The sequence below is a fragment of the Rhinatrema bivittatum genome, chromosome 4 (assembly GCF_901001135.1).
Source record: "Rhinatrema bivittatum chromosome 4, aRhiBiv1.1, whole genome shotgun sequence".
NCBI lineage: Eukaryota > Metazoa > Chordata > Amphibia > Gymnophiona > Rhinatrematidae > Rhinatrema > Rhinatrema bivittatum.
The window spans coordinates 163,245,791-163,380,507 of NC_042618.1; the positions used below are offsets into that span (position 1 = coordinate 163,245,791).

Below are 134,717 nucleotides of genomic sequence, written 5' to 3' on the forward strand. Positions count from 1 at the left end.
ACCTCAGTAAGTGTTTGGGCTGCTGAGGGAGTGGGAACTGCGTGTGTCTGGATGAGTTTACTAGGATTTCCCTGTGGGAAGCAGTTCCTCTTGGTGCGCCACGGCTGTGCTGTGTTTGGGCAGTTGTTCCAGCGGTGCAAGTGTTTCTTGCTGCTACTGTTACTGCTCCTGCCGTGTGAGTATGGAAATTCCCCGGTGGGGATCAGTTCTGCTGTGTGCCACGGTCTTGGGGTGTTCGGGGCTGCTTTTTTGGCGTGATTGTTTTTCCCGCTGCTGCCAAGCACTGTCAAAGCTGATGTGGCAGTGCGGCCTACTTGTGTTGGATCCATAGTAACCTGCCCTTTAAGGGAAAGCTTCTCTTTGGGGAAGATCTGCATCAACTCATGAAGTCCTTGGGGGAAACCAAGGGCAACAGGCTTCTGAAGGACAAGAAAGGCATTAAGACGAGCTTTCCCTCTTGTCCTCGCTTTTGGGAGTCGAGATTTCGGGCCAATAGAGGCTCTTCCTCTTCTGGTCCTAAGCAGTCATTGAGTCGGCAGCATTCCTTTCAAGGGGCTGGCAGGTCCTCCAGAGGAGGTTCTGGTCAAGGGACTGATGTAAGTAAACCGTCCCAATGAAGCCAGGGGCGCCCACTCATTGGTCATGATCAGGGGCAGGTTGTCCCATTTTTATGAGGAGTGGGTCAAGATTACCTCCAATCGGTGGGTTCTGGAGATGGTAAGAAACAGTTACGCCTTAGAATTTTCTCATCCACTCAGGGACGCCTTCCTGGAATCATATTGTTCTTCTTGAAACAAACGAGAAGCGGTAGAGGGGACTCTCAAAGATTGATAGGCTTGGAAGCTATCCTCCCGGTGCCTCTGAGCAAGCAGGGAAGGAATTCCATCTATTTCATGGTTCCAAAGAAAGAGAACCTTCCGTCCCATCTTGGATTTACAGAAGGTGAATTTGGCTTTATGGGTGCCACGCTTCCGGATGGAGACGCTCTATATGGTAATTATGGCAGTCTGCAAAGGTGAGTTCCTGGCGTCTTTGGATCTCACCGAGGCTTATCTGCATATTCCCATTCAAAAGGACCACCAGAGGTTCATGGTGTTGGGTCAGTATTTCCAGTTTCAGGCTCTTTCCTTCGGTCTGGCCACGGCCCCTCGAACCTTCATGAAGGTGGTGGCGGCAGCCTTGAGGAGGGAGGTGCTGTTGGTTCACCCATATCTGACGATTGGCTCATCTGGCCGAAGACAGAAGAGGAGTGTGCTCATTTGGTGCAGTAAGTGAGGCATCTCCTGAGCTCCTTGGGATGGGTGATCAACGTGGCGAACAGCCACCTGGTCCCATCTCAATCTCTGGAGTACCCAGGAGCATGTTTCGATATCCAGAGGGGCAAGGTATATCTGACAGCAGACAGGTTAGCGAAGTTGCAGGAGCAAGTCTCAACTTCTACGTCTTCCGGTTCCGAGGGTCTAGGACTACCTGCAGGTCCTAGGGTACATGGCCTCGACGTTGGACCTAGTTCCATGGGCCTTTGCTCATATATGGCTGCTACAGAGGGTGGTATTGTCCCAGTGGGATCCAAGGTCAGAGAAATATTTTGTCCCCTTGCCTCTGCTGAGGGTTGCCGAGTCCAGCCTGGCATGGTGGCTGTCGAAGAGCAATTTGGAAAGAGGAGTGGACATCGAAGTTCCAAGTTGAGTGGTGCTGACCATGGATGCCATTCTAAAGGACTGGGGAGCAGTGTGCCTAGGACGTTCGGACCAGGGGCTCTGGTCAGTGGCGGGGAAAACCTGGTCCATCAGTCGTCTGGAAACGAGAGTGGTTCGCAGAACTCTTGAGGTGTTTCTGCCTCTGGTTCAGGGTCACATGGACAATGCAATGACCATAGCCTATATTAATTGCCAAGGAGGTACAAAGAGTCATGCTGTGGCTCGGGAAGCTCAGCTGTTGTTTGTGTGGGCCGAGCATCACCTCACGGGGATTGCAACCTCTCACGTAGCAGGAGTAGACAACATGCAGGCAGATTTCTTGAGCCAGCAACAGCTGGAGCCCGGGGAATGGGAGCCGTCCCTGGAGGTCTAGAATCACATTTGTGCCAGTTGGGGGGTGACTCAACTGGATGTCATGGTGACCAGGGCCAACGTGAAGACGTCGAGGTTCTTCAGTCGCAGAAGAGAAGTCGGTTTAGTGGGACTAGATGCTCTGGTGTGCCCATGGCTCAAGAGGATCCTTCTGTATGTTTTTCCCCCATGGCCGCTCATAGGACGAGTGCTACATCGCATAGAAATGCACCCAGAATCAGTGGTTCTAGTGGCGCCGGAGTGGCTGTATCATCCATGGTTCGCGGACTTGGTGCATCTGTCTGTGGACAATCGTCTGAGATTGGCTCATCTGCAGGGATCAGGATGATCACTATTATCTCGCAGCTTGGCTTTTGAGAGGCGGTGATTGTGCATGAAGGGTTATTTGGAGCCAGTTATTTCTACTCTGCTCCAGACTAGACACCCTTCTACTTCCTTGGCTTATGTCAGGGTATGGAAGGTATTTGAGACATGGTGTGGTCAATAATGTTTGGATCCTCTGCTGGCTACCATCTCAAACATTTTGTCCTTCCTGCAACATGGTTTGTCCAAAGGTTTGGCTTATAGCTCACTCTGATCCAGGTTTTGGCCTTGGTTTGTGTTAGGGGAAAGATGTGGGGCAGACCCTTGGCTTCTCATCCTGATGTTGTCCATTTCCTGAAGGGGGTGAAGCATTTAAAACCTCCGATTTGCAAGGTCTGTCCAGATTGGAACCTCAGTTTGGCCTGGAGAGTTCTCTGTGAGCCTCCATTTGAGCCTTTAGGTCGAGCCTCCTTGAAGGATCTTATGTTAAAGACGGTATTTCTGGTGGCAATTTGTTCAGCCAGACATATCTCAGAGCTTCAGGCATTTTCTTGCTGTGACCCTTTCTTGCGTATTTCTCATGACAAGGTGTCTGAGTACAGTGCCTTCCTTTTTGCCAAAAGTGGTTTCGCCTTTCCACTGTTGCTCCTTGTGACCTTGGGCAAGTCACTTTACCCTCCATTGCCTCAGGTACAAACTTAGATTGTAAGCCCTCTGGGGATAGGGAAATGCCTACAGTACCTGAATGTAATCCACTTTGAAGTGCTGTGAAAAGTGGAATATAAATCTAAATAATGAAAATAATAAATAATAAAATAATAATGTAAATCAGTCAGTGGAACTGCCGGGATTCCCAGAGTGGTCACATTATGCTGCAATGGGTAGAGATCTTCACCTTTTGGATGTTCAGCGTGCTCTGTTGCGTTATTTGAAGATCACCAGTTCTTTCAGATGTTCCGACCATCTTTTTGTGTTGTTCAGTGGAGCGAAGAAAGGAGAGAAAGCGTCAAAAGCTACTTTGACCCGGTGGTTTAAAGAGGCTATTTCGTCGCCCGATGCTGGTAAGGGGCGTGTTGTCCTGAGTGGCCTTAAAGCGCATTCCACTAGGGAACAAGCAGCCTCTTGGGCAGAGTGTCAGTTGGTGTCTCCTCAGGAGATATGTAGGGCTGCAGTATGGTCCTCTATTCATACTTTCACCAAGCATTACCGATTGGATGTTAGGGTGCAGGAGGAGCCGGTTTTTGGTGAAAGTGTTTTGAGAGCGAGTCTTTCGGGCTCCTGCCCAGTGTAGGGATGCTTGGGTACATCCCACTTGTCTGGACTGATCTGGGTATGTTCAGGAAAGGAAAATTGGTTCTTAGCCCTGGTGTTACTGCCGAAAGACTGATTTTTCCTGATACTCTTCCATTCAATACTGAAGAGGTTTTTCTTACCTATTGCAACAGTTAAGTGTGTTTTAAGTTAAGCAGTTGACAGGATATCATTAGTGCTGGAGTTTTTGTGGGTCTCCAGTTCAGGGGAATCCAACCCTGGGGTTTTCTAGTTCGCCCTAAGAGAGGAGAATGATTTCTAATCTTGGCTTGGGTACAGGTCGATACTGAGGGACTGCAGGTGGCACTCTTGGTTATGTAGCAGTGCCTCAAAGTTATGTGATCTCTGACTCCATCTGCTGGTAGGGATGCATAAACCCACTTGTCTGGACTCATCTGTGGTATTACAGGAACGAAAATTAGCAGGTAAGAACCAATTTTCCTTTAAGAATGATTTTAAAGGCATCAACATTTTTAATTTGTAGAACACCTTTTTACTGCCTGTTTAATCTGGGGCACAAATATTAATTTTGAGTCAATAAAAAATACTCAGATTTCATGCCTCAGTGACAATTTGCAATTGGATACCATCATATTCATACTGATCTTTTAATACTGAGATCACAAATGGAAAAACTATTATTTGTATGTAATACTCTCTGCAGATCCCAACAACATTACCCTAAGCAGGATCAAGCCTGGTTGGTAGTTGGATGGGAGACCAAGAACCTTGGGCTATAGAAGGCTATAGTAAACCACCATAGCATTTTGCCAAAGTGTACAAAAAAGAGAAAAGCATACACAAGGTGCATCAAAGTGCTCAAAAATAACGTCTCCAAGGATCCAGAAAGAGATGTTAAAGTACATTACCTTTTTAAAATAAGATGAAATAGACTGAGGTGAACACTGCTGTAACTGTGCATCTAAGAAAATGTAAATTTGTACTTTCTCAGACCTACCAACTGCCTTTTGAGATTAAAATACTGGCCATTTTACAGCTGTTTCCCTGAAAACAACCTTTATTGCCTCTCACTTCAGTGGAATACAAAAACGTGTCCCTTGTTTATCTCCCTGAGCAGACAGCAAGAGATTTCTCAACTATTTGGGATCCTCCCAAGTACTTGTGAACTGGATTAGCCACTGTTGGAAACATGATACACGGCTTATTCTGAACTAAAATGGTGGTTCTTATGAAATGTGTTCCCAGCTTGTTCTGCTTATTGCAGCAAATGTGCACTGCACCACTGAATTGACCAAGAAACTCCCTCCCCCATTCCCACACTTGTATGCTGCCAGGAGAAGATGATAGAACTGATGAAACTGGATAGATTGGATGTAATACTGGCACACAGAGCAGTGGATAAGGAGTGTGTTTATTTTGGGGAAAAATTATTTACACTGCTGTCTGTGAGGCAAACCTCACCTACTTCATCTATGCAGACAACATACAAATATTACTCCCCATAAACAAGTCCATCCAACTAACCATGGAAAAATGGAACAAACTCAGCTCAAATCTATCCCACTTGCTATCTCAATTATCTCTATGCCTCAACCAAGCCAAAACAGAAATCATTCACATCCACGATGACCGACCCTCTCTTCCACTCAAGTGCACCCCCTCCGACCACCCAGGAAGCTCAACCAACCCGGGAGTGCCCCAAATCTCACCCACGCCGTCTACAAGAAACCTAGGCGTAACAATCGACAGCCATCTCAACTTTAAACGACACATCTCCAATACAATCAAGGATGGATTCTTCAAACTCCAGACACTAAAAAAACTCAAACCCCTTCTCCAAGAGCACGATTTCCGAACAGTCCTTCAATCAATTATCTTCGCAAAACTTGATTACTGCAACTCCCTCCTCCTTGGCCTACCAGAAATTCACATCAAACCCCTCCAAATGCTACAGAATGCTGCCGCCAGAATCATCACTAACAACAAAAAATCCTCACACATCACACCCACTCTCAAAGAACTCCACTGGCTACCCATTACCCAAAGAATCCAGTATAAAACCCTCACCCTCATGCACAAAAAAATAAACAACAACAACATGAACTGGCTAAACAATGGAATACAACCTTACCCTACTCAAAGAACTCTCAGATCCACCAACACTGGCCTCCTAGCCGTACCCAATCTCAAATCTGCACACCTCAACGTCACCCGCAAACGAGCCATAACAATTGCGGGCCCCTCCTTATGGAACTCCCTCCCCACCTGTCTCAGAAATGAACCTTCATTGCAAGTCTTCAAAAAACACCTCAAAACATGGCTGTTCCTAAAAGCATTCCCACCTGACACGTAACCTACCCAAATTCAACTTCAACACACCACGCCCCCTACACAAGCATCTCGCATCACCATCTTCCCTCCCTTGCACCACCTTCCCCCCTCCTATCCCCCCCATTCCCCCCTTCAACCCTCCCTGCCAACCTAACCTTAATATATCCTCATCAACAAGTCATTTATGTACATATGTTATATACTACATCAAATGTTCAACGTAATCCTGTTATTCCTGTTATAATTTGTATAATTTGTTATATTTATTACAATGTTACAATTTATTATTTTTATTACAATGTTATAATGTAAAATAGGGCTGTTACTACCCTATTCTTTGAGTTATCTGGAAACCGATGTGATATCTCGATCGAACGTCGGTATATAAAAGAAATAAATAAATAAAAATAAATAAATAAAAGAAAAATGCACTTTTAGAAATGGGATACACGGTGTCCTGGACAAACTCAGAGACCAGTTGGGGTTAGGGAAGATAGAGGGTTTAGTGGGTGACTATGTGTAGGTCAAATGTGGAATGATGGCAATGTGCGGGTTGGGTGACTATAAAAGGAGGTTGAAAATGATGTAGCAACACTTGGTTAGAATGTTTGTGTAACTGTAGTCTACATTGTTTTGGTAATACTGTATCATTTACTCTACCATATCACTTTGGTTATTTTGGTGTATCTTTGTTGCTGACAATAAAAGATTAAAAAAAAAAAAAAAAGATCGATTGTGTGCATCAAGCATTTGTCCCAGCCCCAGAACCCAACAGAAAACTGTGGGTCCCAATTGTCTCTCTCCATAACTTCTCAGATAAACATCTGGTGTTGGATGCAGCGAGCAAGGGGGAGCTTTTTTTTTTTTTTTTTTTTTAAACAGCGTCTGTTTATTTTTCGGAATTTTCTCAAGCCATGCAAAAGTGTCAGCAAGCATTTGCTGAGGTGAAAAAGGATCTGAAACCAAAAGGTTTATCTTATGCTATTGCCTCAGATACAAACTTAGGCCTAGAATCATTTTGCTATAAATATAGCAGAAATAGCGCCCACGATTAAAAAAAAATGGGCGTGGTTGGGGAAGAGTCTTCTTACTGCATTGCATAGCCAATTTTTGCAAAGCGCAATGCCATACAGCAAAGGGCGATACCATATCACGAAATGCCATGTGTCAGCTCATCACACATCATTAGCCACATCTCAGGTTATTTTATGTGTTGCACACGATTTGGGGTTTTTTTTTAATATATATCCAGGCTTCTTGCAGCTGCCTCTTTGAAGGTGTGTCAAGCGGAGGAGAGAGAGGAGAAGAACTGAGTTTTTTGGTAGGAGTTTAGAACTCTATAGTGAAATCTGAATGAGTTGTCTTGTTTTCTGCTTTCTCTTTTCCTTGGTCTCTTTTGTCTTTTAGTGTGTGAAAGATTTTTGTAGTTTGTCACGTTTGTCTGTGTCTCTTTCTCTGTGGAATGGAGGAGGCGTGGTGGAATGGTGTTTGTGGTGAGGAGGAGTGAGAAGGCGTGAGAAGGAGTGGTGGTAGTGGTGTGGAGGAGTAGCGGTTGTGACAAGGAGGGTTGGAGAGAATGGAGTGTGAGGAGTGGGGAGAGAGAGGCGTGAGGGGAGGAGGGAGGATGAAGACAGGAGTGCTAGGGGAAGGAGGAGTAGGGTCAGGGACAGGAGTAGAGATAGGAGGGAAAGGATAGGAGGAGGCAGGAGGGAGAAGGGGATAGGCAGGCTAAGGATAGAGAGAGAGGGCAGTGGGAAAGGGAGTTGGAAGGGAGGGGAAACCGGAATGGAAGTGAGCGTGAGGAAAAGGAGGAGGATACTTCTCTGGAAGAGGAAGTGGCACCCTCCTCTGGCAGCCAGGCACAGGACGCCCTCACCTGAGGGCTCTCAAGTTCAGCGTCCAGGACAATGAACTGATTATTGCTGGGGTCCTGGAGCATTACCCAGCATGTAATAACACAGTCTAAGGTTACCTCTATGTTAGCATGGCCCTTCAATTGCTATTTCCCTACACGAAGTGCATGCACTTTTGATGTTTACATTCTATGAACAGTTTAGGACTTGCTTATTCTGTGTCAGCTCTTTCAGAATGGCTAACTGCATGTAGTGTCCCTAACAACTGTGTGCCTGTCACTCATAAAGAAGCAAAGGGAACCAGTCTCTAGCCCTGTTCAAATCCTGGAGCTGTACCTCACAGCTGCCACACATGTCCTGGCTGATAACCTTCAACTTTGTGGTATGATAGTGCAAGTCCCTGGTTGCTCACTATAGGCCAGATTTTATAACATGCGCGCGGGCATAGATTTGTTTGCGCAACCCGGCGCGAACAAATCTACGCCCGATTTTATAACTTGCACGCGCCGAGCCGAGCAGCCTTCCTCCGTTCCCTCCGCCCCCCCCCCACGGCACCTTCCCCTCCCTTCCCCTATCTAACCCGCCCCCCAGCCCTAACTAAACCCCCCCCCGACCTTTGTTGGAGAAGTTACGCCTGCCTCTGGGCAGGCGTAACTAGCATGCGCCGGCTCTCCATCCCCCGGCCAGGTGGCTGTTCCGGAGGCCTCGGTCCCACCCCCGGAACTCCCCCGGGCCGGCGCCCCGCCCACATCCCCATCCCCGGAACGCCCATTTTTTCAAGACCCGGGACTTAAGCGCATCCCGGGGCTTGTGCGCGCCGCCAAGCCTATGCAAGATAGGCTCGGCGCGCACAGGGAGAGGCAGCGGTAGGTTTTCCGGGGTTGCATGCATACCTTACGCGCGCAACCCTTTGAAAATCTACCCCTATGTGTCCTCCCTCGATACACAATGGTCTGAGCTGACACACTGAAGATGGTAGTCCATTCATGGGCATGCTGCAGCTTTGGATTTAACTGTGTGATGGTCAAGACAAACTGTGGCTGACATCCTGGCTGACCGATGACTAACTGGCCACACACGATCTGGCAGTTGCAGCAGTGTGGATACTCAAAGAATGTGAGTAACCCAACACATTTCTACTGCTGGAAATGTGAGGCTTGGAAAGGACAAATTTACTGAGTGAAGCCTTGGAAAGTGTGTAGTGGCTGTCCACTCACAAAGCTTTATGGCAAGAGCATCGTGTAGGAACACAACATTAGCAGGCCTCTCCAGCATGGGGACAGAAAAACCAGGCCCTGGTGCTCTGGCGTGTTCATCTAACAGTACCAGGCATTTGCCTTTTAAACAATGTTATAATCTTCCATACAAACCCCCCTCCCCCCCCCCCCCCAATGTCCTAGCCGGGTGATGAACATAAGAAGAATATAAGAAATTGCCATGCTGGGTCAGACCAAGGGTCCATCAAGCCCAGCATCCTGTTTCCAACAGAGGCCAATCCAGGCCACAAGAACCTGGCAATTACCCAAACACTAAGAAGATTCCATGCTACTGATGCAATTAATAGCAGTTGGTATTCCCTAACAGGCCGATTCAGTAAAGTCCGCGGGAGAGCTTTTTACTGCTTTTCTGTGCACTTTCCCGGTGCCGGAAGAAATTAGCGCCTACCTTTGGGTCGGCGCTAATTTCTGAAGGTAAAATGTGCGGCTTGGCTGCACATTTTACTTTCTGTATCCCGCGCGCATACCTAATAGGGCCATCAACATGCATTTGCATGTTCAGGGCGCTATTAGGTGCCGTGGGTTGGACGCGCATTTTCCTCCACTTACTGAATAAGGGTAAGGGAAAACGCGCGTCCAAGAGCAGGCTAACAGTGCGCTCCGTCAGAGCGCACTGTACTGTATCGGCCTGTTAGTAAACTTGATTAATAGCTGTTAATGGACTTCTCTTCCAAGAACTTATCCAAACCTTTTTTTAACCAAACTACACTAATTGCACTAACCACATCCTTTGGGAACAAATTCCAGAGCTTTAATCGGAGAAAATTCTTTTTCACTCAATGCACAATAGTCTTAAATGTGCTACTTGCTAACTTCATGGAATGCCCCCTAGTCCTTCTATTATATGAAAGTGTAAATAACCGAGTCACATCTACTCGTTAAAGACCTCTCATGATCTTAAAGACCTCTATCATATCCCCCCTCAGTCGTCTCTTCTCCAAGATGAACAGCCCTAACCTCTTCAGCCTTTCCTCATAGGGGAGCTGTTCCATCCCCTTTATCATTTTGGTTGCCCTTCTCTGTACCTTCTCTATTGCAACTATATCTTTTTTGAGATATGGTGACCAGAATTGTACACAGTTTTCAAGGTGTGGTCTCACCATGGAGCGATATAGAGGCATTATGACATTTTCCGTTTTATTAACCATTCCCTTCCTAATAATTCCTAACATTCTGTTTGCTTTTTTGACTGCTGCAGCACACTGAGCTGATGATTTTAAAGTATTATCCACTATGATGCCTAGATCTTTTTCCTGGGTGGTAGCTCCTAATATGGAACCTAACATCGTGTAACTACAGCAAGGGTTATTTTTCCCTATATGCAACACCTTGCACTTGTCCACATTAAATTTCCTCTGCCATTTGGATGCCCAATCTTCCAGTCTTGCAAGGTCCTCCTGTAATGTATCACAGTCTGCTTGTGATTTAACTACTCTGAATAATTTTGTATCATCCGCAAATTTGATAACCTCATTCTTGGACATGTGTTTTAACATCTGTATTTTATGCTTGAATTTTGCTATTTTATGAATCATATTGTAATTCGTCTAGCACATTTTGTTATAGGTGAAAAATAAATACTTTTAATAAACAAATCAATAAAATGAGCAGGCTGAAGAAAGGTTTCAAGGTGGTGGACTGGATGAGAAACGGACAGATAGAGGACAGCAAGCAGTGGTAAATGATAGTCCCTCTGAGGACAAAAAGGTGATTAGTGAAGTATCTCGGGATTGGATCTGGGGCTAGGTCTGTTAAATATCTTTGTGAACTATATTGTGGAGAGGTTAGAAAGAAAAATTAGTCTTTTTGTGAATGATACTAAGAACTGCAACAGAGTAGACACCCCTGAGAGGATACATAGAATGAGAAGTGATCTAAGAAAGCTTGAGTGGGAAAAGGGTTGGCAATTAAGATTCAATGCCAAAAAGTGCAGTCATGCATTTGGGTGCAGAAACCCAAAGAAGCTGTATGCAATGGGGGAGAAGGGCATGAGAGACTAATAAGCATGGGCCGCGAGAGAGTCCTTGTGCTAATAGCATCTGATAATCTGAAGGTAGCAAAACAGTGTGACTAGGGCCAGAGGGATGCTGGGTTGTACTGACAGAAGCATAACTAGCAGGATAAAGAAGGTGATAGTGCACGTATATAGGCTGGTGCTGAGGCCTCACCTGGAGTACTGTGTACAGTTCTAGAGGCCATATCTCAAAAAGGAAAGGGAGAAGATAAAAATTGTCCAGAGAAAGGCAACCAAAATGGTGTGGGGCAGTGCTTTTTTTTTTTTCAGTGAAAAAAACAAAACAAAACCGTGCTGGTAGTTACATGTGAGGCCCTCCTTGGGAAAGAGAGGCAGCCATTCAGGGCCCCGCATATTAAGGTAGCACTGCACGGCCCAAGGGGTTTGGGTGGTGATGCCAGTATTCCCCAGCAGGCCCAAGCAGAAGAAAAGACAAGGGGAGGGGGTAGCCTAGGCAAGGCTAGAAAGATTGAGTTTTGGGGGGATAAAAGGAGGCAGAAAAGGTACTGGTACATACTGCCTGAAAAAAAGCCCTGGTGCAAGTCTGCACCAAAAGCCATGAGGAGACTTGAGGACCTAAATATGTATATCCTTGAGAAGATAGACGAGGTGAAATGAGAAACTTAAATACGTGTGTTAGGGTTAACACAGACCTGGGGTAATCATGAGCATTAGCATGAGGCCTAGTCAGCGAGGCTGTTAAGTTAAGGGCTGTTGGCCTATTCTCTGTTTTGAGCCAGTATGCAGAAAAGCCTTCTGGATGACATCATGAACACAGTTATTCTTTCCCACAGAAGATGGGCATTTGGCTTGGAATACAGAGATTTAATAACTACCTGCAAAAAGATACTTCCTCCAACATTCTAGCGAGCTACATGACTAAGTCAAGGACAATGTACTCTTGAGCAAGAGAGAGAGTCTCCTTCATATGCCTGCAAAGACTGTACATATTCTCTCCTCTGTTTCCGGGAGGAAAGAACCAGGCCCTGAAAAAACTCAGCCAAGCATGGATCAAAGAATCTCTACAGCTAATTGGAAAGATAAGATGAAAACTCCAGACTAGGACAAGGCACAGCTTGTGAAACAAAGGGCTATAATAATGTGTGTGAAAAACAACACACAGTACAGCAGCATCAGAGAGTGCATCGTTGGCACCAAGAACAACAAACTACTGACCGGACACCAGAAACTGGCTTGGGTGAGAGATAACTCCTGTTCATCTGGTAGCTTGGCATGCAAAGAAGTTTCTGTGTGGAGCTGGTTTACTATAGGTTCTAATTTTATGCTTTGTTATATACTAGGGTTATAATAAATATTAGAGAAGCACTAGTGAGTCTCTCCTGTGTCTATATCTCACACATACTTCCCGCTAGTCACATTAGTGCCTGTAACACCTGAAAGGTATTAAAAATGCACAAGCTAGAAATCTTTTTCAATGGAAGGGAAGCTGTAGACTAGGTGTCATGCTCTGATACTCTAGGGCAGGAACAGGGATGGGGTGGGTACAGGAAAAAATGTCAGGAAATATTTAATGGGAAGGGTGGTAAATGCCTGTAATGAAGACAAAAGCAGTGACAGAATTCAGAAGGACATGGGATAAACAAAAAAGCTCCCTCATTACCAGAGGATGGAAATGAAGCACAGGGGTTGATGTGGTAACTTTATGGGGGTAACCTGCACAGAATACTAGTTATAACCCTAAACAAAAAGGCAAGGGAGGTAACCTGCCTAGAGAGGCAGTTACAACCTTGAACACCTTGGAAGGGCAGACTGGCTGGATGACTCTGGTCTTTATCTGCTGTCATTGACTATGTATAGTCGATATGAGTTGCTAAAGCACATCACTGGTCAAAATGAAAACAGACATTCTTTTAACTGTTTCAGTCCTGCATGGAAACTTTCTTTCATGTACAAAGTTAGCAAAAACCACAATTTAATCTTCCTCCAGCTCCCTGAATTTAAGAACTTCAGGCTCTTCTTGTGTAGAGCTGCTGACCATGCCCTGGCTACTGGGAGTTCTACAACTCCTGGGTTGATGCACTGCTGAGGCCAGGGCAGCCTTCCATGAAGAGAATTTGAAGGTCCCCTTGAACAGAGAATCCTGGTGAAAGGTAACAGACCAGAGCTGGAACAGGTTTTATGAACTCCAAACAAGCAGCAGCTCCCTTGAACTTTAGTCAGGAATTACACAAATCCCTTATGTTTTATTTTCGCACTTCTGCAAACCCAGCTGTCATCTGTAAATATAATACATTTAGACGGTGGGATCCATTAGTGACCAGTGAGGCATGCATGTGTATACCACTGTCACTAGCCTTCAGCCTGTAACACTAGAAGATTCAGACCAAATGGCAGCACAGCCAAGACAGCTGCAGGCGCAGGACTTCAGGAGCCCAGAAAGACTGCAAGGGCCACGCATGTCGATCCACAGGATGTAGCTGATGGATCAGGCTGTGAAAGGGTAGGAGAAAGTATGGGGCAGGTAGCATAAAACATCCTCTGGTGAATTTTACCAAGTGTCTGGTCATAAATAATATCTTAAGTGTTTCCAACCTTTTCAAGCCCAAGGCATAGCTACTAGGGCTGGATTTAGTCATCTGCAACATAGATACACATCTAGGGTGGCAAATTCTAAAAGCAACCAAAAACTGGGACCCCCCACTGCTCTCTGATTTCCAAGGGGGGGGGGGAGGAGAAGCAAAGAGGATTCCCTGACCCCAGCCCTCTGCCTATGGGCACCTAATCTTAAAACTGGCCATGACGGCTACATAACCAAACATGTGTGGCACACCAACCTCTGCAGTAGGCAATGCCAACATATATTTATATGGCCAAAAGAGCTAGAGAAGCACTGAAAGCTCCATCAGTCTCTCTTCCAAACTGTAAAACAAAGGAATAGAGGGGCAGACACATATGAACACATCACAATGGGGCAGGGAGAAGTGGGTATGGTATAGGTAGAAAGCTCCTCCACTGCTGCTGCTTCAAACACTCAGTTTGAGTCGCAGTCAGTGCTCAGTGCATCGTCTCCATCTCACTCTGTCTGGGGATTAGACAGAGGCTGGAAGGACTCACAGGAGGCAGTGCTATGCACACTGCCCATACTGGGGCTCAGCTATGTCCTACATACTGCCCACTAATTACCAGAGTGTAGGGCTCATGCTGTAGCTAAGAAGCAGCAGCATGCATAATTGCACATGTTCTCAGAAGGGAGCTCTTAGATGTTTGAGAGCCTTGCTAGTGTTTCTTGTTGCTACAAGGCATTGAGAGCAGAGCACAGGTACTGGTCTGGATCTGAGCAGGAGGCAGTGGCTACATTTCCATGGAATACCTAATTAGGTCTGAAGGAACACTGGTTGGGATTTAAGTGGTCAGTGGAAAGTGCCACCAATTGGCATACATAAGACCAGGTAAGCCAATGTTCAAATCCTGCTGCTGCTCCCTTAGGAAAGTCATTTCAGACTCCAGTGCCTCATCTACAAACTTAGGGCCCTATTAACTAAGCATTTTTCTGTTAGACATAAAATGGGAAATACCTAAAGAGCCTGAATGCAATCCACTTGGAAGAATCACAAAAGGGAGAATATAAATAAAAAAATAATTAAAATTATAAATATTGCTTAGAAGGGTGAGGAAACAGCTGTGTCAGTGGACTGGGCACAGTACAGCCTGGGCTGTGAAAGGTTAGGGGAAAATGTGGGGGCAGGGGGCAAAAACATATTTAACAATTTTAAGAGGTGTCTGTTAGTCAATAATATCTTAGAAGACTGATTTATGCCAGCCAGTGGCAAATGCTGCACACTGGCATGCAGAAGACCTGGGTTTGATTCACTAGGCTGGCTGGATAAGCTGTGAAGGAAGCATATCTCAGACATCAGGCAACACTAACAACCAAGTAGCCAGGGTTAGGGGCCATGAGAACCAGGCACTGGAGAGAGATGCAGTTTACTGGCTCAGGCGAGAACCGTCACTAGCTGAATGGAGCTGGAGATATAAAAATAAGGAAAAAAAAAAGTCACAAGGCAATTGCTGTATTGACTCAAGGTGGGGGTACCTAATTGAGGCAGGCTCTAAATGAGCTAGAAACCATTCTCCAGGTCCCTCACCACTGTCATTACAAGGAGGAAACCAGAGGGTCAAACAAATGATTTAAATGATATACCAGCAAGATCAATCTCACGTGAGATTTGCTAAATATTCCTTACAATTAATCATACAGTTGTAGAAAGCTGTGGTAATATTAAATGTTTGACTAAAGTTCATTGCAAAAATGCACAAATTTCATCGAATTTCCTTCACTCTCATTGGCTATAAAAGGCCACTATACCTTTCCAGATTGGGAACTGTAGTGTTGTAGTTGATATGCCACTGATCAGGTGGTGCTGCAGGGACCACCACTTACTAGCTACTGTCACAGTGGACAGTATTTACGTAGCTAGTACCTGAAGGAAACCTCTCTAAGCACAATAAAGCTCCCTGGGAAGGGAGACAAATTGAAAGTATCTTGGTTTTGTTCTATTGTATGCAGGGAGATGTAGTTCCAATTTCTTAGTTAAGGTCCCCTTCCTACTACTTCCACCCCTCCCCCAGAACCATACCAGAACCACAGCTCTGTTCATTTAATGAGGTAAAACTAGGCCTGGTTCAGCTTGCCCTGACATGGAGGGATGTAGTTATGCTATCCATAATTGACTGAAAAGGTCAATTCCTTTCTGTTTTAAGCCTTTGATTTGCTTATACAAGTTCCATAAAGGTCAAAGAACAAATTACAAGGTGAGACCTTTTTATTGAACTAGCACTATATTTCTTGATGAACTTTCAGGTTCTCTTCATTATTGTAACTCCTGAAAGCAAGCCAAGAAAGGTAGAATTAATTCTTACCTGATAATTTCCTTTCCTCGAAGTAGGGTAAGCCAGTCCACATCAGCAGGTTGTGCACTCCAACCAGCAGATGGAGACAGAACGATGACAGGCTGATGTCACCCTCATATAGCTCTGCTCACACACCAGCCAGCCACTATTTCTTCAAAAGCAAATTGTAAATTACCCACCAACCATTAACAAGAAATATCACATCTTACAAACACTATTCAATTTAACTTTGTGGGGTTTGTTTGTTTTTTTACTTTTATTTATTTTTAACAATGGAAACACTGGTCCCAGCACTGCTAACAGTAGTCCCCCTACAACAATCAGAAACCACAGTATCCTAGGAGGAGAATGGGACTCACTTACCCGATATGTGCTCGTACAGCTGCATGAGAGATTCTTGAATCTCATTCCTTCCTTGACAAGGATCTAGCAAAACAGAAGAAAGCCAGTTGCCCTAAAGGCAGCCCGAGTCTAACGGTGAATTGGCTTACCCTACCTTTGAGGAAACAAATTATCAGGTAAGAAGTAATTTCACCTTCCTCTTCATTCGGGCAAGCCAGTCTACATCAGTGGGATGCACCAAAGCTACTCCCCAGAAGGGCTGGAGGCTACCTGAGGTCCAAGCAGCACTGCCCTAGCAAAGGCAGAATCATCTCATGCTGCCACATCCAGTCAGTAATATCTGGCAAACGAACGTAAAGAACACCACGTCACTGCTCTACAGATCTCTGCCAGAGAAAGCAAATGCAATTCTGCCCAGGAAACCGCCTGCGCCCGGGTTGAAAGTGCCCGAACTTGCCTCAGGAGAGGCTTCTCGGAATGTCAGCACTTCCTTAAGCCAATGAGCTACTGAGCCCCAAGAAGCTGCCTCCCCCCCTTCTTCACTCCCCGTTGAACAAAAAGCTGATCTGATTTCCGAAACTTGCTTGTAACCTCCAGCTAACGTAATAAATGCCGCTGTAAGTCCAACAGCTGCAATTTCCTGTATTCCTGTCCATCCATATCCCTATCTAAGGATGGCAACAAAACCGACTGATTTAAGTGAATATCCGAAACCACCTTCAGTAAAAAGGCAGGTACCATCCAAATCTGTTCCTTATCTGGTGTGATAATCAAAAAAGGGTCTCTGCATGACAAGGCTTGCAAATTCCGAAATCTGCCTTGCCGAACAAATAGTGCCCAAAAACAGTCTTCAGGGTCAGTAGACGCAAGGAAATGCCCCGAAGAGGATGAAAAGGTCAGACTTGCCAGAAAAGAGAAGACCAGATTCAAATCCCACAAGGGTACTGGAAACACAAAAGGAGGTCTAAGGTGTTTCACTCTCCTCAAGAACTTAGACACATCTGCGTGAGAAGAGAGGCCTCCCCTTCATGTGGCCCCGATAACACACTATAATAGCCACCTGCACCTTCAGCATGTTCAAGGCCAATCCCTTACGCAGACCTTCCTGCAAAAAATCCAAGATTAAGGGAATAGGTGCCAAAGGGGGCAGAGAAATGCGATTCTGACACCAATGCTCAAAAACTTGCCAAACACAAATATATGCCAATGAGGTGGAAAACCTATGCACTCTGAAGAATTAGGTGAAATTACTGCTTTAAGAAAACTGCCTCATGTTGACTAATAACTGGAATAAAAAGGCCTGAAGAGGGAAAAATGTAATCATCTGCCCAAGGCTGAGAATGGCGTGAGAGTGCAGAGTGAATTCCTGATAAGAAAGGTGCCAAGAAAGTTACAAGAAACAAAGGAAGAACTGAATAAGTAGAATATGTGATGCCTGAGAGGCACATGAAGGAAATTACCAGCAACATAGGGGATGAGCGAGGGGAGGGGGTAAGCATATGTGAGCCATGTTTAACAGTATAAAAAGACTAAGGCAAATTAGCTACAGAGAACTCTCAGAAGAGTTTCCACCTCTGCCCCTGAGTAATCTCACCTTAATTAAGAGCCTAGTCCTGTCAAGGACCAAACCATAAGACAAAACTGACCCAGACTGTTGTAAAATATTGGGCCCTGCCGTAACAGCCCCCTAAGAAGAGGGGGTTGCCATCCCCCACCAGAAGATGATGCAGATCCGCATACCACAGCCGGCACAGCCAGTCTGGGGCCACCAGAAGCACCAAACCTGGATGTTGTGCTATCTTCTGCAATAAGCGGCCATCATGGGCCATGGCAGAAACACAGAATAACTATGTGATGTTCCTGACAAATGTCGGTATATAAAATGTTAAATAAATAAATAAACAAAAACTTCTCCTGTGGCCAAGCCTGAACTAGTACATCTACTCCGAATGCTTGAACATCCCTTGACAGACTGCAGAATCTCTCCACTTTCACATTCTTGCGACTCCCCATTAGATCCAGAAAGGGATACCCCCAGTGATCCACAATAAGATGAAAAACCTTGGGAGCCAGTTCCTATTTTCCTGGATCCAACTTGTGACAACTGAGGTAATCTGCCCACACATTGTCGACTCCTGCTATATGCAAGGCTGACAGTGTCTGCAAATGAAGCTCCACCCATGGAAAGGCAGCATCCATTTCAAGAGAGACTTGTTGACTTTGAACCCCTCTTTGGTGATTTACGTACGCCACTTCTGTCGCATTGTCTGACATAACTTTCACTGCCTTTCCTTCCAACTGATCCGTGAATTGCAGGAAGGCTAACTGGATCGCTCGTGCCTCTAGCTGGCTGATGGACCAAGATGCGTCTTCGGTAGCCTGCTGTCCTTGCACCATCAACTCCTGTCAGTGCGCTCCCCAGCCCTGGAGATTCACATCCGTTGTGACCACCAACCAGACAGGTCTCCAAATCCATACCTTTTTTTTTTTTTTTTTGAGATGCTCCCTTCATAACCACTAAAGCATCTTCCGTCAAATCTCTGGCAGCAAGGTCAACATCACATTGTACTCCTGCGACTGGGGATTCCACTGAGCCAGAGGAACCACTGCACAGGACACATACGAGCACGCACCTAAAGAACAACCTATCGTCGCAGCCACTGATCCCAATATCTGCAGATATGACCAGACAGACCAATCACAACACGCAAGTCCGGCCCTAACCCCAGATCTTCTAGATGCGAGACTCCAGAAGAAACACCTTGCCTTGAGCCATAAGGAACCAGATGCCCAGATATTCCAGGATCTGAGATGGCTGCAGATTGCTTTTGGCAAAGTTCACTACCCATCCCAGGTGCTGTAACAACTGTACCACCCTGCTGAACCCGACTCGGCTCTCCTCAGACTTGGCTCCAATTAGCCAGTCATCCAAGTACAGATGAACAAGAATGACCTCCTTTCTGAGGGCTGCGGCTACAACTACCATCACCTTGGAAAACGTTCTGGGTACCTTGGCCAAGCCGAGGAGCAACGCTTGGAACTGGTAGTACCAACCTAAAAATGCAAAGTGCAAATAGCACTGTTGCTGCTTGCAAATCAGAATATGAAGGTAAGCCGCCGATAGGTCCAGAGAAGTGAGAAATTCTCCCTTCTGTACCACCATGATCACTGATCTTAGTGTTTCCATCTGGAAATGGGTAATCCGGAAGGCTCGATTGATCCCCTTGAGATCCAGAATAGATCGAAATGTACCCTCTTTCTTGGGAATCACTAACTAAATGGAATAGCACTCTGTGCCCTCCTGATCCTTTGGAACTGGAACCACAGGCTTCAGGGCAAGCAGCCGCTGCAACATAGACTGGACCACTAACTTTTCCCACAGACTTGCAGGGGAAAATCATAAAAGTGTCTGAGAGAGGATGGATAAGTTTCAAAGCATACCCGTCTGAAGTGATGTGGGTCCTTCTCCGATAAAACTGAGACAGGCAACCACCTACTTCTGGCACCAGAGGATGGACCAAAACTTCACTGCAAGGATTGAAGAGTTCCAGAGACAGGGGCACCATCTTTACTTGGCTTCCTTGCCTGAAAAGAACTGAGACCTACTAAATGTACAAGACCTCTGGCTGCTCAAACCTCTGGAAGACTGAAAACGCTGAGAGCTCTGAAATCGCCCCTTCACCTGAGAAAACTGGGGAGTTGACTTATCCTCTGGTAACCAAGGAAGTTTCGACTCTCCCCACTGATCTTCCATCTTCTCTAACTCTTCCCCAAACAAGCGCCCCTTAAAAGGCAACTTGGTAAGGTTCAATTTCGAAATAGTAACAGCAGACCAGTTTTGCAGCCATAGAAGCCACCCCTTAAGCCACCATGCATGCCAAATCATAGCCAGCATCCGCCAGAAAGGCAGTTCCCGGCTCCAGGTATGGGCCATTCTCTCCTAGAGCATCCTGGGCCAACTGTAACCCAGCCCTAGCTACCATACAACAGCAAGCAGAGATTTGGAGATTCATGGCCATCGCTTCAAAGGCCTACTTCAAAATGGTCTCAATCTTACGATCTTGAGGGCCTTTTAAAGCCGCATCTCCTTCCACCGGAATGGTGGTCCACTTTGTCACTATGCATACCAAGGCGTATACCTTGGGAAACCGGAGTTGCTCTCTCGTTTTAGAGTCCATAGGATACAATCCTGCTAAAGAGCAACGTACTTTAAAAATAAGCCTCAGGTGCGCTCCATTCCAAATCTATCAGCTCCTGGTCAGCTTCGTGTGGAGGAAAAAAATAGGATGCCTTGAGCAAGCTAACCATTACAGGGCTCTTCTTTGGATCCTTAGCCATTGCAGGCAAGGTCTCCTCACAGCCAAGGCCTTCAAGGTCTGCAGAATTAAACTGGTCACCTCATCCCTGTGAAAAAGCCAAAGCATAGTTTTATGAGGCTCAGCATCTGGGAGAATCTCCCCCTCCTTCCAATAATGGTTCATAGGAATCCCCCACCGAGGATTCTGACTCCCCATCTGAGTTTCCTGAAGGATCCCTGTCATCACCTTTCTCCCTCAGTCTCTCTCCTTCTCTTCTTCCTCCTGAAAGGAGACAAGGACTCCTTGGAATGCTACCTAGGCTCCAAGGAGGGAGACCTCTAAAACTTCCTCCCAGGGTTCCTGCCCATGACAGAAGGCCTGGAGACCTTTAAAAAGAATTCCACCCACGAAATTGCAGAAAGATCCATCCCCAGGTTAGGCAAAGCCTTCTCTGAGCCCACTCCTGAGGAGATTGGTAGGAGAGGAGGCGGGGAATGCTCCTCAACCGCCCTGGTAGGAGCAGCCGCCATATTCTAACCTCTGAAGTTCTTGCAGAGACAAATTCTCCCTGAGCCCCAACACACTTTTGGCACACATTGAGGAACCTCCTGGGACTAAGGACCCTCATATGACATGCAGAGCAGATATGAAACTTCTTCCCGCGCTGCTCCCCCGATGCCATCTCACTTTCTCTTACCCAAACAGGCTGAGCAAACGCTTCCCACCACATACCTCAGCAGCTTCTGCCACCTAAAATGGCACCTGCTGCATGTCTCTGCACTGCCACTAAAAAATTTAGCCAGTCCCAAAATAGCCCTGCAGCACTCCTCGACCATGATTGCAGCTGTCTGTTTGGTCTAGCAATAATCGCATCTGCACCCGCTCCTAGCGCTGCCCAACGCATGCATTTTTTTATTTTTTTTTAAATAAGCTTTCTCGGCCAAATGCTAAACTCACTGAACCAGCAATCAGCATAAAGAATGGCACAGAGCAAAGGAAAGAAAGAAGGACCAGACAGAAGAGGACTATGCAGCAGGACTGAGCCCAAGGCCTCCTTACCCTACTAGAGCTCTTCGCCTGTCAGGAAGAGGGCTAGGGCCACAGCCTTCACCTCACTCCTGTCCTGTCTGTCTCCTGAAATTGTTTCCAGACTCTCAACTGAGGGAGGGAGCGAATGCTATCACCACAGGAGGTCAGAATGGCTTGTTCATTCCTGGCAGACCAAAATTCACAAGTAAGGATGTATGTCCACAACACACATTTGGCACACATTGAGGGACCTCCTGGGACTAAGGACTCTCATATGGCATGCAGAGCAGATATGAAGCTTCTTCCCACACTGCTCCCCCAATGCCATCTCACTCTCTCTTCATCTCATAGGCTGAGTCAAATGCTTCCCACCGCATGCCTCAGCAGTTTCTGCCACCTAAAATGGCGACAGACTGAGAAAAACTGGCTGGCTGGTACCTGAGCAAAGCTATATGAGGGTCACATCAGCAAGTCATCGTTCTCAGTCTCCATCTGCTGGTTGGAGTGCACAAACCACTGGTGGGGACTGGCTTGCCCGGATGAAAAGGAATGTATTAAGTTAGTCCAATCAAGATGCATCACCTTTTAATTTGTTTATTGAGCTTTATTTCAGCAGTTAATTGGATTAACATGTCAATCGCACTACCTAATTAAAGTTAAAAACTTTCAGAAAAACAGAGGCAGTAGGAAACAATATTCCGGATTATAAATGCTCTGAAGGTCTTTGGTGCAAGATACCAATAGGAAAATATTGCCTCTGCTGCCCTCACCTGCGTGGCTTGTGTTTAGCTTTGTAAGCAAGAAAACAAAAGAAGAGCCAAAATATGGCAGCTATAAATCCCACCATAACCTGGGATGATATCAATTATTCCCTTGGGTCCTGGGCTCTTCTTGCTGTGATCCTGATCCAATAACCCTGGGTGAGTAAAGGGATTATGGGCAGGGTTAATAATCAGATTATGATCCAAGAATCCCTATCTGGAGGTGAATATCAGGAATACAGGCAGAGATTATAATTACATCTAAATATGAAGCATGAGCTAATGAACACTACAGGAGGGTAAGACTCCAGGCTCTGCCCTACTGCATGGCACAGACCCATTAAAGAAGACTGAACCATCGTGAAAAAAAAAAAAAAAGTGATAAGACAAACCAATTCTGGAAGATAAGGGGACATTTCCTGGAATATATTAAGAGTAAATACATTTGAATATGCTCTTTCCTTGGTTTTAAAAAAGAGGCTGCAGGGTTAATGTACTGCTGGTCATTTGGTTGTACAGTATCTCATATTCAGAAACAAAATGGGTCTTTTTCAGCTAAAAGAATGGAAATGTGTGCAGGATGGGGTGGGAAAAAGTTCTCCAATTCATTTATTTAATTCAGCTTGCAATATACCATTGACTTCTATCCAATGGTGTATACATGTATTGTACATTCTATATTGTATTAATCTAAGATTGAAAAATATAATAAAAAGAATTAAAAAACAAAAAAAAAAAGTATGTTTCTTTTGGTCTCACTCCTAGGTTTCCTTCCCTTGCATTTTATATTTTAGAATTTAAAGTGTGCAGCTGTTGCTGAAAATGCCCCTTCTACAAATTTACTTACAAGTTTGTTTTGCTCTATGCAGACATAGCAGCCATCAATGTACTGAAAAGTCAGCAGGATAAAACTCACAAAACAGAAGCGGCTTTCTAACCGTTAAGTCTGAAATCTCAGAAATGAAATACAAATCAGAACAAAGAGCACTCTTGGTGTTTATTGTGCGGCAGTGTTAGTTTGATCCGTAGCTGAACCTGTTGCTTTAAGCTGCAGTTGCCTGCTGCTCCCCAAAATCTTGGTGCGAGCTGTACCATGCACCACATCCCTGGGAAAGATTCCTCTCCAGTAACGGTTCCAAAAGCATTTGCCTTCTGCTTTGCCTTTCCAGTAGTTACAAGCATCTTTTTCTCTTTGTGCGTTTTCTGCAGCCTTTGCCGAACCAGCCGGCACAGAGTGGAGCAGAGTTGACCTGAGTTGTCTCCATGTCCCTGTGTTCTCCCTGCTGATGCTCTCCTTTTTGTAATTTCTCCATAGACTCTGCCGTTCTTATGACTCTGCGGCTGTGGCTGGGCTCTTCATCGGGCCGCAGAGGAACCGCCAGCGAGAAGATCGGATCCTGGGACCTGGTGAGGGAAAAGGTAGAAGATGAGCTCGGTAACAAGACCTCTTGCAAGAAGAGAGGCTAAAAACGCTGGCTTCACCTTCCTTCAGTGACTACAGGGCTCCCCACCAAAACACAGCAAGCACAGTTTTAGCTCATGGTTAATGAAACATTCCCTGGAGATTCTAAGATCCAAATCAATAAATTTTGGTCCTTTTGCTTTCCAGAATGAGATAGAATATGTCAGTGGGAGGCATAGCTATAAACTGCAGATTAAATGATGGCCATTCTTCATAGGATCTGTAGCATCACAACTCCTAACCCCCACAGTATCACCCCATCTGTTATGGCAGCTAAATCAACATCACCCCCTCCCCTCCCATGCTACCACTGCCAGTATATTGTTGTCACATTCTTCTTTTCCAGCATACTACTGCCAGTATGTCAGCATCACCACCCTCTTTTCCCTACACTGCAACTGCTGGTGGGTAACTGTTGCTACCACCTCCCCACCCTCCAGACTGCCCCTGCCAGTATGTCACCACCCTGGTACATAAGCATCACCCTCCCCCAACCTGGTGCCATTGCCAAAATCTCACCTGTCATATGCTGTAAGCTCTAGGCCCAGTTCTCCTATTAGCAGCCTCAAGACATCATCACATCGCCCATGAATCTTCAGCACAGCCATGTCATCTTTCGGGGTCCACTGAGGCAGGGAAATATAAAACGAAATGAAAAATTCAGAATTTTCATTGCATTCTCTGCAGATGCGATCCTTCTGAAAGAACTTCATTGTGCCTCATCCAATGGCCTTGTGGACACAAAAAAAGCTTTTATAGTGTAGAGGGGCTGGAGACTCCGGGCATGTAGAAAAATTCAGAGGGCACAAGTGCAGAGAGGCTCCCTGGAGCTGGGTGTTAGGGAGCACACATCCTGAGAAAGGGGAGTCCCCCTTACAAAATGAACTATGCACATTACCACCATACTTCAAATTCTATCACCTAACTCTCTCTTCCCTTAATCTAAAATCTATTCCCACTCTCAGTCCTATGCTCCACACTACTCCTCCCATCTATCCATCTCAAATATCTGGCTCAGTCTATGCCGTCCCTTTCCCCATCTTGCCAATGATCGTCCCTTCCTGCTACTCCAGTGCTTCTCCTCCTGGTTACCAGGGAACCCTGCCAAGCAGTGTAAACTTCTCAATGTTGAATTTTATTACTTGCCTTTCCAAACCTGTGCTCAGAGTGAGTTACAATCAGGTGCAGTGGGTAGTTCCCTGCCCCAGTGGGCTTACAATCTAAGGCAACAGAGGATAAAAGTGAATTGTCCAAAGTCACAAGGAGCATCAGTGGAAGAAACAAGATTTGAACCCTGGCTTCCTTGGTTCTCAGCCTGCTGCTCCACCCACTAGGCTACTCCTCCACTTTCTATATTTATTTTTCTTTACTTTTTTTCATTATATTTTTATTTTGTTTCTACATATATTCTTCTACATAATATTTTTGTATTCTTTCATAATTAAAATCTTTCTAATAAAGACTCCATTTGTTCACACACGTTGGTGGGGCTTGAACCATTTACCATGTGTGGCTCTATATATCGACCAATTTCTTGGAAATATACTATATGCATATTTGTTCTGAATACCACGAAAACCCAACTAGCTCTGTATCGGGATCCCCCATCCCTCCAGCAACAGAAGTACTGCTTTACTCCCGTTCCTTACTTCCCCCCTCCACTAACAATTCCTTTCCATACATCCACCAACACTTCCTCTACTCATTTCCTCTATACTTGTCCCCAGCTTCCCTCATAAAAGGACAAGTTTGAGAAATACTGCTCTTCTGTCCCCTAACTTCTCTATCATTCTACAAAAAAAAACAAACACAAAACAAAAAAACTTCCATTGTCCCTCTTCCTTCACTAACAATCTCACTCCATTCCTTCTACCTACTCTTTAATATCCTCCCTGTTTTTCCTTTCCCATTGCTCTCCATCCCCTCCATGTCCACTATCTTTCTCCATCCCTTAGCAATATTTCCATCCTTTTCCCATTGTTAAGAACTTCTTACTATTTATTTCCACAATTTCTATTCTGCTTATCCACCAATCTTAGCAGATTACAGTCAACATACACAGTAAAGCATTACAAAACCTTGTGCAACACAAAATATAAACATGCCAAAACAACTAAAAAAACCTCCAAAAAACATTGCTATAACTTCTCTTGGAAAAAAACCCCCCATAGTAATACTTAGTCTGGGAAGGCTAGAGAAGAGATATTCCTAAGTTCTTCCTAAAGTGAGAAAGATTACTCTCTGCAGGAAGGTTGTTCCAGAGAGCAGGGCCTGCGATACAAAAGATCCACTTGTGAGAGGTTGCTAATTGGGCAAGGGAATCTCAACTGCTGTGATGAGGAGCGGAGGCAGCGGGTGGGGCGGTGTCTGCTTATAGAAGACACAATGGCTGGAAGGGCCAGACCGTGGAGAGCTTTAAACATGAAAAGGAGGACTTTAAACCACCTTCCAGGCTATCAGAAACCAGTGAAGGCTAGCTAGATTTGGAGAAATACAGTCACGCATTCTGGTACCTGAAACGAGACGTGCTGCAGAATTCTGTATAAGTTGGAGTACCCATAAATAGGTATCAAGAAGCCCCAAGAATAAAACATTGCAGTAGTTCAGTGAAGATAGAATAAATGATTGAGTTACAGTATGAAAATCTGAGTGAGGTAGGGAGGGCTTTAGAGAACGCAGTAGCCGCAGCTTGTAGCAAGATGACTGGATTAAAGAATCAATATGGGACCGCATGGAAAAAGAGGAGTCTATTAATACCCCCAGGTCACAAGCCTTTGATCGAATAGATAGAACATGTCCATCAAACAGAAACTCTACAGAGTCATTAACCTTTTTAGCCCTGGATAACAGGACTATGTCAGTTTTCCTGATATTTAGGACAGCTACTCCTTAACTCTAAATAGGCAGGTTGCTAATTTCTCCAAAAAAGATTCAAATGTGGGGGAAACCAGAAAAAAAAACCTGGATGCCATCTACAAAGAACTTGTATGAGACATCCAAATGGGAAAGAACAGAGCATAAAGGGGTCAGATAGATATTGAACAAGGATGGAGATAGTGAGAAACCTTGTGGGACGCCTGTAGCTAAAGGGCATAAGGCAGAAGAAGCATTTCTAACCGTGACCCTTTAAGGGTCGATCTGAGAGGAAAGAGGAAAACCAACACAGTACAGTAGAGGAAATATCTAAAGCTTCCAGCCGTCCAAGTAAAATCTTATGGTTGAGTGTGTCAAAAGCTGATAACAGGTCTAACAAAACCAAGAAATATTTAACCCTCGTGTCAAATCCCAGAAGAATGCTATCAAAGCTTGTAAGCAGCAATGATTCTGTGCTATGAAGAGCCAGGAACCCAACTTGGGCCTCATCCAGAAAGTTGTTGTCCTCTAGGTATTCTTGTAGCTGGCCTAAGACAACTTTCTCAATTATCTTAGTTAAGAGTGGTAAGGTAGCAAGGAAAATTGGTTCTTACCTGCTAATTTTCGTTTCTGTAATACCACAGATCAGTCCAGACCAGTGGGTTATGCACTCCCACCAGCAGATGGAGTCAGAGAACAAAGCTTAGAGGCACTGGTATTCCCAAGTGTGCCAGCTGCAGCTCATCAGTATTTATCGATACCCAAGCAAAATATAATTGACAAAAAAGCCATCTAATTCCTGAAACAAGGGCAAACAGGAAAAAACTCCCTCAAGGGTCCGAAACAAATGACCCCAATACCTGAAAATCAGGTTTGAACCTCGGTTCATAACAAAAACCTTCCCCACCCAGTGCACAGTGACAGGGGGGTCTAAATAAGCTGACCATATCCCGCAAACCTTACAGGGTTCCACCAGGAGTTTCTGCCATGTTCCTCCTGCAAAAAGGGGCATAACACGCCTCCCTTGGAAGAAAACAAGTGCTGCCACCCAGCCCTGGTAACCCCCCACCAAAAACGGCACGAAAATCGGCCCCAGGAACGCTGGGGAGCCGCGTGGGAGGTCAAAAAAGAAAAAAACAAAATGGCCACCGTGGTAAAAATAGCTTCGGAGCCGGCGGTAAGAATGAGGCAGGGAGCCTAAAAATGTCCTCGGAGGTTCTTACCAGGGCTGAAACACTTTCCCCTCCTCTTCAGGGGTCTGCCTGGCTCTGCACCACCGGCAGACTGATTTACCCCAGGAGCTACGGTGAATAGGGAACTTGGAGCTGGGTTTTTCTTTTTTTTTTTTTTCCCCCACAAAAAACTAAAGCCTAAGCTAAGAAGAATAGAAAAAAAATCCCCAAAGGGGCTACACTTCCCTGTACCGCAGATACTGAAGGGGAGCCTTCGTGTTGCTGAGGGAGCCAGTCCCCTGGCTATCAGGGGACCCGGAACCACACGGGCTAGCACTGCCAGGGGTAATCAACCAACCCCCCATTCGCCCGGCTCTGCCTGAGGGATGGTCCAACACTGAACCTAGCACCTCAGGGAGCAAGAAAAATCCGTCTCACACACGGCTGTAGGTATACATGATCACCATCTGCTGGAGTCAGAGAAATACTGATGAGCTGCAGCTGGCACACTTGGGATACCAGTGCCTTGAAGCTTTGTTCTCTGACTCCATCTGCTGGTGGGAGTGCATAATCCACTGGTCTGGACTGATCTGGGTATGTACAGGAAATAGGGTGATAGTTTAGCAAATCTTAAGGGTCTAGATTAGCCTTTTTAAGTAGAGGATATACTGCTGCCACTTTCAGTGAAGCTGGCAGTAAGCCTTCACTATTTATTTATTTATTTATTTAATTAAGGGTTTTTTATATACCGAGGCACGTTTGCAAAACATCACCTCGGTTCACAATGTAACATAACTAAGAGGCATTCGCAAGCTTGGTAACAAAAGGACCAATGTTCACACACATAACCTTAATTAATGCTGAAGAACAAGAATTAAAAACACAGAAATTGTCTTTCATCTTGCTCAGAATAGAGAATACTTTCGTACATATTATGGTGGTGAATGCTTGCCAAACATGAAAGACAAGGTTGTAGAGGGAAAGATATACCAGCCAAATCTGGCATACAAGACTTGATTGCAGAGGCTGTCTTTTTCAAGAAAGAAGATGCAAAGGAGTCGCACAAGACCTGTGAGGCCATTAAAGGATTATTAACTGGAGGCGATATCAAAGTGTAAGCTATCCTAAACAGCTCTCGAGGATGACAAGTTGCTGAAGCAATCAGCTCAGAGAACCACAATACTTGGTTTGATCTATAGACTCTGCAGTTTTTTTTTAGCTTAAACTGATAGCTAGCAAACTTATTGGAGAAATTACTTACCTGATAATTTCGTTTTCCTTAGTGTAGACAGATGGACTCAGGACCAATGGGTATAGTGTGCTCCTGATAGCAGTTGGAGATGGATCAGATTTCAATGTGATGTCAGCCCTAGTACATATACCCCTGCAGGTCGCCATGCTCTTCAGTATTCTCTTCGAAAAGCAATTGTGGATATATGTGTGGCTGAATAACTTGATTAACTTTGATTAACTTGCATAACTTATTTTAACTTGATTAACTTGAACTGGTTGATGTGGTTATAGCTGAAGACCGCCAGTGCACTCAACCGAGAAACGCTGACACCCGGTAGGTATGGGTGTCCTAATTAGAGGGAAGCTTGGCTTACCCTTGTTTGTCTTGCTCTCGGGGATTGTCCCCCGAGGTTTCCGTGAATGTCAGCAGCCGTGGGTAAGTAATTTCTCCATTTCCTAGCGTGCAGGACATGGACTCAGGACCAATGGGATATACAAAAGCTAATCCCGAACCGGGTGGGAGGCTGCCCGTGGCCCACTTAGTACTGCCCTTGTGAATGCTGTGTCCTCCCGAGCCTGAACATTCAGGTGGTAGAACCTAGAGAAGGTGTGAATGGAGGACCATGTTGCCGCTCGATAGATCTCAGCGAGCGACGTCCACTTGGTTTCCGCCCAGGACACTGCCTGGGCTCTAGTGGAATGGGCCTTGTCTTGTAGAGGTGGCAGCTTGCCTGCCTCTACGTAGGCTGCCTTGATTACTTCTTTGATCCAGTGGGCTATGGTTGCCCGCGAGGCCGCTTCCCCTTGTTTCTTCCCGCTGTGAAGAATGAAGAGGTGGTCCGTCTTTCGTACGGATTCCGTCCTTTCCAGGTATCAGACTAGAAGTCTGCCGACAAAAAGGTGGCAAAGGCGGCGAGATTCTTCCGAGTCCTTATGCTCGTCTGGCAATGGCAGCGAGATGGTTTGGTTTAGATGGAAGTGAGAAACCACTTTTGGGAGAAAGGAGGGGACCGTGCTTAGCTGTATGGATCCTGGTGTGAACCTGAGGAACGGTTCTCGACAGGACAGTGCTTGAAGCTCGGAGATGCGACGGGCCGAACAGACTGCCACTAGAAATGCAGTCTTCAATGTTAGTAGTCGGAGGGACAGACCACAGATGGGTCTGAAGGAGGTTCCTGCTAGGAAGTCTAGAACTAGATTGAGATTCCATAAAGGTACTGGCCATTTTAGGGGTGGTCGGATCTGTTTGACCCCTTTCAGGAAGCGGTAGACGTCCGAATGAGAGGCTAGGCTGCCGCCCCCCACCTTGGCTCTGTGGGGGGCCAATGTGGCCACCTGCACCTTAATGGAGTTGAGAGACAAGCCCTTCTCTGTAAGCCGTTCTGCAGGAATTCCAGAATCGTAGGAATTTTGACTACCGCGGGAGGATATCGCGGTCTTCACACCAGGCTTCGAATATCCTCCATATTCGTATGTAGGTTAGAGATGTGGAAAACTTGCATGCTCGGAGCAGAGTGTCAATCACTGCCCCCGAGTATCTGCTCTTCTTCAGGCGTGTCCTCTCAATGGCCAAACCATAAGAGAGAATAGAGTTGGGTCTTCGTGGACGATCGGGCCTTTTGGAGCAGATCCCTGTGTGGAGGTAGAGGGAGAGGGCTCCCTGTCAGTAGTCTTCGCATGTCTGCATACCACGGTATTCTTGGCCAGTCCGGGGCCACTAGAAGTACTGGTCCCCTGTGGTGTTCTATCTTGCGGATGATCCCGCCCAGTAGTGGCCACGGTGGGAAGGCATATAGCAGGATTTCCTGTGGCCAGGTCTGGACGAGAGCAAGGATCCCTTGGGATTGTGGTTCCCGTCTGCGGCTGAAGAAGTTGGGAACTTGGGCATTTGACCAGGTTGCCAGGAGGTCCATGGCTGGTGTTCCCCAGAGGTTTACTATCAACTGGAAGGCTGTGTTCGACAGCCTTCATTCCCCTGGGTCTAGACTTTCTCTGCTGAGGTAATCAGCAGTGACATTGTCTTTTCCCGCGATGCGGGCGGCTGAGATCTCTTGTAGGTATGATTCCGCCCACGCCATTAGGGGGTCTATTTCCAGGGACACCTGTTTGCTTATGGTTCCTCCCTGGTGGTTGATGTACGCCACTGTCGTGGCGTTGCCCGACATGACTCTGACTGATTTGCCCCGGAGTCTGTGACTGAAGAGTAGGCAGGCTAGTCTGACTGCCCATGCTTCTAGTTGGTTGATGTTCCATCCAGACTCTTCCTTGCCCCATTGCCCCTGGGCGGTCAGTTCCTGGCAGTGGGCTCCCCAACCTGGTAGGCTCGCATCCTTGGTGAGAAGGATCCAGGTCGGCAGGGATAGACTTACTCCCTTGCTCAGATGGTCTTCTTGTACCCACCATTGTAGCTGGGTTCGAATTTTCTCCGGGAGCTGGAGGCGAACGGAGTAGTTCTGGGACATTGGATTCCATTGTGACAGTAGGGAAGCTCTTGCCCATGGAATCACTTCCAGTGTGAATGTCATGAGGCCGAGGACTTGGAGGTAGTCTCACACCTTGGGGCGAAGACTACTTAACAGGTTTCGCAATTGGTTCATCAGTTTTGCTCTCCTTGGAGGAGTTAGTATGACCGTGTCTTGTCTGGTGTCAAACCGGACTCCCAGGTATTCCAGAGATTGGGAGGGCTGCAGACAGTTCTTGTTTGTGTTGACCACCCACCCGAGGTTCTCCAATGGAGTTTTGACTCTGGTGGTCGCCTGATGACTTTCCTCTGGGATGTTGCCCTGATCAGCCAATCATCTAGATATGGGTGTATGAGGATTCCTTCTCTCCTCAGCATCGCCGCCACTACCACCATGATTTTGGTGAATGTTCGGGGCGCTGTGGCTATCCCGAAGGGTAGTGCCTGGAATTGGTAGTGGTCCAGGATTGCAAAGTGTAGAAAAACGCTGATGCTCGTGGTGGACCGGATGTGCAGGTAGGCTTCTGACAGATCCAGGCATGTGAGGAATTCTCCCGGCTGTATCGCTCTTATGACAGAGCGTAGGGTTTCCATGTGGAAGCAAGGGACCTTCAGGTGACGGTTGATGGACTTGAGGTCCAGGATGGGTCGGAACGTACCCTCTTTCTTGGGAACGATACAATAGATGGAATAGTACCCAGAATTTTGTTGTTGCGTGGGCACCGGCATTATGGCCTTTAAGGTGAGCAATTTGGTCAGTGTGGTCTCCACTGTCGTCCTCTTGGAGAGGTCGTGGCAGGGAGATTTCACAAATTTGTCCAGAGGAATGTTGTGGAAGTCCAGATAATATCCCTCTCGAATGATGGTTAGGACCCATTTGTCCGAAGTTATTTCGACCCATCTTTGGTAGAATAGGGCAAGCCTGCCCCCTATGGCTTCTTCCTGTGGATGGGCTTCTTCTTGTGGAGTGCAGCTGGGGCCTGGGCCAGAGCCGGCTTCTCCCCTTTTGTTGTGCTTGTTCCAAAAGGACTGGCCCCTGCCTGCGGGGCAAGATGTTTGATATGTACGTTTGTACGATTTGAAGCGCTGTGATCCCCTGCCCTTAGATGTTCGGGGAGAGGGGTGCTGGCTTCTCTTGTTCTTGTCCTCCGGTAGCCGCAGTAGTGGGGATTCGCCCCATTTGTCGGCTAACTTCTCCAGTTCGCTTCCGAACAGGAGAGTTCCCTTAAAAGGCATTCTCGTGAGTCTCGTCTTGGACGTCGCATTTGGCCGACCAGCTTCAGAGCCAGAGTTGTCTTCTGGCTGCCACAACGGATGAAACCCCTCTGGCTGCGGTGCGTACCAGGTTGGAGATCGCATCCGTGAGGAATGATACTGCTGGTTCTAGTGCTTCGACGGGCGTGGTGGCGTTCCTGGTCTTAGATAAGCAGGCGCGTGTCACCACGGCACAGCAGGCAGCGATTTGTAGTGACATAGCTGAAACGTCTAATGACTAAGTATGGATTCCAGATGTCTGTCCTGGGCATCCTCGAGTGCCGCTCCTCCCTCGACTGGGATGGTAGTGCGCTTAGTGACCGCGCAGACTATGGCATCTACTTTGGGGAATGCCAGGAGATCTTTGGCGGCGGGGTCCAGGGGGGTACATGGCTGCCAGGGTCCGCCCCCCTTTGAACGTGGCCTCCGGAGACTCCCATTCCAGGTCAATCAGCTGTTGGATGGCTTGCAGCAAAGGAAAATGGCGGGGAGCCTGACGGAGTCCCTCAAGGAGGGGGTTCGTATTCTGTTCCCCTGTGGCACTTGTGCCTGGGATAGCGAGCTCTTTCAAGCTGTGCGCCACGAGATCTGAAAGCTCTTCTTTGGCGAAGAACTGCCTCATGGTTCAGTAAGGTTCCGTTCCTGGAGGGATTTCTCTTTCCTCCAGGGAGTCTTGATCCTCGTCAGAGGTGTCCGTGTCCCCTATGTTGGGGCTTTGAGGTGGGAGGGGCACGTCTCTGGGTTTAGAGGGCCCCAGGATATTAGGGTCCTCTGGGGGAGGCTGTGGTTGTGTCATCGGGGGCACCGGTTAAATGTGGACAAAGGTACGTAGGCCTTTGAAGAATTCTACCCAGGAGAAAGATGCTGGGTCTAGATTGAAAGGCGCTGCGTCCTCGGAGAGCCCCATTTGAGGGAGGATCCCGCTGGGGGTAGCCAGATCCGGTGTACTGTCTGTGGATCTGGATCCCAGTGCCGGCTGGTGAGGACCTTGGCCTGGCTCACCCAGAGCCTCCTTGCACTGTAGACACAGGGCTGGGGCCTCTTCGTGTTGTGCAGCTTTAATGTGGCATGCTGGGCAGAGGCCCTGAGCCTCTGCCCAGCATGCCACATTAAAGCAGAAAAACTCCGGTTTGTGCGTTCAAGCGTGCGCCGTGAGGCTGAGTTATGCGCTCCGGGTGTGCCAAAGTTGTGCGTGTAGGTCGGATGCACGCTCAAAAAGATGTGCGTGCCGTTGTGCGCACGGATTGAATCGCGGACAGGACGGCGATCAAGCGAAAATGGCGACAGCGACCATGTGAGTAATATGGCGATCACCTCGGAGGGTCTCCACGTGGGAGGACCCTCATATCGGACCGGGATCTAGCCTGGATAGGGCTAATCAATCCGGGGGCACTGACGCCAGCTGGCGATCTGTGCGGCACTTGGAGCCTCGGAGACCAGAGACTTTCAGGAAGTTTTCTTCCTTACCTCGTCTCTGCGTTTCCCGGCCTCGTTCCAGGCAGTCTCCGGCTGCAGGGGGAGAGGGAAAGTACCTTCACCGCTGCGCTTGAAGTTGCACCCGCTGCCACTCAGCCGTGCCCGATGTCGGGGGCTAAGCCAACGCCGGGAACCGGCTACCGGACCGAGGCCTACCTCTAAGGGATCTTGGAAATCACCTCAGGAATTCTCAACTGGGAGAGGGACCCGTAGGTATCACCGCAGGAGTACGGGGCTCGTCTGTAGAGGTAAGATTTCTTCTTGATTTGGATTTCTTTGGTTAGAATACTCTAACGCTGTGCGTGTATAGAGTCCCGAACTGCTATGGAGTCGGAAAATACTGAAGTGCATGCCATCCTGCAGGGGTATATGTATTAGGGCTGATTTCAATCTGACATCTGATCCATCTCCAACTGCTAACAGGAGCACATTATACCCATTGGTCCTGAGTCCATCTGCTACACCTAGGAAACCTCAGATTTGTTCCTGCGCCAACAGTGATCGGAAGCTCGAAGAATACCAAGGAGCAGATTTCTGGTACCTCATGAGGATTGGCTTTACTGGGCCAAGGGAGTCCAGGGAAGAATGCAGCGACCTCAGCCAGCTTGCCACCAGACCGTTAGCATAATGCATTGGCCTAAGCAGGAAGCCACAGAAATCATAACTGGTCAGCCTTGATCTATGGCCTCATGGAGGATCATATAGAGAAGAACAGCTTTATGAAAGGAAAGTTCATGTGGCCAAATCAAGCAATCAATTAGACAATGATGCGACCAAGGTACTTCAATGTATGAGGGAGGACACAAATTGAGAGAAAGCCAATTACTATGAATAAAAACTAGGTCGAGTGTGCCCTTTCTTGTGCGAGAGTGAGTGAATGAGCTGTGGTCACCTGGGACAATGCATCACAGACAAACTCTCTACAAATAGCAGAAGGAAGGGAAGCATTAACTTCTAAATTAACCCCCCAGGATAATAGTATTGCTAAGATCAGCTTTGGATAGCAAGAGGCTATCCACAAAAACAGAGATGTGAAGACATACAGCCAGAAGGGGCAAAAACTAAACATAGGTCCCAATTCAGCGAGGATACTAAGGAGAGAAGTTCTAAGGGGCATAATCCTCCATCTGCACCATAGTCAACGGCAAGAAAGATTTTAATCTACAGGTTTGCTCTGGATTACAAGGGGTAGATAGATTCCAAGAGTAAGCAGTGGATTTCTGCAACTCTAACACTCATCCAGTTCATTCTCCCAAAAATGTAGACATCTTTCCACCTCTTGTTGCTCTTACCTGTAAATTAACAATGTAGAGTTTTGGCCGACGGCTACGCGGTTTGTTCATACACCACAGACAATGGTATTTCTTTAGCACCTATAGGAACAGAAACAGCATTAAAGGAAAATTAGTTCTTACCTGTTAGTTTTCGTTCCTGTAGTACCACGGATCAGTCCAGACCATGGGTTGAGCCTCCTGTCCAGCAGAAGGAGACAGACCAAAACTGAAAGGGTATCCTATATCAGGACAGAGCCTACCCTGCAGCCCTTCAGTATAACCATTGTCAAAGCAGAAAACATGAAGATAAACAGTAAGGAAACAAGCAAGTAACAAGAGAACTCAAAATTTGAACAAGCGCAAACAGTGACTGGACTCTGTAGATGGACGCTCTTGCATGAATGTCCATGGTCATCATAAAGATGCTTCCGGTGCCTCTTGAGTATCATCACATAAAAAATAATTCGAAAACCTGCAGGAAAAGGAAAGAAACTTCGAGCGGACAGTAGAAAGTATAGGGAAGGGTGTCTGAACTGATCCGTGGTACTACAGGAACAAAAATTAACAGGTAAGAACTAATTTTCTTTTTCCTGTTTGTACCCGGAACACTCCAGACCATGGGATGTACCAAAGCTTCCCTAAACAGGGTGGGACTGAGAGTCTCGCTTGAAGCACCTGCCGACCAAAGGAACCAAAGACAGGCGCCTGGATATCAAGGCGGTAATGCCGAGCAAAAGTATGCAGAGACTTCTACGTAGCTGCCCTGGACTCTCTGCCCAAGAAGTAGCTTGGGAACACAAGGAATGAGCCATCAGGCCCTCCGGGACCGCCCGGCCCTGACAGATATAGGCTGACGCGATCACCTCCTTCAACCAGCGAGAAATCGTAGTCTTAGAGGCCTGTTTGCCCCGGTTGGGCCCACTCCATAAGACAAAGAGATGGTCCAAAACACGGAAGTCATTGGTTACCTGCAGATAACGCAGGAGAACGCACTTCACATCCAGACGGCGTAGATCATCCCCAACCATACTTGCAAGATCTGTGGGAGAAAAAAGCGGGGAGCTCCACCGACTGATTGACATGAAAGGCAGAAACAACCTTCCGCAAGAAAGCGGATACAGTCTTCAGCGATTCTTTGAGGGTGGGAATAAAGCGGGGAGGTATCTTGCCCAAACGTTAAAACGTAAGCAGGCTCAAGCCACTATTTCCAAAATCAAAAGTGCTGATGGTACAATGCTGACGGACAATACTTCGATTAGGCATCGATTCCATCAATTTTATGCCCTCTTATACAGTGTAGATTCTACTATTTCCGATGAGGAGATAGATCGTTATCTCTCGAATACTCCGTTGCCAGCCTTAACAGCCACGCAACGACAGTTTCTGGATAAAGTGACGGAAGCCATAAAAACTCTTAAGATGGGTAAATCCCCTGGCTTAGACGGATACACCCCCAGATTTTACAAACAGTTTGCCACGGCCCTAGCGCCTATCCTTCTTAAGTTTTTTAACTCCTTGCGTATGGGGTCTGTTTTGTCCTCCCAGGCCAATACGGCTGGGACCACCATATTATTAAAGCCCGGTAGGGACCCTTCTCTTTGTGGTTCCTATCGGCCTATATCTCTTTTGAATTTGGATGTGAAGATCCTGGCGAAAATTTTGGCTACTAGATTAAATTGTTTCATTTCACAATTAGTGCATGCCGATCAATCAGGCTTTATTCCTGGGAGGACAACTGCGGATAATGTCCATAAGATATATTTTTTTTTTTGTATTTAAGGGTTTTTATTGAACCAACAAGCATGTACATTCCAAACATTGAATGCAATTGTACACTGAGTATGCACTTGTAACTGGAATAAACAAAGCATGTACAGTCCAAACTTCAACAGTAACTGTAAACAGTGTATGCACTTGTAAATTGAGTAAACAAAGCATGTACATTCCAAGTGTTGTATGCAATTATTAACTGATTATGCATTTGTAAATTGAAGAAACAAAGGGAACAGCCGGGCCCGGATATGAGAAAGAGTAACACAGTTCGAAATAGTCCATACCGGCGTTCCCCACCCACAGACTACGCATGGTTCTTTTAACTATTATACCCAACCCCCCCCCCCCACCCCCCAATGCTTCACATGTACACGAAGACAATTCGAAAGGAAATATACAAATGAGGCTTATGCCAAGAGAAGTAACGAAACCAGCTCAATAGGCCCTGGACAAACAGAACTAGAGGGGGACCATTCCTGGGTCAAAAGAATATTCAAGTCACCTGAGCCCCAGACACCTGGGTAAGCCAGTGTTGGTAGGGAAACCAAGTTCTCTTGAAGTGGGACACTTTCTTGTGTTTATACGCCGTAATATGGGATAATCTATAGATCCTCCGAACTTTACACTGAATGTCCTCTATTGTAGGGAGGCAAGGGGATTTCCACAAACGCGCTATCTCACAGCGGCTGGCTGTAAAGATATAATGTGCTAACTGATTAGAAGGCTGCGGCATTCCAGAAATCGCCCGACCCAGTAGCCCGTTGGCAGGAGTAAAAACAGGACTGCCAGGAAAGAGAGCACTGAGCCATTGATGCACCTGCCCCCAAACCACTTGAACGTGGGGGCAAGCCCACCACATGTGGAAAAAAGTGCCCTCCTCTATACAGCCTCGCCAACAGGTATCTGGATATAGAGGCATATATTTATGCAATTGGGAAGGACACCTATACCAGCGATATAACAGCTTATAGGAATTTTCAATGAGAGAAGCCGCAATATACCCCTTACCCAGATTCTGAAATATCAAATTCCAAGTTTGAGGGGACCAACTAACCTGTAGGTCTTGTTCCCAAGCCCGTTGGAATGGGAAAACAGTGGTGTCCTGTAAACCTAACATGCGATACAATCGGGACAAGGTTCTAGTACAACCATGCGCCCTCTCACACAGTTGTTCAAAGTCTGACTCACCCTGGGCCAAATGGGTAGCAAGCAGGTTAGTCTTAGCAAAATGCACTAATTGAACATAGGAGTACCTGGCCGACTCCGGTAAGTCATAAACCCGCTGGAGATCAGCAAAAGGGCGCAAATCGGAGGAGCCCCAAATATGACCCCATATCTTGATGCCCCGTCTCCTCCATTCGGAGAAGGCAGCACTCTCAAATCCCGGACAAAAATCTTTATTAAAGTAAATATGCGTACTGGTGTGATATGCCCTAGTGCCCACTAAGGAAGCACCATAACGGTGCCATAACTGGAACAACATGCGTGTAGAAGGGGGCAGAACAGAATCGAGGTCTACCAGCCATGTGTGTTTAGGTTGCCAAATAAAACTACTGAGTGGTATATCCCCGATAAGTTCCTGATTAAAAAGCACCCATTGCTTGGGACGTCTAGTCAGGTGCAAATCCACCAATTTTTTAAACTGAGCTGCTCTAAAGTAGCGGAGAAGATCCGGCACTCCCAGACCTCCTTTACATTTAGGCTGGTGAAGGATTCGCCGCGCCACCCGCGGCCGACGTCCCGCCCAAATAAAATGCATGCAACGCCGTTGCCACTGTTTTAACATTGATACCGAAACTGGGATAGGGAGCGTCTGGAAAAGATACAATAATTTTGGAAGAATATTCATCTTAAAAACAGCCATTCTTCCCAGCCACGAAATCTGGTATCTGTTCCATTCCTCCATATCCTTAGAAAGTTTATTCCATAGAGGAGTATAGTTAATGGAAAGCAAATCCTGAGTTGCACTTAATTGAATCCCTAAGTATTTAATTTGGGATTTGGCCCATTTGAAAGGAAACAACTCCTGGAGAAGATTAACGGATCTGGGATGTAAGTTAATGTTGAGGATCTCCGATTTGTCCCAGTTAACCGTGAAACCGGACACCCGCCCAAAAGCCTCCATCTCTTCAATTACACAGTCGAGGGAAGCGGCTGGGTCAGTAAGCGTGAACAAGATGTCATCAGCATACAACGCAATTTTTGTGGTAAAATCCCCCACAGTCACTCCAGAGATAGTGGCATTGCGACGTATGCGGATGGCAAAGGGCTCTAAAAAGATAGCAAAAAGGAGCGGGGAAAGTGGGCACCCCTGCCGAGTCCCCCTGCCCACCGTAAAGGGGGCGGAATAACCTCCATTAATCTTCAAACACGCCCTGGGGGCATTATAAAGCTGACCCAACCATTGCAGATATGAGGCGCCAAAACCCATAGTCTCCAAGGTGTGAAAAAGATAAGGCCAATGCACACGGTCAAAGGCCTTGTCCGCATCAATGGACAAAGCCACTGTTGGAATCCTATGTCTTTGGGCATACCATAGAATATCAATAATTTTGTGGACATTGTCTGCGGTAGTTCGACCGGGAATAAATCCTGCCTGGTCGACCCCTACCAATTGTGAAATAAAGCAATTTAATCTATTCGCCAAAATTTTTGCGAGAAGCTTCACATCAATGTTCAGCAGGGAAATGGGCCTATACGACCCACAAACAGAAGGGTCCCGGCCAGGTTTGGCTAGTAAAGTAATCCCAGCCGTATTAGTCTGGGCAGGCAAGGTAGCCCCAGCCCGCAAAGAATTAAAAAACTTCAATAAGGTGGGAGATAGGGCCGTTGCAAATCGTTTATAAAACCTGGGTGTGAACCCGTCTAGGCCGGGCGATTTTCCCACCTTCAGGGAATTAATAGCTTCTTCTAATTCAAGGGCCGTAATTTCTTTATCGAGAAATTGTCTTTGGGCGGAGGTCAGCTGGGGAAGAGGTATCCGAGAGAGGTAGTCCTCAACTGAGGCCGCCTGTACGTCGGTTGCCCCCTTATATAACGTCGAATAGAAGTTGTGAAAACAATGCCTAATGGCGGTGTTATCGGTGAGAAGTCCCCCCGATTCATCCTTAATTTTGGAAATGTGAGTCTGAGCCTGCTTCCTTTTAAGACTATGAGCTAAGTAACGGCCAGCTTTATTCCCACCCTCAAAAAATTGCTGTTGGGCCAATTCCAATTGATGGGCGAGCCGCGCGGAGTCTAAAGCCTCAATTTTACCCCGCAGCTCCTGCATCTGACCCCGCAGGGCTCGGGAATCCCCCCCCCCGCATATGAGCCCGCTCCAACCCAGCCAGCTCCGTCAACAAAACCTGGCGCTCCCGCTCTCGTAGCCGCTTGATGTGGGCGGCCCGCGCTATACATGACCCACGTACAACACATTTCAAGCATTCCCATAGCGCCCCGTCCCCCACCTCTCCTGTATCATTGAGGCTAAGATAATCCTGGATTTCCTGAGATAACTGTTTCTGGAACAAATCATCCTCTAACAGAGAATCATTCAGCCGCCAAAAACGTTGGCCGGTATCTGACTGACCCACCGCTAGTTGGAACCAAATGGGAGCGTGGTCAGACCATACTTTAGGCTCAATCTCTACAGTGTGAACAGCATTAAGTTTAGTCTTATCAATCATAAACATGTCTAACCTTGAATAACTGTTGTGTGGGGGCGAAAAATACATGTAACAGCGGGATGTGGGAAATCGGGAACGCCAAATATCCACCCCAGCTGTAAGAGTAAGAATCTTTTTTAAGGCTTTCCGTGCAAGGGCCGGGTCAGCGCTAGACCCAGTCGAGTTATCCAATCGAGGATTAAGCGTGAGATTAAAGTCCCCACCCAAAATAACACTACCTGATGCATGGGTTGCCAGCATTTGGTATAGCTGCATATAAAATGCTTCCTTCTGAGAAGTGGGACCATATACAGAGCATAAAGCATAAGGTTCCCCGCCCATCCTGACATTAAGGAGCAAAAATCGCCCCTGCGAATCAGCAAAGGTATTCCGCACCTCAAATTGAATATCTCTGTGGAACAGAATACCTACTCCCGAATATTTAGAATCAGGGGTCGCTGCAGCCCAAAATTGCTTCGGGTATTTATCTGAACACAGTAGGCCCTCATATCTCTTACGCAGGTGGGTTTCCTGCAAATAAATGATCCCGGCAGAGAGACGCTCTGCCTCCTGGTATAAGAATTTTCTCTTCCTGCCAGAGTTTAAACCCTTAACATTAAGGGAAAGAAAGGTAATCGTAGCCATGAGTTTCAGATCCTTTCACCGCTCACCACCAGCGGTGACCAGCAGTATACACCAGATGGACCTAGCTTCTCCCAGGATAGGGCCATAGAATTCCCCGATGCATGTGAGCCCAGGAGCACATCAAGCCCTAGCAACCTCATCACCCCGTTTGTAGTGTGTACCCTGTGAAGCAAATACCCCCAACCCCCCACCCCCCACGTACCCTGGATGGATTCCCACCCGCCAGGATAAAAGTAGGGAGGAAGTTACCATGCCGGAGAGCGGTGCCTCCCATCCCCCCAGAGCGCCCCGTCATGACACTTTTAACATTATCTGAGAAAACTGAAACTGCGATCACCCAAACCAGTACCAAGTCCTACAGTCAAGGTAGGGAAAAGCTTTAGAAACGAAAGCCTGGTAAACCGGTCCATGAGGAACAAAACAAACTAGCCATCCAGAAAGTTCAGGTGCCTGCTGCCTCCACCCCGACTTCACTGGCATTCCTGCGGAGCCGACGGCCTCCCTTGTTGACACGTTGCCATCTCGGCGCAGCTGGTTTCACTTGAGAGGTTCCTATGGCTGTCGTCGTCGGTAAGTCCACCGGGAGTCCCAGTTCTTTTAGAACCTGTACCGCTGCATCCAAAGTACGGACTTTGTGGGACTTCCCTTCCACCTGAAACCACAGGCTAAACGGGAAAAGCCATCTGTAGCGTATGGCTGCCGTGGTGAGGGCTGACGTGACCGGTCGGAAGGAAAGGCGCTTGCGGAGCGTGCTAGCTGCCAAATCGGCATACACAGAGATCTCGTTGCCTTCCCAAATCCAGACGCGTTGGCGCCTGCCACAAGTTTCTCTTTATACACGAACGAGTGGAAACAGACCACAACATCGCGGGGCCGATTCCCAACCCTGGGACCCAGAGATCTATGCGCACGTTCAACTTGCGGATCAGTTGGGATGCTACCATCTTCAGTCGCCGAACCTTCGAGAATCAGAGAACAAATTTTTGGAATTATAAGGGCACAGTCCTGGTACTCCTCCTTCTCCGGGATTCCCTTGAAGCGGAGATTGCAGCGTCTGGACCTGTTCTCCAGATCTTCAAGTTTGTCCGCGAGATCCATCTGCGCAGATTGCAATCCGGCCACCTCTGTCTGTTGCAGCTGCCAGCGTTCCTCCTGGTCATCGAGCCTCGTGTCCGCCTCGTCTAGCCGCCGGCCTAGGGCCGCATGGTCCTCCCGCATCTCTTGCAGCGTTTCTGCAATCTCCGACTTAAATACTTTGATGTCTCTCCGCAGCTCCATAAACCAGGAGCGCATCTCCGAACGCAGAGGACGATCTGAGTCCAGGAGCTCCGGGGTGATCCCCTCAGTCTCTGAGTCCTCCGTCTCGGCTGCCGCCGCCATTTTAGATTCAGGGAGGTCCGGGGCGTCACTGCCTTTAGTATATGAGTATTTTTTAAAATCGACCGGTTTTTTCCTTTGTGCCATGCTCCTGCCGGTATCCGCTGCTGGAATCGCTAAAAAACGATGCGATTTGGGAGTTTTTTCTCAGGTTTCGCTGCTTAAAACGCTCCGGGGGCAGAGAGCTCCGCTAAAACCCTCCCGGCATGGGAAGTGACGTCACTTCCTCCTCAATGTCCATAAGATATTTGATAGTATCTGGTTTGCGAAACAATATAAAATCCCAACCCTCGCCTTGTCGATAGATGCCGAAAAGGCGTTTGATATGGTTCACTGGCCATATCTTTTTCTTACTTTGGAGAGCATGGGATTTGGAGCCCCGTTTTTACAATGGGTACGACAATTGTATCATCATCCCCAGGTCTGCCTAAAGATTAATGGTGGCTATTCACCCACTTTTACTGTGGGGCGGGGTACAAGACAGGGTTGTCCACTATCCCCCCCTTGCTCTTTGCCTTGTTTCTAGAACCATTTGCAATTAAAATCCGGGAGCAGGAGGATATCAGGGGGTTAACTTTGGGTGGGATCACATCTAAACTTTCCCTTTATGCAGATGACATTTTACTTACTCTAACTAGACCCGACACCTCCCTTCCCAGTATGATTTCCAAGATGGAAGCTTTTAGCAAAGTGTCGGGTTTCCGAGTCAATTGGGAGAAATCGGAGATCTTGAATGTGAATGTTTCTTCCCAATCCGCGGCTTCCTTGAAGGGACAGTTTCCTTTTAGGTGGGCCTCGTCACATATTAAGTATTTGGGGGTGCAACTCAGTACGTCCCAGGACCTATTCACGCTCAATTATGTTTCTTTGTGGAAAAAATTGGTCAGGGAAATGGAAGAGTGGAGCAGATACCACATATCCTGGCTAGGGCGGATGGCGGTATTCAAAATGTCTATATTGCCAAGATTGTTATATCTGTTTCAAACGCTCCCTATACAGGTCCCGGCGCGCCAACTCCTCCTATGGCAGCGGAAATGTATGAACTTCATTTGGGCGGGGAGGAGGCCTAGAGTAGCTCGGAGAGTACTTTTTCAATCAAAAATGCAGGGGGGGCTCAATGTCCCGGACCTTTCCCGTTATTACTGGGCCGCTCAATTTAAAAAACTGGTGGATTGGCATAGAGGGAAACACCCTAAACAATGGATAAATATTAATCAGGAACTCTACGGAGCTATCCCGCTGAGGAGTCTTATCTGGCAGCCAAGGAAGACTTGGTTGGTGGAGCCGGGGAAGGTGCTATCGCCCTCTGTGGTGGATGTTTTATCTTTATGGTTTCAGCACGGGAATCGGCTTATTGGGCAGCGAGCATATCATACACTTACTAGTCTTTATGCTCATAAAGATTTTGGGCCGGGAAGAGATAACCCAGCCTTCCAGCTTTGGAGACGGCGGGGCATCTTGGTATGGGACCATGTGTGGGGACCGAAAGGGCTACGGTCCTTTGCGGATTTACAACGTCAATATCATTTACCTGATTCAGCTTGTTTCCCATATATGCAACTCGCTCATTTTGCTCGGACTACTCAAATTGGGGTACACCTGTTATCTGGCCCTTCCTCTTTTGAACAAATGTGTAAGAAAGCTGACAACTCCAGCCAGCTATTATCGGGTATATATCACTTGTTAGCCACGCCTGGGGGGGCAAAAGCCAGTTTTCAACTTGCTTGGGAACGGGATCTTGAGATGGATATTTCTCCTCCAGCGTGGAAGACTATTTTTCAGGGTCTTGGGAAAGGTTATATTGCTGCATCTATGCTAGAGAATGCTTATAAGGTCCTGTATCGCTGGTATATGTACCCGCAGCGCTTACATAAATTCATGCCTCGAGTTTCTGACCAATGCTGGCGGGTTTGTGGGAAGGTGGGAACATTTCTTCATATGTGGTGGGAGTGCCCTCCTTTACAGGGATTATGGCAGACAATTCATCTCTGGCTGAGGGATATGATCCCTGGCATATCCGATATTGGACCGGCGCAGGCGTTGCTTGGGCGAAAGTTTGTGGGCTTGCCAGAGGATTTTAATAAGATGGCTCACCATGTTCTGTTAGCCACCCGCCTGGAGATTGCACGGACTTGGAAGGACCCCAGGGTACCCACAAAAGCACTCATACAACAGAAAGTGGACAAGATTTATTTATTGTCTAAGATAACAGCCTTCAAGCACAAATGCACATTTAAATTTGACAAGATATGGCAACCATATATCAGTTGGAAACTCACCCAGGCTACTGATCAGTCCTGTTCCAATACACCACCTCCTGTATAGAGTGATTCCCTGTTCTTTGGGGAGGCTAGGGTGGTTGTTCTTAATTTCATTTATTTGACCTCATTTTGGCAGTATGTGTGGAGATGGGGGGAGGGGGGTAAGGGAGGGAGAAAAATAATGGAGGATTTATGTTCTGTATCACAGGGCATGCTTTGTTATGTGTTGCGCTTGGATATACCTTTCCTTTTTATAGAGCTGTATACGCTATTTTTTACTGCTGTGTTATATCCCTGTTATTATGCTAGTTGCCTTGTGCTTCTGATATTGTGAAAGTTTCAATAAAAACTTTAAATGAGAAAAAAAAAAAAAAAAAGAAAGCGGATACAGTCTTGAGGGAGCCCCCCCGAGTCCAAAAAACGTAGGAAGGGCTCCCGGCAAGACAACGCTTGGATCTCTGACACCCGCCTGGAGGAGCAAATAGAGACTAAAAACACCGCCTTGAGTGTTAAATCCTTGACAGAAGCGATCCGCCTGGTCAAGAAATACAGGGCCCTGCCGGAGCAGGTACCGAAGATGACCGAGACGAAGAGGGCCATCCGTCGAAGGTTTACGAGATACGTGAACCACGGTCTGTGGGGCCAATCAGGAGCTACGAGAATGACTGGACCCCTGTGGAGCTCTATCCTTCTGAGCACCATGCCCACCAGGGGCCACATATGGAACAACTTCGTGTGGCCAGGGAAGGACTAGCACATCTACCCCTTCCGAACAATGCTCCCTCCAGCGACTGAAGAACCTGGGAGCATTGGCATTGTCCAAGGTTGCCATCAGGTCCAGGTGAGGAGGACCCCACCGGCTGACAATCAGCTCCATTGCCTCGGACAACTCCCGCCCGCCGGGGTCGACCCGCTGGCGACACAACAAATCTGCTTGAACATTCTCCTTGCCCGCAATGTGAGACGCTGCTAAGCACTGCAGATGGTGCTCTGCCCAAGCGAAGAGCTGGCAGGCCTCAAGGGCCACCAGGCGACTCCTGGTGCCCCCCTGGCGATTGATGTACGCCACCGTGGTAGAGTTGTCCGAGAGTACCCGAACTGCTCTTCGGCGAAGCAGGGGAAGAAAAGCTTGAAGAGACAGATGGACCGCCCGAGCATCCAGGCGATTGATGTGCCAGCGGGATTGGGCAGGGGACCAGTACCCCTGTGTGGCCTGTGTCTGGCAGACTACTCCCCAACCGGAGAGGCTGGTGTCCGTCGTGACTACAATCCATTGTGGAGTCTGAAGGGATATTCCTTTCAGAAGGTGCTTGAGCGATAGCCACCAATGTATGTCTCTGATGGTAGAGTCGGAGAGAGGAAGCTGCGCTTGAAACAGTTCCGACACCGGTTTCCAGCGGGAGAGCAAAGCTTTCTGTAAAGGACGCATATGCGTAAAAGCCCAGGGGACCAAGTCGATCATAGAAGCTATGGTCCCCAAAACCTGTAGGTAGTCCCACGCCGTGGGGAGAGGCATGGAAAGAAAGTTTCGGACTTGATCCATCAGCTTGAACGCTCGAGAGTCCGGCAGGAATACTTTGCCGACCCGAGTATCGAACCGAGCCCCTAGGAATTCCAGGACCTGGGAAGGTCGGAGATTGCTCTTGGAAAAATTGACTATCCACCCCAGGGACGAAAGGAGAGCAAGGACGCGGTCCATTGCTCGCTTTCATAAGGTCTCTGACTTGGCTCGCACTAGCCAATCGTCTAAGATAAGGGTGGACTAGGACTCCGTCCTGTCACCAACACTTTGGTAAACGTGCGTGGTGCCGTGGCCAGACCGAAGGGAAGAGCCCAGAACTGGAAATGTTGCCCCAAGATGTGGAACCGAAGATACCTCTGATGTTCGGCACGGATCGGAATGTGCAGGTAGGCCCTCCGTCAAGTCTAGAGAAGCCAGAAATTCTCCGGGATGAACAGCCGCTATAACTGCTCTCAAGGTTTCCATCTGAAAATGGGGCACTTTGAGGGCTCGGTTGACTCTTTTGAGGTCCAAGATGGGGCAAAAGGAGTCATCCTTTTTTGGAACCACAAAGTAAATAGAAAACTGGCCGGCGCCCTGTTCCCCCATGGGAACAGGGACTAAAGCCCCAGCCCCTGGAGTCTGGCGAGAGTCTGACATACAGCAGCCCGCTACCGATGGCCGCACAGGGAGACCATGTACAGATCCAGCAGGTCCCGAGCAAATTCTAAAGCGTAGCCTCTCTCAATTATCTCGAGGATCCACTGGTCCGACGTGATTTTGACCCATTCCTCCAAGAACAGGGACAGCCAACCACCTAAGTTTGAAACGGAGGAATGGGCCGGCTGAATCTCGTTGAGAGGCGGGCTTGGACGCGGGGCACCGGATTACCATCACGGAAGGCACAGCTCCCTCGAAAGGACTGAGCCCAGGACTGAGACCTGGAGGAATTTCCTCTAGAGAAGGCACCCTTCACCCTGGGATTATATCTCCGCTGACCCCTGAAGTAGGGAAGAAGGTTCTCGCTTGTTTCGGGCGATCCTCAGATAGTTTTTGTGTACCTCGTTCTCACCCAAGGATTTAATAAGCTGTTCCAGGTCCTCGCCAAACAGCAACTTACCTTTGAAGGGGAGCATGCCCAGCTGCGCCTTGGAAGACGAGTCGGCCGCCCAATTACGGAGCCAGAGGAGCCGTCTGGCCGAGACCACAGAAGCCATCGCTTTTGCCTGGACCCGGAACATGTCGTAAAGGGCATCCGCCCCATACGCCTTCCAATCTTTCAGCATGCTCTGCCTCGTCAGGCGGGAGGTCCTGGGTGCTGAGCAATTGTTGAACCCACCTGAGGCTTGCACGCTGCATGAGACTGCTGTAGAGCGACACCCGGACACCCAAGGCTTCGAAGATGCGCTTGAGATGGAATTCTAGCTTGCGGTCTTGGACATCCCTGAGGGCCGTAGCACCCACCACCGGGATGGTGGTGTGCTTAGTAACTGCAGTCATGGAGGAATCCACCTTGGGCATTTTCAGCATGGCTTAGCATTCCTCCAAGAGAGGATAAAGCTTCTCCATAGTTCTCCTGACGCGGAGCCCGAATCAAGAGCCTCCCACTCCCTAAGGAGCATTAGCCGATGCATCGGATGGAAGGGGAAGGTGCACGGAAGAGCCGAGTCCCGCCAGGGCCGGGTCTGCGCAAGCCGGCATTGCGGCCGAAAACTCATCCACTGCGGGGCACTCTATCCCCAGCTCCTGAGAAATAAAAGGGATAAGTGGCTCCAGTTCCTCCCTTCTGAATAGACGTAGAACCCTGGGGTCATCCCCCTCCAGACGGGGGGGGGGGGAGTTTCAACAAAATCCTGATCTGGGTCCTTGTCCGGGGCACCCAAGGGAGCGGGGAATCCCCGGGACCACCCACACTCGGACAGGCCCATGCGCATCAGGAACCGCTGGAGCAGACGGTGCAGCAATCCGAGGAATTTTAGAAAGAGGAGGAGCAGAAGGGGGGTCCGCCTCTTCTTGCAGGCTGGCTAAATAAGATTTGTGCATTAAAAGCACAAATTCTGAAGAAAAACGAGGCCTGGAATCTCCCGGGAGGGGGGGGGGGGAATCTATCTAAAAAACTCCGGGACCTGTGAGTCCTGCTGCCCCGAAAAAGCAACATCCAAAAAACACAAAATGGCCGCCGTTCCTGCGGTTTGTCGGCCTGGGAACAGTGCGGCCAATCACTTGTGCGGCCTTGCTCGGGCTCCGGAAGAGATCGCAGCCGCGGAGGGACCCTCCCCCGGCAAACATTTAGAGCACAGCCCTTCTCTAGAGAGGGAGCGAAGAATTCCCACAGGCAAGGCAGAGAGGAGAGCGCAGCATGACCCCGATGCAGAGGAGGAGCAGTAATTAAAATCAGCTGTGCTGCCGGGGCTGAAGGAGCGGAGGCAGGAGACTGAACTCTGCACGCTCCCAACTCTCCCAAAACGGCTGCCAAGTGTTTAGTTTCACTTTGATTGAAAACATGTCCCTGCAGGCAGCGAGAGAGCAAGAGCGAGAGCTGTACAGGGAGAGTGACTGGCACCACCAATTTCACCCCACAGCCGAGGAAAACCGGGGATAGGAAGCCTAGGCTATATTACACAAGGGGCAAAGCCCCCCTAGGCCCCCCCCCAAGGCGAGGAGACAGAAACTGTCTCCTGTATGGAAATCAACAAAGTCCAAAAACTTTTTTTTTTTTTTTAAATGATAGATAATAAATACTTGCTTCATCCAATAAGTTTAGAGAAGAAAGAAAGCCCCAAAACAGGGGCTAAGCAAAAGAAACAGAGAACCGCAGGGTGAGCTGTCGCATCTGCTGGAGACAGACAAATACAGAAGGGCTGCAGGGTAGGCTCTGTCCTGATATAGGATACCCTTTCAATTTTGGTCTGTCTCCATCTGCTGGACAGGAGGCTCAACCCACGGTCTGGACTGATCCGGGTACGTACAGGGAACACTGGAATTTCTAACCGAGGGAGGGGAGGCAGCAAGCACACAAGCACTGATGTGTTGAGAGGGTTGGGGAATGACTGCAGAGTCTTAGAGGTTGCAACGGTGTCTGGGATTGAGAATTGGGCTTTAGCCATTGTGATTTCTACAGTTTCTTCTGATTTTGCCACACTTACCTTTAAGCTGGAGCCTAAGCAGAGGATCACATCTGCTTTCTCTGCTGCTTCCATAGCTGCTGACCAGTTGAGGGGTTGTGCCAGTGTTCCCCTTTCCCCAAAGTGGACAATAGTGTCTCGAAGATCCCCTGCACAGTGGTGACATTTCCTGCCTGTAAGGTGCCTGTGTAACCCTGTGCGTTCTGTGACATCAAACAGGCGGATGTATTCTCGGTTTGGAGAACATGAGGTGCAAACCTGGGCAAGGAGGCAAAGATGTGAATGAGATGCCTTCTGTTAGCTATGCAGTGAGAAACTGGCTCTGCCCAACAGCACATGAACCCATTGTTATATCTGCTCATCTCACCTCAATATACATGTTTCCGTGCAGCTCAGAGACTGCTGCTCGTGATAATCCACTGCGGAGGTGCAATCCATCACAGTTCTGGGAAACCACATGCTGCACCTAGGGGTAGGGAGAGCAGGGCAGAGAGTGTGCACGGTTGAAAGAAAGATCAAGATAATAGAGCAAGGCAGAGAGCGCGTGCAGAGAGGAGAGAGAAGAGTTAAGAAAGAGAGGGAGAGAAAAAAAGGAGAGAAAGAAGGAGGTCGGATGTAAGACTGGTGTTTCTTACTAGCTTTTGTGCATGTAACTGGGCGATCCCCATGTGGGTGAGAGTGGGCTCTGCATCACTCAGGTCTGAAGTACTGTAGGAGAGAAGCAAACCAACATTTACTGCCTTATATGTGCAGGCTCACTGGCTTCTCTTCTCCCACCATACCCACTTCTCAGACTTTTCCCCAGGAGGCATTTGGTCAATGTTTATTTCTAGCTCAGTTATGAAATCCATTTATATGTGGTCCAAAAGATCCAAGACCCTCTGCAGCTGCCCCCCTGTAGCAGATTGATCTCAGCTTCCTGTTTCACACTTGGATCCAGGCTCTCACTGATTGACATACATAAAGTCAGCCAGAGACTGACCGGCATTTATCCAATCTTACATTTCTTACCATAATTTTATTAATGCATGGAAGCTCAGTGCCTGTACACATATGAAAGGGGTGACCTCTAGATTCACCTACCAAATCTGAAGACTAGAGCATGTATTTTGTACAACGTAATAATATAATATAGATATGCTGCACCTTCTGAGTCTGTCTTACCGGGTGGTTTTTCCTTTATGAAGCAGGGTCCATACACCATTTGGGCCTCTGTAATCTGGAATGGAAGCTGCCTGCATTCACAAAAACACAAAAACTGTGGATATTATAAAGAGGACTGAAGTTGATCAACTGCTGCTTCTTTCGACTGCATACATAAAGACATCCTGGGACAAGAGAGCTCCACCCCACAACAGAAGAGCAGCGCCAGCTCCTGTTTTACCACCCCCCCCCCCCCCCCCCAAACAGTAGAGCAGTGCCAGCTCCTGCTCCATCCTGCCACAGAAGAGTGAGCCTTAGGCACACAAGTAGCACCAGTCCCCGTTACAGGATGTGTCCTGATGTCATCTCTACCTGCAGCACTCACTTTCTTCTTGTGCTGCTCTGATAAACAGTTCTTTACTTTCTCCTGCTGTGCCTGCAGGCTGAAGACCGCCTGGGCAATGAGATTAAGAGAGTCTTCCTCCAGCAGTGCCTGAGGTGGGAGTCAGAACTGCACTGTCACCATGAGACAGCCTAAATGGGAGTCTGTATTCAGAGTCAGTTTCTTGGCGGACACATACATCAAGTTCTGCTAGGATCAGTCCGGGTTATTTCACTGCCCCTGCCATTAACATGCCCTGCTCTCCTTCCTGTCAAGTGCTCTATGAGAGAGTGTTCTCACCGTGCTGATACCTGCTCCCGTGTAGACCACCAGGTATTTGGCACTCTGGACTGCAGCTGCCAACTCCTGGACTTTCCTCCTCAGCTCCTCCGGCTCATCAAAAACCTACAGTTCAGATCAAGTGCTGTTAAACATTTTCTGCCAAACATCTAATCTAATTTTGCCACTTTTTTCTATGGGTGAAAACCATATTCAATACGTGTTACATAATCATAAAAACACATAATTAAAATATATAATAAAATTATATACATTAAACCTCCCTCCTAAAAAATCAACATACTTATTCAGACTCAAACTATCCCACACAGTCTATCTAATTAACTACAAATGAAAACAATACCAAAACCTCCATCTAAGCACACCTTCCCTACCACCTAATCTTCTTCTCTCCCCAAAATAACTACAACCAATACCAACCCTCCCCTCCAAAAGGAGCTCCCAAATGAGTCACCCCCTTTAGCTTTACCCCTTCAGGATCAACCCACCCCCGCTGTAGGACTGGTCTCTATAGCTCCTCCATGGCAGACCAATTGACCCACGTCAAGTAAATAAAAAGCAATGAGCATGTAATACTTTAAATCTTACACAATACAAAATAACTTGGGGTAACCTGCAAAGAGTGGTCACATGGAACATGGAGTGGTGAGATGTTTTCACCACAGCCTCACTAGTTTTGGTGGTTGTGGGGATTATTTCAAAGCCTCGTGGTAAGATGAGAAATGGGAGAGGACCTGGATGTTGGACTAACTAAAAGGAAGATGACCAGGCCTGAAATTGTCTGCCAGCAGAGGTGAAGGAGGGCTGCAGTGTAACAGAATTTAAAGATGCCTGGGAAAGCTACGGCGGGCAATGGTAACAGTAGATGACAGAAGAAAGATCAACCAACCCTGTCTACCCACTTGAAATTCATGTCCACACTGGCAAGCATATATCCCAGCTGCCAGCCACAGAGCATGACTGCCTGGAGGATATAGGAAAATTGGTTCTTACCTACTAATTTTTGTTCCTGTAGTATCACAGATCAGTCCAGACTCCTGGGTTTTGCCTCTCTGCCAGCAGATGGAGAGAGAAAATTTCATTGACAGTGTACATAACCCAGTGTGCCACCTGCAGCATTGACCTGTACCCAAGCCAAGATGAAAGCAACAACCATAAATTTCTAAGCAAACTTGCTCCCCTCCAACGAGCCAGAAGAAGGTGAAGTTGCCCAGAAAGACAATGGAAAACCCACTTCCCAAATTTAACATAAGTAATCAGCAATGAAAACCTCCAACAACTTCGCACTATATACAAAGCAACAGGACGAGTGGCGGACTCTCCCCTCCAGTAAATGGGCTGATCTGTGTTACTACAGGAACTAAAATTAGCAGGTAAGAACCACATTTTCCTTTCCCTGAATGTACCCAGATCAGATCAGGCTCCTGGGATTTACCTAAGCTCCCCTTAACTCGAGTGGGACGTGGAGAGTTCCACTCATAGAACACTCCCACTAAAGCACATGGAAGCCGGAGCCCTGACATCCAAATGATAATGCCTAGCAAAAGTGGGCAACGACTTCCCAGTGGCCATCCAGCACATTTCATGCGTAAACACCTTATGAGACTCAGCACCGGAAGTCTCCTGAGAATGCATCAAGTGCACCCCTAAACCCCCTGGCTGCGGGCACCCTTTAGAAATGTAAGTTGACTCGATTGCTTTCTTCAGCCACCGCACATTTGTAGCCTTAGATGACTTATTTCCCCTCTTTGAACCACTCCACAGTACAAAGAGGTGATACAATCTACAAAGAGGAAATGCGCCCACTTTCCTAAAGTGCACATTCGCGCTAGCGCCTCCTTGCTAACATGACCCTGCTGCGACTGTCAGTCTTCATAACTCGGTCTGCCAAGGTTTTTTTTGTTTTTTTTACTTAAGTACAGAAAAGCCGTTTTTTCTGCTTTTCTGTACTTCTTTTACCTGTGCTCAGCTATTAACGCCTGCTCCATTCACTCCGCATCAGACGTGGGTTAAATAGTCGCTAATCCCCTATTGCATTAGCGCCTATTTAATCCGCGTTGGAGTGTGGGTTATACAGTGCACTCGGCTGAGCGCACTGTATTGCATCGGCCCCTAAGAGGCTAAGCTCCCCTGCATGAGGCACAGAGGAATCCAAATTCATAAAAGCTGGAAGCTCTACTGTCTAACTAAGATGGAACGCCAAGCCTACCTCAGGCAGAAACAAAGGCACCATGCATAAAGATATCCCCAAATCAGACATCTGTAGGAAGGAATCTCAACATGACAGCGCCGGGAGCTCCAAAATTCTCCTGGCTGAACAAACAGCAACCAAGAAAATCATTTTAAGTGTCAAGTCTTTAACCGTAGCTCTCTTTAGTGGTTCAAACAGAGCCTCACACAATCCTCTAAGGACTAGATTCAGATTCCAAGGACGACAAATGTTCTGCACCTGGGGACACAAGTTCTTAGCTCCCTGAAGGAAGAATAGAACATCCGGATATGCAGACAGATACCCTTGCGCCTTACCCAGGAGACAACCCAGTCACTACCTGGATACTCAGAGTTAAAGAACAGTCCCTTTCTGTAGAAAAGCCAAAATTTGCAACACCGAAACCTGAACAGGCTGAGACTGCACTCTGTCAACAGCAGACCAGGACTCGAAAATCCTCCAAATTCGCACATATGTCAAGGATGTAGAAGGTGAAAATAACCGCTTCAGAATATCTCCGCCATCTCAGTCATCTCCTCTCACAAGCGAAGCCACGAGACAGAAGTCAGCCGCCTGACCCAAAAATATTGGACCTTGGTGGAAAACAGTCGACCGATGTCCGAACCTCAGGGGCCTATCTATGGTCATGTTGATCAGATCAGGAAAGCAGGAGCTACCACGATCACATTGCCTGGATGTTTCTCTATCAGCCATAATAATCCCTTGTCCACCAGAGGCCACGGGAGGTAAGACAAAGAAGAATCCCTCGAGTCCATGGCAGCACCAGAGCTCAGATTCCTTTGTACACTACTCTGCTCAGCGGCTGTAAATCCATGAGCCTTGGTGCTGTCTATGGTCGGGATATCCCCATCTTCTGTGAATGAGACACATTGCTGCCTCTGACAGCTCCCATTCCCCGGGGTCTAACTTTCTTCATCTGATAAAATCCACCTAAAACATAGTTCACTCTGGTAATGTGAGATGCTGCCAGCCGCTCCAAGTGCTGCTCTGCCCAAGAGAATCAACTCCCAGGCCTCTCGAGCTGCTACCTGATTCTTGGTTCCACCTTGACGGTTTATGTAATCCACTGTCGTTGCATTATCTGATAGGATCCGCACTGGAAGACTGTGTAACCTTGGCAGACAGGTAAGCAATTTCAAATGTACAGATCTCATCTCTAACCGACTGATAAGCCACGAGGCCTCCTGTTTCGACCACTGGCCCTGCGCTAAGTGATCTTGCCACACCACCCTCCATCCGGAGAGGTTTGCATTGGTGGCGACTATTATCCAATTCAGAATCTCCAATTCACCACGCTTGAGATTGGTGCGAGTAAGCACCACGAAAGACTGTCCTGGCTTCTCCCTCTAACGGACGAGGAAGATGAAACTCTTCAAATAACGGATTCCAGCGGGAGAAGAGCCCCCTGCAGAGGTCACATGTGTGTGAACACCCAATGCATTAATTCCAATGTCGATGCCATAGAACCCAGACCTGGGCACTGGAAGCTCTAGCAGAAGCCTAATCTGACTCTGCAATTTCAGCATTCTCTCTCCGTGAGAAACACTCTCTCTGCCAGCGTGTTTAACTGAGCTCCCAGATATCCAGAGTTTGTAAGAGGACTAAATGGCTCGTTGTTAGGTTCACCACCCATCCTAGAGACTTCAAGCGCATCGGTACCTTTTGTACTGATTGTCAGAGGTCATTTGATTTTGCATGAATAAGTCAGTCATCCAGAATCGGATACACCAACACACCCTCCTTTTGCAATGCGGCTACCCCTACACCATCACTTTGGTGAAGGTACGTGGAGCTGTCGCCAGCCAAAGGGAAGGGCTCGAAACCGAAAATGTTCCTTTAGGACCATGAACCTCAGGAATCTTTGGTGCTTTGGCCTGATGACTATGTGCAGATACGCCTCTATCAAGGCGAGAGATGCCAAGAACTCTCCCTTGTGTACCACCGCTATGGTGGACCTCAGAGTTTTCACGTGGAAAACAGGGAACCTTGAGAGCTGCATTTACCTTATTTAAATCCAACATTTCTTGAATTGGATACAGGAGGGAAAGAAACAGGACACTAAACTTAAAATTGACCTCCGGTCACACTAAGTGTGTTCAGGATCTGAGCCAACAAACTCAGTAAGACATCTGTGGGAAAAAGAAAATCTGAGCAGAGTCCAAAGCAGTTCTCAATCATATGCAATTTCTCCCTCTTCTAGAAGTGAGAAAGCCAATTCCCCATCGGAATCCTCCAATGTCTCATGATCTACACCTCCTCGAACATTACTAGGGACAGCCTCCCTGCGGCATTTGCCTGCCGTGACTGACAATGGGAGGCCCAAGCAAGTGATCCCTACATAGTAGGTTACTTCGCCTTCGCTGGGCACCCCTGCAGAAAGGTCTGCAGGCCCTGGAAAGATTCCACCCAGGAGGAGGATGGATCTATACCAGAGTCCATTGGCCCAACCTTGCTCTCTCCAACCTCTCTCTGGGAAGCTTCTGCTCTCGGGAACAAGGGAGGAGAACTGACTATTGCCTCGCCTTCCCCTCCAGAGACAACATAGGCCAAGGGGCTGTCCCAACATGAGCAACAGAGGAAAACTGGCTCTTACCTGCTAATTTTTGTTCCTGTAATACAGCAGATCATTCCAGACCAGTGGGTTTTGTATCCCCACCAGCAGATGGAGTCAGAGAACAAAAACTTTGGACACTGTTACATAAGAGATAGTTCCACCTGCAGCCCCTCAGTATCAGCCTGTTCCCAAGCACCTGAAACTAAACTTCAACTAAGGGCAACCTGGCCACAAGGGTTGGACCCCTCCCAACTAACAAGAAGTCTAGGTTGCCCAAAAACAATGAAACATACACCGGTAAGCCACCGGCCCTGCTTTCTATAATAATAGAAAATCAATTATGTCTTCAGAATACTATAAGCTCCACAGACTGTCTTTCGTAGTCAAAATGTGGTGGGTCTCTGGAATGATCTGCTGTATTACAGGAATGAAAATTAGCAGGTAAGAACCAATTTTCCTTTCCTGTACATACTCAGATTATTCCAGATCAATGGGTTGTACCCACGCCACCCTACGCTGGGTGGGCCTCTGAAAGACCCGCACGCAGAACACTCTCACCAAAGGACACCTCATCCTGCGCCCTTACATCCAAATGATAAAACTTGGTGAAAGTGTGAATGGAAGACCAGACAACAGCCCGACAAATCTCCTGCGGAGAAAGAAGTTGACACTCCGCCCAGGATGCCGCCTGCACCCTTGTGGAGTGAGCTCTTAACCCCACAGGAGACTTTAGAATTGTATGTGGAAGAGAAATGGCTTCCCTAATCCATCTAGAAATGGTAGTGTTCGATGCTTTGTCTCCCTTCTTGGCTCTGGCAAATAAGATAAAGAGGTGGTCTGACCGCTGAAAGGCATTAGACACCTCCAAATAGCATAAAAGGCCGCGCCGCACGTCCAACATGGGATGGTCCTGGGATGGTCCTGGGGGGAGTCTCGGGACCAGTCCGGAAATCCTGGAAGCTCCACCGTCTGACATGAAAAGATGACACCACCTTGGGCACGAAGAATGGTACTGTTCTCATGGACACCCTGTCCCGGAAAATTTGCAGGAAAGGGTCTCTACAGGATAAGGCTTGTAACTCCGAAATCCTTCTTTGCCGAACAGATAGCCACCAGGAACATAGTCTTCTGGGTCAAATCCTTCAATGACACCCTCTTCAAAGGCTCAAATGGAGCTTTGCAGACAGCGCGGAGTACCAAATTTAAGCTCCACTCCAGGCATACTTTACGCACTGGCAGACACCCCTTTCAGAAACCTGATAATATCAGGGTGCGCTGTTAACTTTTGACCCTGAACATTGTCTTGGAGGGCTCCCAAAGCAGTTACCTGAACTTGAAGTGAATTAAAGGCTAAGCCTTTAGCTAACCCTTGCTGCAGGAAGTCTAAAATCTGACAGACCCCCCCCCCCCCCCCCCCCAAGTCATGGGGTTCAGCTTCCTCTGCAAACACCACCCTTTGAACACCTTCCAGACCCTGGCATACACCATCGACGTAGCAGGTCTCCTAGCCTGAAGAAGAGAGGAACAGGCGCAACCTCCGCCTATCAAAAGCAAAGCCACGAGACAGAAGGGATCGTCCCAATCCGAGAATATGGGTCCCTGTCAGAGGAGGCACGGAAGATGAGCCAGTCGTAGAGGGGCATCCTCCACCAGCCGTGCCAGATCCGCGAACCAGGGATGCCTGGGCCACTCCAGAGCCACGAGCACCATGGACCCACAATATGCCTCTATCCGCCTTAGAACATGGCCTATGAGAGGACATGGAAGGAAGACAAAGAAGAATTCCCATGGGCCTTGGACACACCAGAGCATCGAGCCCCACTGATCCACGTTCCCTCCATCGACTGAAAAACCGATCTGTCTTTGAGTTGGTTCATGTCACCATCAGGTCCAACTGCGGAACACCCCACCTGGCAAAAATGTGATTCCATACCTCAGGAGACAACTCCCACTCTCTGGGGGTCCAAATGCTGTCGGCTGAGGAAGTCCGCCTGCATATTCTCCACTCCTGCGACATACGACATGGCGAGACCCCGGGATGAATCTCTGTCCAGGCAAACAAACGTTCCGCTTCCGGCGCCACTGCAGGGCTACTTGTTCCCCCCTGTCTGTTGATGTACGCCACCGTGGTTGCGTTGTCGGACAAGATGCGCACCATCCGACCCCTGACTAAGGGCAGGAACACTTGGAAGGGCCCTGCGAACCGCCCTGTTTCGAGTCTGTTGATGGACGAAGATTTCTCGGACAATCACCACAGGCCTTGAGCTGTCCTGTCTCGCACACCGCTTCCCATCCGGAGAGGCTGGCATCCATAGAGACGACCACCCAAGTCGGGGGGTCAAGCTCCAACACCTTCTCTAAGTTGTGACCAAGAGAGACTGTGCCTGGGTTCCCGAAGAGGTAATGGTATATGAAACTGCTCTGAACAGGACTCCACCTGAACAACAGTGCATGCTGTAAAAGGTCTCATGTGCACAAAGGCCCAAGGAACTAGCTCCAATGTGGATGCCATGGAGCCCAGGACTTGGAGATAATCCCAGACTGTTGGCACCCCCAGACGAAGAAGGTCTTTCACCTGAGCCTGTAACTTCTGAACTCTGTCTGATGCTAGGAAGACCTTGTCCTTCTTCGTGTCGAACAGCGCTCCCAGGTACACCAGGCATTGTGTGGGCACCAACTGGCTCTTCTGCAGATTGAGGGTCCAAGAGACTGCAGCGTGCTCATTACTCTCTGGAGAGATCTCTCACAGTCCTCCTTAAACTTCGCCCAGATGAGCCAATCATCCAAATACAAATGCACCAAGATCCCTTCTTTGCGCAGAGCTGCTGCCACTACTGCCATCACCTTGGTGAACGTGCAAGTAGCCGTGGCCAGCCCAAAGGGAAGAGCCCGAAACTGAAAATGCCGACCCAGCACCTTGAACCTTAGAAATCTTTGATGGTCCTGTGGAATTGGAATGTGCAGATACGCCTCGGTCAGATCCAAAGATGCCAGGAACTCCCATTTGCGCACCACCCTCCTTAAAGAGGAGATTACAAAGCTGCACCTTGGAGGATACGTCCGCCGACCAGTTTCACAACCATAAAAGCCTGTGGGCTGCAACGGAGGAAACCATAACTACGCGCAGAGGTACGAACTAGATCATACAGAGCATCTGCCCCATAAGTCATTCCCGCCTCTAGGCGGGCTGCCTGCAAGGGCAGAAAGTCACTAGCAGCTACTCCCTCTGCAATCTTCTGGACCCAGCAGACAGGCGCGCTGCATCATGCTGGCACATACCGCTGTGCGCAGACTTAGCGCCGAGACCTCAAACAACCGCTTCGGCTCTATTTCCAGTTTGTGGTTCTGCATGTCTTTCAAGGCAGCTGCCCCAGCCATCAGGATTGTCTTCTTCTTAGTGACTGCTGAAACAGCCGCATCTACCCGCGGTACCTTCAGAAGGTCCAACGTCTCCAGACTGAGGGGATAAATTTTAGCCATCACTCGGCCCACCTTCAAACTGGAACCAGGGGAGTCCCACTCCTGTGTCACCAACTTCCTGATCTTCTGGGGCAGAGGAAAGGCCATCATTGGCCCTCACAGACCATCGAGCACCGGATTGACTCTTCCTGGGAGACCTTAACCCCCAATTCACCTAGACCCTGGAGAATCAATGGGCTCAGCTCCTCCAGCTTGAAGAGCCGCACAACCCGAGGGTCATCCCCCTACAGGATTGGGAATTCATCGAAGGTCAGGTCATCCTTGTCGGGGTCTCCCAGGTCAGGGGAGGGATCAGCTCCTGGATCCATCCCCTGCAGATCTGGGGGCCACTGTGCAGTGCCCTCATTGCATCTACGCTGGAAGCAGGGTCACCCCGCGCCTGACAGAGACCCAGGCGCCTGAGGGGCTCCAGAGGATCCTGGTAAGAATGTTTGGACCCCCGCCTGAAGGGTCCACTGACCGCTCTGCAGTCCTTTTAACCCCAGATCTTTGACTGGCCAAATAATTCTGATGAAGAAGCAGCACAAATTCCGGTGAGAAGTCCAACAGGCTGCTCCTCCACCCCCTGCGGGGGCCTGGGCTGTACAGTGTCATCCTCAGGTGCGCAAACAAGCTCCATCAGGGAGAGGGGTGGAGGGGACCACTAGATTTACACACCATGGAAGAAAAGAGTGAGTGTAGAAAAGGGTCAACAACCCCCAGCTCTTCCAACTCGACCAGACAGGAAAGGACCCACTAGGACCCAAAAACTTTCTCTGTCTCCATCTGCTGGCAAGGAGACAAAACCCAGGAGTCTGCACTGATCTGGGTATAGGGAATACGCTTTATCAAAGGCAGTTTTTGTCTTCCTCCTCTGTAAACCACGATCTTGGGTAGACGAGCATACAAGATCCTCTAATTCACATCCATAAGAACATTAAAAAATGCCATACTGGGTCAGAGCAAGGGTCCATCAAGCCCAGCATCCTGTTTCCAACAGTGGCCAATCCAGGCCATAAGAACCTGGCAAGTACCCAAAAACTAAGTCTATTCCATGTAACCATTGCTAATGGCAGTGGCTATTCTCTAAGTGAACTTAATAGCAGGTAATGCACTTCTCCTCCAAGAACTTATCCAATCCTTTTTTAAACACAGCTATACTAACTGCACTAACCACATCCTCTGGCAACAAATTCCAGAGTTTAACTGTGCGTTGAGTAAAAAAACTTTCTCCGATTAGTTTTAAATATGCCCCATGCTAACTTCATGGAGTGCCCCCTAGTCTTTCTACTATCCGAAAGAGTAAATAACCGAATCACATCTACCCGTTCTAGACCTCTCATGATTTTAAACATCTCTATCATATCCCCCCTCAGCCATCTCTTCTCCAAGCTGAAAAGTCCTAACCTCTTTAGTCTTTCCTCATAGGGGAGCTGTTCCATTCCCTTTATCATTTTGGTAGCCCTTCTCTGTACCTTCTCCATCGCAATTATATCTTTTTTGAGATGTGGCAACCAGAATTGTACACAGTATTCAAGGTGGGTCTCACCATGGAGCGATACAGAGGCTTTATATTTTCCATTTTATTCCCCATTCCTTTTCTAATAATTCCCAACATTCTGTTTGCTTTTTTGACTGCCGCAGCACACTGAACCGACGATTTCAATGTGTTATCCACTATGACGCCTAGATCTCTTTCTTGGGTTGTAGCACCTAATATGGAACCCAACATTGTGTAACTGTAGCATGGGTTATTTTTCCCTATATGCATCACCTTGCACTTATCCACATTAAATTTCATCTGCCATTTGGATGCCCAATTTTCTAGTCTCACAAGGTCTTCCTGCAATTAATCACAATTTGCTTGTGATTTAACTACTCTGAACAATGTTGTGACATCTGCAAATTTGATTATCTCACTCGTCGTATTTCTTTCCAGATCATTTATAAATATATTGAAAAGTAAGGGTCCCAATACAGATCCCTGAGGCACTCCACTGTCCACTCTCTTCCACTGAGAAAATTGTCCATTTAATCCTACTCTCTGTTTCCTGTCTTTTAACCAGTTTGCAATCCATGAAAGGACATCGCCACCTATCCCATGACTTTTTACTTTTCCTAGAAGCCTCTCATGAGGAACTTTGTCAAACGCCTTCTGAAAATCCAAGTATACTACATCTACCGGTTCACCTTTATCCACATGTTTATTAACTCCTTCAAAAAAGTGAAGCAGATTTGTGAGGCAAGACTTGCCCTGGGTAAAGCCATGCTGACTTTGTTACATTAAACCATGTCTTTCTATATGTTCTGTGATTTTGATGTTTAGAACACTTTCCACTATTTTTCCTGGCACTGAAGTCAGGCTAACCGGTCTGTAGTTTCCCGGATCGCCCCTGGAGCCCTTTCCCATGTTTATGTACAATAATCTAAATGCCTGAACATCCAGCCTCCTAGGTTCCTGTGCTATGGCATTTTCAGACTGCACCTCACAAACATCAACTTGCTGCACCAACCTGGCTGTTTGGGGAGTTGTAGTTTTATTTAGATAACTGCAAATTTAACAATCAATAATAATCGCCATATTACATTGCATTTATATATACATACATATATGATACCATTTATCATTGTTGATTCTACATGGTCTAAGCTCAATTGTTTATTACTAGCTCTATGCAACCTAACAGCAATTGTCCTGCCAGACAGACCCAGCCAACCTGTTTTAGATTACACCAGATCTTTGGTAGGAATAGAGTTGACCAGTTGAGTAAGAAACATTGTGTGTGTGTGTGTGGGGGGGGGGGGGGGGGAGCTGGTATTGGTTTAAGTATGGGAATGTATATGTTCATATACCCAAAGTTTCAGAGACCAAGACAGAAAGAATCTCAACTGGTCAGACTAGATGGGCCAATTTGTTCTTATCTGCTGTCATCTGCTATGTTAGAAAAGAAACTGGTGACAGAAAAAAATGAACAGCCTCATATCCTAAGGGGAAAAGATTAAGTCTGATGGAGAAGTAGCCTAGCAGTTAGAGCAGCTGGCTGAGAACCAGAGAAGCCAGGGTTCAAATCCTGATTCTCCCCACTGATGGCCTGTAAGCCCTCTGGGGTAGGGAAATGCCTACTGCACTTGAAGCTGAGATTTGGAAAACTGAATAAAAATTCAAAATTCCAATATTCCTCGAGCCATCTTCTCTCACCAAGCCGCTTAAGGATGCCATCAAAATAGCATTCATAGTCCTGGGTGGGAGGGGGAAGAGGAGGAATGCCAGTCCTTACAACAGGCAACATCTAAATGACTATACTTAGGATACAAGAGTCCCAGAAGGAGCCATGGTCTGTGGCCTTTGGTCAAGGACTGCCTCTGGAATGTCTGGACTAGACAGGAGGGGATTCTAAAATGGGGAAATACTTTGCAAAATCGCAAATAAAGGCTCACGGCACTGCGGCCCAATCGAGGCCGGTTCCAACTGAGCTGGAATCTCAGAGCAGAAGGTATCTGCCACAATAACAAAAAGATATTTAATAGAATTTGCCTGTTAGTGTATATTAACTAATATAAGTGTGGAAATATAAACATTTATGCATCAGTTCAAAATGTTTAGCAGCCAGAGAAAATGTCTTTTCTTGCTTTTTTGCTTTTTTTTTTTTATTGTTGCTCTTTTATTTGATTTGTTTCTTATTCTGCATTTTTTTTTTGTCTTTTTTTTGCTTTTCTGGCTCCTAAGATTTTTCCAGCTTTACTAATTTAAACAAAATGTGCAAGTAACTTTTCTAACTTGTCATAAAATCTAGCCAAAGTTACCAGAAGAAACAGGGACTTGGATAATTTTCATTTCTAATGCTTTTCTGATGGAGTTGATTCCATATGTAATCTGGATTTTCCAAGCTAGCAAAGAACATGAAATGCCTGGTATTTCTGAAGGTGTAGAATTATCTGGTTGTTAACATCCTAAGTGCTTCAGTCATGCAAATCTCACAGTGTTATGTAATAGCACTGAATGATGAGGCTTACATGAACAACTTCTGCCTTTTACAGCAATTGGAAATGCTAAGAACGGACAAAGATTAAGTACAGATCTAGTCCCAGCCAAACTGGAAGCCCCCTAGCCAAGGGCAATGCTCAACTGATGGAGGGAGTACAAGCCTTTCACCTCAAGAATTGCCCATGCACCTTTAAATTAACTTCATCTGGCCTAATCAGGCCTTAGCTCAGAGCACAGGATGCTTGTATACCATCTGCTACAGACAGATAATATAGAAAGGCTGAGATCAGCATGGGAGCTTATAAGGGGAACATCAGCAAGCTTGTTAGTCTCTATCTCCATTTGCTGGTTGATGAGCATAATCCATCTGGATTGGTCTGGTTGGAATGAAAACGAATGAGTCAATATATTCCACTATCATGGCAAGCTATTTAACAGGTTCAGATGACGGGGATTGGGAGGAATACTCTCAGACTTTAGTTCAGGCGGGTTTTAGGACTCACCTCTTCCTGTCTCCTCTTTGAACCTTCACATCTCTTATTCCGCCATTCCAGTTCTTTCACCAGATCTGCACTTTTATTCAGCATCAAACACTCCTCAGGACTTCTCTCTTCCACAAGCTTCTTAAGAATCCAAGAGACCTATAATTATTCTCAGGAAGAGAGAAAGACAATTACACAGTTGGTCTGACTGAATGAAAATCAAAGCTCCAGCAAGTCCAGCCTTTTACAGATTGCTTAGCAGCACTTTCTCTGTGGTAATCCAGAGGCAGGCAAATATATACTCCATATCTGCAACAATGGAAAAAATTCCTTCCTGACTTTTGTATATAGGTCAACTTAAACATAGAATTAGTATTGTCACTAGAGTCTACATATCATGATATATATTTTTTTAAAACACTTGATATTCTACCTTTTCCTAAGCTACTCAAAAGGCGGATATGTAGACTCTAGTGACAATGCTGATTCTATGTAGAATTAGCTCAGTGGTGGATGAAGTTGTGGTCTCATGATAAAGAGTTTCGTTGGTCAGATGTCTTCTGAGAGACTGCTCCCTAGCAATTACAGACTGACAAAACGACAGAAGGATGGGCCATTGAGAATTTGTATTTTCCATTCACAATTAGTCTTTACTGCTTTAAAGACGCACAAATCCAGGACAAGAAAACCACAACCACCATAAAACCTAATTTTCTTCCCATTGTTCATCAATATGTTGATATAGGACAACCAAGCTTCAAAGGAACGTCTGCTGCACTGTATGTTGATTTTCTTTTGCTTGGCAGTTTCCCCTTGTTTCTTGGGGCTTCCAGTTCAATCAGAATCAGCCTTTATTGGGCAACTACAATTTGAGCCGTCATCTACAACTATTGGGGAAGCCAGTATTTTTAATTCCACTATTACCTGCATTAAGTACTGCTTTTTTGCCAAGATCCGAATTCAGGGTCTGATCTCTGAGTTTAGGATGGTGCCTTCTTGGCCTTTATGAGCGAGATCGAGTATGTGTACGATAATGGGGGGATAACACCTTGACACCAGACTCCATTGGATAAAATGAAATTACGAACATTGCCAAAGCAGGCGGATTAAACTTTCTATTTAAATACAATTAAAATCCAGTATGTTTATCCAAGAAACAGAGCGTTGAAGCCTTACAGCTAGTCACCCCTCCGTGACTTTCGCACCCTCTTCCAATCCAGAAAAAGCTGCAAGACCCCCGCGGGTGGGTACCTGTTTGCGCCGACTCCGATATTGCTCCTGCCGCACGAGCCTCTCTCTTTCCGCCGTCTTCCGCTCGGAGCGGTTCATCCGTCCAGCAGCCATTAGCACTGGTAACTGGCGGCTTCCGCTTCCGGCATCCGAGAGTAGTCATTGGCCAGAGCACCGCCCACCATCGGATGTGACGCATTCATTATCTAGCCAGAGTCCTTAGTGCAGAGGATAGAATGTAGACAGAACGTTCCCGATCTCTAAAATACACATGCCCTAACCAACACATGTTAAGCCCCCGCAAGATAACTTTCCCCGCCACAGCATATTTATACTGCAGGACCCTCCCCTTTTGAAGCCTCAGACTCCCCCCCCCCCCCCCCATACGCACACTGGAAGACCTTCACTCCAATACGTTTTGCAAGGACCCAGACCCCCCCTCCCCCACACAAACACACTGGGGGCCTCCCATTTCTCCCCCACAACACACATTGTGGGGCCCCCACTTATCTCCCCCATACTCACACAGTGCTTTAACCCTGCAACACAATCGCACTGCAGGGTCCTGCAATACACACTTCAGGGCTCAGCTTCTCCTCCCCACCCCACAATGTGGGGCTCCATCTGCCTTCAATACCCACACACTTTCTCTGTAGGGCCCCCCTCCTCACATGCACACACAATAGGGCCCCCACTTCTCCCCCTCCAAGACACACGCTCTGTAGTGCCCCTGCTCCACTCCACAACATATGCACACAAGCCCCAGACCTCATCACTCAGCAGGGTAACACACACATTGGGGCCTCCACTCCACAAGACATTGTGGGGCTCTCTCTTCTACCACACACAAATACACACTCTTGTGGTCCCAAACTACCCACTTTGCAGCACATGTACACGGTGAAGCCCCAACCCCCACGTTTTACACATACCAAGCAGGGCTCACACCCTGCCACACACCCACTGTAGTGCATTACCCCACCTCACAACACACACACACACACATATTGCAGAGCTGGAGCTCCAGCCCCACCCTGCAGCACACACAAAGTGCATGACTCTCCACAACACACACACTGCAGGGCCCTCACTCCTTCACATACACACTTTGGGCCCCCACTTCCTCCTCACCTCCCCCCCCTACAAACACATTGGGGACCACACCTATACACACTTTGGGGTCCCCATGTCTTCGTCACCCATATTGCAGTGGCCCAGCCCAGAATACACAAATACACTGGAGACCCAGACTCCCATCACACACACACACGCTGAGGGCTCCTACTCTGCAACACACGCAGATTACAGGGCTCTAACCCTACCATGCAACACACACATACATTGAAGGGCCCTACACCCCACCTTGCAACAGTGTGCAGGGCCTCCCTCCACACACACATGGTGGGGCTCTAGCAACCTCCCTATACCCACTTTGGAATCTAAGTCCCCATTGCAAAAATACCCACACTTGGGGCTTCAGCATCCACAAATGCTGACACATTGTAGGTTCGCAGACCCCACTGCTCACCCCATACGCACACTGTGGGGGCTCTAGTCATTTCCCCACAGAATGCACTGCAGCTCACTAGAACTCTACTCACTGGTCCCCCAGAAACACAGAGATTAGGCATCTTCCATAAAATGTCATGCTGCTGAAAGGAGATGAGATATCCATTTTTTTCTGTGATTTCTCATATCTGTCAGCTTCTCTATGATAAAGATCTTTGGATCCCAAAGTAGTTCCATCCTAAGAGTGTCCAGAATAAACTGACTGTTCTCCCAAAGGGCTCAGTTTTAGGATAAGGATGATTTTAGTATAAAGATTTATTTTTATTTATTTAGAACTGCATTATATTTATATTTAGAACTGCATTATATTTATTTATGCTGCATTATCTTGCGATTCAAAGTGGCTTGCAATTTCACATACATAAGTGATGAAACATAAAACTGAAGACTAATACATAATAAAACCCAATAAAGCATAAAACAATAAGCTAATACATAATAAAATAAAAATCTAGTAAAAACAAGTAAATCTACATAAAAACTATATGCTGATATCCAGCTATTTTTTCCTGTTTGCTCTTACCATCACCTTATCTCAGATGGCAAATCACCAACTAACATAGATAAAAATGAGGCCATGTGGATCTCCTATAAGCCTTCACCTGTTAATTTTCAAGGAATTTTATTTGAGGGAGTTTCAATTCCTTTTGTTGACTCTGAACGTAATCTAGGGTTTTCTTTTGACTCAGCTAGGATTTGTACTCCACGTATCCAAAAGTTAAGTGTCAGCTTTTATAAGCGTTGACTTCTCAAGTATTTATATTTGTTGCCCCATAATGATTTCAGGATAACTATCCAAGCTTTTCTTTTGACAATGGTTGACTATGGTAACTTGTTATTTGGGCTTCCAAAGTATAGGATAAGGACACAGCCTTGCATTTGATTGTACATGGGAGATTGCATGACCATATTACATCAGTTCTTATTGATTTTCACTGACTACATGTAGCCCAACGTATGAAGCTTAAGGCATTAGCACTGGTATTTAAAGTACTTAAGGGCGAAGGTCCACTTTGTCACATTTAATTTCACAATATCAACCTTTTTGGACAATAAGTTCCACTAATTTTCTAGTTAGCGTTTCCCTCATTTAAAGATTCTCGACTTGTTGCTACTCGTGCCTGTACATTCTTCATTATTGGATCATCTATGGAACGAGTTACCTAGTTGACTATGCCTTATTGTAGTTGTCAAAACTTTTCGCAAACATCTAAAATAATATCTATTTCGTGAAGCTTTCCACAGTTGTTAAAGCTGTTGTGATTACTGTTACGGAGTCATTTTAAGTTGTTGGTCTTGTCTGATATGGGATGTTTATGTGATTTTGTTCATTTTAGTATGACTTGTTTGAGTTAAGTGATTCATAAATATTTTAAATAAATAAACTCACTGCACTCAATGGGTAACTCCAAATTCAGATAAAAGCTCTCTCAAAAAGATACGTTTTTAGCTTGGTTTTGAAATATTTAAAACATGCTTCCATACAAAGAGGTTTAATGGAGGATATTCACAAAATTGCTATGAAAGGGGAGCTGCTATTGCTGGGTGATTTCAATCTGCCGGATGTTGATTGGGACAGTATTTCTGATGTCATAGTGGATGATCATATGGGATCCAGTGATCACTGGATGATGTGGTTCAGTACTAGAGCACAGGCAGTGATGAATCATTTTAAGTTGAGGATCCTAGACCTGAGAAACTAACTTTGTTAAAATGGGGTACCTCGAGGAGTCATTACCTGGATGGGAAAATCTATGGGAAGTAGAAGAGCAATGGGAAAAACTAAAAGGAGATATTGTAAAGGAAATTAACTTTTTTGTTAGGAAAGTAAATAATGGTAAGAGGAAAGAGAGACCACTATATGTTGGGTTTTGTTTTTTTAAAGAAGTAGTGTTCATAAACTAGAAGAGATCGCAGAAAGAGGAAGACAGGCAACAATAGCTGGAAAAGCAAAGAAAACCTGGGAAAGTAGGAGAGCAAAGATACAAATAGCAAATATGGTAAAATGAGGGGAAGGGGCAAGAAAGAAGAGGTTTTTTTTTAAAGATATGTTAGTGATAGAAGAAAATGCAAACATGGCATTGTTAGACTCAGAGGTGAAGGGAAGAAATATATAGAGGCTGGCAAGAAAAGGAAACATTTTTGTTTTAGCAGTTATTCCATTAATTTGCTCAACACAGACTAACCAGCCTATAGTTCCCAGCTTCCTCCTTGCTTCCATTCTTATGAAAAGGAACCACATTTGCCCCTCTAGAACTACTCCTGATTCTAAAGAAGAATCGAAAAGGTCAGCTAGAGGAACTGCTAGAACTTCCCTTAAACCTCAGAGTACCCCATCTGGCCCCATCGCTTTAATCTACTTTTAGTTTTGCTCTCTCAAGAATTCAGTCTTCTGAAGATCGTTTCAAGGTTTGCCTCACTTTCAGTCCTCTGTTTCCATTGTCTGTGGTCCTGTTCCTTTCTCAGTGAATACCAAACAAATATTTGTTGAGCAATTCTGTATAGTGCAGTTTCTGGAATCCAGTAGATTATAAGATCCTAGGTAGCATGGTTTTACCAGAGGTAGGTCTTGTCGGCCAAATTTGATCAATTTCTCTTTTATTTATGGTTTCTAACTTACACCCAAGAAAACTCTTGTTCAGTTCACCACACAGAAAGATTAATAATAATGATGATACATTCTAAAATAAAACACCATAGTCTATCAGTCCACAAACCTTGAAGGGGAAACCTCCCAATAATAGAGGAAAAAAATATATACAGCTTATCGATTAATGGCCAGAAGATAGCAGAGATCATCTTATAACATGTAGCAAGCCCTCACAGAAGAACTGGCCCTTGGGCATGGGGAGACAGATAAGTACATCTAGATTTGCCTCTAGGATATAAAATTGGCAAGCTAGGAGGGGTCATAAAATATATTTTTCACTGTCTTTAATTTCACCACATACTTGCAATGAAAATTCAGATAGAGAAAGATACTCCACTGTTTATCTCTCTTCACTAAGAAAACTCATCAAATCCTGCATTCTACTAAGAATTAGATCTAAAATAGCTCCCTCTCTTATTGATTCCTGAAGTAATTGCTCCTTGAAACAGTCATTTATTCCATCCAGGAACTTTTCCTCTCTAGCATGTCTTGCTGTTACATTTACCCAATCTCCCATTATTACTGCATTGCCAAATTGGTTAGATTCCCTTATTTCTTTTAGCATTTCATCATCTGTCATCATTTTGGTTAAATAGACAGTAGTATACTCCTATCAATATACTCTTACCCAACACACATGGGATTTCTACCCATAAAAATTCTACTATGCATTAATAGCCAGATTTTAAAATCCCGGCGTGCATAAATCCTGGGGTTTACGCGCGTGGCCAGGCCTTACATGCGCTGGGCCAATTTTCAAACGGGCCCGGCCACGCACATAAACCCTGGGACGCGAGTAAGTGCCAGGGCTGGAGGTGCTGGTGCAGCGGCCATTTGCCACTGTGCTGGGGGAGCGCGCGCAAGTTGCTTCTGCTCTGGAGGAACAGCAACTTACAGAACAAAAAAAAAAAAAGGTACAGGAGATTAGGTTTAGGGGGTGGGGAGGAGAGAGGAAGAGGAAGGGAGGTTAGGGTAGGGGGTAGGGAAATTCCCTCCCAGTCTGCTCCTTAATTGGAGTGGACTGGGAAGGAACTGGGGAAGGCCCCGATGTGTCGCCACGTGAAAGTTGCCGATTTCGACCCCCCCCCCCACCCATTGCACGCACTGCCCCTGATTTTATAACTTGCGCACACCAGCACGCGCATGTTATAAAATCACACATCCATATATGTGTGCCAGGTAGCGCGTGCACATGGACACACGCGTTTATTTATTTTTTTTAAATCTACCCCTTAATCTTTTGTAGGATCTTTATCCTGATTGACACTATACCAGCCCGAACAAAGTGTCACCCCTCCCCTAAGTTGATCCACCTTATCTCTGCAGTATAATTTGTACCCTCGTATAAATCTTTGCCAATGTTTATCCTCTTTCCTGCAGGTCTCTGAGTTGCCAATTAAGTCTATTGCTTCATTCAGTGTTATACACTCTAACTCTCCCATCTTCTTAAACTTCAGCCATTGGCATACAAACATTTCAAAGTATGTTTGTTTGTATTAAAAACCTGCTTTTCAGTTGACAGGGAAAATGTGGAATCTTTTAACACAGTTGATTCTTTACTTATAGGCACATGGACTACTTTTGCTTTTATTGGAACCTCTCTGTTGGGATGTCCTAACTCTCCCGTTTTGTTAGTATCCTTTGAAGAAACCTCCCTCCAAACTTTCCCCCTTGTTTTCATTCCTTGGAAAATGTATAAGTCTTATATTCCTATGTCAAACAACATTTCCAAAGACTCAGTCTTATTATGAAGAATCATATGTCCCCTTGTCAAGGTGCCAGCAGTAACTTGTAACACTCCTATCTTAGATTCAACACTCTCATTTTTCAATTTTACTAGACAAAACAAACATTTCTTGTTGGCAAATCTATATGGATCTACACAAGGAGAAGCATAAAAATTGTTCCACACAATGTTCACAAATATAAAAAGGAACAATTACTGATTCCCTATAGCATCAGTATGCTATTACCTGTCATGGTACTGGCTGTATAGGTTACTGTCATATATCAGCTTCCATGCATAGTATATGATTAAAACCTAATGCTATACACAGCCAGTACAATGGTAGATGAGCCCTTCATACCAGCTCAGCCCAGTATATCAGCATACTAATGCTATAGAGCCGTGGTTCTCAACCTTTTTTCGGCCGAGACACACCTGACAGATGGTTCTCACATGCGGGACACACTGAACATGTGACTGTCATGAGGCTAAATCTGCATCCACAGGAACCCCCTCGATCCCCAGCAATGAGTGCAGAGCAGAACTAGGGCATTACCTGTACAACTCGCCTTAGAAAAAAATATATTCTGGTTCGGATATCTCAGTAAAAGCAAAACAAACTCCCTTTACTATCAGGCACAATAGCCTTCCTTATGAAAAGACAGTAATTTACCACTAATGCATGTCCTATTGAGACAACACAACAAATAAGATTGATACAAATGCCTACATGCTAGTAAAATACCTCACCTCAGTCACACATCCAGAACTGACCTTCATCAAGTACAGAAAAAAAAACATATTATAAAAATGGAGACAGAAACTGGAATGGAAAACTAAAAAAGCCACTCTGCATGCAGTGCAAACCTGGAGAAATGGAAAGAGAAATATAGCACCTAACAGACTCTCAGGATTTGCAATAATGCACACAAACTAACCCGCACACAGTTACTCCTGTATTATGGAACACACTCAAACAGTAGCAACCCTATCTATGAAAAGGCAACACTACAAATATTAAACCAGACCCTAAACACTAATACACTTCCTATTAGGAAAACAGAATAAGCCAAACTGCTATAGATCCCCACCCAGAAATAATTGTAAAACTATACTAATAAATATTACAAAACAGCTGATGAACAGAACAACATCCAACACTTAAAAACTCATAAAAATTATTAAAACACCCAAATATCAATAAAATATTTGAAAACAGCAGACATCGCATAATACCCAATAATTAAAATGGCAGTCAATCAAGAAAAATAAACTTAAAAAGCTACTTTTACTTACCCCTCTCCAGCAACTCTCCTACATCTTTCCCTTCCAGGCCAATAACACTCACCAGAAGCAGCAAGGGCTGCTGAAGCTCTGTCCTCAGTTCTTTTCCTTAGCATCCACAACCAGGTCACTCACACACACACCCCCACCCCCAATTAGACCCCTCGACCAGTCTCAGTCTCTCTCTCACACACACACACACACACCAGTCATCTTCCTGACTAGTCTCTCTTGATCACACACATGCTCTCTTATATACAAGCTCTCAATCACACACAAATGCTCTCGCACTCACACACCCAAGCTCTCACCCACGCACCTACTCACACAAGCTCTCACCCAGGCAACCACTCACACCCATACACACACAAGCTCTCACCCAGGCAACCACTCACACCCATACACACACAAGCTCTCACCCAGGCATCTACTCACACAAGTTCTCACCCATAAGAACATAAGAAATTGTCATGCTGGGTCAGACCAAAGGTCCATCAAGCCCAGCATCCTGTTTCCAAAAGAGGCCAAAACCAGACCACAAGACCCTGGCAATTACCCAAGCACTAAGAAGATCCCATGCTACTGATGCAATTAATAGCAGTGGCAATTCCCTAAGTAAACTTGATTAATAGCAGTTAATGTACTTCTCCTCCAAGAACTTATCCAAACCTTTTTTGATCACAGCTACACCCACTACATCAACCACATTCTCTGGCAACAAATTCCAGAGGTTAATTGTGCGTTGAGTGAAAAAGAATTTTCTCCAATTAGTCTTAAATGTGCTACTTGATAACTTCATGGAATGCCCCCTAGTCCTTCTATTATTTGAAAGTTAAATAACCGATTCACATCTACTCGTTCAAGACCTCTCATGATCTTAAAGACCTCTATCATATCCCCCCTCAGCTGTCTCTCCTCCAAGCTGAACAGCTCTAATCTCTTCAGTCTTTCCTCATAGGGGAACTGTTACATCCCCTTTATCATTTTGATTGCCCTTCTCTGTACCTTCTCCATCGCAACTGTATGTTTTTTGAGATGCGGTGACCAGAACTGTACACAGTATTCTAGGTGTGGTCTCACCATGGAGCGATACAGAGGCATTATGACATTTTCCATTTTATTAATCATTCCCTTCCTAATAATTCCTAACATTCTGTTTGCTTTTTTGACTGCTGCAGCACACTGAGCTGACGATTTTAAAGTATTATCCACTATGATGCCGAGATCTATTTCCTGGGTGGTAGCTTCTACTATGGAACCTAACATCGTGTAACTACAGCAAGGGTTATTTTTCCCTATATGCAACACCTTGCACTTGTCCACATTAAATTTCATCTGCCATTTGGATGCCCAATCTGCCAGTCTTGCAAGGTCCTCCTGTAATGTATCACAGTCTGCTTGCGATTTAAACTACTCTGAATAATTATGTATCATCCACAAATTTGATTTAAATATATATATATTGAAAAGCACTGGTCCAAGTACAGATCCCTGAGGCACTCCACTGTTTACCCTTTTCCATTGAGAAAATTGACCATTTAATCCTACTCTGTTTCCTGTCTTTTAACCAGTTTGTAATCCACAAAAGGACATCGCCTCCTATCCTATGACTTTTTAGTTTTCTTAGAAGTCTTTCATGAGGGACTTTTTCAAATGCCTTCTGAAAATCCAAATACACTACATCTACCAGTTCGCCTTTATCCACATGTTTATTAACCCCTTCAAAAAAAATGAAGCAGATTTGTTAGGCAAGACTTCCCTTGGGTAAATCCATGTTGACTGTGTTCCATTAAACCATGTCTTTCTATATGCTCTACGATTTTGAGAATAGTTTCTACTATTTTTCCTGGCACTGAAGTCAGGCTCACTGGTCTATAGTTACCCGGATCGCCCTTGGAGCCCTATTTAAATATTGGGGTTACATTGGCCACCCTCCAGTCTTCAGGTACAATGGATGATTTTAATGATAGGTTACAAATTTTAACTAATAGATCAGAAATTTCATTTTTGAGTTCCTTAATTCCCCAAGATGCATACCATCCGGTCCAGGTGATTTGCTACTCTTTAGTTTGTCAATCTGGCATACTACATCTTCCAGGTTTCATAGTGATTTGGTTCAGTTCGTCTGACTCATCACCCCTGAAAATCATCTCCAGAACTGGTATCTCCCCAACATCCTCATTAGTAAACACGGAAGCAAAGAATTAATTTAGTCTTTCTGCAATGGCCTTGTCTTCCCTAATAGCCCCTTTAACCCCCTCAGTCATCTAATTGACCAACCAACTCCCTCACAGGTTTCTTGCTTCGGATATATTTTAAAAAGTTTTTATTATGAGTTTTTGCCTCTGTGGTCAACTTCTTTTCAAATTCTCTCTTCACCTGTCTTATCAATATTTTACACTTAACTTGACAGTGCTTATGTTTTATCCTATTTTCTTCAGAAGGATCCTTCTTCCAATTTTTTAAGAATTTTTTTTGGATAAAATAGCCTCTTTTACCTCACCTTTTAGCTATGACTGTAATTGTTTTGCCTTCCTTCCACCTTTCTTAATGCGTGGAATACACATGGACTGCGCCTCTAGGATTGTATTTTTAAACAATGTCCATGCCTGTTGAACACTTTTAACCTTTGTGGCTGCACCTTTCATTTTTTTTCTATTTTCCTCATTTTATCAAAATTTCCCTTTTGAAAGTTTAGTGTTAGAGCTGTGGATTTACTTATTGTCCCTCTTCCAGTTATTAGTTTAAATTTGATCATGTTATGATCACTGTTGCCAAGTGGCCCCACCACCGTTACACCTCTCTCACCAAATCCTGTGTTCCACTAGGAATTAAATTTAAAATAGCTCCCTTTCTTGTTGGTTCCTGAATCAATTGCTCCATGAAGCAGTCATTTATTATATCCAGGAACTTTATGTCTCTAGCAAGTCCTGATGTTACATTTACCCAGTTAATATTGGGGTAATTGAAATCTCCCATTATTATTGCACTGCCAAATTGGTTTGCTTCGCTGATTTCTCTTAGCATTTCATCATCTGTCTGACCATTTTGTCCAGGTGGACGGTAGTATACTCCCATCACTATACTCTTACCCAACACACATGGGATTTCTACCCATATAGATTCTACTGAGCATTTAGTCTCTTGTATGATCTTTATCCTGTTGGACTCTATACCCTCCTGGACATAAAATGGCACACCCCCACCAAGTTGATCCTCCCTATCATTGCGATATAATTTGTACCCTGATATAGTACTGTCTCATTGGTTATCCTCCTGCCACCAAATCTCTGTGATGCCAATTTTGTCAATCTCACCATTTTCTGCTATAAACTCTAACTCTCCCATCTTACTTCTTAAACTTCTGGCATTGACATACAGACATTTCAACATTTGTTTTATGTTTGTATTAACAACTTGCTTTTCAGTTGTTAGGGATAATTTGGAAATCATTAGCTTTGGTGATTTTTTACATATAGGCACATGGACTACATTTACTTTTATTGGAACCTCTCTGTTGGGATGCTCTAACTCTCCTGTTTCATTAATATCCTTCAAGGATACATTTCTCCGAACCATGCACTGCTGAGTGACTGTCAGCTTTCCCCCTTGTTCTAGTTTAAAAGCTGCTCTAACTCCTTTTTGAAAGTTAGTACCAGCAGCTTGGTTTCACTCTGGTTAAGGTGGAGCCCATCCTTTCGGAAAAGTCTCCCCCTTCCCCAAAAGTTTCCCCAGTTCCTTACAAAACCGAATCCCTCTTCCCTGCACCATCGTCTCATCCACACAAGCTCTCACCGCCAAACCTCTTCTTCCTTCACTGCAGGGATGAGGTCCAGTTCTGCTGCAGCTTTACTCCTGTGGGCCTTCTTTTTCGCCACCACTGGGATGGACTCCCATGGCGGCCTTGCTTGGTCGGGTTTCTTCACTGCCACGGGGTTGAGCTCCTGTGACAGCTTTGCTCAGTCTGTGTTCGACACTGCCATTCCTCCCACCCACCCCGGGCTATGGGATGCCCCTTCTTCATGCCTCACCAGCCAATCAGAGGTTTCCTCCCTTCTTCCTTCTCCCACAGGCAGGTAGAAGGGAGGAGGCTTCCGATTAGTCTGCGCGGGAGCAGGAAGAATGAAGGAGGCTTCCCATTGGCCTGCGGGGATTGGAAAAAGGGAGAAGGTAAGTACAACTGGGGCAGTGGGACACCAGGAGCCACAACACACCATTTGAGAATCGCTGCTATAGAGAATCAACAATTGTTTTTGTTCCTTTTTGTATTTATAAATCTATATGAATGACAACAGTCCCTTTTGTTGCACAACCTATTGATCAACTTGAAAAGTTAAAGTCTTAAAAGCTTCCTAAATTAAATCCAATGTAATAACTGATGGTCTAAGCAAGGAAAATCTAGCAGAGGTCTCTTGCAGTTGTACTACTGGAGTTCTGGGGTTAGGTAACAGTACAGGCACTTCTCCCAGAGAGTCTGCTGGCATGGATCCATCCTCTGCTCTCTATTCCATTGCTCCACTCTCTTCTCCAATTGCACACAACCTCAACGCCCCAGGAACTGGCATCTGTCGCATGCAGTGATGCAATATCATCCATCTGCGACAGGGGCCACAGCAATCTCCTCAATCCTCACTGCCTGAGACTCCAGTTGATTGGAGGGAACACAAAACTCCAGAGTCAAAGATGTCATAGCATCAAGGGTGGCCAGTAGCAAACCTTCACCTAATAAACACCCAGCAACAGCTTACTGGAGTCTTGTAGACGAGACACCCCCAACATGAGGACATATGTATCTATGCGACCCGTCTTTTGCAGCGTGGCTGTAACCTCAGGAAAAGTATGAGCTTTGCCTTTACATTTCCCCAGAGATTAAAGGGGAAACAATTTAGAGGAAACTGAATTAAACTGGTTGCCCTTAGAGCAAGGAGCAGCTCCTGCAGCCAACTTTGTTTCTCCTGCTCAATTTCTTTAGGTGACCAGAGAGTTATATCTGGGGAGAGTGTTAGATGTAGTGTACTTGCATTTCAAGTTCCATATAAGCCCTAAAATGACTGACTGGGTTAGAAACTAGTTCCCTGGGAGGCAACAAAGGGTAGTGGTAAACTGAGTTCACTCATAGGAGAGGGGCGTTACTAGTGGTGTGCCAGCGGGATCAGTTCTTGGACCGGTTCTGTTCACCATTTTTATGAGCAATATTACAGAAGGGCTATCAGGAAAGGCTTGTCTTTTTGCAGATGATAGTAAAACCTGTGCCCAGGTATACGTCCAGGAAGGTGTGGAACATATGAGGAGGGATCTAGTGTTGCTCGAGGATTGGTCTAGATTCTAGTAGCAAAGATTTCATACTAAATAAATGCAAGATCATACATTTGGGCTCCAAAAACTCAAGATAATGGTACAATATAGGGGGCAAAATTCTTCTATGCCCAAAACGTGAGTGGGATTGTTACCAGATAATCTAAAAGTGGACAAACAGATGGATAAGATGATGGCAAAAGCCAGAAAGATGTTTGGATGCATAGGGTGAGAAATGGTGAGCAGAAAAAAAGGTGGTGATATTGCCCCTCTACAAGTCCATTGTGGTGTGACCTGCTGTGGAATACTGTACACAGTCCTAAAAACAAGTTTCAGAAGGATATTAACTGGATGGAGTTGGTTCAGAGGGTATATATGAAAATGAATAATGATCTTCATTATAAATCATATGGGGACAAAGTTAAATATCTAAACAAGAAGGAGAAATTACTGCTTAAATGATAATTTTCTTTTCATTAGTACAGACAGGTGAATCCAAAACCAGTGGCTATGCAGCTCTACCAGCAGATGGAGATGGAGCAAAGCTGACATCACAAAATATATACCCCTGCAGTGACATCAGCCTACCAGTATTCTCTACAAAAGCCAACTGTGAACAAACTAACAAAACTTGATTAACAGATAACCATTCCAGCACTCAGACAACAGGAAAACACTGAGTTCAGACAGAGTGTAAAAACACTAGTCTAGGGATTAGATTCACACTTGCCAGTACTGCCTGGAACATAGAGCCACACAGGAGGACCATAGCACAACAATTCTGCAGCCAAGGATGGGAAGGTGGATTCACCTGTCTGTACTAAAGAAAAGGAAATTATCCGGCAATTAGCGATCAGACAGGTGAATCCAAAACCAGTGGGATGTACCAAAGCTACTCCTAAACAGGGCAGGAGGCTGCCCGTGGTCTAGTCAAAACTGCATGTGCGAAGGCTGCATCCTCCTGGGCCTGCACATCCAGGCGATAGTGCCTGGAAAAGGTGTGTAAGGAGGACCATGTCACAGCTCGGCAAATGTCGATGGGAGACAATCTAACCTTCACCCATGACACTGCCTGAGCCCTAGTGGAATTAGCCCTAACCTGACTAGGCAACAGCTGCTCAGCATCCGCATAAGCAGCGGCCATGACTACCTCCTTAATCCATTGGGCTATTGGAGCTCACAACACCAGTTTGCCCTGTTTACTTCCACCATGAAGAACAAACAGGCGATCCGTCTTACTGAGGTTTAGAAAACTCCAAATACTTCAAGATATGCCTCTTGACATCCAAGGGCCATAACAGAAGATATTCCTCTGCATCCCTTTCCCTGTCCAGAGAAGGCACTTTTGGTAAAAAGGGAGGAACAGCATGCAGCTTTATCGCCCCTGAAGTCACTCGTAGAAACAGCTCCTGACAAGACAAGGCCTGCAGTTTGGATACCCTATGCAACAAATTGCCACAAGAAACACAATTTTCAAGGTCAGTAACCTCAGGCAAAGGTTATGCATCGGTCAAAAAGTAGGGCCTGCTAAAAAACCCAAAACTAGATTAAGACTCCACAAGGACACCGGTATCTGCAAGGGAGGACGAAGATGCTTCACTCCTTTCAAGAAACAGGCCACATCTGTATGAGCAGACAAGGTTCCACCATTCACCTGACCTTGGAAACAGGCAAGAGCCACCACCTGTACCTTTAAGGAATTAAGAGCCAACCCTTTACTCAATTCATCCTGCAAAAATTCCAAAATGAGCGGGATCTTACTTGAACAAGGAAGAACTCCTTGATCTTCATACCAAGCCTCAAACACCTGTCAAACCAACACATAGGCTAAGGAAGTGGATAACTTTCTTGCTTGCAGCAAGGTGGCAATCACCGCAGTAGAAAATCTACACTTTAGCAACCGAGCCCTCTCAAGAGCCATAACATAAGACAAAATCGAGTCGGTTCTTCGTGAAGAACAGGCCCCTGCCATAGCAGGTCCCTGTGCGCCAGAAACTGGAGAGGAGAGTCCACCAGGAATCTTCACAGATCTGCATACCACAGTCTCCTGGGCTAATTTGGTGCCACCAGAAGCACCATCTCCCTGTGACTCTCAATCTTCCAAACCATTTTGCCCAACATGGGCCACAGGGGAAAAGCATACAGCAGCTTGCACTCCGGCCATTCCTGCATGAGGGCATAGTTGCCCAAGGACTTTGGATTTCTCCTGCAAATTGAAAAATCGAGGAACCTTCGCATTGTGAGAAATTACCCCCAGATCCAGAAATGGAAAGCCCCAGTGATCCACTATTAGCTGAAATGCCTCATTTGACAATTCCCATTCTCCTGGATCCAGACTCCATCTGCTGAGAAAGTCTGCTCTTACATTGTCTTTTCCTACAATGCGCGAGGCTGAGATCTCCTGAAGATGCACTTCCACCCATTCCATAGGTCGGGCTATTTCCTGTGGCACTTTCTGGCTCTTGGTTCCTCCCTGCTGATTGATGTAAGCCACTGTCATTGCATTGTCCCAATATTATCCGGACCGCTCAACCCTGCAATGGGTCCCTGAACTACAAGCATGTTAACTGGACGGCACGGGCTTCCAGCCGATTGATGCTCCAGAGAGACTCTTCTGTGCTCCAGCACCCTTGTGCTGTCAGTTCCTGACAGTGAGCTCCCCAACCCTGCAGGCTCACATCTGTTGAGTACTAGCCAGTCCAGTGATCTTAGGGAAACCCCCTTTCTTAGATGATCCGCTTGCAACCACCACAGCAGATGAGTGCAGAGCTCCATCAGCAGGTGAAGCAGAATAGAGTAGTCCTGAGACTGCGGGCTCCAACAAGACAGCAGAGCGCGCTAAAGAGGACGCATATGGGCTCTCAGGGGGCAAGATGGCCACCGTGGTGTAAGACCACTGAAGACGCTGGAAAGAAGGCTGTCAAATTTTCCTTTTTCGCATTTCCTTGCTAAAATTAAACAATGCCGCCCACCAAGAGAAAGGGACACCTAAGAGGTGAGAACATTAGCTCACCCGTAGATGATCCCCGACAGCCCCAAATCTCCGGATTCTTCGCGGGGGTTCCACCATTAGTCCCTGAGAGCTTGGTCGCTGGGGGAACAGCTCAGGAGCATGTGCCGTCCCCCTTGACCCTGGATACGACTCTAAGCCGTGGATCACCGCGCAAACCTGCTCACCCCGGAGATATTGCTTTACCTTGCCCTGCCTTGGTAGAGGCAGGAGCGGCCATAGTGATGGCCTGGGATGGAAGCACTGGAGACAGGCGTGTTGGAGCCCTGAGAGAAGCCAGCGAGATACATCAGCTGGGGGAAGCAAGCCCAGGAGGAATGGAGAGACCTGCAATGGCCTCTACACCGCTTGTACAAGATGCAGCTGATCCTTCATCGATTCAAGGTATGAGGTTGAGCAGAGAAACTGTTGAGGAAGAGGGAATAAGCCAGCTAAGACTGCTTTCTGTGTATCCCTCGACAGTTAGACCTGATACTATATCCCTGGATGGGATATGGACTATGCTTAGTACAATAGAGAGTTCCATTAAAACTTTATGGCAACAGTTGAGATTAAAAACCAGACGGTGAAAAATAATAATTTAATAACAAACTTCACCAATAAAGTAGAAGACCTGGACAGAAGGATGATTTCAGTTGAGACAAAACAAATCAAACTGATTGATTCTGAACGAATTACATCTAAAAGGTTGGAATCAGTGGAAAATGCCTTAAGAGCCCTTAATCTGCAAATTTTGAATTTTCCAGTTATTAAATCAATCTCTCCGTTGGAACTATTTAAAGTTTATATGAAGCAAATTCTGAAAATTCCTGAGCCAGCACTACCAGTTGTAGTGAAAGCCTTTTACCTCCAACAAAGTACTCAGATGGAAGAACAAAGCCCTTCTCTGGACTTGACTAACATATTGGAAATGTCTCTAGAATTAGGGGGTTAATCAAAGGAAACCTATGCTTGTCTCTTTTGCATTTCTGTCAGAATGAAACCATATAATGTGTTTGTTTTTTTAGAAATAGCGCTGACACAAGTTAGAAGGAATGTCAGGCTGGGATGCCTGAATATGATAAACAACACATAGGGCAAGATCCTTAGGCTTCTTTGCTATGGGTGCCATCAGTATGTCCATACACCCTAACTGGGGTCTGTCAATAGTACGCCCAAAATTTAGGCACTCAACACTGTGCCTTGATAAAACGCACAAACCGAGCTCCTCTGGGATGCTCAAAGCGCGTAAAAAAGTGTGCGCATGTGTGCACAATTGGTGCCCAACCAGATACCGAACTAGGTGTACAACAGAATGCACAGCCGGGCTCACAAGCACGATCCAAAGGAACTGACGAGGACAGTCTTGGCAGCATAAAAATGCGCCCAAACCCCACTGGGGAAACAAGATGAGCCTGAGAGCAGGGCCTAGCCAAAAGGCTGCTCAACCTTCCAGGCTGCCAATGTCCCCCAAACTCCCCCAGCGGAGGAACAAACATTGGATCAGCATGCAAGGCACAGAGACTGGAGGAGGTAGAAATCCCTACAAAATCTTCCCTCCTACATGATTATAACAGGTTTTTTTTGTTTTTTTTTTACCCGAGCTCAGCCCATTCCAGCAGAGTACAGAATTGGTCTCCAGCTGCAGGGGGAGAGGACATATACCTTCACCGCCCTGCTTGGTTTCCTGCACCTGCTGCCTTTCAGCTATTTATTTATTTATTTACAGCTAAGTCCATGCTGGCTGAAAACCAGCTACCGGACCAAGGTGTTCATCTGAGGGAGGGATCCAAAGATATCACCTCAGGAATTCTTGACAGAGAGGGACTATAAGGTATCACCACAGAAGAGTGGGGCAAAGTAAATTTCCTTCTTTTCTCCTTCTCAAACTTAGAGCAATCCCCAAGTAGAGAGATGCATGTTCACCATCTGCTGGAGACAGAGAATACTAGCGGGCTGATGTCATTGTAGGGGCATGTATACATGATGTCAGCTTTGCTCTGTCTCCATCTGCTGGTAGAGGTGCATAACCACTGGTTTTGGATTCACCTGTCTGAACACTAAGAAATTACAAGATGTGGGAGATAGGATAGACATTGAAATATCTCCAAGGTATCAATGCGCAGGAGTCGGGCCTCTTTCAATAGAAAGGAGGCTCTAGAATTCAGGATCATAGGATAAGGATGAAATGGAGGGAGTAGACTCGAACAATCTAAGGAAATATTTCTTCACAGAGAAGGTGGTGGACACATGGAACAACCTTCCAGTAGATGTGTATCCAAATTAAAAAAAACATAGGATAAGTACAGGGAATCTGAGAGAATGATAGGGATTATAGAGCTCAGTAGTTGTTATGGATGGGCAGACTAGATGTAAACATGATGGCAGAATAAGACCATATGGTCTATTTTAACCTTATCCCAAATTTTGCTAGTACAGGGGATTGTAAAGTTGTATAGAGTTGCAAAGATACAGTGTCATATGATAGAATAGGTAGGCATTGTGGGAGGGATGCCATTATTTTTAGAAAATCTTTCTCCTTGAAACGGCTTTTCATTAAACATGCAGGGTTTGAAATATATTTTAGTTAAGTTTGATTTTGTTATTTCTATTATTGTTTCATTATGGTATTGTCCGCTAGATCTCTCATCTTTGCAAATGGATAAAGTTTGGAGGGGTTATTGCTGTTAGCTTCTAAGTATAAATATTTTTTAATTTTAGGAGATTTTAATTTACATTGAGCAAGATTCTGGTTTTAAGCTTGCTGATTTTTTTTTTGGATATGTTGGAGGTTAGTGATTTGACTTAGATTGTACAGGGACCTACGTCCATTAAGAAGCACACACTAGATTTAGAATTTGGGTCCTCATTAGCATGTCAGATGGATAAGCTGGCAATTTGGGGAATGGAGAAGGTATTATGGTCAGATCATTTTTTGATAAACTTGAGTTTTGAAAAAAAAAAAACAAACCCGGTGGATTTCATCGAAGGGCTGATAATTACAAGTAAAGATGGGGGAAGATAGATTCTGAATTTTTGAGAAATATTTGATCACTTGTTGGAACATTGGGTTGATGTAGAGAATGTAGATAGTTTGAGTAGCAGGTGGTATAAATTGATGGCCAATACTATGAAAGGGGAGGGGGATAGAGAATAAAGACCTTTTCTCCAAAGAGTTTCCTATTTCCCCATGGTACGCTGTAGAACTGGCAGATATGAAAAGATGTCATCGATTAGAGAAACGATGGCTTCATTCAGGTAGTCAGGAAGATAGAAATCTGTGGCATCAGGCTAATACAGATTTTTATAAAAATACTGTAATGGCAAATAACAATCCAAAAGTCCTCTTTAGGATAGAGAGGTCCTTGGTTGGAACACAAGGTAGAAATCATCTGACTTATGATGATATTCCAGAATGAGAGTCTCTGGCCTTGTTTTTCAAGAAAAAGTTGATGTTTTAGTTAAAAGTTTGCAGGGTAAGGTTAGTAAAGAGTTAGGTGCTGATGTGGTTGAGGTAGTTCTACAGTTAGGTGAAGGCAAGGTTGGCTTGGAGGAATTTGAATTTTTAGTTGTAGTAGAACTGAAACAGGTTTTGGCTCTGATTAAGCCTTCTTATTTTCCATTAGATCCTTGCCCTTCCTGGTTGATTCAAGGTTGTTCTGATGATGTTTTGAGACGGTTAATTGTTCTTTGGAAGTTGGTTTTGCGCCATCAGTTTGTAAAATGGCTGTTTTCCCACAGTTAAACGATAGACTTGACTCTAGGTCATATAATAGCTACCTGCTTATATCTAATTTACCATTTATTGCTCTGGCAGTGGAAAAATTCACTAAACAAGTGTAGGATTTTTTTTAGAATCTGCAGAGATTTTGGACCTAGGCCAGGCTGGATTCAGAAGAGGCTGTAGTACTGAATCTTTGTGAACATCTTTGGTGGATGATGCCTCCCAATTTTTGATAAGGGGGGAAATGCTCTATTAGTCTTATTAGGTCTTCTAGTGCTTTTGATTTAGTGGATCACTCTTTGTTGTTAAAGCATTGTGAAATGTTGGGGTTTAACAGGTACGGTTTTGAAATGGTTTTAAAGTTATTTGACAGGGAGGAAACATAACATTTCAAGAGAAGTCTTCTAATTGGTTCAGTGTTAATTGTTGCATCTCCTACAGGTACTCTTTCACAGGTTTTTAAAAATAATTTTTATGGTTCAGATGGGTAGTATTGTATGGGCGGCTGGTTTTACCCCATATATATACGCAGATGTTGTACAGATTTTGGCACCTTTAGGGAGGGATCCTGAGGAAAGTTATATGCAGTTGAGTCAATATTTAAAATCTGTGGCTGATTGGCTTAAGATGAGTAACGATTTTAAATACTACAAAAATGGAGGTATTATATTTGGGGGTAGGTGATATTTCAAGACCATTAAAGTTTGAATGGGATAGATGTAATCCCTAAAAGGGAAGTGAGATCTTTTTGGGAATTGTGCTGGGCTGGTCTGAAAATGGAGAAAAACATTGTGCTTTTGGCCCAGAACATTTACATTAAGATCAAAATGATTAGACAAATTAGATCGCATTTAGAGTTGCCAGAATTACAATCAGTGACCTATGCCCTAGTTCTTTCATATACTGGCTATTGTGGTGCCTTGCATTTAGGGCTTCCCTTGAAGTTGACTCAGTTGCAACAGAACACTGCAGTACGTATTGTCACAGGCAGCCCAAGAATTTCCCAAGAATTTCTATGGGACTTGCACTGACTACCTGTAACTGCATGTTGCAAATTTAAAAATCCGTTGCTTGCATTTAAGATATTGTGGGGCTTATGAACACCATGCTTGAAAGGAAGATGGAAGTGAAATGAGGTGAATGGGAATTTGCACACGGTAAAAAAACCTTCTACAGATCTGTCTGTTCAAGGCCTTTCATCATCTTAGGCTGCAAAATAGGTCCTTTTCTTTTGGTATTCCTAAGCCATGGAACTGTTTTCTGCTGGCACTGAGGGGAGAGGACCACCTACTGAGATATCAGAATCAGCTCAAAACGTGGCTAATGTCAACAGCTTCTAATTGTTAATTCTGGAATATGTATTGGAGGTAGTGGAACATCTGAGTAAAGCACTGTTTTCTTGTATTAATTGTATTGTGTTTGTAAACTAATTGGCTAGCATAAAATAAGATCATTATAGCTTAGGAAGAGATTATCAGTAAAGCAATGAAAGGAAAATTTGTTCTTACCTGTTAATTTTTGTTCCTGTAGTACCACAGATCAGTCCAGACTCCTGGGTTTATTCATACCTGCCAGCAGATAGAGACAGAGAAAGTTTCACCAACATTGCTTCATAATCCCTGGTGTCACCTGCAGTTCCTCAGTACTGATCTGTACCCAAGAACAAAAAACTTGTAAAAAAAAACAAAACAAAAAACCAAAACAAAACACTTCTAACAAGTCTGTATTCCATAACCTTCACCTCCATAGATCGGGCGGGTTCTGGACTAATCCGTGGTACTACAGGAATGAAAATTAGCAGGTAGGAACCAATTTTCCTTTCCCTGTACGTACCCAGATCAGACCAGGCTCCTGGGATGTACCAAAGCTCCCTACTTAGGGTGGGACCTGCAGTCCCGCTCACAAGACACTCTCACCAAAAGACAGAGACTCTGGATCCCCTACATCTAGACAGTAGTGCCTTGCAAAAGTATGCAGCAACTTCCAAGTTGCTGTCCTACAAATGAGGGCGCCTGAACAAACCGGGTGGGAGGCTGCCCGTGACCCACTTAGTACTGCCCTTGCAAATGCTGTGTCCTCTCGAGCCTGAACATCCAGGCGGTAAAACCTGGAGAAGGTGTGGATGGAGGACCATGTCGCCGCCCTGCAGATCCCGGCGGGTGACAGCATCTTGGTTTCCGCCCAGGACACTGCCTGGGCTCTAGTAGAATGGGCCTTGACTTATAAAGGCGGTGGTTTGCCTGCTTCTACGTAGGCCGCCTTGATGACTTCTTTGATCCAGCGGGCTATGGTTGCTCGTGAGGTCGCTTCCCCTTGCTTCTTCCTGCTGTGAAGGATGAATAGATGATCCTTCTTTCGTACGGATTCCAACCTTTCAGGTATGTCGTCGTGGTCCTCGCACCAGGCTTCGAATACTCTCCAAATCCTTATGTTTGTTATGGATGTGGAGAACTTGCGTGCTCCAGAGACACCTGTTGGCTTCCGGTTCCTCCCTGACGGTTGATGTAGGCCACTGTTGTGGTGTTGTCCGACATTACTCTGACCGCTTTGCCTCGGAGTCTGTGACCGAACTTTAGGCAGGCTAGTCTGACTGCTCGGGCTTCTAGGCGATTAATGTTCCATCCCGACTCTTCTTCATCCCATTGCCCTTGGGCGGTTAGCTCGTAGGCTGGCATCCGTGGTGAGTAGGATCCAGGTTGGGGAGGATAGTCTCGTTCCCTGGCTCAGATGGGATTCTTGTAGCCACCATCGTAGTTGGGCCCGAACTCTGTCTGGGAGCTGAAGCCGTACAGTGTAGTTCTGGGACAGTGGATTCCAATGTGATAGTAGTGAGCGTTGTAGGGGTCTCATGTGAGCTCGTGCCCATGGGACTACTTCCAGTGTGGATGCCATGAGGCCGAGAACTTGTAGGTAATCCCATGCTGTGGGGCGAAGTTCGCTCAACAGGGTTCGTAACTGGGTCATCAGTTTTGATCTCCTTGTCGGTGTCAGGATGACCTTGTCTTGTTTGGTGTCGAACCGGACTCCTAAGTATTCTAGAGATTGGGAAGGCTGCAGGCAGCTCTTGTTTGTGTTGACCACCCACACAAGGCTCTCCAGTAGAGTTTTGACTCTGTTGGTTGCTTGGTGGCTTTCCTCTGGGGATTTCGCTCTGATCAGCCAATTGTCTAGATAAGGGTGTACTCTGATTTCTTCCTTGCTCAGTGTTGCTGCCACTACCACTATGATCTTGGTGAACATCCGGGGTACAGTGGCTAACCCGAAAGGCAGTGCCCGGAACTGGTAGTGACGGTCCTGGATCGAGAAGCGTAGAAAACACTGATGCTCTTGATGGATTGGAATGTGTAGGTAGGCTTCCGACAGATCCAGGAAGGTAAGAAACTCTCCTGGTTGTATCGCCCTTATTACCGAGCGTAGGGTTTCCATGTGGAAGCAAGGAATCTTCAGGTGGTGGTTGACCGCCTTAAGGTCCAGGATAGGTCTGAACATTCCTTCCTTCTTGGGAACGATAAAATAGATGGAATAATGGCCAGTATTTATTTGTTGTGGAGGCACTGGTGTTATAGCCTCTAAGGCTAGTAATCTGGTCAGTGTAGGTTCCACTGCCATTCTCTTGGAAAGGTCGTGGCAGGGAGATTCCACAAACTTGTCTGGAGGGAGGTGGTTGAAATCCAGGTAATATCCTTCTTGAATGATGGATAGAACCCATTTGTCCGAAGTTATCTCGACCCATCTTTGGTAGAATAGGGCCAGTCTGCCCCCTATGGCTTCTTCCTTTCGGTGGGTCGGCTGATTTTCATTGTGGGGTGCAGCTGGGGCCTGGGCCCGAGCTGGCTCCCCTTTTATTGTGCTTGTTCCGAAAGGACTGGTTCCGGCCTGCGGGGCGGGCCGCTTGATATGAGCTTCTATATGGGTTGAAGTGCTGTGATCCTCTACCCCTGGAGGTCCAGGGAAAGGATCGCTGGTTTCTCTTATTCCTGTCCTCTGGTAGCTGTGACAGTGGGGACTCACCCCATTTGTTGGCTAGTTTCTCTAGTTCGCTTCCGAACAGGAGTGTTCCCTTGAAAGGCATCCTTGTGAGTCTCGTTTTGGAGGATGTGTCGGCTGACCAGTTTCGAAGCCAGATTTGTCTTCTGGCTACCACGGCGGAAGAGACTCCTCTAGCTGCTGTGCGTACTAGATCCGAAGTGGCATCCGCGAGGAATGATACAGCTGGTTCCAGGGCTTCCCCAGGAGTGGTGTTCCTGGTCTCTGCTAAGCAGGCACGTGTCACCACAGCACAGCAGGCCACGATCTGTAAAGACATAGCAGAGACGTCAAAGGACGTTTGAGAATAGATTCCAGACGTCTGTCTTGAGTGTCCTTGAGTGCTGCTCCTCCCTCCACCGGGTTAGTGGTGCGCTTCGAGACTGCGCAGACCAAAGCATCCACTTTCGGACATGCCAGGAGATCTTTGGCAGCTGGGTCCAGAGGGCACATGGCTACCAGAGCCCGGCCCCCTTTGAACGTGGTTTCTGGGGCATCCCATTCCAGCTCAATTAGTTGCTGGATGGCTTGTAACAGTGGGAAATGGTGGAGGTCTGACGGAGTCCCTCCAAAAGTGGGTTCATCTTAGGTTCCCCCAAGGCACTTGTGCCCATGATGGCAAGCTCTTTTAAGCTGTGTGCGACCAGGTCTGGAAGCTCGTCCTTGGTGAAGAAGTGTCTCATGGTTCGATGGGGTTCTGTCCCCAGAGGGAGTTCCCCTTCCTCCAGGGGTTCTGACTCCTCATCTGAGATATCAGTGTCCCTGAAGGTGGGGCTTCTGGCGATGGAATCGCTTCCCTGGGCATAGAGTGTCCCGGCCTATTGAGGTCCTCTGGTGGAGCCTGAGGCCGCATTATAGGAGGCCCTAGTTGATGTGGACGAAGGTATGCAGACCTTTGAAGAATTCCACCCAGGAGATAGATGCTGGGTCTAGACTAGGGGGCGCTGTGTAATGCTAGGTCCTGCGTACTGCTCGAGAGGCTGGGGTCTGGTACCAACTGGGGAGGGCCATGAGTTGGGTCTCCTAGGGCATCTTCACACTGTATACACAGGGCCGTGGCCTCCTCATGCTGTGCAGCTCTAACGTGGCATGCTGGGCAAAGGCCCTGAGCTTTGAGTTTATTTTCCTGGTGGTGCCATGGCTTGTGCTCGTACAATAAAGTTGTGCGCTCCGGTGTGTGTGTCGAAGTTGCGCACGTAGGTTTGGTGCACGCGTGCAGGGAGATGTGCGCACAGGTCGAAATTATGCGCCCGGCACATTAAGCGCGTGGCTAGGCGCGTCACTTGTGCGCCTGGTACTTGTGCGTGCAATGTTGTGCACACAAGGTATTTGTGCGCACAGATCGAAACGGTGGACAGGGCGGCGATCAGAGCCAAAATGGTGCTGGCGACCACGCGAACAATATGGCGACCACCTCGGAGGGTATTCACGTGGAAGGGCCCTCGGATCTGACCGGGGTCTAGCCCTGCTAGGGCCGATCAACCCAGTGGCACTGGTCCCGGCTTGCGACCTGTGCATCTCCTCTAGCTTCGGAGACCGGAAACTTTTAAATAGATTTCTACCTTACCTTGTCTTGGCGCTTCCCGGTTTCGTTCCAGGCGGTCTCAGGCTGCGGGGGGCGGGGGGGGGGGGGGGGGAGAGGGGAGAGGGAAAATACCTTCACCGCCGCGCTCAAGGTTGCACCTGCTGCCTCTCAGCATCACCCGATGTCGGGGGCTAGGTCCCCACCGAGGGTCGGCTGCCGGACCGAGGCTTACCTCAGAGGGATCACGGACAACACCTCGAGAAATCTCAACTGGGAGAGGGACCCAACGGGTGTCACCGCACGAGAGCAGGGACTCGTCTGTAGAGGTAATATTTTCTTCTTAATTTGGTTTTCTTTGGTAAGATTACTCTAACACTGTGCTAGCGTGCATAGAGTCCCTAACTGCTATGGCGACGGAAAATACTGAAGAGCTGCACTTCCTGCAGGGGTATATGTACTAGGGCTGACGTCAGATTGAAATCTGATCTGTCTCTAACTGCTATCAGGAGTACACTATACCCATTGGTCCTGAGTCCATCTACTACACGCTAGGAAATGCATGTTTATGCACCAGCCACCATCTGCTGGAGACAGAGAAATACTGAGGAACTGCAAGTGGCATCAGGGATTATGAAGCAGTGTCAGTGAAACTCTCTCTGTCTCCATGAATAAACCCAGGAGTCTGGACTGATCCAGGTATGTACAGAGAACAAATGATTTTTAAATACATGAAATCCACATATCGTCATCAGTAAATCCTGCATCTTAACATCATAGCAATAAGAAGACTGATTCCAGGGAGCAATCTGCAAAGACCCCCTACCCCAACAGGGGAGGCAAAGATTCATCCATTCACCCCTCCCATCACAGGCTACAAAAATCAGCACTTTATTTGCCAAAGCCCTCTCTTCTCCCCAAGAAAACACTTAAAGGAGCTTTTTACAAGATATTTATTGCTCATATACAAAATAAAGTACATCTTATATCAACAAACATACATTTATATACATCAATAAATTAATATCGCCAGCTTGCAACACTGTCAAACTCCAAATAGTTAAGAACAGATAATTCTCTACAGAATGAAAAAGTACAATAATTTAGCAATAAATACTGATTATTAAGTGGATTTTGTTTTATTAGAACAGCACACCGTGATATGGAACTTCTACACCCTCTAGGAGACACAGACCAAACATTTAGTAAACACTGCTTAGATTCATTTACTGCACACTATTTACAAATTATCAGAAGTTTAATAAAATAATTTTCCATTTCAGACTTGACAGTTTACTGCTTACTAAAAGATGCTTCGGTATTTAGAAGAGAGCTGACAGGTGGGGCCTGCAGAGAAAGCGCAGGGTGGAATTTTCCCATTTAACAAAAAAAAAAAAAAGATGTAAATAAAGCAAGAGTTAAGTGCGCTGATGCTAACACAGCACCAGTAAAGAAAGCTCTGGCAGTGCACCAAGGAAGAGCCTCCCCTCCTTCAACCACACATGCAGGGCATCATCCAACCACCTGAAGAGCTTCCTCCCCCTGTATATGATGCAGAGGGAACATCCATCAAGTTCCCCCCCCCTCCTTTCACACAGATGTGTCTCCAACTCACTCACCTCTGTAGGGAATATCCTTCCAGAGTTCTGTCTCCATTCCACATACACAGGACCATCGACTGAAAACCCCGCCCATTATATGCCGTGAATATCCACCCACACAGAGCCCCATCATCCCATTTATTCATACAGGGAATATCCACTCATCTAAGGTCCTCCCCGCAAAACACGCAGGGAATATCCACTCACACAGTGCTCCACCACCTTAGCTGTACATGCAGGGAATATTCATCTATGCATGGCGTCCCTCCAAAAGAGGAATATCCACTCACCCAGAGATATTCCCCTCCCAGCACATGCAAGGAATATCCACCCATACAGAGCCCCATCCCACCCAAACAGGAAATAGTACCCTTGCAGGTCCCTTCCCACCCCCCTCAAACAGGGCCCCAGCCCTCCCTCTGATGCAGGAAATATCCACCACAGAGCTCTCCACCCTTTAATATATGCAAAGAATATCCACCCACCTAGAGTTGTCCCCCTCCCCACACATGTGGGGGAATATCAATCCAGAGTCCAACCTCACTCCATGTCTTCATATAGAGCTCTCACCCACACATACAGGGAATATACACCCACACCATGCCAAAACACTAATACAGGCAATATCCACACACACAGAACCCCAATCCACCCAAACATGCAAAGAATATTACATTCTCCCAGAGATCTGTCCCCACTCCACACGTACATGGCAATAGGCATCCACCCAGAGATCCATCCTCTCATCCACAAATGCAGAGAAACGTTTGCCCACCTAGTGCCTCACCCCACCTCATCACCACATGCAGAAAAAATATCCAGAGATGGAGGGAATATTTATCCACACAGATTGCTACTGTGCTCCATCCATCCACAGCGCACCTGCACACACATTCAGGGTGTATCTATTCATCAGTACCCCACCCTCCTCACACACACACAGGGGGTATAACCACTCAGACCCACTCCCCTCTTGTTGCTCAGAAAGGGAAATTTACACACAAGGGGGTTTTTTTTGTGCTTTTATTAGGAAAAATCAGAACTGCCTTTGATCCCAAATGCACATGTGTGTTGATGTGTAGACTTTCTTGGCTGTGTGAGTTGTGGTGGCTGTACAGATGTGCTGAATTGTGTTTCTGGCTGTGCATGCATGTGTAGACCTGCTGAGAAGTTTGGCTCCAAATGTGCATGCGTGCCGGGCTGCGAGTATGCACCCATGCTGGATTGTGAGGGTGCGCGCACACACGTGCAACAGGCTGAGCCAAGTCCTGGTTTAAAGTCCATTACTTCTGTGGACGTATACTTTCAAATTTTAAGGAAAACAGGACTGCAAGTTCACAGATGCAACGGGGGTAAAAGCAGGATTGGTTCAGCTTGTCCCTATGATGTGGAGCTCTCTGGTCATCCTATTCTGAGCGCGTGTACACATACTGGCGCCACTGGTGCCAAGCTCTGACTAGGTTGCAGAGAGAGCTTGTATGCATGTTTGGTAGGAACTTACACTGAGCTCTATGCTGCCATCAGTACACAATAACTTGTTAAACATTTGTAAACTACACAGACAGAACACACAGAATCTGTGCGTCTTCTTACTCCCGACCATGTCACGCTGAGCCTGCACAAAGGCATTTCTGAAAGTTTTGAACATCTATTAAACACAAATTCATTTTAGTATAATCCTGTCTCACCTTTAAGCTTAAACTTCTCTCTCTGCTCTGGCACACCAATTCATATCCACAAGAGAAGCAGCAAGAAAACACGCAATGCACAGAGGCACAAAAACCACACGCATCAACCAATATCTGAAGAAGAAGAAAAACAGAACTATAAATACACATTACTGACAACAAATATGCTTACCATGAAAAGCATTAGCAAAAAGAGGAGAGATTAAATCTTTGTCAGGAGAGTCTGCAGGTAGTGAAACCACCTTTGTCAGGATAAGTCCAGGGGCAGCAAGCTGTCCTCTACTCAGGGACTCATGTGCACACAAGCCGACCCTTACCCTGGCATACAGGAGTACCCAAGGAGGGCATTGCAAAATCCTGCTTCCATGCACTAAAGAGTTAAACAAGGAAAAAAAGAAATCTTTCATAGCAGTAAAAGCAACCAAATAAATACAACTGCAAAGACATCAATGCAATAAGCAAAAACATTACAGAGTCCACCCAAAAGAAAGTGCTCAGAGTCTCAGGATTAGGATAGAGACGGTCCAAAGAGACTCAGTGCTAATGCAGAGGGGCCCCACACAGGATCTCTCCGCGTAGCTTTTGTGAATGAAAGTTGGTGATACACTCTGAAAATAAATGTTAACTTTGCTGGTCTTCCTTCCCCCCAGCCTAAAGTAGCACGCTCCCAACAGAAAACAGAAGCAAAGCTATGGGAGTTCCTGTGTAATGCAATCTCAGAGGGCCTGAAGCTAGGAAACCACTCTGCCTGTGCAAAGAAATCTCCAACAAGCCTGCCTTGAGCCCTCAGCTTCCTCTTCTTTCATCACACCTGTGTCCCTAGGCAGCTCCAGACCAGGCCTCAAAACTCACCCCATAGTTAAAAATTAGGATCAGATGCAGCTATTCCTTTTCTATATCATTTTACAAGCAGCGTATGTTTTCCATGTTCACAGCAGTAAAAGCGTACTATTTGTTCACATTTTTAAATCTGGAACATTTCAAACTGGGATTTTCAGTAAGATTCTTTCCAAAGTTTAAAGAGCCCATCCAGCCACTGCCTGGTTTCCTTACAGCTGCTGGAAGACAACATGCAGGATGTCTCTCTAAGGAGAAACATCTGAAAGTGCCAGGTGAAGTTATTGTTTCAGCGCTCTGTGCACTCCGTGCTGTATTAAAGCAGAAGGATTATAACTTCTGAGCACACAGGAAGGATATTCCATGTACAGTGCTATATGCTCGTACACTACCTAAGCAGCATTAAATTACATTTCAAATATATTCAAGCAAAGCTGGGGGCACAGAGCAGTAGGGAGCAGCAACCCAGTACAAGTCTCATTTTACATAAACAGAGGGAGGAGAAGTAATCCAGGCAAGCCTGGAGACAGAAAAGAGCTTCCAGGTTCCCCATTCCTTTTCTCCAAGACCTTACAGCAGACTGGATGTTTCCTAAGAGGAAGCTAACCAGGGAGTGCTTTCTGGAACAAAACCCCTGCCTACAAGCAGCCTGGTAGAAAGAGAGACTACAAGAGCATAACCATAGCTTCAGGGCCTCCAGGAAGGAAGCAAGAGATTGGGGTAAGCATGAGAAAGTCCTATGTCCAGAACTGAAAAATCCCTAGTGGTCTGACAGACAGTAAGAGGCTTCACAGTGTTATCCAGATCCCTGATTGCAGGAATCCTAGACTCAGCAAACTCTTATCATATCAATGCAAACGCCAAGATCACTCCATATCCTAAGATGCAGCTTCTAACCGGAAGGAAAACTTGACAACAGCTGGGGGTGAAATGTAGATCACTTCTTGTGTAAATTATCACATAAAACATTTCCAGATCATTAGTTTTGAGATTCTCCTAGTAGCTCCCCTAAAAAATAAATAAAAAATATTCACAAATGTCACACTGTTTGAATCTAATTGGTCATAATTTGCTATGATGTTATAAACAAAGCCCACTAAATAAACCAAATCAGAATATATTCCAAGAGATGGAATTATACTACTCTGAATACAACTTCTCTCAGGAGTTCAGGGGAAAATGCAGAACATCTTAAAGAATTAAAAAAAAAAATACTGACTGGGTAACATTTGTAATTTAAACAAGGCAATCACTGTGTGTCCTTAAGAAATAGTGAACAGGAAGCTAGGGAAAAGGGACCCTAGAGAGCACATGGCAGATTTATGATTCTTTAAGAAAAATAAAGCCAAAAAACCCCCAGTCTCTCTTATTTTGGGGATTTGCTGAACACACTGGGCCCCATTTTCTGGGATCCGATGTGCAAGTGCATTCTGGGGTCATATTCCCTAGCCCAGCTATGTTCTGTGCATGGACCTGCCACCAGAAACCTGTGAAAAGTACCTGAGAGATAAGATGGCAGGTGATCCCCAGGGCCTCTATTCCTTTAGACAGCAACAAGGTGTTGCTTCAGAGTACCTAAGTCATCCAGTTCTTGGGACACTTTAGCTCAGTCCTTCAGATGCATTTGGTAAGCTAGACTATGAATACCTGATGATGGAATGGAGCAGCCGCCTAGTGGTTTAGAGCAGCAGGCTGAGAACTGGGGAAGCCTACTGATGCTCCTTGTAACCTTGGGCAACCCATTTCACCCTCCATTGCCTCAGGTACAAACTTACGGGCAGATTCAGTAAAGTCCGCGGGAGAGCGGGCAAACACCCGCTCTCTCAGCGCGCGCACAGGCCACTCGCCTGTGCGCGCAATTCAGTATGTAAATTAGGTCCGGCGGTAGAAACGGGCAAAAGGAGGCGCTAGGGACACTAGCGCGTCCCTAGCGCCTCCTTTTGGCCTGGAGCGGCGGCTGTCAGCGGGTTTGACAGCCAACGCTCAATTTTGCCGGCGTTGGTTCTCGAGCCCGCTGACAGCCATGGGCTCGGAAACCGGATGCCGGCAAAATTGAGTGTCAGGTTTTCAACCCGACAGCCGCCAGCCGACTTCAAACATTTTTTTTTCTTTTTTATCCTTCAGGACCTCAGACTTAATATCGCCATGATATTAAGTCGGAGGGTGCACAGAAAAGCAGCTTTTACTGCTTTTCTGTGCACTTTCCCGGTGCCCGAAGAAATTAGCGCCTACCTTTGGGTAGGCGCTAATTTCTGAAAGTAAAATGTGCGGCTTGGCTGCACATTTTACTTACTGAATCGCATGCGAATACCTAATAGGGCCATCAACATGCATTTGCATTTTGAGGGCGCTATTAGGTTTGGCGGGTTGGACGCGCGTTTTACGCCCCTTACTGAATAAGGGGTAAGGGAAAACGCGCGTCCAATGGCAGCGCACTGTACGCTATCGGCCCATTAGATTGTGCGCCCATTAGATTGTGCGCCCTTTGGCAGGGGTGGGGCTGTGTGTGTGTCAGGGAAATACCTACGGTACCTGAATGCAACTCACCTTAAGCGAACAATGAAAAGGCGTGAGCTAAATCTAAATAAATAAATCAAGTGGGGCTGAAGACCCAGAAATGCTAACGCCTTCGCTCTAGAAAAGTGAGTCACCCGGTAGCTCTGCTGGTTCAGTAGTAGATGAGAGAGCAGATAACCTTGAACAACAAACTGGGGATACTGACTTGAAGAAGAGACCATCCTCTAAAAGCAGCCTGGGGAGCTGGCCGAGAGGAGAGACTGTCCCCGATCAGCAGGATGGGGTGCCAGTCCAGAGAGGAGACCATCCCTGACCAGCAGGCTGAGCTGCTGTGCCAGGGAGGTGTTTGCCCCATAACAGCATGCTGGGGTACTGGCTCAGAGAAGTCTTCTAACAGGATGTCGAGATGCTGGCTCAGGAAGGACATCTGAGCGTTAGGGCTTAAGTTAATGGTCAAAGCGTTATGATCAGGAGGCTCAAAAGCTAAGAGGCACCTCTGTCCGCAGCAGGACTCATCTCCCCCACCCCCGAAACAGACTCTGGATGCAAGGGTCCAAGGGCTGAAGCCTTTAGGGGTCCCTCCTCTCCTCTCTGCCACATTGCCTAGGTTGAAAACTGGAGAATTCAGATCCCAAGCATGGGGGGAACTCATTCACTATACCCAGTCCACAAAGAGAGCAAACTGCAGCCCATCCCTGAAAGTGTATCAGGTCCTACACTAATGCACAGTTAGTGCTCAGAGCAAGGGACAGGGAGACTGGAGAGCTCAACCACCATTTTTGGTAGAATTGCAAAACAAATGTCAAACAGGAAATTTTTGTTCCAAATTTTCAGAATAATGCAACGCAGAAAATATCCATGACTTCCCTCCTTTACTTTCTGTAAAGTTTCTCTGAATCCTTGTGCTGCCCCTGGTCACATCTGGCTTGGAAAGATCACAATTTTTTTTTTTCAAGGTGACAGGGAGGCTCAGTTTCAGGGAGCATTCCCGTCTACCTCTGCCTGTCTTTTTTATTTTTTTTTTTTTTAACTTCTACAAGTTAATACCTTTCACAATGAATGGGGTTTTTTTTTTTTGTTTTTTTTTTAAATAAATGGAGGTAAGCACAGACTGCCTGTGTAAATGATCTCACTATAGAAATTTCTAAACACCATACTGGCCCGATTATGAGATGGTTTTCTTTACAGCCTTGAAATATGAAACAACTAGCGATTTTGGTCTTGTTTAGGGCAATGCATTAGGCACAATCTCCTCCCTGCAGCCCTGCACCCTCCTCTCTCCTGCCAGGGACCCAAGACCTCCCAGAAGCTGCAGGGGCTGCTGGAAGTACCCAGCACCATCCTTGTTTTGCTGAGGCTTTAAGCTTATTTTCTTTGCTTATATCTGAAGGAAGATGTGGGCGTGAAAGAATTCTGAATTCACTCTTCTCTCAGATTTTTGCAAGTGCCCAGCATCAGATTTGGAATCCAGCTCCGTTAGAAAAAAATTCAGCATCCTGCACATCCAACTACTAAGTATTAAGCAGTGTCCACTGACTGCCACAGCCACAATTGCACTCAAAAGGATCTGGCTCAATGGTCAGTGGGTTCATGGCAGTGGTGTCTCAAGCTTGGGAAAGTGCACGCCTTTGTGCTTTAGGGGTTGCCAGAATAGCTTTGTGCCTAAAAGGCTGCGCACAGACAAGCCAGGCCAGCCCTGCAAGGTGCCCCCTTTCTCTCTCTACTATGACCTAGCGTCCGTTTTGGATTTCACTATTGTAATTACACTGGTAGTGGCAACTTTGCCAGGGATGATAGGTCCTATGCTGGAAGTGAGCGGTCCTCGCACAGGGGCCACAGGACTGCGGGCCACAGTCCTGGCAAAGTTCTGGAGAGCTTCATATTTGGAGCGTAGTGTATCAAGTTCCACTTTCATGCTGGCATTCTCGGAGGCCAGCTTTTCTACCTCCTGCTGCAGCTCAGCCTTCTGTTTCTCCAGCTCCTCCTTTTGTGTTACCCTCTTCACCCGGCAGCTGGCCGCATAGCCACGATTCTTCAGTGTGCGTCGGCGCTGTTTTAGTTGGATGATTTCCTCCTTGGATAGTCCTCGCAGATGCTGATTCAGCTCCCGCACAGACATGGTCACCAGCTCCTCATCTGTCAAGCTGGTACCATTCTCCCCTGGCTCCCGCTTCACCTATATCACAAAAGAAAAGAGCACAGTACAGCAGGCAAATACTAAATTACCAGATCATCATAATCCTCATCTTGGAAAACTGTCATATTTGGGGCCTGGATTCACCTGTTTCCAAAAATGGTCTGCACACTCCTGTCCTCGGAGCAGTAGTGGGGAGGTGCAGATCAGCATCTCACAGCCTCTGCCAGTTGTCTACAAAACGGAATGAAAACCCCACAGCCGGCTGTCTCTCTTGACAGGAAGAGGGCTCACATGAGACATTTGTTATTCAGCATGTGTGGGGGCAATTGTACTTATTTACATTTTTATATGGCATCCTAACAGACATTAAGTTAAAGAGTACCAGTATACAAAAATGTAATTATTGGTGAATTGTAATAGACAGGTTTCAGTTGAATACTAAGGGCAGACAGAAAAGAGGTGAACTGGAAATGAGCAGAACCAGAACATCCCAGCCACTGCAGTACAGGTAGGAGTGTTTGAAGGCTATTGATGCATCAAGAATAGCGAATAGAGTAGATAAGAGGGGAGTTAAGGACAGATGAAGAGGATTAAAGAGATGAAAGAAAACTGTTTCAGTGGAGGCAGACAAATGAATAAAGGAGAAAATGACTATGCTGGAAAAAGGATGCCTAGCTCACAGTAATGGAGGGAGAGAACACCATGGGGGAATATAAGATAAGTGGGTGGGTGTGCGGGATATGCCCACGATGGGCATAAAGTGTGTGGAGGGAACACACAGCAGAGTAGAAAATATGTGCATATATGTGTGGGGATGGGTGGAGGGGGAGCCACACTGGGGTGTAAGATGAGACAGAGTGAGCAGGCTGCAGCAGAGTAAGACATTGAAGAGGGGGTTGCTTGTGGCAAGGTGCAAGATGGCTGGAAGAGCAGCCTAGAGTCTATGGAAACAGCCCATGGAAGTGGAGAAAATGTGGATGGAGGTATGCAAGGTGGAATCAGGTGGATGACAGTTCATGGCAGAGTCTACAAACTGGGGCAGGGGAAAGCAGCCCATGATGGGGTGTAATATGATGTGGGGGCAGCCCATGACAGAAACAGAGAAGGACTGTAAGGCCCATCCAGTCTGTCCAATCTCATTCCTGGTGCAGTGCCAAAGACCCCAGTTGATCTCTGGCTTTTCCCTCACTTCTTTACCAGTAGGGATTTTCTCTGCCTATCCCAGGATTTCTTGAATTTTATTACTGTGTTTGTCTCTATCACTTCCCCCAAAAGTCCATTCCATACATCCATCACTCTTTTCGTTAAGAAATATGGCTTTTGGTGTATTCCAGGCACCATTCTGGTAGCCACTCTGTAAACCACTTTCAGCCTGTCTCTGCTCATTTGGATGGACCACTTGGTCTTTATCTGCCATTATGTATTATGCCACCGGGCTAATTGTTTATATTTTTCACCAGGAACTTGTCCAAACCTCTTTTAAACCCTGCTAAGCTAGCTGCCTGGACCATGTATTTCAGTACCAAATTCTACAGCTTGTGTGCCGAATGAAAAAAATACTTTCCATGATGTGTTTTAAATTTACTGGGTTTGGTTTCAGAGGGCAGCCCCTTCTTTTAGCAGTATCTGAAAAGGTAAATAACTAACATTTACCTGTTCCCTCCTCGTGATTTTATAAAACTTCTATTGTGCCCCCTCTCAGTTTCTTTTCCAAGCTGAAGAGCCCGAATCTGTAGCCTCTCTTTATAGGGGAGTTGTTCCATTTCCTTTATCATTTCTGAAGCCCTTTCTCTGTGCTTTTTCTAGTTCCACTATGCCATTTGTGAGCTGGGGTGACCAGAACTGCACACCACACTCAAGGTGCAGGCGCACCACAGATCGGCATTACGATATCCACAGCTTTATTTCCATTCCTTTCCAAATAATTCTGAATATTCTGTTTTCTTTTTTCACTGCTGCCACACATTGAGCTGAAGATTTTAAAGCACTGACCACAAGGACTCTGAGGTCCTTTTCCTGCACAGTGATTTCTAATATAGAGCCCAGCATTGTGTACCTATAGTTAGGATTATTTTCCCCTATATGCATCACTTTGCACTTATCCATATTAACATTTCATCTACCATTTAGATGCTTACTTCCCCAGTCTCACAAAATCCTTCTGCAGGTCCTCACAATCCACTTGTGTTATAACAAGTTTGAATTATTGTGTGTCATCTGCAAATCTGATCACGTCACTTGTTGCTCCCTTTGCTAAATCATTTATGAATGATAAGCAGCACAGGTCCCACTATAGGTCCCTGGGGCACTCCACTATTGACCTTTATCCATTTGGAAAACTTACCATTTAGTCCTCTCCTCAGTTTCCTGTCTTTTAACCAGTTCTCAATCCACAAAAGGACATTGCCTCCTATACCATGACTTTTTAATTTCTTGAGGAGTCCCTAATAGGGTACTTTGTCAGATGCCTTCTGAAAATCCAAACACACTATATCAACTAGCTCATTTATCTGCATGTTTAATTTACAACTTAAAAATATATCTCATACGCTGGTAAACTGAGACTTCCCTTTGCTAAAACCATATTGACACTTTCCCCATTAAGCCAAGTCTATCTATATAGTCAGCAATTTTTTTTTCTGGATCACACAGGAGCCCTTTATAAAAATTGGTGTTACTTTGCTTTCCTTTGTTTTTCTTGATAATTCAACCTGTCTTCCTCCTCCAGAATTTAAATTTGTAATGCTAACCTCTTTTCCTGTATTCTTTCAGTTAAGTCCTTAGAAAAACCATATCAGTCTCAGAGAGAGAGAGAGAGACTGAGACTATCTACAATGCCCTCATAGTAGTGAAGTATTTATATATCTCTATAGAAGGGCCATCTAATAGGTCGAGGTGAAGTGTTGGTTTACGGGTTAGGGACCAGTTTCGCATGTAGAGTGAGATGTACAAACAACACAGTACCATCAAGCTAGGGTGAGATAACATAGTACAAAATGTCATCTTTGTGAGACTTTCCTCACGCCAAATGATGTCAAATCTTCACCAAGGTGTACTGCGCTGTTTATACATCTCACGCTACATGTGAAACTAGCCCCTAAACCACCACATCACCTCAAGCTATTAGATGGCTTTCCTATAGAGATATAAATAGGTGCACACAGCGAGGCCCTCCCCAGAGGCTCTCTCTACTCCACTCCTTCTCCCAGCCCAGAAATGGCCAAAATGCAATTCAAAAAAAGTATCGCAAATTGCATTATGGCCATTTCAGGCATATCACACAGCATAATGCCAGGAAAAAGGTGTAGTTATTTCCGGTGTTAAAACTGTGCGATAGCATGAGTTATGCTATCGCACAGTGCAATATTGCCCCTCGTTTAACTAAATCCCACCCAAACTCCTCCCTGATCCCACCCCTCCAAAAAATTTGCATTCACACCGTGCATTATTGTTCGTAACGTGTGTGTTAACACCATAACGCATTTTGATGAATGACCCTAATAGAAATTTGTTGCCATCTCAATACTCCTTTTTATGACAGACCAAAGTTCCTTTCGGAATCCCTGGAGGGCTCTCAACACAATCACTCATCTTGAATCCCATGCTCTTGAAATCCAAGACCCTAGTCTGTAGTGTGGTTCAGCTCAGGTAAGAGTTTAATATTGAAGCACACAGTACTGCGAATACTGGACCTTAAATTTTCCCTTACAATGTGGTTTGTGACAGTCTCCATCTGTCAGTACTAGATCCAGTGCAGCCTTCCCTGGAGTGGGCTCTCTCTAGTTGCCTGAGAAACATTCTTTGCAGGGCATCCAGGACTTCTGGCTGGCATCACAACTGGTGGGCTCCAGCTCGCATCCAGTAGACTGAAGTCACCTAAAAGCAGGACCTCCCTTTTGCATGCCATCCTGGCGATACTTCTTCCCCATGTCCAAATTCACCTCCTTCCCCTGTGCCGGAGGTCTGTATAATAACTCCCATGTTACAGAATTTTTCCAGAACCACCCTCAGTAATTCAGCTTCTTCCTTGATCTCCATTTATGATTTTTTTCAAAAGGTAAAGAGCTCCTCTGCCTCCTCTTTTCTCAACTCTGTCTCTTCTGAAGATATTATAACCTGGGATGATTACATCCCTATCCTGCTCTCCATTACATCAAGACTTGATGTATGGAAATATATCCGTGCCTGTCTCCAGCATGATGACCTGCAGGTCTGTGATTTTCTTTCGCCTAAATTTTCATTAAATGCAGTGATGGCTATGCCACTTCTGCTCTCTTCCGTATGTTGACTGATATTTTGGGCTTTTATCCCTTACAGATTTACCTTGTTTTCATTTGGTTTAAACGCTGGTCTAAGACAAGACATGAAATAACAGGTAGGAACCACAATGTACTTCTTGGATGGATCCGTTTGTGAAGATCCTTATCCCACTAGGTTCATCCCTAGTTACCAATGTACCTGAAAGCAGCAGCTTTCCTCCATTCATTTTTCAGGCCTGAAGGATATGGAGTGGATTTCAGGTGGCTATCAGTCCATGGTGGGAAGTAACCCATGATGGGGTGCAAAGTGTGGAATTCAAAGGCAAATAGCAGTCTGCAAGATTTGGGACAGAAGCCCACAGCAGGGTGCGAGAACAGCAGCCCATAGCAAGGTTTGAAATGTGGGACAGTCCATGCTGGGATATGAGGTAGGATTCAGGTAGGGCGTGAGATGGGAGACTTATAATAGGATTCAGGTAGAGAGCAGCTCATGGGCAAGGTGTAAGTTGATGCTAGATGGCATGGTGTGGGATTCGGGTGGATAGAAGCCCATGCCAGGGTGTAAAGTGGAGGGATAGGATTCAGGTGGATGACATTGGTATGAGTTTAGGAAGGCCTCAGCCTTGCCCAACACAGAAACAGTCTCAAATTAATTACCTTCAAGGCTTTGTTTCCTTTGTTGGGGGTCGTCATACCACGAGGGCCTTGTCTGCTACCCAACTCTGGCGAAGAAGAAATAAAATCAGCTCAAAGCATGAAAAAATGGAAGGCAGATAATGAGCTCCTTACTCTTTTTCCTCCCAACGTATGGCTCCCTGCTCTCTTCTCTTGGTTTCTTGACTAGCCTACCTCCTCTCCCCATGGTTCCCTGACCTGATGTCCTTTCTGAACAACAGTCCACCCCCCTCCCCTCCTTTCTCTGCGCCCTCTCGTCCTTCAATTTGCTGCTGCAGTTTGACTATTTTTCAGTGTCTTGTAAAATTCTGTTTGGCTCCGTATCAGCAGGAGCTTCAGCTCTCCCTTGGGGCACAGTGGGTAATGGGCTCACTTTGATGAGTCCGCCGTGTTGCCTGGCAGGCTCTATAATTGCCGATTACAGGTCGCCTGCTGGGCTCCATCCGTCTCTGCCCTGGAGACCATTTCCTCTCTCAGCAGGCAGAGCTTGGAATCCCATAAAATGTACACTTCATCCCAGCCCACAGGGCACACCTATCATACGCTGGTGCTGGATACCAGCCCAGAGCTCTCGGGACACACCTGTCTCACACACAAACACTAGATACCAACCCAGGGCTCTAAGGCACACCTGTCTCACAGACACTTGACACCTGCCTCACATACACAGACATCGGATACCTCTTTGGAGCCCACCAGTCACACCCACCTCACAGACAGACACACATGGATCACTATGTTTTGTTTTTCTAGCCGTAGGATAGAGGAAAGAACAGAAAACATTTGTAATTGTAATTTTCTTTCCTTCCAGATGTGATATGACAAACTGCACAAGCAGCGATGCTCTTCTCCTCAGAAAGATTTACTGGCCTATCTTTATCTTACAAAAAGTATAACAAGGAAGCCGCTGCGTGACAGAGCTTCAAAGAAAAAAAATGCTCACTCAATGAATTTTTATCAGAAGTGAAAAAGACTCAAGTCAGTTCATCAGCCCATGTTTCTCCAAGGTAGAAAAAAATTAAATACAGACCACCAACACAACGAGACCTCACAAAATACATCAAGCAGAGTAACAGGTCCAGTTTCCACACACTACCCCGACGTCTGGCAGCAGAGAACAGTACAGACTCAGGGAAGGGCTGGGGAAGTGGTATGATACAGAAGATGGAGTAGAATTGGGAAAGTTGAGAGGAAACAGCATATATATAGGTGGGAGAGGGAGTTGCAGGGAAAGAAAATCTTTCAGTGCAGACACAATTCCCTGCTGGAGCAGCAGGAAACAGTCAGTATATATATTCCTAAGCAACAAGTAACCCAACCACAACGGGGGCTTCCAAAGCAATCAGAACCCCAACAGAAACCATATTTCTCTTTCCTGGCTTAATTTTTTTTTTTAACTTGGAAATAGAAAACTCCTCACTTAATACTACTAGAATTAGTAAACAACAGCATTTTTCATTCAAGATAACTCGTCTTTCAACTCCAGAGCCACAGACTTTCAGGGCAGATTCTGGACTGGTCTGATCTGACTTGAAGAAAGGAAATGAATGGCAAGTAGAAATTTCACCTTCCTTCACCAGTCCAGACAGTAGTAGCCCACTACCCAAGCTCCTTTGTCCTGTGCATGGGAAAGTTCAAGCGGCTCTCGGGACTTCAGTACCAAAATGTGGTCTCCTTCCTAGTCTGCAGATCCAATCTTTAATGTCTGGAAAATAATGGAGATGACCATCCTGCTACTCTGTAAATTTCTCCTGGAGACACCACTCTACTTTCCAGCCTGCGTGCACGGATTCTTTCTGGACCTCTGACCCATGCCAACATAAGCTGAATCAATCGCCTCCTTAATAGCAAGTTTTGAGACTATTTCACCTTTTTTTGGTCCATTGAACAGAATAATTTGTCTGAGAACCAGAAAAAAAAGTATGTAACCTTCAGGTACCTTAATAAAACTGAACATCCAGAGAATGGAAAGGAGATTCTGCATGCCTGCAATCAAATCCTTCTTCCAAAAAAAAAAAGTCTAATCCATATGCAACTGAGACATCACATTTGACAGAAAAGAGGGAACTGGTTTGTTGGTTACCTTTTCCTTAAAAAAAAAAAAAAAAAAAAATTAGAGATGGATTCCAACAGAAAAGCACCTACGATTCTGAAATCCTTCTTGCTGAGCATATAGTCAACAAGAACAATTCTTTAGGGTTAAATAATTGAAAGAAGCTGCCCTTAATGGTTCAAAAGGGTCCCCCTTCAAAGACCTCAGGACCAAAGGACCTATTGGATGGAAGCATGGCTTAATGTGCTCGAGGCCTCTGAGAAAACAAATATGATCTGGATGTGCAGTCAGAGAAGAATTGTTTATTTAAAATCTTATATTCAGTTATCTTCCAGCATTCAGAGCTGATTACAATACAATAAAAGAAATCATAAACCATAAAACACAAAACTAATGTCCTCAGTACAAATTCACTTAGCAAACATATGCCTCCCTACACAAAATTGCTTTAGTCTGCTTTCTAAACACCTCCCCCTCTTCTTCAATACTGAGGACCAAGAGGGATCCTCCATGGTGATCCGAACTACATGTAGTAAGTCTCTATCCTGAGGCAATAACACATTTTCCACTCTTGTGTGCATCAGATCAGCATACCAAAGTCATCTTGGTCAATCTGGCACCACCAGAATGACCAAACTCAGATTTTCCCTTATCATTTGGGTTACTCTCCTCACAAGGGTCCGTGGAGGAAAAACATAAGACGAACTCTCGTTGGCCAAGGCTGAACTAGGGCGTCTACATCCTCTGCACCTGCTCTCAACATCTGCTGAAGTAGCTTTGGACTTTGATGTTCATCCATTTAGCTATTAGATCCACCTTTGGCTTGCTCCTATTTTGCACTATGAGATTGAATGCTGTCTCTGCCAGCTCCCACTCTCTTGGGTCTAGGGAGTGCCTGCAGAGTTGATATGCCAGACTGTTGTATCTTCCTGCTATGTGAGCTGCCAAGATCACATACCACTTTGCTTCTGAGGAAAGGAGGACTTCTCTGGCCTGCATCTCCTGGCAGCCCTGTAGCATCCTCTAAAGGCAGAACTTTAGAGGAACATAGATTTCTGTCTTCTGGAGATATTGGGACTTTAGTCTCCCCCACATCTTTTACCAGCCTTACAATGTCATTTCAAACAACAACTTGCTCTTGAAGAGTAACTTGCAGACCGAACCAGATGTCCCATGACACAGCCAGAGCAAGACCATAGAGTTTGCAGAAGTCCTAAGGAAATCATAAAGTGAATCTCCTATAAAGGCAATGTCTGACTCCAAAAAAGATGCATCATTTAAAGATGAACACATGTTACATACTGCAGCCTGGTCCATAAACCGCTGTATCCAGCAGTGCATATAACAAGCAACCAAGCTTCCACACACAGCTGCCTACAGAGCTGTGCTAGAGGACTCAAAAGGCCTATTTCAAGGATTCCAACATCCACCCCTAAGGGCCATGCCTCTTTCCACCAGAATCATGGTCTTCCTGGTTCCTGCTATAATGTAGGTGTCTACCTTGGGAAGACTGAAGCTTCCCTCAAAGATCTCCTTGGGCAATGGATAAAGCTCAGCCATAGATCAAACCACCTTAAGATGTAAATCTGGGACTCTCACTCCACTGACACAATCTCTTGTAAAGCCCGAGGAAAATAAAAGATTTTGAGGGCTTTCTGATCCAGCTAAAATAGGATTTTCTGTTACCTTTTCCTGAGATGCATAGTGCTCTAGTCCCCTGCTTAATCAGCGTATTCAATTCCTCCTTGCCGAACAATATCACCACTAGACTACTTCTCTGGAAGTGGGAGAATCTCCCCTTCCTCCAAACCCTTAGAACCAGATTCACTGGGTTCACCTGATCCTCTTGTCTGGGATCCCAATCCGAGATCACAGATCCTTAGGGAAAAACAGGGGAGGTCTCTCTCATTAACGTGGGCATCTTAGATACGGAACCCTCATCTAAAGGTCTGCTCCCTGAATTCCCAGCTTCTTGAGGGAGAGGTCCTGCAGACTATTTCATAGAGAGGTTAAGCCCTATTGAGCAAAAGAACAAAGTCCACAGAAAACAGATCAGTGTGGAAAAAGAGCCCCACGGGGCAAGCTGAGTAAATCAGTCAGCTAAACTTGCCACACCCGTCACAGCAGCAGGGTAGAAGGTATACCACGGCTCTTCAAAGTGTCCATGTGCCACAAAGACGAGATAGTGAACTTTTCCATCTGACACAGCCGTCACTGCTTCCACGGCCCCTTCGCTCAACTCTCCAGCATGACCATCAGGAACAGAAATGGCCATACCACCTTCCCAATTCAGCCTGTCCTCCACTTGCTCATACCCCACAAAGCAATTCTCTTGCTAATGTCTGGACCCAATACACTTTGTGCCCTTCTCAGATGGCATCCTCAGAAGGGCTGGGAAGGGGCAGGAAAAAAGCAAGTTTGCTCTCCGTAACAGTATTTTCCATTGATAGCAGGATGAATTAGCCATAAATTCATCATCTGGAGGATGTCCCAGACACCAGGTCTAATTCATTCTTATGTGAAAAAGACTGCTTCCCTCAATTCTGCCCAAGGCCTCTCTGCTGCAGCTCCAGAAAACTTCAATGCAAGAAATACTGCTGTTTACAGAGCTTTTTCTCTATTATTTTTTTTAAGCAAACTTAATTTGCCTCCAAGCTCTGCCACTTTAGTCCACAAGGCTTCTGGGGTAAATCAAGGATCTAATCCCTTTCTGGGCTGGTTTCTTATGGGACAGGATCAATCACACTGGCCACAGCCTGGAAGCCCCCATAGGCCTTGGCTACCTGCACAGAGGGAAAGTGGCAAACAAAGACCTCTGTCCCCTGGGCCTACTTCCTTCTGCTGCTCCTTCAACACCTAAATACTGACTGTGTTTCCTGTTGCTCCAGCCTTTAGGAAGTAATAGTGTCAGCACAGAAAGCTTTGCTGGGCCTCCATCTGCTGGCAGGGAGACTAAACCAACTAGTCTGGTAGTGACTTTAAAGAAAGGTGAATGATATAAGGGAAGGGAGGGGAAGGGATGGGGACAATATGATCGGAAGGAGAGAGTGGTTGGTATAATGGAGGGGAGGAAATAGAGTGGGATAGTATTTTGTGAAAGACATGGTATAGGGGAGAGGAGAGTGATATAGAAAGTGGGGAAGAGGGGCATGATATGGGGACAGCATGGTGGGAGGGGAGAGAATAGTATAGGGAAGAATTAATACGGTATGTGGGAGGCATGGAATAATGGAGAGGGGAGGAAGGGAATGATATAGAGAATGGGGACAGTATGGCAAGGTGTGGAGGGAGGGGATGGGTTGGTATGGCATGAGAGAATGGTATTGGGACAGTATGGTTACTGGTGAGAAGGGGAATGGTACAGGTGAGGGAATGGGATGGGGACAGTCTGGTGGGAAGCGAGAGAATAGTATGGTATGGTAGTAAGGAGAGGATGAGATGGGGACAGTATGCTGAGAGGGGAATGGTACGGAAGGGCTGGGAACAGCATAGTGAAAGAGGAAGGAATAGTATAGAATTTGAAAGGATGAGAGTGTATAGTGGGAGAGGAATGGTATAGGGAAAGAATGATATGGGATAGTGGGAGGGGAGGAAGAGAATAGCATAAGGGAGGGCGATGGTAGAGGAGGATGATGAGAGGAGGATGATGGTAGAGGAAATGAAACTGGAGAAGGGATGTACTGGGAAGGGAATAGTCTAAAGACAGGGAGATGGGATGAGAGAGGATGATGATGGGGGCGGAGGCATGGGAGGGCGAGGGCCCGCTGCCCACACACAAACTAGTGCTGCTTGAGGCGGGCAAACAGCGGGCCGCCCGTGCTCACTCACCGCGCTAGCGCTCGGGGGGCCGGGTCGGGCTCGGCTCACGGGCTGCGACGGGCCGTCGGGAGGTGTCTGCGCTGCGCCTCAGCCGCCGCCGCGCCACAGACGTCACATGATGTTTGGTCATGTGACTCCATTCATGAAGGAGCTACGCCACCGGCTCAGAGAATTAAAGGGGAGGTTCGGTTTCCTTGTCGGCAGAGAGTGCACTAGGGCGACTCCCTCTTTCTAAAGTTAGCCAGCTGACTGCACATGTGCAGCATGCTGCGGCCTTCTTGAAGCAGTGCCCTAACAGTATTGTGAATAACATCTCACAGAACTGCGCTGCTTTTATTGTGAGGGAGATAAAATCACTTACATCCTAAAACAACTAATAGCTGATACAACCTCAACACAACCGTGCCTATTCTGTTTGGGACACCACATCCAATCCAGTTACTGTGACTTAACAGCACAGAGCCCCTCATATGTGCCATAAAAAAGACTCTGTGTAAGCATGGGATTAGCAAAACTAAAAGTGGATATATAGCTGTGGAACCGAATGCGATACATCCTAGGATATTAAAGGAGCTCAGAGAAATGTTGGCAGGTGCATTGATGGATTGGTTCACATCTCTTTTTAGAGACAGAGTGGAACTACTTTATAAGAAGAGATGGGAAATTAGAGGCAGGGTAACGCCATCTATTTTATGGGCAAATTAATGGAGCCTATGAATGAAAAGAAGACAGGAAAATCTGGATGACCATATCATCCAGCAACAAATTCCACATCTTGCGCACTGAGTGGAAAAAAATATTTGCTCCAGTTTTTTAAATCTGTTACTTCAGGGGTGAACAACTCCAGTCCTCAAGATCCACAAACAAATCTGGTTTTCAGGATATCCACAATGCTCAAGATAGATTTGCATATACTGCCTCCATGGTATGCATATCTATTTCATGCATAGTCATTGTGGATATCCTGAAAGCCTGACTGGTTAGGTGTGTACAGAGGATTGGGTTGAGAACTGCTGACTAGAGGACATTCCATGAAGCTGTTTGAAAGGGTAGATAACCATTCCCTAGTTATTTCTTCCATCCAGAGATGGGACTGGTGGCGAGGGAGGCAGCTGCACCAGGTGTCAAGCCCAAAGGGCATCATCAGCAAGTCTACTTTTACCTATGGGCATAAGCACACAAGGCTCTACCTATAGGTAAAAGCAGCGTGACTCTTGGCCAGTGCCCAAAATCTCAGGCAGCACAGATCAGCTTTCTGCTTCTTATTTCAGCCCTTCTGCTCCCAGGCAGCATGCAAGGAACTGGATGGGGTGGAGATGAGCCTGGAGGGTCTATCTGTGTTCTATATGTGTGATGGAGGTGAAGTATTATGCCAGCATGTAGGTTCTGTGTAGAAATCAGTACTAGTCTAGCTTGATCTGTTTTCCCACTGAGAGATGTATTCATATTTTAGGCTCAGGTGGAATATTTACAGTATTGCCTTTTCATGAAGGGTTTCTTTTGTTTGAGCTCTGGGAGTTAATGCTGTGTTGGTATGGCAGGCTTGCTATATAGATTCTGAGTGACTTTTTGCAGGGTTAGTGTGTTACTGCACAAAGTGCCTGGTAATTGAGGGATTTTGTGTCATTGTAACTAAGTAACAACTTAATTTGAATGTTTTTCCTGTGGTGAGTAGTAAAGGGAAAAAATTCCATTTCAGAGATTACTTTCAACCAATGTAGGGGCCGATGCAATACAGTGTGCTCAGCCGAGCGCACTGTATAACCCGCACTCCGAAGTGGGTTAAATAGATGCTAATCCACCCCCTAATGCAATAGGGGGATTAGCGCCTATTTAACCCTCGTCGGACACGGAGTGAATGTAATAGCGCTCATCACATGCAAATGCATGTGAATGAGCCTATTACTATTCACTCCGCATGCAAAAAAATAAATGTGCGAGTTTATCGGCGGCCATTTTCATTACTGGCAGACGGCCGATTATAAAAACCGATGCTGCATTTACCGGCATCGGTCTTCATAACTGGCAGCTGCGGCAGGGTCGTGTTAGCAAGGAGGCGCTAAGGTCATGATATGGTTAAGTGGTGTTTGGGTGGATCCTTGGGTACTGTGGCAGATGACCACGTCCACGGGGAGGAGCCCCGTGAGCAGCCACAGTACTGGGCTAGACTCAGAATGCACAAACACAAAGTTAGTTCTTTATTATTCAGCTTGAAGAGTCCACCAGAGGTGGCAGTAGTGAGGCAGTCCGGCAGTAGCAGTCTCAGGGACCTCGGCAGAGGGGCCCTTCTCACCCCATTGGTATAGAGATTCTGAAGCAGGTTTCCCAGCAAGGTAGTACTGTGGATGAGATAGTCTGAGAGTTAAGAGTACTAACTAGATGTTTGCTGTAGGTATGCGATTCCACCAGGATAGTTGAAGAAGATAGTGCAGGCATCGAGGCAGGGAGAGCAAGCCCTCGAGAAGCGAGTACCTGTTCCCTGTAAGGCACCTGAAATAAAACAGAGGGCCCCCGAGGAGCGGGTACCCAGGTTAGCAGTTACCCCGAAGGGCAGAGAGAGAACTTCCAGCGGCAGCATGGAAGCGGCAGAGTAGCGTAGACAGGAACGGATTCAAGTCCTTGCTAACTCAACGAGCTAGCAAATTAGAATAGGTTATATACCCGGATGGCGTAATGTCAGCAAGGGGGAACGCCCCCGAGGTTCGCGCCAAGGTTGGAATAAAGACATGGGCGGCGCGTGTGCACCCTAGTAGGTACCTGGGAGGAGCATGGCGGGAGGCTGCACCATAGCCATTCCGGGGACGCTGGAGAGGTCGGCTTGTAGATGAGGCAGTAGCCATCTTTCCTAGGTAAGTGGGAAGAGCCATGAACAAGGTGAGGCAAACGGGGCAAAGCCATCTAGCACCGAAGGACACAACAGTACCCCCCTTCAAAGGGCGTCCACACTGTTTCCTACCAGGTCTTGGTTTCTGAGGATGCAATCTATGGAAGTCTTGTAGCATCTCTTTATCCAGTATATTAGCTAAAGGCGTCCAAGAGTTTTCTTCAGGTCCATAGACCTCCCATGATAGGAGATATTCCCATACTCTGCCTCTTTTTCTCACATCGAGAATAGCGTCTACCTTGTATTCGATGTCCTCTTCTGCATCTATAGGTGTAGCTTCAGGAATCTTGTTGGAGAACTCACTAAGGATCAATGGCTTCAATAGTGAGACGTGGAATGCATTGTGGATCTTCAATGAAGGTGGTAGCTTCAGACTATAGGTGAGATTGCCTAATCGTCGGAGAATGGGAAATGGTCCAACGAAGCGATGAGTGAAGCAAGCTGAAGGTAGTTTAAGTCTCAAGTGCTTAGTGGATAGCCAGACTTTGTCACCAGGCTGGAAATCTGGAGCTTTGCAGTGGTGAGCATCTTATCCTTTCTTAGCTCGAAGTCCTTCTTTAAGAAGCATCTCTTTTGTCTGAGTCCAAAGTTGTTGAATATCTTTGGCAGTAGATTGAGCTGCCGGGGACGGCCACTGATAATGGAAGTGGTAGTGGTGGCAGTGGTAGTCTTCCATAAACCACTTCAAATGGTGTTGATCCAGTAGATGTTGCTGGATGAGAATTGATGGCGAATTCAGCCCAGGGCAACAGTTCACTCCAATCATTCTGGCGAGTGTTCACGTAGGCACGAATGAACTGCTTGAGTGTCCTGTTCATTCTCTCTGTTTGCCCGTTAGATCAGGGGTCGGGAACCCATGGCTCGCGAGCCAGATATGGCTCTTTTGAGGGCTGCATCTGGCTCGCAGACAAGTGTCGCCATACTTCGCGGTTCCCCGCTGACCCAGCTGCTCCCCGGTCCTCCGCCGCCCGGGCTTAAAATGCTGTCAGCCCGGGCGGAACGCGGCAGGACAGCTGGAGTCAGCGGCACCGGCGTGTTCTCTTTCCCCCCCCCCCCCCCCCGCGGCACGCTAGTGTGGTCTCTTCTTCCGCGCAGGCACCCGATGCTCTCCACTTCCTCTTCCGGGCCGCGGGGGGGAGGAGAAGAGAGCACGCCGACTGGAGTCATCCGGGTGCCTGCGCGGGAGTCATCGGGTGTCAGCCGGGTGCCAGCGCTGGAGTCATCGGGTGCCTGCGCGGGTCTTCCCGCGCAGGCACCCGATGCTCTCCACTTCCTCTTCCGGGCCGCGGGAAGAAGAGAGCACGCCGGTGCTCTCTTCTTCCCGCGGCCCGGAAGAGGAAGTGGAGAGCATCGGGTGCCTGCGCGGGAAGACCCGCGCAGGCACGCTAGTGTCCGACGGGAAGAAGATTGCAGCGCGGCTCGGAGGAAAATGAAAATCTTCAACCGCGGCCGATGGGACTCCGCCTTCGCCTCCGCGAGGGCTGAAAATGAAGGAGGTTAGCGTTGGGAGGTGGCTGCTGCTGCCGCGAGGTCCCGGGGGGGGAAGGGGGAGAGAGAGAGTGAATGAATGAGCGAGCAAGCATGTGTGTTTGAGATCCTGTGTGTGTGAGTGAGAGATTGCATGTATGTGAATGATTGAGAGCCTGTATATGTGAAAGAGAGTATGTCTGTGATTGAGATCCTGCCTGTGAGAGAGAGAGCATGAATGTAAGTTTACCATTGGGAACCTGTATGTGTAAGTTTGTAATTGAAAACCTGTTTGTTTGAAAGAGTATGTGTGTATGATTGAGATCCTTTGTGTGTGAGAGAGATCATGTGTATGTATGATTAAGAGCCTGTGTGTATAAGTAAGAGAGAGATCATGTGTGTCTGTGTCTGATTGACAGCTGGTTTAGGTGATGGAGCATGTGAGTATGTGATTGAGAGCCTGTGTTTAAATGAGAGAGAGAGACCATGTGTGTCTGTGTGATTGAGAGCTGATTTAGGTGAGGGAGCATGTGAGTATGTGATTGAGAGCCTGTGTTTAAATGAGAGAGAGAGACCATGTGTGTATGTGTGTGATTGAGAGCTGATTTAGGTGAGGGAGCATGTGAGTATGTGATTGAGAGCCTGTGTGTAAATGAGAGAAAGAGAGGACATGTTTGTAAGCATGTGAATGAGAGTCTGTGTGTGAGAGAAAAAGACAGCATGTATTTATGTGATTGAAAGCCTGTGTGTGTGTAAGCGTGAAAAGATAGACAGCATGTGTGTAAATGTGTAATTAAGAGCCTATATAAGTGAGAGAGAAAAAACATTTGTATATGTGAGTGACTGAGAGCATGTGTGTATAGGTGTGTCATTGAGAGCCAGTGTGAGAGAGAGCGCTGGTATGTGACTGAGAGAGGAGAAAGTTCCAAGCAAACCACCCCACCTCCTGCTAATTCAGAACAATCTCAGGACACCTGGATATCAAACGTTCCCAGGTATGCAGAGCAAAAAAATGTTTGTATCCTTATTATTTTTCATTACTGGATCTTTGTGTCTGCTATTTTGAAATATTTTGTTGGTATCTGGAAATGTTTTATATGAGTTTTTAATTATTGGATATTCCACTCATCAGCTGTTTCGAAATATGTTCTTTTTGTTAGTACAGTTTTACTGCTGATGATTTTATATTTCTTGATTTGTTTTATAAGGATGTGTGATGTTTCTTTTTTCCTTTGTTACACTGCATACAGAGACTCTGGCTTGTTGCAGTTTCCAATTCAGTTTTTGTCTGCATGCTTCTTGTTATGCGTTTTGGTCTCTTTATTCTATGTTAGGTGAGGGACAGCACGTGATTCAGGTGAGGTTTTCTGCTGGCGTGTAGTTTCTGTGTAGGACTCTATAGCAGCCTGACTTGGTCCGTTTTCCTAATAGGAGATGTATTGGTGTCTTAAGGCCTGGTGTAATATTTTCAGAGACTTATTGTACTTTAAAAGTGTGATCTTACATAAAATGCACACATTTACTTGTATTTAGTTTTAAACATATTGTATGGCTCTCATGGAATTACATTTTAAAATATGTGGCGTTTATGGCTCTCTCAGCCAAAAAGGTTCCTGACCCCTGCGTTAGATTGTGGATGTTGCGTCCATCGGTCCTTGACGGCTTTGCCCCGTTTGCCTCACCTTATTCACGGCTCCTCCCGCTTACCTGGGCAAGATGGCTACCGCCGCGTCTACAAGCCGACCTCTCTGGTGTCCCCGGAACGGCTATGGTGCAGCCTCCCGCCATTGCTCCTCCCAGGTATCTACTAGGGTGCGTGTGCGCGCGCGCAACCCACGTCTTTATACCACCCTTGGCGCGAACCTTGAGGACGTTCCCTTATACTGACATCACGGCATCCGGGTATATTACTTTCACTCATTTGCTAGCTCCCCGAGTTAGCAAGGACTCAAATCCGTTCTTGTCGATGCTACTCTGCCGCTTCTGTGCTGCCGCAGGAAGCTCTCTCTCTCTGCCCTTCGGGGTATATGCTAACCTGGGTACCCGCTCCTTGGGGGCCCTCTGCTTTATTTCAGGTGCCTTGCAGGGCCTGCTCTCCCTGCTCGGTGCCTGTACCTTCTACAACGACCTGGTGGAATCGCATATCAACAGCAAACACCTAGTGAGTACTCTAACTCTCAGTCTATCTCATCCACAGTATCTCCTCGCTGAGAGACCTGCTGCGGAACCTCCTGACATCATCTAGGAGAGAAGGGCTCCCTCTGCCGAGGTCCCTAGACTACAACTACGAGACTGCCTCACTACTGCCACCTCTGGTGGCTCATTTCAAGCTGTTTAATAAAAGAACTCTTGTGTTTGTGTAGTACGAATCTAGCCCAGTGCTATGGCTCCTCACGGGGCTCCTCCCCATGGGCGTGGTCACCTCCACAGCACCCAAGGATCCACAAACACACATAATTACAACAGTGGATGGTATTCTGAGGTGAAGTCGAGAGAAATATCAAACATCTTGCATAGTGCCTTCCAAAACTTAGTGAATTGGGCTCCTAGATTGGAGACTATGTGCTTAGGCATGCTGTGTAGGTGGAAGATGTGCGTTATTAAGAGCTTGGCGAGCTCCATGGCAATGGGTAAGCCAGGGAGGGCCACAAAGTGAGCCATCTTTGAGAACCGATCTACAGTTACCAAATCGTGTTGTTTCCTCCTGAAAGTGGCAAGTCTGCCACAAAGTCTGTGGCAATGTGTGTCTATGGTTCGCCTGGTACTGGCAAGGGTTGGAGTAGACCCCAAGGACCGGGTGGCATCTTCTGTCTAGCACAATTTGCGCAGGAAGCAACATAGGAGAATGTGTCTTCCTTCATGGTGGGCCACCAATAAAAGTTCTGTGTTGGCCAGCGTGTCCTGCCAGTTTAGAGTCGTGAGCCCATGCTAACAACTTCTTTCTGAGGTTCTTGGGTACAATGGTTTTTCCTGCAGGTACTGAGTGAGTAGCTGCCAAAATAACCCTTTCTGGGTTGATGATGTGTTGCGGTTCCTCTGGAATGTCCTCTGAGAGGAATGAGCGAGACAGGGCATCTGCTCTGATATTCTTATCTCCAGGGCGGTATTTTAGCACAAAGTTGAATCTGTTGAAAAACAGAGACCATCTCGCTTGTCTATGATTTAGGCGCTGTGCGTGGCGGAGGTACTCCAGATTCTTATGGTCTGTAAAGACAGTGACTTGATGTTGCGCTCCTTCGAGCCAAGGGCGCCATTCTTCGAATGCCATCTTTATAGCCAGGAGCTCCTTATCTCCTATTCCTTAATTTTTCTCTGCTGGAGAGAAGCGACGGGAGAAGAATGAGCATGGGTGTAAAGCCTTCGAATCACTGGCCTGGCTTAGTACAGTCCCTTCGCCAACATCTCAGGCATCAACCTTAACGATGAAGGGCTTGGTGGGATCCGGGTGTCAGAGACACGGCTTGCTCGCAAAGGCATCTTTTAATTTCTGGAATGCAGCTATTGCCTCCGGAGACCAATTTGCAACATTGGCACCTTTTTTCGTCATAGTTGTAAGCGGAACTGTAAGTGAGGAGTAGTTCTTGATGAAAGTCCAGTAATAGTTGGTGAAACCTAAGAAACGTCTGAGAGCCTTTAGACCGGTGGGTTGTGCCTATTTCTTAATGCTCTCCAGCTTCTGTGGATCCATTTGAAAGCATTAGTTGGAAACGATGTAGCCCAAGAAAGGCACTGATTCCTTGTGGAATTCACATTTGGATAGCTTGGCGTATAGATGATTCTCATGGAGTCTTTTGACATCCTCCAGATGAGTGGTCATGTCTTGAGAGAATATCAAGATGTCATCTAGGTATATAAAGACACTTTTATAGAGGAGATCCCGGAAAATGTCGTTCATTAAATTTTGAAAGACAGCAGGGGCATTGCACAGGCCGAAGAGCATCACTAAATATTCAAAGTGACTGTCCCAGGTGTTGAAGGCCGTTTTCCACTCATCGCCAGCTCGAATACGAAGTAAATTGTAGGCTCCTTTCAGATCAAGCTTGGAGAATATCTTTGCTCCCTGTAGTCTGTCGAATAGCTCTGAGATCAGAGGCAGGGATAACAATCTTTCACTGTTATCTCGTTGAGACCCCTGTAATCTATACATGGACGCAGTGTGCCGTCCTTCTTCCCCACAAAGAAGAAACCTGCACCAGCAGGAGACTTGGAGGGTCTTATGAAGCCTTTTTGGAGGTTTTCCTGAATATATTCGGACATGGCTTTGTTCTCTGCCACAGAGAAGGGGTAGACCCATCCCTTGGGTGGTTCAGTGTTAGACTTCAGATTAATAGCGCAGTCATAGGGTCTGTGAGGCGGTAGTACGTCTGCAGCTTCTTTTGAAAAGACATCTTGGAAAGATGCATATTGAGGCGGCAACCCTGGCATTACTGGGGTGGTAGGCATGCAGGGTATAGGAGCGACCTCCAACAGGCATTTACCATGCCAGTCTGGACCCCAACATGAAAGTTCCAAAGTAGCCTAATTGAATTGAGGCTTAAGCTGCTGCAGCCACAGTAATCCCAGTACTATAGGGTGCATAGCCTTCTCTAAAACAAAGAAGGAGATAGTTTCAGAATGGAGAGCACCGGTTCGTAGACATACTGGTTCGGTGAGTTTGGTTACTTCACCCAGTAAGGGCTCTCCATGAATGGAAGACAGAAGTAGTGGAGACTTCATAGTGGTAGTGGGGATCCGCAGGTGTTCCACTAACCGTTGTAGAATGAAGTTGCCTCCTGCCCCTGAGTCCACTAGGGCAAGAGTCTGATACTCTAAGGGTCCGCAGATCAAGGATACAGGAAGAGAGAGTGGAGGAGAAGGAGCAGTAAGACCTAAGAAGAGTCCTCCAGCAGGACTTAGGTCTGCCAGTTTCCCGGTCATATAGGCATGTTTGAACAGCATGGCCAGCTTGTCCACAGTACATGCACAGCCCCAATTTCTTCCGTGTTTTTCTCTGTTTGGATGTCAGATGCCTGCGACTTAATTGCATAGGTTCTTCTTCGCCAGCAACTGGGACCGAAGGAACAGGCCTGGGTATGGAAACTCGTGCTTCACCCTAAAAGGGTTTTCTGGGAGTCTTGGTCTCTTGAACCTTGTCACGAAGTTAGCGATCAATCCTTGTTGCCAACTTCACTAGTTCAGCCAAGGTCTCTAGCATCTCATGAGCGGCGAGCTCATCCTTCAGACGAGAGTTCAGTCCTTCAAAGAAGAGGGTCCTCAGGCATTTCGGGTCCCAATATAATTCAGACACCAGTGTCTTGAATTCGATAGTGAAGTCAGCTAATGATTTATTACCTTGTTTCAGGTGAACCAAGGAAGATCCTGCAGTGGTATGCCGGGCAAGGTAATCGAAAACTGATTTAAACAGTTCGAGGAATCCTTCAAGGTCATGAAGAATTGGATCCTCGCGCTCCCACAGCGAAGAGGCCCAAGACAGTGCTCTTCCGTCTAGATAAGACAAGATATAGGTGGTCTTGGCATAAGCTGTGGGAAAATGACTGGGTGGCAGGGAAAAGTGCATGCAAACTTCCCCCTAGAAGCGGGTAGGAGCAGATAGAAGTACAATAGTCTTGACCGTCACTTCAGGCGGTGTAGCTTCTTTACCTGTGGTGGTAAGTTCATCTGTGTGTGCAGTAGGTTGAATGCAGCGGTCAAACCTTCCAGCGCATTCTGCTGTTCGGAGATTCACTGGGAAAGGCCTGTAATGCGGTGAGCTGAGCCGTATCCATGGAGTTAGCAATCTGTTATGTTTAAGCGGTGTTTGGGTGGATCCTTGGGTACTGTGGCAGATGACCACGCCCACAGGGAGGAGCCCCGTGAGGAGCCACAGTACTGGGCTAGACTCAGAACACACAAACACAAAAAGGCCGATACAGAATGATGAGCAGGAGAGCTGGCGAGCGCCCGCTCTCCCAGCGTGCGCACAGGCCACTCTCCTGGGCACGCGATTCAGGAGGGTGGCCTATGCAAATTAGGGCCTGCAGTAAAAGGAGGCGCTAGGGACACTAGCGCATCCCTAGCACCTCCTTTTTGACAGGAGCGGCTGCTGTCAGCGGGTTTGACAGCCGACGCTCAATTTTGCCGGCGTCGGTTCTCAAACCCACTGACAGCCACCGGTTTGGAAAACGGACGCCGGCATAATTGAGCGTCCGTCTTCCGACCCGTGGGCCGATTTTTTTTTTTTTTAATCGCTATGATATTAAGTCAGAGGGTGTACAGAAAAGCATTTTTTTCTGCTTTTCTGTACACTTCCCTGGTGCCGGCCGAAAATAACGCCAGCCTTTGGGCAGGCGTTAATTTCTGAAAGTAAAATGTGCGGCTTGGCTGCATGTTGCGGGCGCTATTAGTTTCGGGGGGGGGGGGGGGGGGGTTGGACGCGCGTTTTGGACGCACTATTACCCCTTACTGTATAAGGGGTAAAGCTAGCGCGTCGAAAACGCGCATCCAAACCTGGGCGCTCCACCGACCTGATAGTTCTTTATTATACAGCTTGAAGAGTCCACCAGAGGTGGCAGTAGTGAGGCAGTCCGGCAGTAGCAGTCTCAGGGACCTTGGCAGAGGGGCTCTTCTCACCCCATTGGTATAAGGAGATTCCGAAGCAGGTTTCCCAACTGTGGATGAGATACACTGAGAGTTAGAGTACTCACTAGATGTTTGCTGTAGGTATGCGATTCCACCAGGTTGTAGAAGAAAGTGCAGGCACCTAGGCAGGGAGAGCAGGCCCTCGAGGAGCAAGTACCTGTTCCCTGTAAGGCACCTGAAATAAAGCAGAGGGCCCCCGAGGAGCGGGTACCCAGGTTAGCAGTTACCCCAAAGGGCAGAGAGAGAGCTTCCAGCGGCAGCACGGAAGCGGCAGAGTAGCATAGACAGGAACAGATTCAAGTCCTTGCTAACTCAACGAGCTAGCAAATTAGAATAGGTTATATACCCGGATGGCATGAAGTCAGCAAAGGGGAATGCCCCCGAGGTTCGCGCTAAGGTTGGAATAAAGATGTGGGTGGCAGGCGTGCGCGTACTCTAGTAGGTACCTGGGAGGAGCATGGCGGGAGGCTGCACTATAGCCGTTCCGGGGACGCCGGAGGGGTCGGCTTGTAGATGCGACGGTAGCCATCTATCCTAAGTAAGCGAGAGGAGCCGTGAAAAAGGTGAGGCAAATGGGGCGAAGCCGTCTAGCACCGACGGACGCAACAGGTCACGCAAGCGACCCTAGCACCTCCTTGCTAGCACGACCCTCTAATTTGAATATTGCTTGGCGCCCCCCTTGCAGGCGCCATGCACACATTATGAAAGTGAGTGCTGACCTTTCAGCGCTTGCTTTCTGTGCTTTATATTGCATCGGCCCCGTAGTATGAATATCTTTTAGAGATCCATATTCAAACACATTTAGCTGGATAACAGAAGGTATCTGGCTAAATGAAAATCTAGCACTTATCCAACTAGAATTTTGCCAGATAAGTGAGGGGCATTCGGGGTGTGTGTGTGTGTTGCGTTCCGTGGCCGGCTCCACTCATCCCCGACACCCGGGTCCCATACCTGGCCCTTCCTCCTTGGCAGCGCTCATGCCCCTGCTGTGCTCCCAGGCCCCTCCGGTCCTGGTCAGGTCTCCCCACGTGCGTCGAGGGGAGACGCTGCCATCTCCTAGTTCCAGCCTGCCCGCCTTAGGTGCGTGCACCTTCCCAGGCTTTAAAGGGACCGCGGTGGGAAAGCCTGAGGCCCCGGATGATGTCTCTCAGCCTTACTATACAAGGCGGGCTTCGCTGCTTGTTCATGTTCATGTTCCTGTTCCAGCGTTCATGTTCCAGTTCCAGTTTCCTGTTCCCACTACACTTGGCTTTGACCCTCGCTTGTACCCGACTACTCTTTGGACGGATTCCTTGGTTTTGATCCTTGCTTGTACCTGACCTTGTCTTCAGCCGCCTGCCCTGACGTCAGCTTGAACCTGATCTCGTCTCCAGACGATTGCCTTGCCTTAGGACCTGGCCTTCTTTTAGGCTCCTGCCTACTCACAAGTCCGGACTTAACTTTGTTCCTACTTTCTTGCCTGCTTCAGTCTGTCCGGGCTTCTGGAACCTGGCCTTGTCTTTGACTTTGCTCCTTCGGACCCTGCTGCTTCCTGGCGCCCTGCCTTGGACACTCTCCCCGGGATCAACCACGCGGAGGCCCACCTAAGACAAGCCGGCCCCGGTACCCAAAGGCTCAACCTGCGGGGAATGAGGGCTAGTATTGGCGAAGCTCCGATCAGCCTCCACTTCCCGTTCGGCCCCACCTCACCACCTCTGGCCAAGGGTCCACCTCCGCAACGGGGGGGGGGGGGTTTGCAGAGGCATTCTGGGGAAGAGCTGAGTTAGCTGGATGAGTTTTCCGGCTAAATCTGGTTGACCTGGCTAACCTATAGGGTCATTTATCAAATCGCATTATGGCATTTTCGCATACCTTAACGCAGTGTGAGGCAGATGCCATAGCGGCATTCTGAGAGGGACATTTTTTTGCCACTTCAAAATTCTGCCGCCTGAAGCGACTGCCTCACCCTGCCTCATTATAGAACCACCCCTGCCACAGTAAGAGGAGTCTCATAAGGTACTTAGTCAAATGTCTTCTGAAAATCCAAATACACTATATCGACCAGCTCACCCTTCTCTTTGTTTTTATTTACACCTTCAAAAACTTCTAATAGATCGGTACAGCATGACTTCCCTTTGCTGAATCCATGTTGACTCCTCCCCAATAAGCTATGTTTATCCATAGGCCAAGTAATTCTGTTCCTAAGAATAGCTTTTGCTGTTTTGCCCAACACAGACATCAAGCTCATTGGTCTATAGTTTCGCAGATCACTCCTGGAGACCTCTATTCAGAAAGCACCAGATATTTTAGAAAGTCTACACAATTGTTTGTGCTTTTCAGGTCAGGTAAGAAAGAATTATCTGCTGTTGCTACTTATTTCTGTAGTGCTACTAGATAGACACAGCATGCTGCAGGAACATGAGACAGTCCCTCTTCGGTGGAGCTTACAGTGTAATCAAGACAGACAAGAGGCTTCAGGAAATTTGGCTGGATTTTGGATTTAATTGCCTTTCTAAACTCATGCTAAAGTGAATTATAATTCAGATAAAGTAGCTCTCTACCCTAAAGAGGGTTTACAATTTATATTAGTAACTGGGGCAATGGGAGGCAAAATAAGTTGACCAAGGTGCATCAGTGGATGAAGTAGGATTGAATCTTGGCTTCCCTATTTCTACAGCCTGCCATTCTAACCACTGGGCCACTCCACTATAATAAATATGGTTAAAATCAGCAAGACTATGATTAAGCAGAACAAGGTCTGTATTAGGTGGCGACTTGAATATGTTCAGAGGGAGCAAGATGCTCAGGAAGGCTATTCCAGGCATATGATGTAGCAAGGAGGAAAGTTCAGAGCTGGGAGCTGACAATAAAGCAGAGCAAAGATAAGGCTGCTGAAAAAAGGCAAAAAGAAGGGGTAATGAGGAGGTGCAGAGTAAAAGCACAAGTAAGTTATTAGAAGCTTGAATTGTATGCAGAAATAGATGAGGAGCTGCTGCACTGATTTGAGGGTTTTTGGTTATAATAAGATATTTATTTAATTTAACTATCATTACCGCATTATTGCAGACGGTCAATGCGGTTTACAAACCAGTTAATACATACATAAAATTTAAAAACAAACAATACAACATACAAAATCTGTAGTAACTGTACTGTCTAGATGCAGGCAAGTTTAGAGTACTTAATTACAATCCTGTGCACTATCTCTTGATATTATATTCCCAAAATGCCTATTAAAGAGCCAGGTTTTCAGTCATTTTTTGAAGGTAGTGGTAGTTACCTCAGTTCTTAAGTTTTCAGGCATGCTGTTCCATAATATTGGGCCATCTACAGAGAAAGTTCGACCCCTGATCTTGCCAAGATGTGTCAACTTAACAGAGGGAACTTCAAGGATCCCCCTGTTCTGTGTCCTGAGACTTCTCGTAGGGATACACACTTTCAGTGCAACACCGAGCCAGGGCACACTAGCCTGATTTAGTAGTTTATGGATCAACATAAGCACTGTGTATTCAATCCAAAAACGGACAGGGAGCTAATGAAGCTTTGCAAGAGTTGGAGGAATATGGTCAAACCTATTGCAATCTGTCAACAAATGGGCAGCTGAGTTCTGCAGTAATTGTAATTGCCTCAACGATGAGTATGAGGAGGAATATAAGTCATGCAGCTGAATTTTAAATAGACTAATGAGGATAAATGGCTCAGTGGGAAGCCTATGGGAGGCAGCTTGCAGTATTCTAAGCTGCAGGCAATGAGAAAGAGGATAGGGGGTTTTGTTAGTGTTTAGAAAGGAAGGGGCAGATTTTGGTGTTATTATAGAGAACTACATTCTCTCTCTCCAAGTGGGTCAGATGTTCTATCTCCAAATTCTAAGAGACCACAAAATTATCTCAAGCCTAATTTGGACTCATTCCACCAGTGTCATTTGCATGCATTGCCTATGCTGAGAAAGCCTTCTGCTTTGATGGCAGAGAGAGGTGCCATGTAGCCATACTTCATACTTGAAACATTACAGGATGGACAAATGGGTCTCAGCACATGCAGCCTTTCAGGTTGCAGTAAATCCTGCTCTGAGCTACTGCTATGCTATGTCTGTAGGCTTTGCTAGGGAGTCAACTATGAACCTTCCTTAAGTCTGTTAGCTCCTTCAGCAATTGGAACTGACCTGCCCGATCACTTGTCATGCACACTTCTTCTGGGATCTTCCCTACTCCAAGCAAGAAAGGGGCCAAGTGAGCCCCCTTACCCTAGAACATGAGCACGACCAGAATCAGATGGCAACACGAGGAAAGACGCAGGGTCTGTGGAGGCCCTGTCACCATGAGAACTCGCTGCAAGGTTTATGAGTACAAGCCCTCCCCCACCCTCCGACCTTGTTTCTTCCTATTGCTGCTGCTTGACAGTCTCTCCTGCTATCAGGAAAAGCTAAATAAGCTGAGCTGAAGGGTAGTTAGGACTGGAGATGGGGGGGGGGGGGGGGGGGTAAGAGCAGGGATTGCAGCTAGGCACTGGCGCATGTTGCTATCCTTGCACTGGCTTGCCAACCCTTGTGCCTTTTAAGTGGATTGGATCGGATACTTCTGCCCTTAAAGGTGTAAGGGCTGATTCTGAATGTTGATGAGGACACTTGGATCTTTGGCAGGAACATCACCACCCTCCTCACCCCCACAGCTTTGAAAGACACCTCCTGCTCCCCAACAACAAGCCATGGGGGGGGGGGGGGGAGATGTGCCCGTTAGCCTACATTTGCCCTTCTCTTGAGCAGAAAAAAGGACTGTGGGGTCTTTAATTACCCAGTGATGCAGGAGTGAAACTTTTCTGGGCATCAAGTCACTCAGCTGCCTAAAAATTGGTGCCTGGTGATTGCCTCTTGCCCAGGAGAAGCAGACATGATGCAGAGAATAGATGTCAAGATGTGGTGGGCCCAGACCAGGCGTTTCCACAGCCTGGAGCTGAGAAGAAAAGAAAATGACAAAATGAGCAAAAGTGAAAAAAAAAAATCCCAAACAAACAAAAGGTAAAAAAAAAAAAAAAAGAACAAAGGCATAGAAACATAGAAATGACGGCAGAAAAGGACCAAATGTATCATCCAGTCTGCCCAGCAAGCCTATGGAAGTATCTGCTGCGCTGTGTAGATTACCCCCATGCTTATCAGTTTCCCAGACCGTAAAAGTCAGGGCCCTCATTAAGAACATAAGAAATTGCCATGCTGGGTCAGACCAAGGGTCCATCAAGCCCATCATCCTGTTTCCAACAGAAGCCAAATCAGGCCACAAGAACCTGGCAAGTACTCAAACACTAAGAAGATCCCATGCTACTGATGCCAGTAATTGCAGAGGCTATTCCCTACGTAAACTTGATTAATAGCAGTTAATGGACTTCTCCTCCAAGAACTTATCCAAATGTTTTTTAAACCCAGCTACACTAACTGCACTAACCACTTCCTCTGGAAACAAATTCCAGAGCTTAATTGTGCATTGAGTGAGAAAGAATTTTCTCCGATTAGTCTTAAATGTACTACTTGCTAACTTCATGGAGTGCCCCCTAGTCCTTCTATTATTCGAAAGTGTAAATAACCGATTTACATCTACTCATTCAAGACCTCTCATTATTTTAAAGACCTCTATCATATCCCCCCTCAGCCTTCTTTTCTCCAAGCTGAACAGCCCTAACTTCTTCAGCCTTTCCTCATAGGGGAGCTGTTCCATCCCCTTTATCATTCTGGTTGCCCTTCTTTGTACCTTCTTCATTGCAACTATATCTTTTCTGAGATGCGGCGACCAGAATTGTACACAGTATTCAATTTGTGGTCTCACCATAGAGCAATACAGAGGCATTATGACATTTTCCGTTTTATTAACCATTCCCTTCTTAATAATTCCTAACATTCTTTTTGCTTTTTTGATTGCTGCAGCACACTGAGCCGACGAGTTCAAAGTATTATCCACTATGATGCCTAGATCTTTTTCCTGGGTGGTAGCTCCTAATATAGAACCTAACATTGTGTAACTACAGCAAGGGTTATTTTTCCCTATATGCAACACCTTGCACTTGTCCACGTTAAATTTCATCTGCCATTTGGAAGCCCAATCTTCCAGTCTCATAAGGTCCTTTTGCAATTTATCACAATCCACTTGAGATTTAATTACTCTGCATAATTTTGTGTCATCCGCAAATTTGATCGCCTCACTCATTGTACCCCTTTTCAGATCATTTATAAATATATTAAAAAGCACCAGTCCAAGTATAGATCCCTAAGGCTCTCTACTGTTTACCTTTTTCTACTGTGAAAACTGACAATTTAATCCTACTCTCTGTTTCCTGTCTTTTAACTAGCTTGCAATCCACAAAAGGACATTGCCTCCTAACCCATGACTTTTTAGTTTTCTTAGAAGCCTCTCATGCAGGACTTTGTTGAACGCCTCCTTTAAATCCAAATACACCACATCTACTGGTTCACCTTTGTCCACATGTTAATTCACCCCTTCAAAAAAATATAGATTTGTGAGGCAAAACTTCCCTTGGGTAAATTCATGCTGGCTGGGTCCCATTAAACCATGTCTATCTAAATGTTTTGTGATTTTATTCTTTATAACAGTTTCCACGATGTTACCCGGGCTTGAAGTCAAGTTCACCGGTCTATAGTTTAGATATGAGTATTTGAAAAGCCAGACTTGCTGGTGAAATGTAGCCGTGACTCCCTTTTTCTAGGATTTATCATATAAACTGAAATTTAATCTTACTCATTAATTTCCTTTTGTTGTGTCCTGGTAGACCAATCCATATTAATGGGATTAATTTTTTCAACAGCAGATGGAAGCAGAGACCTTTTTTTTAATGTCATTCTGGGATAGCAGGAACTGACATCATGCCTTAGACAACTTACTCTACTCAAAGTCAGGAGACAAAGAGGGAAAGTGAATAAAAAGCCAGAGTCAAAAAAGGAAAAGAGAAAAGAATTAAGGACACTTCCTGGCAAGTGACCAGGCTCCACTGTTCTCCCTTCTTTGGTGTTCCGTTTCTTTGTTTTCTGTACTGCACAAAGGGCAGCCTCCCCATTCTTTTCTCCCCCTCTTCTTTTTTAAGACCACAGGCGAGAGTGATAACTACCCTAGAGTGCATGGATACACTGACCTAAGCATGCTTTTTTTTCTTCCCCCTTTCCCCCCCCCCCTCTTTTATTTCTTGGGAGGTTTTTAAACTGGTCTGTAAGGACTCAAAGAAAGGAAACTAACAGGTAAGATTACATTTCACCTTCCTTTTTATCCTGCAGACCAGTCCATATAAAGCAGTGCCCATGTCGGAAGGTGTAAGGACTCAAATCACCCTCAGCACTGCCTGCTGAACCTTGAGTTTTCTCTTGTCTGTAAATTTAGTTTGTAATGGTTCATAAAGGAATGCAATAATGACTAGGTGACTGGCCTACAAATTTCCTGTGGGTATGCCAACTTATGTTCTGCCCAGGATGAAGACTGTGCCCTAGTAGAATGTGCCTTCAGCCCGGTAGGCAGCTTCCCCTCTTGCCCCTTCCTCCCCCCAGTCCTGGCTCTGTACTCTCCCAATCAATGGCCACGGAGTGAAGACAGAGTAGCTTGTTCACCAGCCATGGCTGTTAGTGCATGTACACCTCCAGGCCCTTCTCCCTGGCTCGACTGAAAATCTTATTGGTTTTGGTATTCTTTTGGGTTGTCATCAAATCTAACTGGGATCACCCCGCTTCCACTATTTTAAAAAATGCCTCTTTGACAGCTCCCACTTTCTGGGGTCCAGAGTGTGCCACCTGAAATAGCTCACCTGCCAGTTGTCCTTTCCTGCTATGTGGACCTCAGTCAAGTCCTCCAGATGAACTTTAGCCCAACCCACTATGGCCTTCACTTCTTTCTGCAGTTGTTTACCTTTGCCACTGTTGTGGCACTGTAACAGCATCCTTACTGCCTCCCACTTCAACCTGGGGAGGAATATGCTGAGTGCCAGCTTGATCACCCTGAGCTCCAAGCTGCCTTGCGCCAGCTGCCCTTTGCAGTAGGATCCCCAACTCTGGTTGGCATCTGTTGTCACCGAAAACCATACCAACTGATTTAATACAACCCAACCAACATATTGATGTCTTCTCTCCACCAGTGGAGGCTATCCTTGACTGTCTCCAGCAATTTCAGCCTCCTGTCACAGTCCTGGTTCTGGGGAGCCCAACTTGCTAAAAGAGCCCTTGTAAGGGGTGCATGTGTGCCCTCACCCATGGAACCAAATCTAAGCCTCTATAGATAAGTCCTTATCTTGAGTCTTTTGCTTACTAACAATTTTCTTACCTAAACTTGCAACTTTGCATCTCTTTCTTGGGTCATAAAGACTTTCTCTAAGCTCATATTGAGCCATGCCCCCAGATTTTCCAGGGTCTGGGACGGGTTCAACTGGTTCTTGACCTTGTTCATGACCCACCCTAACCTTTCCAGCAACTGCCCAACTCTCAGACTGGATCTTTTGCTTTCCTGCCACAATTTCACCCTAATTAGCCAGTCATCTAAGTAAGGGTGAACAAATATCCCTTTCTTCCTTCCTTAGCATTGCTTTTGCCACCACCATTCCTTGATAAATGTGTGGGGTGCTGTAGCTAGGCCAAAGGGCAGGGCCTTGAAATGGAAATGTCTCCCCAATACTGAAAACCTTAGGAACGTTTGATGAGCTTCCTTGATGGAATATGTAGATACGCTTCTGTCAGATTCTAGGGAGATGAGAAATTCTCCCTTTTGTATCACCCCATCACTGACTTCAGTGTTTCTATCTTGCAATGGGGGATCCTTAGATGTCTGTTCACCTTTTTTAAACCTAGAACTGGACAAAACATGTCCTCTTTCTTTGGAACCACAAAATATAAAGAATCCCACAAATCCCTCTTCCATTTGGAACTTGGGGACCAGTACTATTGCTTCCAGGTGGCGCAGTGTTTCTACTGTCGATTGTATAATCTTTTTCCTTAGCTGTGAGTTACATGGGAATGCCATGTATGATTCTGGAATGGGGGTGGCAGTTTGAGGGCATAGCCCCAATGAACAATTTCCAGGACCCACTTGACCTTGGGTAATCTGGGTCCACTCCTCATAGAATCTTACTTATCGGCTGTTATGAATGAGCGGTGTTTGAGTGGATACTTGGGTACTGTAGCAGATGACCACGCCCACGGGGAGGAGCCCCGTGAGGAGCCATAGTACTAGGATAGACTCAGAACGCACAAACACAGTTAGTCTTTATTAAACAGCTTGAAGAGAACCACCAGAGGTGGCAGTAGTGAGGCAGTCTGGTAGTTGCAGTCTCAGGGACCTCGGCAGAGGGAGCCCTTCTCACCCCGTTGATATTGGGAGGTTCCAAAGCAGGTTTCCCAGCAAGGAAGTACTGTGGATGAGACAGACAGAGTTATAGTACTCACTAGGTGTTTGCTGTAGATAGGCGATTCCACCAGGTTGTAGAAGAAAGTGCAGGCACCGAGGCAGGGAGAGCAGGCCTTCGAGGAGCGAGTACCTGTGCCCTGTAAAACAGCTGAAATAAAGCAGAGGGCCCCCGAGGAGCAAATACCCAGGTTAACAGTTACCCCAAAGGGCAGAAAGAGAGCTTCCAGTGGCAGCATGGAAGCAGCAGAGTAGCGTAGACAGGAACGGAGCATATCCGGAATCAAGTCCTTGCTAACTCTACGAGCTAGCAAAATAGAAGATGTTATATATCTGGATGGCGTGATGTCAGTAAGGGGGAATGCCCCCAAGGTTCGCGCCAAGGGTTGCATAAAGACGTGGGTGGTACACGCGCATGCGTACCCTAGTAGGTGCCTGGGAGGAGCATGGCAGGATGCAGCACCATAGCCGTTCCGGGGAAGCCGGAGAGGTTAGCTTGTAGACGTGGCACTAGCCATCTTTCCTAGGTAAGCGGGAGGAGCCGTGAATAAGGTGAGGCAAATGGGGCGAAGCCGTCAAGCACCGATGGACGCAATATCGGCCACCTACTGGAAGAAGTAAGGAGTGGACCCCCAAATCCTCATTTTATTCCTCCTGGCCCTCCCTCTCTTCGGGGGGCCCTATCCCTTTCTGATTTCCTTGAAATGGACATCTTATCTTGTATGTATGTTCTTGGAGTCCTGAATTGACTATGCTCCCCTCAGGGTCTCTATTTGTTCCCCTACTCTAGTCTTTTGGCAGACTCTGAGGCTTAAGCTCTCCTAAATTTTTTAAATAAACTTTTATAACTCTTCTCCAAACAAAAAACACCTCTTAAAGAGCAACCTACTCAGGCAGGTCTTTATCTGCTGACCAATGTCTCAACCTCAGATGCCTTCTGGCCATTACCTCTGTTACTATTTGTTTAGCTGAGGTCCTAATTAGATCATTCATCCAGGAAGGCTACCCCTGCCTCTCTCTGAGCAGTCTCCAAGGAACTAGCATCTGCAACTTCTGCTGACTTTCGCCACTGCTGTATCCACCTTACTAATGCTCTGACCACATAACCACCACAGATTGCTGCCTGTAGGAGAGACTTGCTACTTCAAAGATCTTTTCAGGTGCACCCTGTGATCTTTCAATCCTCTGCAGAAGCTCCTTCCACCGAGATTGTGGTCTTCTTAGTTATTGCCACTACTGGGGCATCCACCCATAGGATCTTAAATAACGGCCCCACATTTTCTTGCTGTAGCGGATACAGTTTACCCATAGTGATCTTGGTCCTCAGAACCAGATCTGGGGTGTCCCATTCTACCATCACCATACCCCTTATATTCAGATGGAGAAGGAAGGCCTTGGCTGGCTTTTTTATGCCTACCAGGATATGGTCCCCTCTCCTTCTAGACTCCTTTTCCGCTTCTGTTAAATTCAAGGATTGTATTACTTTTAGAATAATGGATTGTAGCTCTTCCTTCCTAAATAGCCTGATTGTTATGCCTGCCGGCCACATGGCTCCACAGCCAGCCTCACTCACCCGCCATTGTGCCGCAGCAGAAAAAGGTCCAGGTTCCCTGGCAGCAGCTGGAAGCTACTGTCGTCGCACCACTCCCTCGACCCACAAGCCCAATGCCGCAAACTCCGCGGGCCCAAACCACCAGGCCGATGCTAATGACCTTTCCCTCTCCTCGGCTGGGATGCTGCCGACTTCTTCCGATACTGGATGTCCCCCTAGCGCCTCTCTCCGTTATTTAAAGGACCCCCGGCAGGAAAGTGCTGCCTGCCCTTTCCGATGACATCACCTTCTAGGGCTATATAAGGCTGGACGCTGCTTCCAGCCTTTGCCTTGGCAACAGGTCTTCTCATTTCAGAGATTTGCAGCTAGTTCCTGAGTTCCTTCCTTGTCCCTGGGTTGACCTTGGCTTTGACTTTCGACCGGATACAGACTACGAGCTACGCCCTCTGCCACGACCCCTGCCTGGATACCGACTACGAGCTACGCCGCTTGCCACGACCCCTGCCTGGACACCGCCTACGAGCTTTGTCGCCAGTTCCCAACTTGGCCTGTGCTACTACATCATGTCTCCCTCTTGAACTCCCATCTCTGCAGAGGCCCCACAGTCCAGCCGGCCCCGGCACCTGAGGGCTCAACCTATGGTGAATGTGGGCTGGTAGTGGTGAAGCTCCAGCAGGGTCCCTGCTCATCGTCTGCCTTGCCTACCAACGGTGGGGACCTGTGGGACTGTGCCCCATAGGCGGCGTCCACTCCCCCTCGGTCCAAGGGTCCATCAGCAATACACTGATTATCGCAGTCTTGCCTTCATCCACTTCCTTCTCCCTCGAGTCTTGCAGACCTCTCTTGTCCTCCGAACCGAGGCCCAGGAGATTCTGTGCTGAATGCAGAAAACTTGGAGGGGATTCTATGAATGACCAGCTGTGTTCTGGCACCCAGGATCTTTTGTACCAGTAGCAGCACAGGTGTTTCTGGGAGTTGTTTGCATTTAACATCACCAACCCTTATCTCTCTATAGGCTTTATGTATCAAGAATTCCATCTCAATATTCTCCACTGCTTGCTCCAATTCTTTAGGAGTTAGCACTTCCCGACTTGGCCTGCTTCTCACTCTAGGTTGGCGGCTTCTTCTCTGTCGGAGCCTCTCCCTCATACCACAGCTCCTTCTCTGTTCTGTTGTACGGGTGTCAGTTCCTCTCCCCATAGCGCGTCTCGTGTGCTCTTCTTATTGACCTGACCTCTGCTTGTGGACCCTCCTGCTGCATCTGTTTGTCCCTTGCTAAATCTAGCGCATCACAATTTCAGCAAAAAGAGCCCACTATGGTGCTGTTTCCAATGGGGGTATTTTCTGTCAATCAGACAGGCCTGCAGACGTGCTAGATTGGGGCTGCTGATCCCGCTTTCCCTCGGCACCTCCCTTACATGGCCTTACCGTGTCTCAAGTCCCAGCAGTCTGTGGGAGCAAGGTGACTTTTGAGGCCTGAATGAGACCTGGGTTTCTCCTAGGGAAGAATAGGTTCACTGAGGTTCTTCACTAAATTCTTTTTCTTTTTTTTGTTTTTGGTAATCCCTGTTATCCCAGACCACTCACCACCAGCTGGAGGCAGAAAGCTACTGATGTCAATTATTATCTCAGAATATATAGCAAGGATGATGTAAGAAAAAAAAGTTCTCTTGCTGGTGAGAGTTAATCCCATTGGTATGGTCTGGTCTGCAGGACAACAAAGAAAGAGATGATTTGTGAGCTTTTGCTATAGGCCAGGTGCAGGGTCCCATGATATACATGGGGGCCAGCCTCCTCAGTGAAATGTATAATGTACTGTTGACCCCTGCAATCTGCAGAGCAACAGCTGGGATTTCAATCAGTTGCTTTGTAAATTGAGCTTTTAACTTGTGCTGGAAAGTGTGTCTGTGTTGGGGATGGGGGCAGCTTAGTTACAGCTCCTCCCAGGGAGCTATGAGATGAAGCTTCTGAAAATAGTGTGTGGGGTGGAGTAGGGGGTGGGGGTATAAAAGGAGCTATGTGCTGCGCTCTCACAGTCATGAGGAGCGTCTATAGCAGAACAGCCCCCCCTGACCTTTTAATGGGTTTCTGAGGACCCAAAGGGCTTAAGGATTGAAAACTTTCTTACAAAATCACCACTTAACAGGAACACAGCTTTTGGAATATAAATGCATACAAGGGTATTGATATCTTAGCTGAGCCAGTACAAGAGTGTACTAACTGCTCCTTTACAGTGGTCGTTGACTTTGTTTTGGTGACAGCTGCTGGGACTACAATCTGTACTGTCCCTTCTTCCCAGGATGAAGTATTACCCAGCTCCAAGATCAAGGCACAGCACCTCAGTCAGGATCAAGGCTGCCCGCACTGTACACTTCCCCAATGACATTGTGTTCCAGGACCACATCCGGCAGGGGGATTTGGAGCAGGTGGGCAGGTTCATACGTGCCAGGAAGGTCACCTTGGACACCATCTACTTGTCAGGTGAGGCAGAAAAGAACATTAGCTTACTTTGGCCTGAAACCCACTCCCTGCTTATAAGGGCTCAGCTAAAAGTGACAATGGCAGGCACTTTTTGACTGCTAAAGTATTAAGTGAAGCAATCTGCTTCTATTAGAACCTCTGTAAAACAATCAGAGCTTGCCTGTGCTCTTGACCTGTGTGCACTGGCTGTCACAACTCTGCAAATTTGGTAGAATATTATTGCAAGAAGATGCAGTCAGCAGGAGAACCCACGAGAGGTGCCATTGGTCACTGCTTGTTCTATTC

At 46.5% G+C, this 134,717-nt stretch overlaps 2 protein-coding genes across 4 annotated transcripts; both read right to left on the minus strand.

Annotated features, from left to right (window-relative positions):
• Positions 1-22,241: 22,241 nt before the first annotated feature.
• SIRT7 (sirtuin 7) lies at positions 22,242-65,878 on the minus strand. 3 transcript variants are annotated; one of them, XM_029599075.1, is made up of 10 exons: positions 65,725-65,878; positions 64,495-64,632; positions 51,764-51,868; positions 51,103-51,173; positions 50,574-50,646; positions 50,306-50,404; positions 49,960-50,196; positions 35,628-35,708; positions 24,406-24,512; positions 22,242-23,828 (listed from the first exon to the last, which is right to left on the minus strand). In XM_029599075.1, exons 1-10 carry the CDS (start codon positions 65,815-65,817, stop codon positions 23,597-23,599), a joined length of 1,236 nt encoding a protein of 411 aa, XP_029454935.1. In that variant the 5' UTR covers positions 65,818-65,878; the 3' UTR covers positions 22,242-23,596. The 3 variants fall into 3 exon arrangements, with proteins under 3 accessions (XP_029454935.1, XP_029454937.1, XP_029454936.1); XM_029599077.1 differs by having other exon boundaries at positions 65,650-65,742; XM_029599076.1 differs by lacking the exon at positions 65,725-65,878 and adding an exon at positions 65,398-65,584.
• Positions 65,879-98,145: 32,267 nt separating this feature from the next.
• Positions 98,146-110,227, minus strand: MAFG (MAF bZIP transcription factor G). Its single transcript, XM_029599078.1, has 3 exons — positions 110,084-110,227; positions 104,185-104,249; positions 98,146-99,307 (listed from the first exon to the last, which is right to left on the minus strand). Exons 2-3 carry the CDS (start codon positions 104,218-104,220, stop codon positions 98,855-98,857), a joined length of 489 nt encoding a protein of 162 aa, XP_029454938.1. The 5' UTR covers positions 104,221-104,249; positions 110,084-110,227; the 3' UTR covers positions 98,146-98,854.
• Positions 110,228-134,717: the final 24,490 nt, after the last annotated feature.

Excerpts from the sequence above, each read along its gene's own strand:
- SIRT7 (XM_029599075.1), bottom strand. The coding sequence starts at position 65,817 with ATGGCTGCTGGACGGATGAACCGCTCCGAGCGGAAGACGGCGGAAAGA. Across the intron at positions 64,633-65,724 it reads ATCGGAGTCGGCGCAAACAG|GTCTCTTGGATTCTTAAGAA; the intron begins GTACCCACCCGC and ends GAATAATTATAG. Across the intron at positions 35,709-49,959 it reads GCTTAGGCTCCAGCTTAAAG|GTGCTAAAGAAATACCATTG; the intron begins GTAAGTGTGGCA and ends CTGTTCCTATAG.
- MAFG (XM_029599078.1), bottom strand. The coding sequence starts at position 104,220 with ATGACGACCCCCAACAAAGGAAACAAAGCCTTGAAG. Across the intron at positions 99,308-104,184 it reads AAGGAAACAAAGCCTTGAAG|GTGAAGCGGGAGCCAGGGGA; the intron begins GTAATTAATTTG and ends TTTGTGATATAG.